Source organism: Dasypus novemcinctus, chromosome 13, assembly GCF_030445035.2.
Source record: "Dasypus novemcinctus isolate mDasNov1 chromosome 13, mDasNov1.1.hap2, whole genome shotgun sequence".
Lineage (NCBI taxonomy): Eukaryota > Metazoa > Chordata > Mammalia > Cingulata > Dasypodidae > Dasypus > Dasypus novemcinctus.
In genome coordinates, this window is record NC_080685.1 from 528,425 (window position 1) to 652,469 (window position 124,045).

At 52.4% G+C, this 124,045-nt stretch overlaps 3 protein-coding genes and 2 long non-coding RNA genes across 8 annotated transcripts in view; 3 read left to right on the top strand and 2 right to left on the bottom strand.

Moving 5' to 3' along the window:
- The window catches only part of H3-3A (H3.3 histone A), a 7,274-nt gene extending 4,481 nt beyond the window's left edge, over window positions 1-2,793 (top strand). The window contains exon 4 of one of the 2 annotated variants that reach the window (XM_058309367.2): window positions 2,134-2,641. In XM_058309367.2, the coding sequence (XP_058165350.1) occupies window positions 2,134-2,262 (129 nt within the window). In that variant the 3' untranslated portion in view covers window positions 2,263-2,641. Of the gene's footprint in view, window positions 1-2,133 lie in introns of both variants that reach the window. The other variant, XM_058309368.2, reaches the window with a different exon arrangement.
- Window positions 2,794-43,311: 40,518 nt separating this feature from the next.
- Window positions 43,312-44,364, top strand: LOC139436225 (uncharacterized). The gene is made up of 2 exons (XR_011645307.1): window positions 43,312-43,957; window positions 44,037-44,364. It is a non-coding gene; the product is annotated as an uncharacterized lncRNA (long non-coding RNA).
- A 743-nt stretch (window positions 44,365-45,107) lies between these two features.
- Window positions 45,108-81,283, top strand: ACBD3 (acyl-CoA binding domain containing 3). 3 transcript variants are annotated; one of them, XM_058309370.2, is made up of 8 exons: window positions 45,110-45,429; window positions 63,365-63,506; window positions 64,109-64,249; window positions 66,573-66,731; window positions 68,379-68,553; window positions 72,166-72,352; window positions 74,031-74,303; window positions 80,584-80,927. In XM_058309370.2, the coding sequence occupies exons 1-8, from the start codon at window positions 45,159-45,161 to the stop codon at window positions 80,793-80,795; spliced, it is 1,560 nt and encodes a 519-aa protein (XP_058165353.1). In that variant the 5' UTR covers window positions 45,110-45,158; the 3' UTR covers window positions 80,796-80,927. The 3 variants fall into 3 exon arrangements, with proteins under 3 accessions (XP_058165354.1, XP_058165353.1, XP_058165352.1); XM_058309369.2 differs by having other exon boundaries at window positions 45,111-45,429; window positions 74,019-74,303; window positions 80,584-81,283; XM_058309371.2 differs by lacking the exon at window positions 74,031-74,303 and having other exon boundaries at window positions 45,108-45,429.
- A 1,264-nt stretch (window positions 81,284-82,547) lies between these two features.
- Window positions 82,548-97,483, bottom strand: LOC101421423 (Golgi resident protein GCP60-like). Its single transcript, XM_058309372.2, has 6 exons — window positions 97,163-97,483; window positions 88,950-89,091; window positions 88,207-88,347; window positions 85,725-85,883; window positions 83,903-84,077; window positions 82,548-82,839 (listed from the first exon to the last, which is right to left on the bottom strand). Exons 1-6 carry the CDS (start codon window positions 97,428-97,430, stop codon window positions 82,708-82,710), a joined length of 1,017 nt encoding a protein of 338 aa, XP_058165355.1. The 5' UTR covers window positions 97,431-97,483; the 3' UTR covers window positions 82,548-82,707.
- A 741-nt stretch (window positions 97,484-98,224) lies between these two features.
- Window positions 98,225-99,277, bottom strand: LOC139436226 (uncharacterized). The gene is made up of 2 exons (XR_011645308.1): window positions 98,632-99,277; window positions 98,225-98,552 (listed from the first exon to the last, which is right to left on the bottom strand). It is a non-coding gene; the product is annotated as an uncharacterized lncRNA (long non-coding RNA).
- Window positions 99,278-124,045: the final 24,768 nt, after the last annotated feature.

Sequence of the window (124,045 nt, forward strand, 5' to 3'; positions counted from 1 at the left end):
ATGTGGCAGTCTTTAATTTCCATTATGGCCTTAATGTTTAAGGGATTTTGAAAGTATCTGGGCCATGGTCACTGCCGCTTGCCGTGGGTGTTGAATCTGTTCCTTGAGCTGGCCAGACACAGCCCTGTACACTGGCAGCCGTTTTCTAGGAGGGCTGACGGAGCAGTGGGTAGTGCTGCCTTGGCCAAGAACTTTTCAGGTTTGCACAGACCTGAGATGTGCTGGGTTGGGTGAAATTAAGCTGGTTTCTTTCCTGAGCAACTTGGGACCTAGTGTGCTGGTACGTGTTGTGACTCTCCAGGAGGAAGCTGCAGTGTGCCATGTGTTCCAGACTTTTGCCCCCTTCTATAATATCTCAAGAATGAATCACTGATTAAGAACGTGCTTTTGACACCTTTGAAATAGATAAGATATGAGGGACTGATTGCAAAGAGATTAAGGTTAGATCTGAACCCACACCAGCATATGTATGTTGCATACCTGTTTGAGGGAAGGCGTTATACTGGTATAAAATGAGGTCTCTCACAGAGAACAGACAACGGGGCGGGGGGGGTTAAATAAATAAATAAATAAATCTTTAAAAAAAATAAAGTAAAATGAGGTCTCTATTACCACGTGACTTCAAGGTATGAAAAGACGGCTCCTGTGTAGAGTCAGTGTGGGTACCGCGCAGGTAGGAGGATCTCGGTCGTAACCTGTGTGGGGAGCGGGGTGGAGGAGTGCTTGTTTGCTTCTGCTTTGTCCTTCAGGGAGTAGTCTTGAGGTAGGCTGCAGAGAGCAGGTAAGTAAGACTTGGCTCTTGGTGTCAAGCTGGAGAAACATCAGTAGGGATGGAGCACTGTTACAGGACAGTGGAGGAAGGCCAAAGAGGAAGAAGTAGAATTGTGAAGGAATTTTTTTTTTCCATAAAAAATAAAACAGTTAAAACATTGGAGTTAACTGATTTGATGCTTGTTCTTTCACTTTTTTTTTTTACAGAAAAAAATCATGCACCAAGTACAGAGTTCCCATGTCCCTCCACACACACCTCAGTTTTCCTTTTTAACATTTTGCTTTAGCATGGAACATCAGGTACAGCTGATGAAAGATACAGAACATTAGGGTTTACTCTGTATTGTACAGGTCCATTGGTTTTAAAAATTTTTATTGTGGTATATATGCAATAAATTTCCCATTTTAACCACTTTCAAATATACAATTCATGTGTTAATCATTCACAGTGTTGTGCTTTTAAAAAAGTCTCTAGGTTTTTTTTTTTGCAAAAGTAAGTTTTGGTTGGAAAGGCAAATCTGGCTGTCTTCATAGCTTTTATATTATATAGCATTTTGGGTCTTAAATTGCTTAATGTTTTGTTTTTGTTTTGTTTTTTATCATTACCTAAAGATCCAAAATAGGAATAATTGTTTTTTATTAGGACAATAATAGCAACTGTAATGAGAACTCCCACCCCACCCCCCACATCCCAGTTGAGTTCTGGCAACTGGACCGGTGTGTTCCCTTTTATTTCCTCTTTACATGCCCAGAATCGAGCAGGTTTTGAGTGGTAGCAGATGTAAGAAAGGCCTTTCAGGGAGCAACCATGGCTCCGGCAGTTAAGTGCCTTCTTCCCACATGAGAGGTCCCAGGTTTGGTTCCTGGTGCCTCCTAGAAAAAACAAAAACAGGCAAACAAATGAAAAAACCAACTCAGGGAAGCCGATGTGGCCCAGTGGTAGAGCACGAGCTTCCCACGTGGGAGGTCCCCGTTCGTTCCCCGGCCCTGGCACTGGGGGAAAAAAAAGCCTTTTAGCGTCTCATAGATAGGAAGACCGGAGGGATCAACATTAATATTATGGGCAACAGATGCCTGCCATGATGGGTTGAAGCATGCACAAGAGGCTGATGGAGACGGGGCAACTCGTAGGCACAGTAGGAGATAGTAACCTGGTGTGTTCAGGACCTGCAGGGTCCTTTTGGGAGTGCTACCACCTTTTGTAAAAGGAAAGGTAGAGGGGACCATACAGAGGAAACCACTTGTATTACTTGGCGTTTGAGTGGGGGTTCAAGTTAAGGAGGTCGGGGGAGGAGGGTGTTACTTTGGATATGTCTTTTGGAAATAACACCATTAATATTTGTTTCTTCATTCCTGTTGTAGGAGGCAAGTGAGGCCTATCTGGTTGGCCTTTTCGAAGACACCAACCTGTGTGCTATCCATGCCAAACGTGTAACAATTATGCCAAAAGACATCCAGCTAGCACGCCGCATACGTGGAGAGCGTGCTTAAGAATCACTATGGTGGGAAACATGTCATTCTCAAAAAAAAAAAAAAAATTTTTTTTTTTTCTCTTCTTCCTGTTATTGGTAGTTCTGAATGTTAGATTTTTTTTTTCCATGGGGTCAAAAGGTACCTAAGTATATGATTGTGAATGGAAAAATAGGGGACAGAAATCAGGTATTGGCAGTTTTTCCATTTTCATTTGTGTGTGACTTTTTAATATAAATGCGGGGACATAAAGCATTAATGCAAGTCAAAATGTTTCAGTGAACAAGTTTCAACAGTTCAACTTTATAACAATTATAAATAAACCTGTTAAATTTTTCTGGACAATGCCAGCATTTGGATTTTTTTAAAACAAGTAAATTTCTTATTGATGGCAACTAAATGGTGTTTGTAGCATTTTTATCATACAGTAGATTCCATCCATTCACTATACTTTTCTAACTGAGTTGTCCAACAATGCAAGTACATGTTTTTAATGTTGTCTGTCTTCTGTGCTGTTCCTGTAAGTTTGCTATTAAAATACATTAAACTACACATGCTTTTGGTCTTTATTACCAACCTTACTTGTATTTGAAATTCCTGTATTTAAAAAAATTTTAGTATAAAGTGCTTTAATTGGCAACTTCTATCTGATATAATACTATTATGAAACAGGGGAAAGTGTAAGCTTGGAATGGGAAGGAAACAGGACCTACTAGCTTTCCTTCTAATTTTTTAACTTTGTGAATAGTAAATATATTGGCTAAAGCCAAATCTTAACTCTGGATATATTGTATTCAAACGAATAATTCCTAAATTTAGCTGATCAACAGGATCACTTGGATATGCTTAGTAAAATCTGTTGCATAGTGAAAGTACATTTATAAACATACTACATAAACCTTTAGGGTTTAACAGTAACAAGTAAACACGTAACAGTAAGTCTTAAGTTAGAAAATTAGTATGTTGGGATATGCTATTTTGAGATGATGTCTACTAATTAACCCTGAAGTTACTCAAATACCAATAATTCTTAGCACTGCATTTTATTTAGGATCAGATTGATTGGGAAATGAGGATAATTAATCTCTTAAGACCTGTAACATTCCTAAAGTACTGACAATTGGAACATTCGGCTGAAACTTTGCACTGGAATTGATGTGAAACACAGTGGGCTAAGAACAGACTTAGGTCAACGAGGTACAATATTTGGCATAGGTTCCTAATAGTCTTAAGCTAATTTTAGCTGTAACTTCATCTTTACATTATAGGTGGTTAAAACATTTGGTATTGGGATCCTAGCTTTTAGTGTGATCCTTTGGTGTATATTCTACAGGTGGTCATTAATAATGCTTGGATTCCTAGACACAGCACCTATTGCTTGTTGCTTTCTCAAAACAAGCTACTGAAAGCCATTTAGTAGTTACTAAATGTCCCCTGTTCATTCAGGTTTCTGCTTTGCAAAACAAATAGTAGATCTGTTATTGACGAATGCTAGAGAAAATGGGCCTCTGATGGGAAGAGGGAATTAAAAGTACACTATCTGCTGGAGTCTGATGTGAGCTAATCATTTACAGGTTGACGATACCCTTTTAGTTCTTGGAATCAGGGTTTTTTTAAATTTTTATTTTATACATCTAATAATTGAAAATAAATAATTTTAAAACATCTCAAATGCACTCGGTACATAAATTTTGCTCTAAATTTACTGGATTTTAAAACTTCTTTCTCATTGAACACTGGGAGTATTTACTGTATGCTCACCATCTGATTAGTAATACAGAATTGTATATTACAAAATGGGGCAGTTGGAAATTAGCACAAGTAGCTGGATTTGCTTATGTGTATACACAGATGGCTGGTCATTGCACGGAGCTTGTCGTAATGTACCATGGCCTGTTAGTATTTGGCATTTATTAGTTTATATCCCCATAAGGTAGTTACTCAAAGGAGCTTTGGAATTTGGGGGGCTGTATTAACTGCCCAGGGTTGTGCTCCAGGGTTTTGACTCCTGTGTGAGTGCTCTCAGGCGTCGGTCCCTAGTTAATGCTCAGTAACTAGGTTCTGACAGCCCCGCCCAGCAGAATTCTCCAGTGAGGTACAGGCTTGAGCCAGACTCCCTCACACTCAGCTAAGTTGCAGCTTTTAGCATTTTCAGCAAGCACAAGATAACCAGCCTTTTTTTTTTTTTTTTTTTTTTTAACTTTTGAGTAGGTGACATGAAAATAACCAGATAAAAACCTCAGGATTCCAGAAAAGGGTCCTAAAGTCTTAAATTTTTTTACAGATGCATTTTTTGCAAATGCTCTTCTGTATCCTGACCTACAGGTGAAGCTCGTCCAAGGTCACACAGTGCACTGACGTGGAATTCGTCCCCAGGTATCCTGAAGTCCAGGCCTTCTCTTTAACACCACACTGTGTGGTAAATACTAATACATAAGTTAATGCTACCAGAGATGGGAGAAGTGAAAGGAGGTCGCAGTATTAGAAACAAATGAGTAAAGGTGAGGAAATTAAGAATAAGGGAGAGGGATTATACAGTTTATAAGAGTACCCTGTGGGCGTGCAAAGCTGCTGCTCATTTTCCAGGAGAATTTCCTTCCATGTCCATAGCTACTCCTTTAATTTCTCCCACTTCCTTACACCTTCAGGTCTTTTGGCTTGTCCTCCAAAAGTGCATCCAAAACCACTTCTCCCTGCGTGCACCATCGTGGTCCATGGTCTCTCCCCACCTGGCTTAAGGCAGGGGTTTGCCTGCATCATCCATAGCCCCCAGAGAAATATCAAAGCAAATCCTTGTAGGTGATTTCCCCACTTAAAAACATCTAATGGCTTCCCATTGCACCCTGAATAAAATCCAAATCCTCACTGACTCACAAGGCCCTGTGTGCCCTGACCTTGCCAGGTCTTTCCACCACTTAGTGAGCTCCGGCCAAACCCCCTGGCCATACCCCTTTGTCACATCTCTTAGTTTTACATCTTTAGTATATAAAAAATCCTAAATTTACTTTTTTATTGACTTCACTCCCACTAGAATGTGCTATTAATACAATAACATATCGTTTGCCTTATTTTTCATTGTAGCCCCAATTCTGGGACATAGTAAACTTGATAAGCTGTTGAATTAATGCGAGAATGAACAAATGTTCATGCTTGCCTTCAGGTTTTAATGTTAAACTTCTGTAACAATATATGGTAACTGGGTGGTTATTTGGAGGATTAAGTGAAATTAAATGTGAAAACAAGGCCTGGCACATAAATGCTGGACTTGAATCTACATATCTGATAGAACAAACCAACATACATATTGTTCCTTGAAAAGTCGAAGAGAAAAACGCCTCAGCGTCGCCTCTCCAGAGGCAGTTTTTCTGGAGTGCCACCTGACAGGATCTCGGGTGTCCTTGCGCGTTGCCCTCAGTGTGTGTGTCAGCCAGAGGGGCGCTGCTGCAGAGTGCCTGAAGCCTGCTGGCTTTTATAAAGGGCATTGATCTGGGGTAGAAGCTTACAGTTACAAGGCCCTGAAGAGTCTAGTTCAAGGTACCAGAAGAGGTACTTCCTCCCCCAAAGTCTGCTGCCACGTGTTGGAGCAAGACGGCTGCGACGTCTGTGAGGGTCCAGCCTCCCTCTACCTCTTAAGGCTCCTGGTCCCAGCTTCTTGCATCTCGGCTGCAGGCTGGGACGGGGCTCGTCTTTCTTCCTCGGGGGCTCATTTCCTTTGGGGCTCAGCCGCTCTGTTCTCTTCACAAGGTCAGCTGTAAACTCTCAGGCCAGTGGCTCATCTCTTCCCCGGGCCGCAGAATCCTCGCCCGTGTCGGTGGAGTTCCCTTTTCTGGTGTATCTGCTTCCGTGTTCTCCTTGCTTGAGTGTCCACTCACACAGCCCACCAAGGGGGCAGGGACGCAACCCTGCACATCTGAGGATGTAATCGGATTAAAGCCCGAATCTTGATTTAATCAAGTAAACGTAAAGCCTTTGAATTTAAATCAAAGGGTATCATGGCCCAGGGGAACAGACCTGTTTTCAAACATAGCCTATATCTCTTTCAGGAATTCATAAATAATTTCAAATTGCCACCAGGTGCATCTTTATTGTGATGTGTCAAGTCAGTAACAGCATCACTAACAGTGAAACCCTGGGTAAGAGACATTCTTAGTCTTCATAAAGACTTTTTTCACCACTATTAAACGTTCTTTGGAAAGTTCTAATCAATGAGAAAATAAATGCATTTAAAATTTGAAATAATTTGCAGTTAAGAGTTTATACCACTCTCCTAGCTATATGGCCTTGGGCAAATCACCCAATCCCTTCATACCTTGTTCATCTACTAAACAGAGATTTCTAGGTGCCAGTTCCTGGGGATACAGATGTGAACAAAGCTAAGTTCCCTGTCCTTATGTCCTTATGGAGTGAGGGAAACAAACAAGAAGTAAATGTGCAGTTCATTAGATACTGTACATGCTAAAGGAAAGAAAAAGTGAGTGTGTTGTGATGTTGGGGGTGAGGAGGGCTGCTGAATCAAAAAGCGGTGAGGGTGGCACAACGGGTGTCTTGGATAAGGAGCAGATGAGGAACCATCCAGACGTGAGAGGATTGCTTAGACCAGGCTGCTTGGCCTTTCTGGCTCCATGGACCCTTACGAAGCGCACAGGCTGCTGCGCATTGCTCAGTAAATACATCACACCTGTACCAACACAGCCCCACAGGAAGAACGATTTTTAAATTTCAATTCGAAGGAAGCGGACTTGGCCTAGTGGTTAGGGCGTCCGTCTACTACATGGGAGGTCCACGGTTCAAACCCCAGGCCTCCTTGACCCGTGTGCAGCTGACCCACGCGCAGTGCTGATGCGCACAAGGAGTGCCCTGCCACGCAGGGGTGTCCCCCACGTGGGGGAGCCCCATGCGCAAGGAGTGCGCCCCGTAAGGAGAGCCGCCCAGCGCGAAGGAAAGTGCAGCCTGCCCAGGAATGGCACCGCACACACAGAGCTGACACAAGACAATGCAACAACGATAACAAAAGAAACACAGATTCCCGTGCTGCTGACGGCAACAGGAGCGGACAGGGAAGAGCACGCAGCGGATGGACGCAGAACAGCCAACGGGCGGGGGCGGGGGGAGAAAGGGGAGAGAAATTTTTAAAAAATTTCAATTTGTGCTCACGGACTCCTGGTAAGAACCCTGGTCTAGGCAAAGGGAACCAAAGCATAAGGGGAGGCAAAGGGGAGGCAAGCCTGGTGCGTCAAGGGAAGCACAGGGCAGGCAGCGAGGCTGGGGCAGCGTGGACGGATGTCCCGGGACCAGCCCGTGGAGGGCTTGGTCGGTCTTCGTGAGGACTCTGAGAGAGACGGGAAATCCTGGAGAGTTCTGAGTAGGGGAGAAAATGGTCTTATGTTTTAACAAACTCACTTCTGCTTGTGGAGAACAGACTGAGGGGGACTAAGGGCAGAGCAGGACAACCAGTCAGAAGGCTACTGCAGTAACCTAAATGTGATGGTGAGACTTAGCGTGGCAGTGGAGGTGGCGAGAAACGGCACTCTGGGTATTTTTAAAGGTAGGATGGCTAGGGTTTAGCTCTGGATGTGAGCACCCCAAAAAGAGGGGTTAATGGTGCCTATGCAACCGCAAGAACGGAGGGGCTATTGTTTGAGCTGGGGTGCCCGAGGGGCTCGTGTTGGGGGTAGCGTCAGCGCAGCTTGGGTCGTCAAGGTTGAGATGCCTGTTGGCTTTCTAGAGGAGGTGTCGAGCTAGACTGTGGCGATGAGCCTGGAGTTTAGGGGGTGTGGGCTGGTGAGAAAACTTGGGAAGTCATCAGCAAATAAAGCCGTGAAACAACGAGATCACCAAGGGATTGGGTGGAGGTTAATTTAAACTGGAGCAGTCCAAGGCCCAGGACTCCAACAGCTAGGGCTGAGGGAGTGTTTAGGGGACATGCTGCAGGAGGCTGCAGAGGAGTGGGCAGGGAGAGGGGGAAGTGAGACGAGGGAGGTGTCCTGGAACCAGAAGAGAGTGCTTCGAGGAGGAGAGTGGACGTCCGTGGCAATGCTAAGTCAAGTAGAATGAGGTCCAGAACTGCCCGGCCACGTGGCACATGGAGATAGCTGGTGATCTTGGTAAGAAAGGTGTTGGTGAAAGAACCTGATCAGAGTGGATTCAAGAGAGACTGGGGCTTTCAATCAAGCGATCAAATGTCACGTCATCAATAATGGGACAGGTGTCATGAGCTTCCTGATGCAATACACTGAGGACGTGCAGCACAGTGCTAACCTGAACATCATCAGGAGGAACCACGCAAATAAGTCCAAAGTGTCAGACACTCTACAGGAAAACTGGCCTGGATCTTCAAAAAAACCAATTTCATAAAATAATCCAAACGAAAAAAAGGTAGGGAAACTGTTTTGAAGATGACTTGAGACATGACAATTAATTTCATGGTAAACACTTAATCCAGGATCAGATCCTGGATCAAAAAAAAAAAAGAAATTATTGGGATGATTGGGGTTATTTTGATCTCACCTATTGTGTCTTTCATTCCCATTAGCTCTGTTACTTCTCAGGATTTCAGGTTCTTTTTTGCACCCGCTCAATGTCTTTTTTGTTGTTGTTAAGCCAGTGATTTAAGGTAGGGAGGGAAGAGAAGTGGGAGAAAATAACTGATCGCGGATCCCAGGTAGAGAGGAAGAGACTGAAGAGTGATAAAAGGACTGATTTACAGACTACAATTCCCCATTATAGATTATAAATGCCCAGGTTTTACTTGCGTGGCTGCATGGCAGGGGAAAAACAGTGAGAGCAGGGCACAGAGGGCAGGAGGAGGCACAGGGACCAGCACCCAGGCAGGCGCCAGCACAGGGCGAAGGCAAGAGAGCTCAACGTCTTCTCGATGTCATTTATCTCTTTAGGAATGTTGTCTTCCAACTCATTAATTTGTGTGCATCTCGCTGAGTAGCTCTCTCAAATCCCGCGTCTCCTCTGGGGCTTTGCTGTATTCCTTTTCTTCGGCCGTGTCTTCCCTCTTCTTAGTACGGCTCGTAAGCTTCTGCTGAAGTCTAGGATCTGATTAGGGTGAAGTTTACTCAGATGCTCAATTTCCTTCTCTTTTGAAGGGATTTAGTGGCAGGAGCCTCTGTGTTACCACTACGCTCTGATTCTTGGCTTGACCTGGGTTGTTAGGATTGTCCTGCCGGGTGCTCAAAACTGGGCACTGGACCCAGGGATTGGTTGCAGGCTCTCTTCCTACCGCCTTGGGGAGGGAGGCTCTGGGGGTGGGGGCGGTAAAAGCCTCTCCTGCTTCTTTTTAATATTCTTGCATGCACTTCCTTGGTCCGCCAGCAGATGGTCTCGTTGACACTCAGTTCAGTGCCTGGTGGAGGTATTTGTTGCAACACAGACGGGATCACTGCGATTGAGCTTCCTGCCTGCAGGCGGGGGGCCTTGTAGTTCCATCTTCCTCTGAGGCAGTTCTCCAGCCTTCTCTGGCAGCGCCCTCCTTTCCCGGGTTGGAAATACTTCCCCTCCCCTCTGAGTCCTCAGCAATCAGTCCCTGTTAGTAGAGGGGGAGACTGGGGGGTCGTGTATCTTTAGCCCCTTGCAGGCTCCAAGGCAAAGAATGGCCCGGCCCCAGCTGGCTGGACGGGCTCCTGGGACACCAGACCAGACTGTGGGCCAGAAGCCGAGTCAGCCTTAGGCGGTGTGCCTCTCCCCTTTCCTGGGGCAGTGGGTCCCTGGAGCCCTTTGTCTGCCTTCGCAGGCCCAGAGGCCTGAGGATTCTAAGTGCCTTCAGTGCGGGGAGGGGGCCAGCAGCAGGCGCTGGTTTCAACTCAGTCCCCTCCTCTGTCCCTCTCTCCTCCGGGCAGTGTCCAGCCTTCGCCTGGAGCTGTAAACCTAGAAGATCTTTTTCTAGGTGGCTTCAGCCTGTCCTCTAGCTGTTTTTCTGGAGAAAAAGAGAGTCCTGTGTCTCTCTAGTCTACCAACTTCCTGGAACGTGACCTTCTAGTGAACAGATTGTGGCAGAAGTGATGCTGCGTGCCTTCTGAGCTGGTTCAGAAAACTGCTTGGTGCTCTCAGGATCTTGTAGCAGTTGGATATGAATTCCAAAAATAGATATTGTACCATGTTTGTAATCTCTTCTGTCGGCCGGCACGCCTGTGTGGGGCGGCGCTCCTCAGGGGCCAGCTCGCCCTCACCAGGAGGCTCTGGGATTCGAACCCTGGACCTCCCCTATGGTAGAAGGAGCCCAATTGGTTGAGCCACTAAAAGATTTCTCATGTTTCTCTTAGGGAACTGTCGGCAAACAAATCTTGACTTGAGAGTTTAAACGTAATTACATGTAGGATACTACACGCATAGTTCATTGCTTTATTAAATCCTTCAAACAGTGTGGTTCTTGGAAGCATAATTAGCCTCTGTGGACCTTGCCTCACAATGAAGATCTCAGCGAGGCTCTCTGAAGACGCCTTGTCTGCAGGGCCTGCATGATGCCATGTGACGGGCTGAAGACGCAGCGCCCTTCTGAGAACAGGCTCTCGTTCCCTGGCCACAAGGGAGAGCGTGCCGGTCAGGCCTGGGTGCTGGAGTGCCCACTCTGGAGGCCACAGCGCCTGCACTGGGCACGGGCACGTGGCCTAAGCGGAGCCCCTCAGCGTTCTTCCCTAGGACGACGTGCGGACGCAGCAGCTCCAGGACGGGACTCTGGGGCTGACCCGGGGAGGGCGTCTGTGGGCGGGGATGAGCGGAGAGGACCGGTGCTCAGCGTCTAGCAGGTGAGTCCTGCCTCCAGGATCCCTCAGCGCTTCCTCCAGGCCAGCAAGCTCTTCCCACTCCTTCCCACGCTGAGCTAGCAGATCCCCTTTGGGTTGGATTCCCGTCACTTGCAACCTGGCTTCCTGATTGACACAAGCAGGCGAGCCACAAAGGAGGCTGCTGGCGTCGGATGGGTAATACCGTCTTTCATCCGGTGTAAGATGCCCTCCACTGTAAAATGCGCTGTTCTCGCCCGTCAAGCTGCCGACCGCCACGCGTGCGCCTTAGAGGGACTTCGACAGTGGGGCCTTCCTGGCGTACGAGCTTCAGGCTCTGCGGCCCTGAGAATGTCCGGGTCAAGTTAGCCTCAGGGCGGCTCTGCTTCCTGGACACTGGCTGGCCCTCCTGGACCCCGTGTCACACGGCGGCGTCTGCCGGCCTCTCCCTTCCCTTCCGGGTTTCATCGCGTCCAGCCTCTTGCTCCGTGGCTTCCTCTCTCTCTGTCTGAATTTCAATCTCTTAAGGGCTCCAGCAGGAGGATTAAGAGCCCCTGGATGAGGCGGGCCACACCTCAAGCCGAGAGCCTCCTCTCCAGAAGGCCCTGCTGCAGTGGGCCCTCACCCCCGGGCGGGTTAACTAAGAACATACTTTTCTGGTTACATACCACTTCCAGATATACCACTATTTTATTCACCACTAAAGAAGGGGAAATGCTGCCCAAAAAACTACAAGTCATTGATTATAATACGCATTGCTTTCAGAAACATGAAAATGTGAAAAAAGTGCTTCTAAGAACTCCTGAAATACAGTAGCTGTGTGCCCTTGGGTGAATCACTGAACCTCTCCTGGCCTCTGTAAACCAGGGACACTAATACCCACCTCACAGGGTTAGTGCAAATAATAGATGCAAATTATTGCTTTAGTTTCCCATACAACAGTGGGCTTAGCCACAGGGATTTAGTGTCTCAGGATTCCAGCAGCCTCTGCCCCGGCTGCTCTCTTCTGGCTGCCAGCAATTCGGTGCTCCGGGCTTTTCTCTCACCTGGTAACACATGGCGGCGTCTTCTCCCTTCTGCTGACTCCCGGCTTCTGGCTGCTCCCGTGCTTCTTGCCCCATGGCTTCTCTCCCCGTGCTCCTGGCTTCTCCCCCCATGATTTCTGTCCCTGTGGCTTCTGGCTTCTCTCCCCTGGCTCTCCCTGTAGCCTCTCTTCCCATGGCTCTCTCCCCGTGGCTTCTGGCTTCTCTCCCTGTGGCCTCTCACCCTGTGGCTTCTCTCCCCATTGTTTCTCACCCTGTGGTTCTCTCCCCATGGCTTCTCTCCCTGTGACTTCTGTCCCAGTGGCTCTTTCTCTGTGGCCTCTCTCCCCGTGGCCTCTCTCCCCGTGGCTTCTCTTCCCATGGTTTCTCTCCCTGTGCTTCTCTCCCCGTGGCCTCTCTCCCCGTGGCCTCTCTCCCCGTGGCTTCTCGCTTCTGTCCCCATGGATTTCTCTCCCCGTGGCCTCTCTCCCCGTGGCCTCTCGCTTCTCTCCCCGTGGCCTCTCTCCCCGTGGCCTCTCTCCCCGTGGCCTCTCTCCCTGTGCTTCTCTCCCCATGGCTTTCTCTCCCCGTGGCCTCTCTCCCCGTGGCTTCTCTTCCCATGGTTTCTCTCCCTGTGCTTCTCTCCCCATGGCTTTCTCTCCCCATGGCTTTCTCTCCCCGTGGCTTTCTCTCCCCGTGGCTTCCTCCCCGTGGCTTTGCTCTCAGTCTGACCTTCCCTCTGCTTATGAAGGACTCCAGTAACCCAGATTAAAGCCCACGTGGCTCAGCTGGGCCACACCCTGGCTGAAGTGGCGTCCTGAAGACCCTTACTCACGAGGGTCCACACCCACCAGATGCAGACCAAGGACTTGCCCAAGCTGGGGGACACGACGCAACCCACATCGAGTGTCTACACACAAATGCTCTTAGCAACATTATTCAAAAAAGCCCGAAGCTGGAGAGGCAAATGCAGTGTTTCTACACACTAGAATATTCAGCTACAAGATGGAACAAACTACAGTTTGTGCTGAGACACGGATGAACTTCAACATCGTGTGGCAAGTGGAAGAGGCCAGACTCGAGGCCCTCTCTCTAGGGTGCCGTTGAGATGCCCGGAAGAGGAGAGTCCTCCGAGAGGAAAGCGGGCTTTCCTCCTGGCCGGCGGCGCGGGCGAAGGGACCAGCAGTGACCGGAGGCGCGAGGACTCTTCCTGGGTGGTGGAGCTCTCGCAGGCCGATCGGTGGGGTGGCACGACCCGGCAAACCAGCAAAATTCACTGCATTGTACACTTGGATAGGTGAATTATACAGTGTGTAAGATATGACTCAAAGTTATTTTTAAAATAGATGTAAATGTCTAGATTAGTTCCCAAACACAGGGGTTGCTTCAGAAATGGCGCCTCTTCTCAGGTATGCGTGTGGCTCAGATTTCTAAATCCCTCAAGCTGTCCTTTCCTAGTCTCCAGGAAGAGGAAGTCCTCCCCTCCCCTCCCCTGCCCTCCCCTCCCCCCTCCCCTCCCCTCCCCTCCCCTCCCTTCCTGCTACAGGACCTCCCTCGGGAGTATCAAGAGGAAGCTTCTAGAAACCATCTTGGTCGGTTGAGCTGTGCAGGACACTGTGGGGAGCAGGCGTAGGGGTTTCGGGGGGCTGGAGAACCCCGCCCTCCACGCCCGTGCGCTGCAGTCGGCCCTCATGCACACACAAGCTAAGAGGTCATTGACCTACAGTTTCCAGGTGCGTCAATAAAAGGTTTATAGAGGTACAAAGCGTCCAGCCTGTTTTCCCGCCCTGGAAAGCTGGTTCCCCCGACTGGTGGGTCCTGGAGGGCCTGATACCCCAGCCCTACGCGTCATCGTCTGTGGAGATTGGGCGCCTGGAGCCGAGCAGGGCAGGTGCCACGCCCCAGAGCCGAGCAGGGCAGGTGCCACGCCCCGGCGTGCATCGAGATCCTCAGGTGCCCAGGAGACACCTAAGCGTGTCTGTCCCCAGGAAGGCAAGGCCAAGCCCCCACTCCTGACCTCGGCAGCGACCTTCCTGGGAAATCAGGTTGTTAGGATGTAGTTAGTTAGGATGGGGTCTAGCTGGGGTAGGCGGGCCCTGGCCCAGGATGACCGGTGTCTGTAGAGGAAACCTGACGCAGGAACAGCAAGCGCATCAGAAGGTGGCGGCAGAGATGCCTCCAAACCAGGCAGCTCTGGGGCGGCCAGCAAATGCCGGGAGCCAGAGGCAGGCGTGGGGCCTCCCCGGCTGGCGGAGGGACCTGGCCTGCCCCCTTGGGCCTGCCGGCCTCCAGGGCTGGGGACAGGCATCTGTGCTCTTCAGCCCCCCAGTTTGCGGTACGTTGTACGTTGTTGCAGCGGCCCCGGAGACAAACCTGGATCTCAGACGCCCCGAACAAGGGGTGGCCCTTGGCGCTGTCCGAGTTCCAGAAAGAGATGGGATTGCGTCTGTACGCTGGTCGGGTCCTCTGGGCATAGTAGATGGTATTAAATCCAGAGGTCCACTTTTATGTGATTGAGTTATGATTAGAGCTTTGATTGGGCCACGTCAGCAGGACGCTGAGTCCCCGCCCCCTGGTAGGTGGGACTCGGAAGGACCAGGCGGAGGAGAGAGTTCTGATGCCCGAGCTCGGGAAGTAAACACAGAGGAGAAGCAGGGCGGCTATTCCGGGCAGCTGAGCCCAGACAGAAATGAGCCCCCCCAGGACAAGACTTCTTCCAGCCACAGCTGAGCCTGGCAGACGCTGGGACCTCGGAGCCTGAAGAGGAAGAGGGAGGCTGGGCCCTGGCAGACGTCGGCGGCCATCCTGCTCCAGCACGGCCGCAGGCTTTGGTGAGGGGAGTGACGTAGGCGCTGTGGCCTGGTGACTCTAAGCTCCTGCCCCAAACAGACGCCCTTTAGGAAAGCACCAGCACCCCTTCTGCTAAGCCAGAAGCTTCCCGCAAGGGGCCCCGAGGGTCTGCCTGGGAAGGCTCCCTGGCCCCAGCCCCCCGGGGAGGGCCGTTCCCCACCTTGCAGACCCCAGCGTCCCTGCCCTGCCCTGGAAGCACAGCCGCCTGGGTCCCAGTGGGCTGGAGAGAACTGTGGACACTGGGGCCAGGGAGCGCTGCCCAGCGCGCGACCCCCGGCTCCTGGATCCCTGGGAGACTCCACTCTCCCACCTGCACAGGTGGCCCTGCCTCTCCCGGGACTGGGGTGGGCGCCCAGCAAGGGGGGCCCTGCCCTCGGCCCGTCCCTTGCCCCTGGCTGCAGGCACCCACCTGGGCTCTGCTGAGGCCACGGAAGTTACGCTGCTGCCCTGAGTCCAGGCCAGAGGCTGCAGCCCCTTGACGACGACGGCTCTGAGCTGCCGGCAGACGCCAGGGGCTGCACCCTCAGCCGCCCACGCAGTCCCTCTCGGGCTTTCCGGCCAGAGCCTGGCCCTCTCTCACTGGCCCCTCGCGTGCGGGCAGGAGCAGGGTCCCAGGGCAGGGCCTGGTTTGGACTGTCCTTGGCGCTGTGGCCTGGGGCCGCTGTCCCTTTGTCCATAACCCAAGATGACTGGGATCAGCAGAGCCTGGCGCTCGCAGGCAGCTGTTAGGGTTGCAGCGCTGCGGTGGGCCGGGGAGCCCGGGCTGCTCCCACCGCCCGCCCCCAGCCTGCCCTCGGGGCCTCAGGTAAAACCCCCTCCTCACAGAGACCTTCCCTGGCCACCCCCACCCACCCCACCTTCCTCTTCAGGGCAAGGTGTGTAGATCTGTCTCGTCACCTGTGTAGCGTCCACTGTTCTCTTTCAAGAGAAACTGAATGCAACCCACAGGTGTAAGTGGACGTATTAAAAAAGTAAAAAGAAACCAGCAAGGTTAATTTAAATAATTTATTTTATTTAACCCAACAAAGTAAAAACATTACCACTGAAGCAGGCAATCAATATAAAACCTTAAAAAGGTAACTGACATTTTCGTACTGTTTTTGAAATCTGTGTGCTGTGTACCTACAGCACATGGCAGCTTGGATGCTAAAATTCCATTGTAAGTTCTTTATATCTGGAGTCCATAAACTCTACAGTTGAAAAAGTAGATTTATATTTGCAAGTTGTTCCAAACATACTTGGATTTTTTTCAATAACTGAATCTTGTGTCAGTTTTTTCACTAAAGTGAATTGAAATTTAAGAGGCAGTTCTGCCTCTCTCCCCTGCCACGCGCGGCTGCCGCGCTGGTCAGCGCCTGGCCGGGGCGAGGCTTCCACTCCGGGCCGTGCTGACCGCCGCTCCCTCCGGGGTCCGCTGAGCCTGCGAGCAGGGCCCAGGGCAGCGCCTCCGCGGAGGCGAGTGGACCGAGGGTCTGGAAGGAAGCTGTTCCCAACCAGCTCCTGGCGCCCCCCCAAGCTGCTGCCAGCGGCCCCCCTCCCCTTCCCTCCCCTCCTCCTGCCCCGCAGCCCCCCTGCCAGCCCCGCGGCCTCCCCCCGGGGTCCGGCGCCCCAGGCCCTGCAGGGGCTGAGCCCCCGCCTTCCTCCAGCCCCAGCTCCTTCTAGAAGCCTCCTTGTGCCTCGCCCTCGCCCTGCGCGCAGCACCCCTGCCTCAGTTTCCCTAGCTCTCTGCAGTCTTCGGTATCTTACTTATTACCGGGGGTCCAGGGAGAGATCGCAGGAGGTCTGCGAGCTTGAACTGAAAAAACCACCTTTATTTCCCCTGCCCTCTAATGAAACCCAGCATTTCCCTCACAGACGAGCGCAGCCAGTTGGAGGATTCCTTTCACGGCGGGTACGCGGAACCGCTCACGCCCGTCCTTCTCGGGATGCCGCCGTGCTGGGCCCGCTGGGCCACGGCCCTCCAACCACCCGCCGCTGCGCTCGGGAGCCCGGGGGCGCCGCCCGCCTGGAGAGGGCCCGCGGGCGCGGAAGGCCACGCGCCCTGGGACAGCGCCGGCCCGGGGGGCGCGGGGCGCCGGGGCCACGCAGCACGAACGGGCCGGTGGAGCAGGGCTCCGAGCAGGCCCGGGGGCCACGGCCTGGGGTTGGAGCCCGCGCCCCGCGCCCCGCGCCCGGGCTTTCCTCCCGCGGCGAGAGGGAAGCTGCACACCCGGGCGGGGCTCGGCAGCGCGGGGCGCGCGGGGCTTTGTCTGCGGGCAGGGGAGGGGGCTGGGAGGCGCGTCACAGGCTCCCCGGGGCCGCGAGGAGGGGCGGCGGGGCGACCCGGCCCAGCGCGCAGCTTTTCGGTTCCCGGGCGCGGCTTCCGGCCACCGGCGGCGGCGGGGGCGCCTCGGGGGCGAGGGGGGCTGGGTGCCGGGCGAGGGGGCGCCGCGGGGGCGAGGGGAGCTGGGTGCCGGGCGAGGGGGCGCCGCGGGGGCGAGGGGGGCTGGGTGCCGGGCGAGGGGGCGCCGCGGGGGCGAGGGGAGCTGGGTGCCGGGCGAGGGGGCGCCGCGGGGGCGAGGGGGGCTGGGTGCCGGGCGAGGGGGCGCCTCGGGGGCGAGGGGGGCTGGGTGCCGGGCGAGGGGGCGCCGCGGGGGCGAGGGGGCTGGGTGCCGGGCGAGGGGGCGCCGCGGGGGCGAGGGGAGCTGGGTGCCGGGCGAGGGGGCGCCTCGGGGGCGAGGGGGGCTGGGTGCCGGGCGAGGGGGCGCCTCGGGGGCGAGGGGGGCTGGGTGCCGGGCGAGGGGGCGCCGCGGGGGCGAGGGGAGCTGGGTGCCGGGCGAGGGGGCGCCGCGGGGGCGAGGGGAGCTGGGTGCCGGGCGAGGGGGCGCCGCGGGGGCGAGGGGGCTGGGTGCCGGGCGAGGGGGCGCCGCGGGGGCGAGGGGGCTGGGTGCCGGGCGAGGGGGCGCCGCGGGGGCGAGGGGGCTGGGTGCCGGGCGAGGGTCACGCGCACCCATGGAGAGCGCTGCGCCTGGAGCTCCGCGTGGGTGCCCTGGGTTGATTTCCTTTCGTGGGAGAAGGGGGCTCCCCCGGCTTTCAGGAAGTGCGCACCTATTAATATTTCAGGGCCTGGCAGCTGCACAGGTGCCGTTGGTGGAAAAGGGCCAAGTTCAGTGGCGGGGGAGGGCGCGGGGAGGGCGCGGGGAGGGCGCGGGGAGGGCGCGGGGAGGGCGCAGGCGTTGGGCCCCGCCCCGTGGGAGCAGGACGCGGGCGGGCGTGGCGGCCCCGCGGGAGCGGGCGGGCCGCAGGTGGTGCGCCTGGCGGAAGGGGTGGGCGTGCTGCCCACCCAGCGGGGCACAGGGGGCAGGCGGCCCCGCGGCCTGGGCTCCAGCGTCTCCCCCGCGCGGGTGGAGGCCTCGGAAGTGGTCGCTTTGGGCCTCCAGCCCCCCCAGAGCTGACGTGTCCACACAGCACCCACATGTTCCCTGGGCCAGGGCGAGGAGAGGGGCCGCGACGGTCACTCGGGCTGGCCGAGGGGGGCGTCCCCACCGCCCCTAGGGACGGGACGCGCGCACGAGCCGTGGCACCTGTCTCCCCGCCTCCCCCCGGGGCCGCCGGGGTGCGCCCTGGCTGACGCAGGCGGCGGAGCGGCTGTGCCCCAGTGGGGAGGGCTGGGGCCCGGGGACGCCAGCTGCCTGGGCTGCGGGCCCCGCGCGGGGCCAGGAACCCACCGAGGCCGAGCTGGCCCGCATCCGCGCTAAAAATAGACACAAAGGGAAGCCCCAGCGCCTCAGCCCGGGCTTTACCGGGAGGAGTCTGGTTCCAGGACCCTTCTCTGCGCTGGAGCTGCACTTCACAAGGGCCCCCGCGGTGCCGCCGGCCCTCCACCCAGTGGCCTTGTTTTTATTTTTCAGGAGGCACCAGGGACTGTCCGTGGGAGGCGGGCACTCAACCACGAGCTGCACTCGCCCCCATGGCCAGCTTTGCCAGGGGCAGCAACAGCCTCGAGGGACTTGGGGGCGTAAAGCACGAAGGAAGCAGGTCCAACGACCGTTTTTAGTGCAGTTTACACAGAAACGAATAACGGCCCCTCCGAGCACCAGGACCTAACGAGCATCCTCCCACTCGGCCGGGAAGGACTTGTGCGGAGCACCCACCTAAGAGGAGCCTGGAAGCAGCGCGGCCTCCCGCGGGGAGAGCACTCTCCCGAGCGCCCGCCACTTCCTGGGGGCGCCTGCTCACCCTCTCAGAAAGGGGGGGCACCCGGGCTGGCCCCAAGGGCCGCCTTGGCCCCGTCTGCTAACCCTCATCTGCCCCGGCCCGAAGCGGGTGCCCGCCGTGTGTCCCTGCCGCCCCCAGGCGATGGGCCGGGGTCTCCTGACCTGCGGAGCCGGCCTGGGCCTGGAGGCGGGCAGGGGGCGGCGAAGCGCGGGCCGGGCCTCAGGGCCGGTCCCTCTGCCCGTCCCGGGGCACGGCGCCCGTGGCTGCGCTTCTGAGGCCCTGGGTTTGGGGCATCTTAGACCCTGTGGCCGCACTGTTCTGGGCGCAGATTCCACCCCCTTGCTGGCTGCTGGGGACGGCCCTGGGGCAGCTCCGGAGCCTGCGTCCCCCAGGGCCGTCGCCCACCCCTCCTGCCCGCGCGCCCTCGGGCGTGGAATGGCGGGCAGCCGTGTGGTCAGTGGTCTGCCAAGGGGTGCCACACGGCCTGATCCACCAAGGCCCCGGCCCTGCCGCGGGGTCTCAGTGTGGCGGGACCGTGGGGCCAGACCGCCTTGGCTTCCTGCCCTCCCGCATCTGTCCTGCTTGTGTGCGAGGCCACGGCTGGGGGCGTGCACATCCCCCTGGGAGTGGCCGCCTGCTGACCGCAGCCGGGGCTCGCCCCGCAGCCGTCACCCGCCTCCTCGGCCAGCGCTGCGCCCCACTGCCGAGGCGCCGAGGGCAACACGGGGCCTTCCTGCTGCAGGAGGCAAACCAGGCCTCCTGCCCACGCCGGCCCCGTGGCCTCGCGCGCCCCATGGCCTCCCACGCATGTCCTCACCGACGTGGCCGGCGGCCCCCAGCCTGAGCATGGAGAAGGATCCGAGACCCGGCCACGCTCCAGGGCTTGGGCTGCCGGAAGGGCCGGGAAATGCCGCCCTCAGAGCCGGCACCCGCAGCGGGGCTGGAGGAGGCGCAGGGGCGGGGGCGGCTCACCTGGGGGGGGCGGCTCACCTGGGGGGGGCACAGGAGGCGTCCTGGCCTGGCTGGGGGCCCGGCAGAGAAAAGCGGGGCCAGAGGACGGGAATTTACGAAGGGGGGGTGCTCCCGAGCAAGCTGCGGGGAGGGGGCGGTTCAGGGGTCCTGAAGTGGGGCGGGGTGCCGCCCGGGCCAGGGGTGCTCCGCGGGGCCCTGCAGACTCAGCCCCGCCCTCGGCCCCTGCCGGGCTGGACTTTCCCCGAAGGGGCAGGGCTCGCTGCCTCGAGCCAGTCTCGTCTCCCTCATCCCTTCCCTGGGCGTGGAGCAGAGTCGAGCCCCTCCCCGAGGGCCCCCAGCCCCGTCCCTGGCCAGGGAGGGGCAGAAGCCGGATGTCGCCGACGGTGCTTGGGGAACCCGGCGAGCGGTAGCCTCTGCCATCGCTGACCCGTCCCCGCGGGGGACGCGGCTTCTTGGGGTGGCAGCTGTGGGCTGGGAGGTCCTTCACGAGAGGAAGGGGCTGGTGAGGAGCTGGGTGGGCTCGGAGCCCCCCGGGGAGCCTCGTGGGCAGCAGGAGGTGCTGCTATCTCCCCCTGAGCAGGGGAGGGGAGTTGGCGGGGCTGGGGGACTTCTCTGGTGGGTGGGGGCGGGGCGAGGTCGGCCCTCCAGGGGGCAGGGGTGTCTTTCTGGTATGGGGGTCACAGCTCTGAGGGAGGCGGTGAAGGGCGAGGCTGGAGGCCTCCAGGGGTGGGCCGAGGCCCGGGCAGGGTGCCAGGGGCGAGCAGAACAGGGCGGGTGGGGCCGGCCCCCTCCAGCCTCCCTGGACCACTCCTCCAACAGGCGATTGCCTTTAATCGGCACAACGCGCCTGTGGAGCCTCAGGGCGGCAAGCCAGGTGGGCGCTCCCCACAGGACGGCTGCAGGGTGAGGGAGACCCCTGGAGACCCCGACGGTGAAGGGCGGGGGGCACCGGGGAGCTCAGACTGGCAGACGTACCCCTGTCTTTCGCAGCTTTAGAAGAGGTCCCTGAGCGCGGAGGGAGGGGCCTCCTGCCCGCCCCCCGAGGTCAGCGGACCAAGCCGCCCGCGCGGCCAAGGTCGCGAGTGCCCGGCGGGGCTGGGCTGGTCTGTGTCAGCGCTGGCATCGTGCTGCGCGTGTTGAGTGACTCCTGGTTGGTGACGAGTGTCCTCAGACGTCCGTCCTGGTGGACTGCTGCCTGATTTCGCTCCGCCCTGCCACAGCGAGTGTCTGTTTCTGTGCACGAATGTGGGTACAGGGGCCGGCACTTGGGGGACAGCCCCCGGCGGTTGGAGGTGAGGGCGAGGGGACGCAGTGTCAGCAGAAGGCTGGCGGTGAGCGGAGGTGGGCGTTCCTGGGCTGCGCCGGCCTGGGACCAGGTGCCGGACAGAGGGCGGAGGCCGGCCCTCGAAGCGCTGGAGAGGCCCCCAGCCGACCACCAGGCTGAAGCTTGGGCCGGGGCCGCTTGCTTCTCTGTCACCCGCGTTCAGAAGGCGCTCACGGCGCTGGCACGAAAGCACGAAAGGAGGACCTCGGCACTGCCGGCCCTGCCGGTGAGCCCAGCGTGGAAATACGGGGTGGGGGGGCCAGTGACGACTGCAGCTCCGGCCCCCAGGCGAGGCCACGTCAGGTAGAGGAAGCTGATGCACCGATGCGAAGGAAGGTGCTTTTTTTTTTCTTTTAAAGATTTATTTTTTATTTATTTCTTCCCCCCCTCCCCCGTTGTCTGCTCTCTGTGTCCATTCGCTGCGTGTTCTTCTGTGACCGCTTCTATCCTTATGGGTGGCACCGGGAATCTGTGTCTCTTTTTGTTGCGTCATCTTGCTGTGTCACTTCTCCATGTGGGCGGCACCATTCCTGGGCAGGCTGCACTTTCTTTCGCGCTGGGCGGCTCTCCTCACGGGCGCACTCCTTGCGCGTGGGCTCCCCCATGGGGGGGACACCCCTGCGTGGCACAGCACTCCTTGTGTGCATCAGCACTGCGCATGGCCAGCTCCACACGGGTCGAGGAGGCCTGGGGTTTGAACCGCGGACCTCCCATGTGGTAGACGGACGCCCTAACCACTGGGCCAAGTCCGTTTCCCAAGGAAGATGCCTTGAAAGCCGGCCCCCCCCCCCCCAGCCGCCTTAGCACCACTTTCCGGGGTGAGAGCAGCCGCAGATTTCCCACCCCTGCCCCTCCATCCTCCTCTTACCGCCCATCCGCCCCCTTGGCTCCAAGTCCCCGCTGCTCTGCAGACCTGCCCCTCTCCCCAGCCTCAGAGGCTGTCGGGCTCTCAGCCCGGAACTCAGGCCTGACCTGGAAAAGTACCAGTAAGTGAGCTTGCAGCGCCCGTCAGCGCCCACCTCAGTCCCGGCAGGTAGCAGGTGCTCAGTCACGAGGGCGGGAAGAAGGGAGAGGGAGGAGCGGGGTCCAGTCCGCTGGCGCTCCGCCCATCTCTTCTGCGCCTGGACAGGCGACGAGGCCCCCAGAGCCGCCTGCCCCGCGTCCGCCCCTCTCCCAGGCGGTGGCAGGTGAGCTCTGCCCTCCCTGGAGCCCGGGAGCGTGCGGCGGCTCTGGAGGGCATGCCCCGGGGTGCTGCCCCCGCCCCTGGCGTCCGCTCTGTGGGGTCGTGGCCTCCTGGGGGCCCTCGGCTGACGCAGGAGTCCGTCCACCCTGAGCGGCCGCATGGGAAGACCACGGAGAGCCGGGGGTCCCGGCCCGCCCCGCCTCGGCGTGGGCACCTCCTCGCACCGAGGCCGACGGGAGCGGGCAGGCGTCGGGGGGCGCTGCGGCGCGGCGTGCTCCCAGAACGGCTGGTGGAAGGGCCGGGTCGGGAGCTGCAAATCGCAATTAATCGGCATGACCGGCACCTTCTCCAGGCCACCCTCTGGGGCCCAGAGCCCGCGGGTCCAGCTGGGGGCTCTTCTCCCGAGCGGTCAGCTGTGCTGGGCGAGGGGCCACTCGCCCCCCTGAGCAGGCATGGCGGCAGGGTCCTGTGTCGAAGGGGCCGCCCAGCGTGCGGTGGGTGCTGCAGGCACAGCGAGTGCCTCTCCCAAGGCCCGGCCGCAAGCCCTGCTCCGCCTCCTGCGCCTCCTGCGCCTCCCCCCGGGTCGCTGGCTCTCGGGGAGCAGCCACTGCTGCGAGGACACGCAGCGCCCCACGGAGCGGGGCTGCGGGACTGGGGGTGAGGCCCCTGCCTTGGGCGCAGAACTTAAGGGGTGCCCCCAAACTCAGAAATCAAGATAAGCATTTTAACGCAATATTCAAAAAAATAAAAAAGCATGCAAAAGTACATAACGAACAAAGTCAACATTTTAAATATAGACAGGCTCAGCAGGGCCTTGGCCGCAGCTCGGGCCCTGCATCCGGAGGGGCAGCAGGGAGTGAGGGCGGCCCCTGGGCCACAGCTCGGGCCCTGCGTCCGGAGGGGCAGCGGGGAGCGAGGGTGGCCCCTGGGCCCGCCGGCTGGCAGCACCTCAGCAGCCCGTGCCGGGTCCGCGGCACGATAACAAGGATGGTGGTGCCGCGCCGCCGGGGTGTTTGTCCCGTGCCAGGCGCCTTGGCGGGTTAACTCACTCCTCAGTGCTCTGGAGTGACCACCACCGTTTTATAAATAAGGGGGCAGAGGGTTTAGTCGCTGTCCCGGCTTTCCCACACGGAGGCGCGACTCAGCTGCAGGCAGCCTGGCTCCGGGAGCCACGTTCAGCTTCGCGTGGGGCTCAAATCAGGCGCCCTGACGTGGCTCTCAGCCCTGCGCTAACTTGCTGTCTGTGCTCGGTACGCGACTTGAGCTTTTAAGGCTGTGTCGGCCTCTGAGATGGGGATGGCTCGACGGCACGTCTAAAGCACTGAGGGCCCCTGTTGGCAGAAAGTCAGTGCTTAATCTTCCAGGTGGAAACAAGCTTAAGTTGGTAGAGTCCCCTCCTTGGCAAGTCCCCCCAGTCCAGGGATGAGCTTGAGTTGAGATTCAAAAAAACATCATTCTTGGGAAGCAGATGTGGCTTAACAGACAGAGCATCCTCCAGCCATATAGGAGGTCCAAGGGTTCCATACCCAGGGCCTCCTGGCTCATGTGGTGAGCTGACCTATGTGCAGTGCTGCCGCGTGCAAGGAGTGCCAGCCTGTGCAGGGATGCCCCCGCATAAAGGTGCCCCCGCGCACGGAGTGGCCCGTGCGCAAGGACAGCTGCCCTGTGCAAAACCACAGCCCTCCCAGGAGGGGTGCTGCACACACGGAGAGCTGATGCAGCAAGATGACGCAACAAAAAGAAACACAGATTTCTGGTGCTGCCTGACGAGAATACAAGTGGACACAGGACACACAGTGAATGGACACAGAGCAGACAATGTGGGGGGAGGATAAATAAATAAATAAATCTTTAAAAACAACAAAACAAAACAGAAACCTGGTCGTTCTAGGGGCTGGAGCGGGGACGCGTGCTGAGCCAGCTGCGGCGTCGTCCTGTGCGCGTGGCAGGGCCGTGGCTCTCGCCGGCCTGGCCGCAGTCTGTGGGCAGGGCAGGTTGGGAAGCCCTGCTCTGGGCTTTCCCCCAGTGCTGCCTCCTGTCTGGCTCGTGTGCGGACCCTCCCTCCCTGGGCAGGGACCCCTCGGCCTCTCGAGGGGAGTCTGGAACTTTGCCCCTTCCTCCCCGGCCCGGCAAGCTCTGAAATCCCGGAGGAGCTGTGGGCACCGGGGAGGGGTGCAGCGGGGTGGGCGCGAGGGTCCAGGGCCCGCCTGGGGCTGGGGCGGCCTCGAGCGCCTCACGCCGGCCAGCTTCGGCCTTCGGGGGTGCAGCCCCTGCCTTCTGCTGCACCCCTCCCCCAGCAGCCCCCAGGCTCCGGCCAAGGCCTCTCTAGGGGGCGCGAGGACGGGAGGTGGAGGGACCCCTGCGCCCTCCGGCTCCCCGCCCCGGTGCCCGCCGGTGCTCAGGGCTCTGCCCCCTCCCCAGGAGGGAACGGCCTCCCCCCTGCTCCCCCGCGGCTGCTGAGCGCTGGTGACCGGAGACACAAGGAGAAAACCCCGCTCCGGGCAGCGCCGCGGAGCCGCCCTCCAGCCCAGGGCGGGCGAGGCCCTAGAGGGGCGGGCGGGGAGGCGTTCCACTGCGCACAGGGCACAGGGGCCAGGGCAGGTGGAGAGGCTGGGCAGAGGGTGCAGGCCAGGGGCTGTGGGCTGAGGAAGGCGCACCTACAGGCGCACTGTGCGTCTGCCAGACACCTCCAGGCGCCCCTCCTGTGGCCCCCCAGGCCAGCGGTCGGTGTCCCCTGCGGCCTCCCTCTCCCTGCGCCAGGCCCGCTCATCCCCCTCGGCTCGCGCCTTCGTCCCCATCCCAGGCCATCGCTGAGCCGGCCGCCGTGGTCCTGTTAGGGGGTTGTGTCCAGGCTCTCGGCTGTGCTGCAGAGATGGATTTCAAGAGCTCTCAGGTGAGCTGGGCCAGTAGTTCCTTCAGGTAGAGAGGGAAGAGAAATGGGAGAAAATAACAGAAGATAACAGAGCAGGGGTCCCAGGTAGTGAGGAAGGGGATGAAAAGGGATGCAGAGGGCTAATGTACAAGCTACAATTCCCCATTTTAAGTCCCCAGGTTTTACTTGCGTGGCCCTTGGCAGAGGAAAAACGGTGAGAGCGGCACGCAGAGGCAGGACGGGTCCACAGGCGAGAGAGCGCCGGAGAGAGATCGAGCTCAGGCCTCGCGGTCTGCTTTATAAATTATTAATTATTCCACCCCTTTGCTCCTGGCAGGGGAGGGTTCCAGCCGTTTGCCTTTTTGATGGATTGCCCCACCCATCCTTCCCCCGTGAGGGCCCAATGATAAAGTCCTTGGGGGATATCCGGGGCTTCTCCTGGCTTTTATTTTATTTTATTTTATTTTTATTTCTCTTCTCTTCCCCCCCAGTTGTCTGCTCTGTGTCCATTCGCTGTGTCATCTTTTGTGTCCACTTGTATTCTTGTCAGCGGCACGGGAATGTGTTTCTTTTTGTTGGTCATCTTGTCGTGTCAGCTCTCCGTGTGTGCAGCACCATTCCTGGGCAGGCTGCACTTTCTTTCACGCTGGGCGGCTCTCCTTATGGGGTGCACTACTTGTGCGTGGGGCTCCCCTATGCGGGGACACCCCTGAGTGGCACGGCACTCCTTGCGCGCATCAGCACTGCACATGGGCCAGCTCCACACGGGTCAAGGAGGCCCGGGGTTTGGACCACGGACCTCCCATGTGGTAGACGGACGCCCTAACCACGGGACCACGTCCGCTTCCCGTCCTGGCTTCTAGAAGTCTTTGTTCTGGACAGCAGGGTCTTGGGGGTGGGGTTCCTGAAGTCCACATGGAATCCCTGCCGGGCTCCAGGTCCTTCTCTTAACTCCCCATCTCACTAGCCTGCTTCAGTTCGGCCACACGCAGTGGTACGGCCTCAGCCTCCAGCCCGCCCGCCCGTCTATTCCCTGTAGCAGCGAGAGAGCATTCTGGAAGGCAAATGCCACCATGTCAGCTTGACATCCTTTGTGGGGAGTGGGGGTAGCTCAGTGGTCGAGTGCCTGCTTCCCAGGTACAGGACATGGCGATGGAGCAGCTGAGCCTGGGAGCAGGAAAACACCTCGGTTCCTCTGCCCCGTAAGTCCGGGTCCCTCTCGGCCCGCAGCAGAGTGCAGCATTCCCCTCAAGACCGGGGAATGAACAAAGTAGAGGGGAGTGTAACCGCTCACCAGGCAGATTTAGTGTTATTGTAGTTATCTTGTGTTAACTGAGGAACTTGTAACATTGATATAAAAATGAAAAACAAAAAACAAAAGTAAGCTAAAGATGAATAACAGGAAAATGACCAAATAGTTATTCATGGAAGAAGTGACAGAAGATTAAAAGAACACAGTGGAGCTGTATTACTCAAAGGAAAAGTCTCCAAGAGACAACCTTGAATTTTAAAAGTTGCAAAATGTCATCCTGAAGAACATATTTACATTTATTTACTCTGCCATGCCAGAAAAAAAGGTGTGCCATTTTCAACTGGAAATATTAAAATTGATCATCTTGGAAAAGGATACAAAATTGTTATAATTGTATAGAAATGCCTGTAAAGAAAGGGAGAAAAAAGAAAGGTCAGCATTTATAGTCTAACTCGGAGGCGCTCTTTGCAGATACGGACCGCAAGGCGGCACTTCATCCGAGCCCACCTGAGCAGCGGGCGCGGCGCTCAGGACGGCCACCAGGAGGCGGTAACGCTCCCGCTCTACTGCCGGGTCTGCCCCGGAGCTCAGGTGCCAGGGTCGGTCCTGGAGAGGTCCGCCACTTAGTTTCCTGGTACTGAATTAAGTGCTCTCATCACGTCACAACTTAAAAGTGGCATGCCAACTATAAAAGGGAGTTACTACAAAATAATAAGCATTTGGAATAATGACAGCATATTACTATTAAAACATAAGGGCTCCAAAGGACAGTGGTCAATTTGGTATTTGAAAAACTTACAATAAGAAAAAGGAAGTCTCCCAGACTCGTATGTGTGAGTTAAAAGCCCAACATTGATTCACACACATTTTGAGAAGTCAGCGAATGGAAATAAAGTTAAGATTTGTTCTACCTCATACACATGCAAACATTTTTAGGTTACTGACAGAATTAAATTGAGAAAAAAGTTGGGGACAAATGCAACCATGGTTTTGGAAGTAGATTGCTGTGCTCTAAGCCCCAGTGAATCACTAGCAATCATTTACTATTTTGAATTGTTTCTTCCCTTCCATGAAACGGGGTTTACAATCGGTGCTTGTACATCAACAGCTCTCTCTAATTATTCTCCGTTCTGGCTTCTCAGGAACCACCTCTGCTAAGAAATACCAAGAGCAGCACTTCATTCTTACAACAATGTAAAAGAAAAGTTTTAAGTGTCCAAGGCACACTGCCTTTCAGTGGGATCAATTTTCAGAAGAACAATTCTGCACCCCAGCACGTGGGTAAGGGTGCTGCTGTGCAGACATCGACTGGGTGGGTGCACTACAAGAGCTGTACGGACGGCTCCGTGCACCCAGGGAACAGCATGCACGGTGGTGCAGGGAGCACTTGGTAACTAGTCTCTTCCAGTAAGAAGACAGTGCTTTCCTTAAATCAAGGCCCTGAAAAATTTAAAATCTATTGTAAACATTAGGATAATTCACAGCAAAAATAAATGAGTGAGAGATGAAATAGTTTGTTGTTTTTTTAACTAGGCCTTTTTAAAACAAAAGCTCACTGAAAGAATTTCTCCTTGTCCTAACCAAATGATGAAAGAACAGTACTAATTGTCACAGAACTACTGTGTTAAAGAAATATCCACAAGTTCCAGATAACATTTTAATTCATTAAACATATTACTTGAAGATTTTCGTTGAATCGCACTTGTACTGTACTAATCAACAGCCAAGGGCAGTAAAGTTTAAACCAAAAACGTTGTCACATGACAGCGTGACAGGAACCGCCGCGGTGTCAAGTACCAGCCTGCTCCCAGGAGCAGGGATGTGTTTAGAAGACAGCTCATCAAAGCCTGCAAGAAATATATATTAATGCTGCTTTTGAAAAGTTTATTTTACATTTTAATTGCAGTGTTTTCTCATTTAAAACAAAATGTGAGAAAGAAAGCTGCACCTATAACAAAACAAAAGCTCACCCGATTGTGGAGGAGAAAAGAATTTTATTAACGATTTTGCAAGACTGGGGGCAAGACCTGGATAAAATGGCCGGCTTGCCAAACAGCAAGAGACAGACATTTATGCCCTGAACCTAACACCAGGTCCCCTCGATGGGGTACTTCAGGGGTTACAGCCTATCCGAGAGGTCTAACTAACGTTCCTGGTTTCCGTTCTGATTCCCGGCGCCCCATTCCCTACACTCCTGCCAGCTGGGCCGGCTCAGGGCTGATTCCACCCCTGGAGGTTTTCAAATTTGGCGCAGCTTTCACTACTGGCCCCGCCCCCAGCACTCACCATTGGCTCTCCCTGCTCTAGTCCTGCCCTCAGCACTCACCATTGGCTCTCCCTGCTCTAGCCCCGCCCCCAGCACTCCCCACTGGCTCTCCCTGCTCTAGCCCCGCCCCCAGCACTCACCATTGGCTCTCCCTGCTCTAGCCCCACCCCCAGCACTCACCACTGGCTCTCCCTGCTCTAGCCCCGCCCCCAGCACTCCCCACTGGCTCTCCCTGCTCTAGCCCCGCCCCCAGCACTCACCATTGGCTCTCCCTGCTCTAGCCCTGCCCCCAGCACTCACCATTGGCTCTCCCTGCTCTAGCCCTGCCCCCAGCACTCACCATTGGCTCTCCCTGCTCTAGCCCTGCCCCCAGCACTCACCATTGGCTCTCCCTGCTCTAGCCCCACCCCCAGCACTCACCATTGGCTCTCCCTGCTCTAGCCCCGCCCCCAGCACTCACCATTGGCTCTCCCTGCTCTAGCCCTGCCCCCAGCACTCACCATTGGCTCTCCCTGCTCTAGCCCTGCCCCCAGCACTCACCATTGGCTCTCCCTGCTCTAGCCCTGCCCCCAGCACTCACCATTGGCTCTCCCTGCTCTAGCCCCACCCCCAGCACTCACCATTGGCCCACCCCCTCATTTCGGTGCCACTTTTCAAATTCTTGGTGCCCTGGCCGCTGATCCCCTACCCTCCCTTCTCCAACTGCAGAGCCAGCTCTGGCTTCCCCCTCATGTGAAAATTAAATTTAACCCTTTCCTTACAAATCCCCCCTCTTTCTTTTAGACTCTTTTTAATTTTCACAATTTAGTTTCTCAAATCTGCTAAGAGGTTCCTCTTTAAGGGGGTACAAGTGGTTTTGCTTGTGCTGTGTGGGCATCTGTCTGGTTAGGGCCGTTTCCATGAGTCTCTGCGCTAACCCTCGGGCACGTGGGATGATGCAACATCCAGCTGCTGCGCGTACCCAGCCACCCAGATAAGGGACATCAGGACAGACAGGGCCACCCCTTTCCATTTTCCAAACCAGCTCTAACCACCCTGTGAGTGGGTCGTCTATGCCAGAATTTTCTGCCAACTCTTCAGATAAGGCTGGTAAGCCTTGCCAGGCTGTGGTGATAGTCCTGTCTGGGGCCACGTTCTTGGGGATGAAGGTAGAGCAAGTACCTCCAATCATAACACAGACGCCTCCTTTCTCTGCTGGCATCGTGTCCGGGGCTATCCTGTTTTCCCAGGCCACTCAGCTAGTGGCATCCAACTGTTCTGCTCTTCCCTTAACTGCATCCCTAGTATAACTGATAAATCTTTGTTGGTTATAATATATATATAATCTAATCCACATTTTTGTTAACAGTGGCCCACCAGAACAAGAATGACTCAAATCCTGCAGCCACCTGATTTCTAGCTTTAAATTCACCAGGGACTCCCCAGGGAACTCCTGCACTAGCTAGATAAATTCAGTCGTCAAAGGAACCAAGTAAACCCTTTTCTTTCTCTTTCCCTGGTTTTGAGTTTCTTCCTCTTTTCAAATGCCAGGTGAATGGGGCGGCCACTGAACAGGCCCCTCCCACTTCTCAGGTAACGCTGGCGGAGGACGCCTTTACCCCCAGAGGTCTGCTCGGGGTGTGGCCAGCCTGGGGAACTTGCCAGCACTACCCTCACTCACGTTCCCCACGCGTGGACACGGGGCCACGGTCCCCAGGTCCTGGACCCCTTTCCCATCTAGAGAGACAGGCAGAGGGACTTCCTGGACCCAGGCGGGAAGCCGGGGTGGCTTTGGTGCTTTCCTTTTTGACAGGAGGGAAGGGAGAGGACAACGCACCGCAGTTTTCACCAGGAGCAGCCTCAGGAAGAGGAGCCGCGGGCACTTCAACTTCCGTTCATGCCCTTCCATCCCTAACGGAAAGGGCACGATGTGAGCCGTGGGCCGGCCTGTGGCACAAGCGTGACAGCTGCTTTTGTTCAGACCCTGGACTGTATGTTTGACCCATTCTGCCCAGGCATTTGTGCCCTCATATCCTGTCTCTCTTTCTACGGTCTGCTTTAAATCCTCTGCCTTCAGCCTCCTGACTGCGTTGGGATCACTCTGAGTTGGGGCACCGGTCTTTGGTGGGTTTCCCTTGGCATCTTGAAAGGTGAGTTGGAGGGGAAGAATAAATGTGGTTTTTGCTGAATCTGTCTGCCTTTCTAATGGTTATTCCCACCGGGCTACACTGGAGGTTTTTGCAGTCTCGTGGGGTATTACCTTTATAAAAGGCGTCTTGTCCTCTAATGGTTTCCAGTGAGTACGGCCTCCTTCATCCCCGGCAGTCCACCCCTTGTTCTCAGTAGTCCACCAGACAAAGCTCCAGTCAAGACGGGGGTGGGGGTGGGGGGGTGGCGTTGAGATAACCTCTTGGTGACTCCGGGCATAGACATTTATTTCGCCCACTCAGCTGCCACTGCTGTCCTAAATCTCCACACCTTATCACCTGGCAGGCATCAAACCGCACAGTCTGCGACTCGAGGCCTTCAGCTACACTTACTATCAATCTAACGGGGCTTGTCATGACCTGACTCTGAAACATCATAGTATGATTATTCTCATTTTCAGCAACATTAAATCCTTCACCTGCCAGTCTCTTAAGGCACTAGACAAGGTGGATACAGGTAATAGCCTTCCCTCTAGGTGGAGGGGCGCCTTCCCTCTAGGTGGAGGGGCGTCTTCCCACAAAGTCACTGATACGGAGTCCGTCCAGCCCCTCCCCTTTCTGACGCCCTCCCAACTACTGCCTCCTCAGAGTGCTCCTGGAGGGATCTGGAGTTGGAGTTACTTCCCAGGACTTGGTGGTGTGGGGTACTCATCGTCTGGGTTGGGTACTGACCCCTTTTCTCTGGTATATTGGGTCCAGCCTCTTCCTGCTGTCTGGACTGCAGCCTCAGTTGTCAACAAGACTTGATCAGATCCTTCCAAGGTGGCTGAAGCTTGGGCTCTTTCCACGACTTGATTAGGACCCAACTGCCAGGTTGGTGTTGATGGACAGTGAATCCAAGAGGCAGGGTCTGGGCCAGCAAGTCACGATGCCTGAGGGGTGACAAAGTGGAGGACAAAGCCAGTATGTAATTCTTAGGGAAGAGATCCTTCGACTCTAAGAAGGAGGTCTCCAGTCCTCCTGGGAAGAGGCGAGCCAAAAGCATTCCATAAGGGGAGAGTCCCAGCTCTTTCCTAGGGCAGTTCTAATCCTCAGTAGGGCTACGGGTCAGCCTTAATCCAGGGTGACTTCGTTTCTAAGACCAGCTTAGAAAGATGCTTCTTTAAAGTCTGATTCGGGAAACGGACTTGGCCCAGTGGTTAGGGCGTCCGTCTACCACATGGGAGGTCCATGGTTCAAACCCCGGGCCTCCTTGACCCGTGTGGAGCTGGCCCATGCGCAGTGCTGATGCGCGCAAGGAGTGCCCTGCCACGCAGGGGTGTCCCCCGCATAGAGGAGCCCCACGCGCAAGGAGTGCGCCCCATAAGGAGAGCTGCCCAGCGCGAAAGAGAGCGCAGCCTGCCCAGGAATGGCTCCGCCCACACTTCCCATGCCGCTGACGACAACAGAAGCGGACAAAGAAACAAGACGCAGCAAATAGACACAGAGAACAGACAACAAGGGGAGGGGGGGAAATTAAATCTTAAAATGAATAAATAAAGTCTGATTCATTCTCTACACCCTTCCTGAAGACGGCGGGTGCCCAGGTGTGTGGAAGCTCCACGTGACACCCAGGCTGCGCGTCATGTTCTGGAGAGCACGGGAGGTAAAGTGGCACCATCGTGTGGGTCTGTATTTTCCACTCACCCATAACAAGGAAAATTTGTTCGGGGATAAATTTAGAAGTTCCTGACGCTGTAGCGGAGGCCAGAGGACACGCTCCACCCATCCTGTGTGATCCGCAATAACCAGAACATACTTTCGCCAACCCATCGGGGGCATTTCAGTGTAGTCAACCTGAACGCTCTGGAATGGCCTGAGGTCCAGCTCCCGTCCCCCTTGCTCTCGCTTCCTTAAGACTCTCTTATTAACCTTTTGGCAAATTATACATCGTTCACTTATTGTTTAGCTACAGTATAAAGGCCCATGCATCCAAAATACTTGAGAACCACATCACACCTGGCCTGTACCCCCCACGACTCCCTTGGTGTAAGGCTGCTGATGCCTCTCTCATCACTTGTTTATTCAACATTCTCCTGCCATCTGGGAGGAGCCGCCTCCCTTGATCATCCAGGGTTGCTCCTAGCTGCTCCAGCTCCTTCACCTCCTTTTCAGAGAATGTGGGGCCCTGAACTCTTCAGGAATGGAGGGTGCCAGGATCGTCAGCTTCAAAGGGGAGCCAAGGGAGGCTTCCCCAGCCCCTGCATCTGCTCACCTGTTGCCCTTTGCCTCAAACGTATGACCCTTCTGACATCCGTTTACATGCACCACTGATATTTCCTGGGTAAAGTAGATTGGCCAATACTTGTTTTATTAATTCCCTGTGGACTAGCCCTTTTCCTTTGCTGTTAATCAATCCCCTCTTTTCCAAAATTTTTCCAAAGGTGTGGACTACCCCATGGTATACTTAGAGTTGGTGTAGACTGAACCATCCTTTTCCTCTAATGATTTGAGGGCTTGATTTTATGCACACAGTTCACAGGTTTGAGCTGACAGTCACTGGGCTGTCGGCCAGCTTCTCTCACCTCACAAGTTAGTCCATCCACAATTGCACAGCCACTGTGTCCCTTCCTTCTCAGACCCCGGAGGACCCGTCTGTGAGTAATTCTTCCCCCGAGTGCAGGGGAAGTCCCTGAGGTCAGATGGGACTTGCTCTGATACTCAGTCAGGTCTAAACAGTCCTGCTCAGGAGCCTCCGCTTGGTCAGGTCCCCTCCAGAGGAAGGAGGCCGGGTTTAGGCTGTGGTCTGCTGTCAATGCCAAGTCATTTTTCCATGAGGACAGCCTCATACTTCAGAATTCAGGAGTCAGTCAGCCACCTCCCGCTTTCTGAGACAGGATAGTTTTGACCTGATGAGGGGGACTAACGACCAAGGCTCCCCCGAATCAGCTTCCTGCTCTCTCCCACCAGGAGATTAGTTACCACCACAGCTTGAACGCGTCCAGGTCATCCCCTGGAGAGAGGATCCAGAATCTTGGAAAGGAAGGCTACCGGTCTCCTTTGACCTCCCAGATTTGGGCCAGAACCCCCAAGGCTGTCCCTTTATCACTGTAACACATAGGTGGAAAGGCTTCTCAAGGGAAGGGAGGGCTAGGACAGGGGCCTGCAGCAGTGCCCGTTGAGCCCCTCTAAAGCCTTTATCTCCCCCCTGAGAGCTCACACCTTCATTCTTGAAGGGTGCTGACTGACGATGGTCACTCTTCTGTAGCTGCTTCCCCCTGGTCAGGGCCAGGAGGCCCTACCTGACAAGGCCTAAAACCCTCCTGCTAGTCTATCATGTTGGAGGAAGATGGCTATGGGACCCTGGGTGAACCTGGCTGAAATCCCTGTGTGGCTAACAAGATGGAAAAAATAAACTTAATTAGAATTTTGAAGATATAGGCTTTCACTGAAAAACACTGGGCCACAAAAATAGAAAAGGCCAGGTGCCTAAAGGCTGCAACTTCTCAAAGCTGATGAGCTTTATTTTGCAGGTTTTCATCAGAAACTGGTTGCAAGTTCCTGCGTGAGGAAAGGTTACCGTGGACTCTCTTGAAGGGGTTAAGTTGAAGTGGATCGCAGCCACCTCGTTTACCGTTTCCTTCCTGGTGGGAAAATGCTTAGCCCACAGGATGGCATGTGGCTTTGCCAGTCCTCCCCGGTGGAGATGCGGTGTAGACATTGGGGAAGTGGGGGTCCCCGCACAGCGAGGAGAAGGATACCAGGCCTGCAGCCGGCCCCTGCAGAGGAGGGGCCCCCGAGTCACTCTGTGGGGGTGAACAGAGGGCGGTGGGTGCGCTGGCCTCAGGGGGGGTCTGGGGTCGGGGGTCTGGGATCGGGGGCCTGTGGAATTGGGGGGCTGCAGGGTCAGGCGCTCAGGGTCGGGGGGTCTGGGGTGGGGGACTCTGGGGTCAGGACTGTGGACTCGAGGTCGGTGGTGTCAGGGGGCCTCAGGGGGCCCGGGCCGCGGCTCTGGCCGGCTCACCGCGCAACCCCCTGCGGCCGCCCATGTCCGCCGAGGCGCAGAGCGTGTCCGTGCCAGGGTGCCCCTCCACGAGGCGTTGCCGACATGCCGGCCAGGATGACCACGGCGGCCTCCATCAGCGCTGCCGGCGGCATGTGCCAGCCAGTGGTGCAGCTCCAGCCCCGGGCGCAGCACAAGGTTCCCACGGGGCAAGGGTATGGGGCAGACCGAGGGGTGAGTGCGCTGAGGTCGTGAGCTGGCGGGGTAGGGCGACAGGGAAGGGAGGGAGGGAAGGGGGAGGCAGGGGAGGGGGCAGAGCGCAAAGACGGAAACAGTGACGTGGCTGAGACAGTGGCAGCTGGTGGCCGGGTGGCACCTGGGAGCCCCTCTGCCCCCAGAGCCCCAGTGTGGATCCGAACTTTATTTTTATTTTTTAAAGATTTATTTATTCATTCATTCATTCATTTATATTTCTGTCCCCTTCCTCACCCTCCCTCCCTGTTGTCTGCTCTCTGTGTCCACTCACTGTGTGCTTCTGTGTCTGCTTGCACCCTTTTCAGCAGCACCGGGAATCCGTGTCTCTTTTTGTTGCATCATCTTGCTGCATCAGCTCTCTGTGTGTGCAGCACCATTCCTGGGCGGGCTGTGCTTTTCTTGCACAAGGAGGCTCTCCTTGCGCACATCAGCGATGCGTGTGGGCCAGCTCCCCACACGGGTCAGGAGGCCCTGGGTTTGAACCCTGGACCTCCCATCTGGTAGGCAGATGCTCTATCAGTTGAGCCAAATCCGCTTCCCCAGGTTTTAGAATAAGGGCTAGGAGGGAGGCTTGGATTAAGCATGTTCATTAACTACTTAGAAAATGAAGTTTATCAGGACCTTTTAACATGTTCAATATCCCTCTGCATATGATCTAGAAAAGATATCACCACAATCATCAAGCATGTATCTAGAATAGGAGAGATACAGGTACAGTACTTAACACCAATCAATGCACTAATGAATGCATAAGTTTCTTTTTGAGTTGCAATTAATAGATCTAAGCTCCTGCCTTGCAACACCATACAAGTTTTCTCTACATGGGAGCAGGTCATAATGCCAATTATGTTTAAGTTGTGCTCACAGCACTCCGGTAATCACTGCTCCACCTAGCGTGTCCTTCACACAGCCAGCATGCGGCAGCACCGCGGACCCTAGAGAGAAGCTGGGATGGCAGGCTCCAGGATTCCACTGCCTGGTGCATAGCGTCCCTCCAGCATCATGGAGCTTTTTATTTCTACACCTTCACCACAATGACATTAAGTAACAAGTATTTTACTTTAGCAATACAGATGTCCAATGGAATCAAGATTATCTTCCTTTACCACCACTTTAATATGCAGACTGAGGTGACCTCTGACAGTTTTTCCTGTTATAGAGCCACTTTTTGTTATGAAAATCAATGCAGTTTCTGTTTAATAATGACTTACTATAATTAGCCATTCAAACATTTTGGTTTAAACATTCCTTCTACAAACTTCTTATAACTATCCATAACCACATAGTGATTGCTTCATCTCAAGACAAATTCCACCTTCACAAGACACATTCCCTTGCTTAACGCTTCCTTCTACAACTTGCCATATGCATCCAAGTCTTGTCCTACATGCTTCCACCCTGATTTTATGAAAAGCAGCTATCTTATCTTAGGAAAAAACACATTCTTTTAAACAAACTTGTCAAATTTTAGTCAGCACTCCCATAAACATTTTATGCCTTTCTGTATCTACTTAAGTCTCATATCCCTCATTCTGCTCTGCAAAAAAATAATAAACTATTCTTCTCAATTTAGGCATTTCAAGATTTCCATACATTATTAAGTTCCTTTAAAAAAAATTTAGCCATTTGAATAAAGGTCTTTTAAGAATTTTCATTGTCAATTTAATATTACCACCCAGAGGTATTAAAACATACACCAAACAAACAGAAAAGCACAAAAAGAATTGTGAAAGCAAGGTTGGCACAGAGCCAATCCTCATCTGCCCTGTATTTTGGTCAGAATACACTGGGCGATCATTTCCTTTCCCTTGGTCCAATCACTATCGGTCCAATGTTCCAACATCCTCCCTAATGGATTATCTGGAGGAAAGTCCCAGGGGGTCTTACAGATACCCCCTCCCCGGTCGACCCACTGCCTCCATTCCCCATTCTGAGTCTTCCCTGGGCTTCTTTCAAGCCCAGACTCATCAGAATTTCCCCCCCACCAAGGCAATACTTACTAGTCCCCTTTTCTTACCTTGGCCCGTGTACAGCGTTACCTGGTCAGCGAGAGGCAGGTTTTCCTTCTCCTTTTCTCGTCCACAATCAGTAGATCCAAGCATCTGGTCTCAGGTCCTTCCAGCTGTCCAGGCAGGCCCCCCATGCCTGAGTCTGAGACTGCTCAATCAGTGGGGTGCGCCTTCCCCTCGTCTGCCCTGGGGGTCCCCCTCTGAAGCTTTGGATCCCGGACGAGCCCCCAAGATTTTTAGAAAGAAGGCTGTACATATAAGAAAACATATCTCACCCGATTGTGGAGGAGAAAATAATTTTATTAATGACCTTGCAAGAATGGGCACTGGAACTGGATAACATGGCCAGTGCACCAAACAGCAAGAAACACTGACATTTATACCCTAAACCTAACAGGCGGGTCCCTCCCCTGTTCCCCATTGATTGGGTACTTCAGGAGTTACAGCCTATCTGAGACGTCTAACTAGCATACAAGTTCTGCTCTGAGTCCCTGCTCTCCTGTTCCCGACACTCCGATGGGCTGGGCGGGCTCAGCGCTGCTTTCACGCCTGGTGCATTTTTCAAATTTGGTGCCACTTTCACTACTGGCCCCACCCCCAGCATTCACTATTGCACCCCCCCCCATTTGGGCCCCACTTTTCAAATTCTTGGCACGCCAGAGCCGCACTGGATCCCCTACCCTCCTTCCTCCAACTGCAGAGCAGGCTCTGGCTTCCCCTTTATGTGAAAATTAAACTTAACCCTTTCCCACAAAAAAAAAAGCCGGAGGTGCCTGGTCCCACGGTTCTTACACCCCACATCCGCGGGAGCCGACAGCCGGCAGGCACCCGGGGTGTGACAGCAGTGACGCCAACCACCTGAGTCCACCAAGCCAAAATTAAAAACACAAATGAGAAAATAATCCAGTTTCTGAACATCCAAGACAGAACAGAGCTGGGCGTATACAAAACCAGGTATTGAAAAACAAAGAAACGCAGCACACAAGCAGCTCCCAGCCCATCACGTGGTGAACTGTGCACACTGCAGCTCACGAGTGGAAACCCTTCTAGAGAAATGACCTATGATGTGAAATTTAAAAATCGAAGTATTTCAGTAACAACATATAATAACGTTAAGTGCATATTGCCATCTTCGTCATTTTCTATCTATACCACACTCCCCTCTGAAAACAGGAATCTCTAGTCACTTCTACAAATTTGAGGCAATTAATCCATACTTGTTTTCAGTGAGGAAAACGATGCACCTCTTCCCATCAACAGACATAATACAGATTAAAGCTATTTTTAACTTTAAGCACGTGCATGTGCATTGCCAATCTTGTCTAATAACTAAGTTCCTACTGGCATCATGGAGGGTTTGTGCCTGAGTGGTAACTACTTAAAAAGAGAATGGACTGTCTCTGGCAGTGATTTCCACAGTAGTGCAATGTTATTCTCCATCACTATATTATACTTAAGTGATTTTAAATATTTAAATTCAGTAGGTGCCAGTTTGAGTTTACAAAGCCTTTATGGTTGTGCAGAAAACAGTTTCAGTTTGATGTGATCTATAAAGCCAAATCAAGTCAAAATGAATTAATTTTTCCTTGCTACTGGTAATCTGGAAAACATGGAACGGACTGCAATTGTGGAGGCTTGCTGGGAAGCGTGTCCGAGGTGTTCCATGTATCGTGATACTTCAATTCTTAATCAGGTTTGAACAGTCTAGTTTAAGATTATCTCAGAAAACAATTCTCTGAAATAGAATTTGGAACGAAACACAGCTACACCAAAAGCAAAAAACATTCTGGGTCATTCAGAGTAAGACCAAATTGAAACGATTTCTTTGTCTCTTAGATGAGTGAGGAGTTTTCAGGATTTAGAAACAGTGTCCGTCATAGCCAGCTGCATCTGATCGAGCCTCTAACTACGGATGTCGGCTGAGAGGGCAGCGTGGCCTCGGCCTCGGGACGCGAGGATCGGGCAGCAGCGCACCAACCACGGCCACTTTCTGGAATGCGCCCTTCTGCTCTTTTCCTGGGGTGCCCGAGAGGGCGTGCCCATGCCAGCCGGCCACGCACCCACCACCCAAGATTCCAAGGCGCCTCCTCCCTCGCCCAGAGAAAACCTGGACACCATGAGGAAGAATCTGTAGCTCTAGATATACAATTGTGCAAAGAGGTCTTCAAAATATTGTACAATAAACAAACAAATTGCCAAACAGGATGTACGGTATGAGCACCTTTGTATGTTTTTAAGGAAAAAGATCACTAGATTTCTGCCATTTGTATTTGCATAAATCTGTTTTCAGGGAGAAGTTTCTTGGCAGTTTACACAAGAAACATGCACCTCTGGGAGGCAGGGGGGCTTAGGGGAGGGGGAGTGTTACTTTTCACCTTACACCCTTCAGTGCTGTGAGAATTCTTTATTCACCACAAATTTGTATTATTTTGTGATCAATAAAGACATAATCTATTAAAAAGAAAAACAATTTTTAAAATACTGAGAAGATAAAGTTGCCCAGACACACCACTTGCTTTTTATAAATTAGCCATACAAAAAAGAAACAAAAGAAAAAAATTAGCCTTTATTTTTCAGAGCAGAGGTACTTTTCGAGAAATGACGAGAAGGTGGCTTTGTGTGTCCCCGCCGTGCCGTCGCTGGCACCGTGCAGGTCTGCAGTGCCCGTGGGCTCGTGGCTGCTGCGTGCGCCCTGCCCACCTCCTGGCACAGCCCCCCCCCCTCCACTGCCAGGGCCCCGCACGCCCGGCGGCCTCCAGGGCCCCAGGCGGCCTGTGCCTGATGGTCGCCTGCTGCCTGGCGCCAGGTCAGGCTGCCCAGCAGGGTCCCGGCACCAGGCCTTCCTCGCAGCGCTGACGGGGTGCCAGGGCTGGTGCAGGGAGCTGCCCTGCACCCAGCCTCCTGCCCTGGGCTCCCAGGCAGGGCCTCGTCCTCCCAAGGAGGCAGCAAGGCACGGCGGGACCATTGAGCACAGAACCTGCACTGTACAAATGAACAGGGAATTTTTGCACGGTTTTAATAAATACTAAGCTTAATATTGTCCAGGAAAGTAAGGAAAGTATTGCCTTTTTTTAAACTAACTTTTTCCCTCAAGTGTTGGTGACAATTTAAAAAATCCAATCACCAACAGCGACACTATCAACTTGCCTCCTCGAAAATTCCTACAATAGGCTTTATAAAAAGATTACCTTTTTTTTTCTCTTCTGTATTTTATTTTAAATGTTACATTAAAAAAATATGCGGACCCCATATATCCCCCCCCCACATCAACAACCTCTTCCATCATCACGGCACATTGACTGCAACCAGTGAATACATTCTGGAGCACCGCTGCACCACATGGACAGTGGTCCACATTGTAGTCCACACTCTCCCCCAGTCCACCCAGTGGGCCACGGCAGGACACACAACGTCCAGCATCTGTCCCTGCAGCACCACCTAGGACACCTCCAAATCCTGAAAATGCCCCCACACCATCTCTCTTCTTCCCTCCCCCCACCCTCAGCAGCCACCGTGGCCACCCTCTCCACATCAATGCTACAATTTATTCCACTGCTAATCACAATAGATCTCCAGCAGAACACCAGTAGTCCACTCTAATCCACACTCTATTCCTCCACCCTGTGGACCCTGGGATGGTGATGTCCACTCCACCTCTGTATCGAGAGGGGCTTAGTTTCCACCTGGATGCTGGATGCGATTCTCCTGCTTGCAGTTGCAGGCACGCTTGGCTCCCTGGTGTGGTGGTGGACCCTCTTCACCTCCCTGTCAGCTGGCCGGGGTAAGTCCAACAAAGCAGAGGGTAGGAGCCACAAGTCTGCTGAGGCCCAGGGCCTGGCCGTCACATGGACAGTCCAGAGATTTTAATACAAAAACCATTCCTATCGGTAAAGTTGTTTCCAGGCTGTGTCTACGTGAAGGCATGAGCATCCCACCCCTTCATTACGGTCCTGGGAGTCACGCTCAGACACCCATGACTTTACTGTGAATTTATGTTACAGTTAGGACGCAAGACATGTGACTTACCTATGATTTCTTTTCAAGAATAAAACGAGTACTACAGACTATCTGTTATTCGAGGAGGACCTGGGTCTGCCGTGGTTGAGCCTCACGGCACGTGCACGGCAAAGTGCGTTAGAGCAGGGCCCCCTCTAGCTCGCAGCCCCCCTCACTGGCCCTGCAGCTGGAATACACTCCAGGCATACACGCAGCAGGGCTCACAGGTATCAGCAGGTGCACAGCAAGGACAACACTTGGGGCGAGTTCGCACCAGCCTCTTGCGCCGTCCTGTGCTGAATAGACATTTATTTTTTATTTTGTTTTTGAATGGACATTGAAGGGACCGTGTGTGGATGGTGAGCGCTCGGGCAGCGCAGGAAGGTGGGGCCAACGCGGCGGTTCACAGCCCCTCGGAGACGCGGGGCCTTCACGCGGAAACGCGCGCTGCGGGGAGCGACGGTCAGCAGGAAACGCTGCCAGCCCCGCACCGCGCCTGCTCGTCCCCGCCGCGCTCGCGGCGCCTCCTGCGAGCCGGCCCAGGGCGCAGCCGCCGCCTCACGCTGCCCCGGGGCCGAAGCAGGACGACGCCTTTTCCTACACACGCTTCCGAGGCTCAGCGCACAGGGAAGCGCAGGACCCCGCGCGGCCCGCCCGCCGGGGCCCTCCTCAGAGCCTCCGCGCGAGGAGACGCGCCAGCGCGGACCCCGCCCCACGGCCAGCGGCCCCCCGGCCGGGCTCAGCCTCCCGGCACCTCCCGCGCGGCGCCTGCGCACAGCGGCCAGCTCGGCCGCCGGGACCGTGCCGCGCGTGCGCCCGCGCGCTGGCCCCGCCCCCCGCCTCCCGGCCGCCGCGCGCGCGGCCTCGACAGCGCCCTCTGCTGGGCGCCCGGGGCGCCCGCGGCCGCGCCACGTGCAGGACAGCGCCCCCGAGGCGCCGGCGGCCCCGGGCTGGGAAGGCCGTTCCCTCCCGCCGGGCCTCCCCGAGCGCTCCCCGTCCAGCAGGGCAGGGGGCGCCGCGCTGGGCTTCGCCGCCCCAGGCCCGGGAGGGCCCCAAGGCGAGCAGGAGTGACCACGACGCTGTGCGGACGCTCCTGCGCCAGGCACGCTCCCGAGCGCCGCGGCTGAGCCAAGCGCAGAGGAGGCCCAGTGCTGTCCCCGCTCTGCAGATGGAGAGGCAGAGGCACAGAGAGGCTGTGCGACGGGCTCAAGATCGCACAGCGGGCGTGGAGCTGGCTCCGGACCTGCGCAGCCCGGCCCGGCCCGCGTGCCCCGCCCGCCTGGCTGCCGACCCCGACCTGCGCGCTCGCCCTGCGCCGCCGTTTGCTCTGCCGCGGGGTCAGGACGTCCGCAGCTGCCGCTTTCTGCGAAATGAGAGGCGGCAGGGGCAGCGCCTCGGGCGTGCGCTGGGACTGGGGAACCGGAACAGACGCCGAGTCTGCCCGGACCCCGGGCTCAGGCCTCGTGCTGGGCCGGGTCCCCGAGGCCCGGCTGCCCGCTGGCCCGCGCTGGCCTGCCGCCCGGCTCGGGAGGGGGCTGCCTGAGGCCGCGCAGGTGACCGCCAGGTGCGAGGAGAGGCGGCGGGAGAGGCCCGAGAGCCCGGCCAGGGAGAGGAGCCCGTGCGGGACAGCCCGCAGCGACCCGCGGCGCGGGCAGCGGCTGAGGGAGGAGGCCAGGGAGCAGCCCGCCTGCGCGGGGCGGGGGACAGGCCGCGCTGGCCTCCAGGGCCGGGGGAGGCGAGGGAGGGCAGGGGAGGCCGGGGAGGCCGGGGGAGGGCAGGGGAGGCTGGTGGGGGTGGGCAGGGGAGGCCGAGGAGGCCGGGGGAGGGCAGGGGAGGCCGGGGAGGCCGGGGGAGGGCAGGGGAGGCCGGGGAGGCCGGGGGAGGGCAGGGGAGGCCGAGGAGCCGGGGGAGGGCAGGGGAGGCCGGGGAGGCCGGGGGAGGGCAGGGGAGGCCGGGGAGGCCGGGGGAGGGCAGGGGAGGCCGGGGAGGCCGGGGGAGGCCGGGGGAGGGCAGAGGAGGCCAGGGGAGGCCGGGGGAGGGCAGGGGAGGCCGAGGAGGCCGGGGGAGGGCAGGGGAGGCCGGGGAGGCCGGGGGAGGCCGAGGGGGGCTGGTGGGGGTGGGCAGGGGAGGCCGAGGAGGCCAGGCCTCTGCAGAATGGCCACCTGGCACTGCGCGGGCAGTCACCTTGGTAAGACGGTGTCTCCGCTGGCCGCTGCTGCTGGACATTGCCGGCCTGGGGAAGCTCTTCCTCCAGGAATGTCCCATCATAAAAGGCAGCCCAATTCTGGTCCGTGCAGCCCTTTGGCAAAGTGCGAGGGGGGCGTGGCATGGGTGAGGTGACCCCAGCTGACCACGCGTCCTGGCCGGGAGCCGCCACTTAGCAGGATGGGGCTCCAGAGGGCATTGTCCCCGGGCCCTGGTTTGACAGGGACACGCGCCCCTGGAAAGGCGCGTGGTCAGCTCTGGGGAGGGACGGCGACAGCCTGCGGTGTCAGCTGGCGGCACGCGGGCGCGCGGGAGAAGCCGCGTCTGTGTCCAGAGCAGCCCTTGCGCCTGGCGCTCCGCCCGGGCCCGGCAGCGCCGCCTCCGGGGAAGGGCTGTGCGGGCCCTCAAGCCGGGTTTGAAACAAGGGGCAAGAAGCTTCTCCGCAGAGAATGGTCTCAGCCATCAGAAGGAACATGGTGAGCGGGAGGACGGATTTCCTCAAGGCCTAATCCTACCGGGGCTCTCACTCGCCGGGAATCTAACAGTGTTGTGCAGTTACAGATGCACCTGCTTCTATTTGTCCATGGGAAACGAAGCTGGAATTGTACTGCAGTGAGCGTGCGCGTGTGAAATCGCGTGGTTTATTCGCCCAGTGGATCAGATCATGTCAGTGTACAGGCGAGTCTTCTCCTGAAAACCCTGGGGTCCCCAGTAGAAACCCCGTGGTCCTGAAAGCGTATAGTTCATATGTGAGAGACAGTCGACACAGATTTTTCCAAATTCACAGAACTCGAAAGAAGCACAAGGCAGTATAAGTATGAGGTGGGATACTGAATGAAACTTGTAAATGATAATAAACTTTAATCAACCATGCTAGAGAAAAGACTCATCTATTTTCTTTCTAGAAAGTATTTCAAAATCATCACCACTAGAAAAGGGGATCCAAAGGATGCAGCCAAAAGCCGTAAGGACTTTAGAAACAGGTGAATCTACATAACGCCATCAAGGCGTTTTCCATGCTTAAAAAAACGCGTGTTTCCAAACTTCTCGGACACTGAGAGGTGCATCTGGTGTAAATAAGACGTTCACGGTCGTGCGTGTGTCTGCGGTGGTGCCTTTTAAATGCCGTCTGTGATTTCTCCCTCCTCAGTCTAGGGCCACTTTGCCACCTTCCTGCTCTCCGTGCTCTCCTCTTAAAGAGGCCCCGCAGAGCGCGCGGGCCTCAGTGCTCCCCAAACCAGGCTCCGCCCGAGAAGCCCCTGAACGGGGCCGCCCCCGCTTCCCCTAGGACAGCGGCCTTCGCCGCGCTTTTCCCGCCGAGCGCCGGGCCGCCCGGGCAGCCGAGGGGCCGCGCCCCGCGCCAGCCGCGCGCCCCGCACCCGGGCGCTCCCGCCTGGGCGCGTGCTCCCCGCACCAGCCCCACGCCCAGCTCCCGCGCCCGGAAGCCGCGCAGGAGCCCCGAGGGCCGAGGGGCGCGGACTCGGGCGCCGGGCGTCCCGGCGTCCCGGCGTCCCGGCGGGGTCTGTCGCCCGGGCCCTGGGGGCGGGGCCGGGGCCGGGGGGCGGGCCTCCGCCTGTCTCAGCGGAAGTTCCGGCGTCGGCGCGCGGGGTCAGAGGTCAGCAGGAAGTCGCTACGTGGCCGCCGCCTGTCCCCGCCGAGGAGGCGCAGCAGCCGGCCATGGCGGCGGTGCTGAGCGCGGAGCGGCTCGAGGTCTCGGTGGACGGCCTCACGCTGAGCCCAGACCCGGAGGAGCGGCCCGGCGCGGAGGGCGCCCCGCTGCTGCCGCCGCCGCTGCCGCCGCCCTCGCCGCCGGGGTCGGGCCGGGGCCCGGGCGCGCCCGGGGAGCAGCCGGAGCCCGGGGAGGCGGCGGAGGAGGCGCGGCGGCTGGAGCAGCGCTGGGGCTTTGGCTTGGAGGAGCTGCACGGCCTGGCGCTGCGCTTCTTCAGAGGTGAGCCGGCCCGGCCCCGGGGGCCCAGAGTGTGGTTCCCGGGGAGACTGGACCAGCCTCCCCACACCCACCGCGGAGACCGGAGCTGGGTTCCGCCCTTGGGGGTCCTCGAAGCTTGGGACGACTCGGTCTCATCCTCGGCGGCCTTGACCTCGGAGTAGCAGCTCGAGTCTCGCTCTACTGCGGTTACCGGGGCATTTTACCGGGTGTTTCTTCGGATTTTCAAGAGTCATGGCACCGCTGAACCCTCTTTCTCTCCTAGAGTTACCTTTCTCGGATTTAAAAAAAATTAACCGTCGTTTTCCTTTTCCCGTTTTCCATTGCCTGGCATATCCGACCCCGCCGATTTCCCCGCCTTTCCCATTATGGAATTTCCATAGATCCCATACAAACGCTTTCTAGGTAACCATAAACACGAATAGGACTTTATCAGCTGGTAGTAATGATGTGGCAGAGGAGGAAGTGAAGTATTAAGCCGATATATCCCCTCCGGCTTGTCAAACTCAGAAGAGAAAGGATGTCCTCTGTGTTCTAATAACTTCTAGATGGCTAAAATTTTACCTTGTAAGTAAATTGGAAGTGAATTCTCCGAGTAAGACCTAAAAAGTACCTTTTGTGCTTCTCGCGAAATTAATTGTATGATGGCTTTTTTTCCCCCTATAGCAAGATTGTGGGGTGTGTGTGTGTTTCTTGGATGATTCACTCAGTCAAAGGATGGTGATGTTGGTCACATGATTTTTTTTTTCAGGGGAAAGACCGATGAGAAGCTTGTTAGTTTGATTCTTAGAGACTTAGAGTATAGGGAGATGAATGGGAGAAGATTCTTACAAGTAAGACTTTAAAAGTTGTTGCTAGGTACTATATACATTCTAGAACAGCTTATTTATGACACTTTCCCTGGAGGAATACCTTTTGGAGTACATATTTATAAACTGAAGTTGAGTAGTTCAGTGTAGTGATACATGCTAAAGTTGTTTCCTTTCAAAATAACTTTGTGCAAACTACTGAAAATGTCTCATAAATTTTCCTGAACATGTAATCTTTCCACATTCACTGCATTTTTTTTTAATTAGAGAAGTTGTGGGTTTACAGAACAATCATGCATAATACATTCATTGTATTTTTTATTGGAAAGTTTACCCTTGAAATATTTATCATCATTGCACAATGAGTTCAGCACTCCTGCACTATCTAGCTTGGGGAATTGGTAATGGCTAATGGGTTTTAGATCACTTGACCTTTAGGTCACTGGGTTGAATTTAGAGTTTGCTGTATTCATGCTGTACTACCACTTACATAAAAATCTGGTCTTTTCTGTACAGTTCACATAACTACATGCTACCTTAAATTTTTACTCTTGGAATGTATTTTTCCAGTATTTCCAGTTTTTATTTAATAAAAACTTGTAGCAGAGAGTATAAGAACTAAGATAAATAACCAACTTCTAATCCTTGCATTTTCCACTTGACTAACAAAAAGATGAATGGGTAATTTTGTCTTCCGAAGCTTCTCATTTGAAAATGGTTGTGAAAGATTTCAACGCTACATACTGTGCAGTAAATTTACCCTAGCTTTGGGAGTCAGGAAGCCCTGGATTGAAGTTACTGTGTAAACTGCAAGATAATTAACTCTTTCTTCCTGGTTCAGTGTCCTCTAATATTAAAAAAATACATGGGAAGCGGACTTGGCCCAGTGGTTAGGGCATCCATCTACCACATGGGAGGTCTGTGGTTCAAACCCCGGGCTTCCTTGACCCATGTGGAGCTGGCCCACACGCAGTGCTGATAAGCGCAAGGAGTGCCGTGCCACGCAGGGGTGTCCCTGGTGTAGGGGAGCCCCACATGAAAGGAGTGCGCCCGGTAAGGAGAGCCACCCAGCACAAAAGAAAAGTGCAGCCTGCCTAAGAATGGCGCTGCCCACACGGAGAGCTGACATCAACAAGATGACCGCAACAAAAAGAAACACAGATTCCCGTGCCACTGAGCTGACACCAACAGGATGACGCAACAAAAAGAAAGACAGATTCCTGTGCCGCTGACAACAACAGAAGCAGACAAAGAAGAAGACGGGCAGCAAATACACACAGAGAGCAGACAACCGGGGTGGGGAAGAAGGGGAGAGAAATGAATCAATCAGTCTTTAAAAAATAATATTAAAAAAAACCAAACAACAAACGTGGGGGTTGGGAGGTGCTGGACCAGATGAGATTGATGTCCCAGAATTAAGATTCAGTAGTTTAAACCTAACAGATTATTTTAACATGTTTGTAGAATGATAGGAATCCCAGGGAATCTTATAATTTGGGAGCCTAATTATCAGTCACCTTAGAGAAAAAAGCTCCATTGATAATGTGGTTCATTTAGTTCCTAAATTGACCTCACATTGCAGTGGAAATAATACAGTGGTCATTACAAGGTACCTTTCTGCATGGATCGTTATATTGGTTAGCACTGCAGAGGCTGTTAGTAAAGGCTATCTAATTGAAAAATAACAGTGAAGGATCCAAAAGCACCCAGGCAAATTCTGGAAAGTGGGATAAGCCTTGTCATTGCCTTTTTATTGTTATTTTGTTGCCTTTGTTTTATATAACATTTTTTTTCCTGAAGATTTATTTACCTCCCCCCCAGTCTTCTCTGTGTCTATTTGCTGTGTGTTCTTCTGTGTCTGCTTGTCTCCTCTTCAGGTGGCACCAGGAACTGGTTCTGGGACCTTCCAGAGTGGAAGAGAGGTGCTCAATCCCTTGTGCCACCTCATCTCCCTGATCTGCTGCATCTCTTATTGTCTTTCCTCTGTCTCTTTTTGTTGCATCATCTTGCTGTGCTGGCTTTAAGCTCTTGCCAGCATTCCTGCATGGGCCAGCTGTCTTTAACCAAGAGGTCCCAGGAATCGAACCCTGGACCTCCCGTATGGTAGACTGGAGCCCAGTTGCTTGAGCCACATCCACTTCCCTGCCTTTGTTTTAATGTGTGATTTTTTCTAGTGGAATACTTGGATTTTAATCAGTCTTGTGAGGACTACTAATTGATCACTGTTTTGTGATTTCTTTAAACCAGTATTGCACAGGAATTAGAAATACCATTACATTTTGTTTTCAACTGTCGATTAAATAGGAATCTTGAAAGCATGGATCTTTTTACATTGAAAATAGCTTGGATTAGGAATCAGGAACCCATTATGACAACTACTACTATCCTAATTTTGTGAATATAAAAGTAAAATAAGAGGAAACTGTGTTAGGATGTTTTACCATCTAAATTCTAGTTGGTAGACATCTGTTGAATTCTTACTATGGATAGTTTTATATTAGGTCAGCAATATGGATGAATAGTACATTACTTCTTGCCATTCAGGAACTTAGAGTCCAAAAGATGAGGAAGAGACCCAGTGACAACTGTAGTGCATTGGGGAGGACTGTGAGCAGCTGCCATTCCAGAGAGGGGCTAGGCTAAAAGCTGTGTGTGTGTCTGGGAAAATGGTAACTCGAAAGTAGATTAATCAAGAGCTGAAAAAGTAAGCTGGGCTCAGATCCTGGAGGACTTAAATGTCGTAGTAAATAGTTTGGCCTTTTTTTTCCCAATAGACAGTGGTGGGAGTCATTGAAGATTTTTAAAGGAAGTAGCAGAGTTGCCCAACTCTAGTTTAGCAAAGTTTAAACCTAAGTATGTAAGTTTTCTTCTCTCCTGGGGTTAAGGAGGAATTGAGTTGGTTTTCGTAGTTTGCTTTTAAGGTTCTTGGGGAGTAGATTTTTCTTCTGAAAATACTTTATTGCCTCATTAGGTTAAGTTAGCAGATGGTTGCATTATTTTAAAATTCTAAATTACTCATTGCCACCAGTTATTGAACAGATGTTGACTAAATGTCAGGTGTTATGCTGGAAGTTGTATACATACTATTTTGTTTAGTCCATCCCACCAGTCCTTCACGGAAGGTATCATCCCTGTTTTTTAGTTGAGGAACCTGTCCCAGGCCACTGTGTTTTTATCAGCGAGAGGCAGGGACTGTTTTCATTCTGTGCAAAGCCCAGAGGCAGTTTTTCCACCCCAGGAGGAACCCTGCATTCTGCTGGTGTACTGAGGAGAATATTCAGAACAAGCACTCTGTTACCTTTCCCCATTTTGGAATTTCTTTAACGTATTTGCTTGTAAGTATTGATTATTTATGGTGATTAGTTTTTCTAAGCATGATTACTGCCTTGAGAGTCTCTTCAGATGCCTGGAAGAAGAGGTGAGGGTTGGAGAATCTTCTATTCTGAATTCTTATGTACTATAAGGTTTGAAATTTTGAATGTGATGGAAAAATCCCCTTTTAAGAACTGAAGTGCCCATCAAAAATATTGATATGTGAAATTCCATCGATGCTAATACATTGTTTGAACTCTTCCCTGGGATAAATTAATCTCATCTTTTGGTAGGTCTGCATTTAGCTAATCATCATTTGTGTCACCTCTTTTACTGTTGTAAACTAAAAATGGATGTGGAAAGTTGTGTTTTTTAAAATTTTTTAAATTAAAATTTTATTTTTAACTTTTTGTTATGGGGAGTTTTGAACATACACAAAAAGCAAGAGTAGTGTGATGAATCTCCATGTACCAGTTACCAAACTAGATCAACCCCATCCATTTCCAGGTCATCTGTAAAATTTCCTATGTATTTCTAAAAGATGAGGGCTCATTTTTTTCTAAAGTGACTGCAACACCTTTATCACACACAGAAAAATTTAAAATTTATAATCTCTAATACCATCAGATGTTCAGTCAAGTGGTTAAGTTTCCAGTTTCTTAAACACAATTGTGCTTTTTAGAAAAACACTGTTTAAATAGGTGTCCAGATAAGGCGCACACATTGGGAAGCAGTTGATGCTCCTCTCTCTGCTTCCTTTGCGTTGGCTTGTTGAAGAAGTTGGATAGCTGTCCCGGTAGATTTTGCCGATTGCATCCCTGTGGCTAGCAGCCCTCTGATCGCTGTTTCCTGTAGTTGAATCTAAAGACTGACCTGGTTCCAGATTTTTGGCAAGGCTGCTTCATGCCGTGTGCTTTCATCCACGAGGCAGGATTGTCTGGTTCTGTCTCTTTTAGTGACGCTAGGGGCGTTGATCAATATCTGGGTCGGTTAATTCATTAGGGATTGAAGAATGCTGATACTGTAACTGCCTTTCCTTTGTTGAAATACTTTTCCTCTGTTATTTGGTTGCCTGGGTGTGTAGATCAGTTGGGAAAGGGAAGAGTAAGTGCTTCCCCCTTTTTAAACTGTTTTTCACAATTGTGAGTTATTTATCTAGCAACCTCAAGATGGCACCTTTTTTTCTTATGTTTAATATTTGGGGGAGTGGATTGGCTTAAGCGGTTGAGTGCCTGCTTCCCACGTGGGAGGTCCCGGGTTTGGTTCCTGCTAAAAAAAAACGATGTGTTTTTGTTGATGCTGAAATTCTGCTGTCTTTGGCTAGTGGGAGCCTTGTCAAGTTGGATCCTGAGTTTCTTTGATATGATTCAAATAGTCTTCCATAGCTTCCTTGCTGTGTGGTATGACAAAATGTTCCAAGTTATCTTAAACATTTCCTGCCCAGACCGGGAATCAGCCATTTCTCCAAAGAGCCATGGTTCCTTTTAGTGAGAAATGGCACTTGACGAGCCATAAGCTCACTGCTCCTTGTTCCTGGGTCTGGGCTTTTTCAGTAGAGGATCTAGGCTGTGTGTGGGGGAGGGAGGGAGGTGTGTGATGTGTGAAAGGTTAAAGGAAGCTGTAGTTGGGTTTGGAGAGACTTAAATTTTTGACTCACTTTCTTTAGGGAGTAGTTCATGTATTTCTGCTAGCATCGCTCTTGATTATACTCAGTTGTGTTCCAGCAGACAGGCAGTCGTGGAAATCCTGGAATGGTTCCATTTCCTCTTGTCTTCCTTCAGCATGGGTATCTGCAAGAACTTTTATAAATGGCCTCATTAGTATTAAAAAATAGCTATACAGCTGCCATTCAGTGGCAAATTATATGTAATTAGCTTATGCCCCCTGGGCTAGCATCAGAAAATTTCAAGTTTGTTACTACCAGCTATGACATTTTGAGCTTATTTTCCCCCTCTCTCTTACAGTCTTTACCTTTAAACACCAGTGTGTAATAGTATAGAAGGATGTATATATACATCAGAGGGAGAGTTGTAAGGAAGGGGGGAAAAAAGGTAGCCACCAGGAATAACAGTGCTTCTTAAACATCTTATTTTCGGTTTGCTAGTTAATATTAAATTTTAACTGGTCTAAAATTTTCCATTTAAAGACTGAATTCAAGGATATGTCTATGTATATTTTTAATATAAGTGATTTTAACAGTTGCCTGAGGGCTCCTCCCTCCTCTTCTTTATCACACGTAAGAGGAAAGTGCATAGAGCTTACGTTTGTAGCTTGGTGGCTTTTCATGAGGTGAACACACTAGTGTAACAGCGTCCAGGAGATGTTCACCTCGGCCACTTAACTAGGACGAGAGCCTCCGTGGCACAGCGTTCAGAAGGGTGGCTCCAGAGGCAGCACTGTTGGGCGTGTGTTTTCTTTCTGGCCCTGCCTTAGTTTTGTTTAAAGAAGTATAAGGAAGTATGCGTGTGTGTGTATATATATACACAGCGAGAGAGAGACCCTAAGCAGAGTATCTGGCAACTCGTTTTCTGAGGCTGTTTATGTTGTTGAGGAATTACCCAGAATTGATTATGGGGTGTGTTGGTTTAACATGGCAGAAAATCTTAACTTTTAATAAGTATACATGCTAAGCAATTTCCAAGGTGTTTTGTAGTCATTGACTCAGGAATACTGGATTGTATTATCTGTTCTTGTTAAGTGGTGTAAGAATTTGTCAATCAGGTTTTTCTCTCAGTCTAAGATTTATTTTGCTGTTCATTATCACTAGTATGTTTATCGCTTTTAAATCCAACAAGATGGAGAGGTGGTTGTAATAGTTCTAAAAGAGATTTTTATTTATTTATCCTATCCCCACTCCGGTTTTCTGCTTTCCATGTCCATTTGCTGTGTGTTCTTCTGTGTCTGCTTGTATTCTCTTTAGGAGGCTCCGGGAACCAATCCTGGGACCTTCTGGAGTAGGAGAGAGACGATCATTCTCTTGTACCACCTCAGCTCCCTGGTCTGCTGTGTCTCTTATTGCCACTCCTCTGTGTCTCTTTGTTGCATCATCTTGTTGCGCCAGCTCTCTGCGCAGACCAGCACTCTGCATGGGCCAGTTTACCCCACAGGCCAGCTCGCCTTCACCACGAGGCCCTGGGTATCAAACCCTGAACCTCCCATATGGTAGACCGTGAGCCCAATTGCTTGAGCCACATCCACTTCCCTAAAAGATTTTGATGTGGCCATGAAAGAAAACAGGTTTAATTTTAGGCTGCTATGGTGGAAATATGGTATCTTTACTGAGGGAAGGAGATGGTTCCACTCTACTCTGCACAGACTCAACAAGCCCTGGATACTTCCTTTGGTTTGAAGTGTCATCCTTTAAGGTGGTTAAAGACGAAATGGAGCTCCTTCAGCGGAGAGCAGCTTGCATATGTGGGATTCAAATCCCTGCCCTCATCCTTAGTTTTTAAATTTTTAATTTATTTTTAAAAGATACATAGATCACACAAAATGTTACCTTAAAAACACAGGATTTTTAAAAAATGTATTTTTTATTTATTTTTAAAGCATACATTGCCTCATTATTATAACTACTATTTAGTCAGTGTCTGCTCTAGAGATATTATACCAAGCTCTACACTTACAAGGATCCAAAGGAGAAGTATTATCTTCACTTTTTAAACTGAGGTTTAAAAATGTTCAACTACTTGTCTATGTTATGTACTTAATAAATAGAGCTGGAGTTTAAACTTAGGTGTTTTTATCTCCCAGGGTATGACCGAGCAAACATGATTGGTGTTTTGTCATTTTTTGTTGTTGTTTTGTCATTTTTTTGTGTATCTCATCTGTTAGATGTATTTTAGTTAACACTGAGGACTAGAAATAGACCCTGTGGATAAAAATTAGAGTGGAAGACTAGAAATAGATCCTGTGGATGGAAATGAGAGAGATCAAATCAGAACTAAGACTCGCAGCTGTGCAGAGATGGAGTGGGCTGCTTTGGGATGGTGCACCTGTCACCAGGAAGTGTTCCAGCGTAGATTAGCAACTGCTTGGTGGGAATGTAGAGGGGACTTGAGATTTGGTTGTGTAATCCAGTCACCTGTATTTACTGTCCCTTGCAGCCCATACTCTATATGGCCTTCATGTGAGGAAATAAAGGCTAGAAGGGACATTGAAATAATTGGGTACACCCACTTACCTCTGTCTCAGTGTGGTTTCTCATGTATACTTGCTCTAGGCAGTTGAACTGTGCGCCTAATAACCTTTTGCATAGAAATTTCAGGTAGAAAGGACTCCATTTTAATCTTTCAGCAAAAATTATTTATGCAGCCTTATTAGAACTGTGAGTTAAATACTTAGGAATTTAATAAGAACCTAGAAGACATTTCTGTTTTAGTTGCTTGGGGAAATGTTGTATGAATTTCCTGTTGTTGCTGTAACAAACTATCACAAACAGCTTACCACAGTCCACAGTCACTCTTAGGTTCTGGAGGCCACAGTTCAGAGGGGCCCCCGGGGTCCAGCTGTGGAGCCCCCAGGGCTGAGCTCCTCCCGGCCCTCCTCGCCTCAGGGCCTCGGGGCCGGCAGCAGCTCTGGCTGCTCTGCCTGCCTTCCCACTGTGGCAGCCAGCTCAGTTATTTTAACTGTGTTTTTGGTATTGAATTAAAGAAAAAATTTCCAGCTCACTTAAATGTATGTCTCTTAACTCCTTCCCTCTTCAAGCTCCTACTTTTATGATGTCACATTTTGTCATAAATCTGTATTGTCTATTTTAGTGAATATTGTTCATAGCTTAAAAGATTGTATGTTTACATTACATTGTGGTTCTCGTGCCAAATCCTTGTCTTTTGTGAAGTTAGAGGTAATTATTATTTGATTTCTTTGACCTCAAATAAACTTTTTTTAAGGCATCTCTCCTGTATGCCCTTAAAATTTATTTATTTATTTATTTATTTAGATGTACCGGGGTCGGGGATTGAACCCGGGACCCCGTATGTGGGAAGCTGGCACTCAAGCTGTACTTGAGTATACTGGCTACCCTGAGTTGGTTTTTGTGTTTGTTTTTAGGAGGTACTGTTACTGGATTTTGACTAGGTTCTTGACTGTGCTGCAGAAATGAATTTCAAGAGCATGTCAGGTGAGTTAGGCGAGTAATTTATTCAGGTAGGGAGGGACGAGAAATGGGAGAAAATAACAGATCAGGGGTCCCACGTAGAGAGAAGGGGCTGAAAAGTGATAAAGAGGGCTGATTTACAGACTACAATTGAGGGCTGATTTACAGACTACAATTCCCCATTATATGTTATAAATCCCCAGGTTTACTTGTGGGGCCACATAGCAGAGGAAAAACGGTGAGAGCAGTGCGCAGAGGCAGGACGGGTCCACAGGCGAGAGAGCGCACGAGAGAGAACGAGCTCAGGCCTCGCGGTCTGCTTTATAAATTATTAATTATCCCACCCCTTTGCTCCTGGCAGGGGAGGGTTCCAGCTGTTCACTGTTCTGATTGCTTATTTCTCCCATCAGTCTCCCATGAGTGCCCACTGGTAAAGTCCTTGGGGAATACAGGGGCTTCTCCTGGCTTCTGGAAGAAGTCTTCTTCTGAGTCGCAGAATCTTGGGGAGGGTCTTCCAGCAGCTGTGTTGGGGGCTGTTGATGTCCACATGGACTTCTTTCCAGGTTCCAGGTCCGTCTGTTGATTCCTGTCTTACTAGCTGGCTTCAGTTCGGGATCGAACCCAGGACCTCATTTATGGGAAGCAGGCCCTCACACACTTGAGCTACATTCACTCCCTGCTCTTAAATTTTTGTTCCACTCTTAGCTCTCCCATGTAGGTCTGCTGCCCAGCTGTTGTCCTGGACATTACAGTGGCTGCTGTACGGTGTTGAGGCTCTTTCCCCTGACTTCTTATTTCTTTTGTTGTCGTTTATTCCTTTACTCTGGAAGTTCATATCTTCTATTAACTTCTTGAGTAAAGGTGGATGGGAAGTAAAAATTTTGTAACCTTGCCTTTCTAAAATTAGTTTTTGCTTTACTGTCACGTTTGATTGATATGATTGGGTATAAAAGTCTAGATTGGAAATAATTTCCCCCTAGACTTTTTTTTCAAGATTTATTTTATTCATTTATTTCTCCCCACTCCCTCCTTGCCTGCACTTGCTGTGTCTGTTGTCTTCCTTGTTTCTTTAGGAGGTGCTGGAAACTGAATCTCCCACATATCTGATGTGGGAGGGAGGCACCTAATCATTTGAGGCACCTCTGTTCCCTGCTTTGCTGTGTCTCTCATTACATTTCTTTCATCTTCTTGTATCTCTCTTTATTTTTTTAAGATTTTATTTATTTCTCCCCCGCCCCCATTGTCTGCTCTCTGTGTGTTCTTCTGCATCTGCTTGCATTATCAGGTGGCCCTGGGAAACTGCATCTCTTTTTTGTTCCATCATCTTGCTGTGTCAGCTCTCCGTGTGTGCAGCGCCAATCCTGGACAGGCTGCGCTTTTTTCACGTGGGTGGCTCTCCATCTGGGGTATACTCCGTGCCTGTGGGGCACCCCTATGCAGGAGCACTCCTTACGTGTGGCAGCATTGTGCATGGGCCAGCTTACCACATGGGTCAGGAGGCCCTGGAGATCAAAGCCTGGACCCTCCGTATGGTAGGCGGACACTCTCATTTGAGCCATGTCTGCTTCCCTCTTCTTGTATCTCCTTGCATCATCTTGCTGAGTCAGCTTGCTGCGCCTGCCGGTCACACCAGCTCGCTGTGGTCTTTCGGAGGCACCAGGAACCGAACCACGGACCTCCCGTGTGGTAGGAGGGAGCCCAGTCCCTCGATCCACATCCAATTCCCCCCACCCCCATTAGACTTTTAAAGCCGTTATTCCATTGTCCCCTAGCTTTCAGTGTTTTTCTTGAGAAGACATTATGATTCTTGGTCTTGTGTATGTGACCTGTTTTTCTCTTTGGAAGTTTTTAGAATCTTTTTTATCTCCACTGTTCAGATATTTCTAAATTATTGCCCTTTTCTTTTTTTACCGATGATCGTGCTGAGCATTTGGTAGTATGTTCAATCTGGGAACGTGTGATTAATTTCTGGGAAATTTTCTTGTATTATTTCTTCTCTAATATCCTTTTTTCCCTCTGGTTTCACTCTCTCATGCTGTTACTGTTCAGATAATCTTCTGGATTGAATTACTAATTTTCTTATTTTTTCTCCCCTGTTTTCCATCTTTGACTTCATATTCTGTTTTCATGGAGATATCCTTAACTCTATCTTCTAACCTATTTAATTTTTTTAAACCTCGGTTTTTACATTTTTTATTTCCAAGAGTTATTAGTGTTCTGTGAATCATCTTTCTAGTACCCTGTTTTTGCCTTATGGATGCGATTGTTTCTGTCTTTGAAGATAGTAAATATAATTTTTGAATTTTGTTTTGTTTCTTAGTTTCTTGTAGACTTTTTCATTTGGAAGTTTCTCTTCAAGCGTCTGGTGATCATTGACTGTTCATTTATGTTAAAGGTAGGGCGCTGAGCCCTGACTGTAACCTTGAGTAGAAGCCCTTAGTGTAAAGTCATGAGGCAGAGGCTTTTCATTGGGGAACCCTCAGATGTCACTACCTATAGCTCTTTTCTTTGGGGTCAGTTTTTCTAGAAAATTCTTGGGTCTTCTGCCTGGAATCTATGAAATTGACTGCCTGTGTTCAGGAACCGAGCAGGAGAAGGGTGGGTGGGTGGAAGTAGCTCACCGTTTAATAAATAAATTGATTCCTTGTTTTTTGTCTGGCTGTCCACCGCAGCCCTTGCTCTGTCTGGGGCGCTCAGGTGTGGGGTGTCTCTGGACCGTGTTCTCTAGTAAGCAGCCTGAAGCCGGGCGCAGGCCCTGCCGGCTCGGGGCGGGCACACAGCGGAAGGAGGGCGTTTGTTCCTTCTTAGCAGACTTTAAACCAAAGTTCCCATTCACATCTAGACCCCAGCTTTGAAGAACTTGATTCCTTCCATTCTCAAACCTTTCCAGCATTCTCTATGTCTGTATTGGTTTCCTTTTTCCTCTTAGTGGGATTTCAGGAGGGGTCAGTGTAATCTTGTGGGTGCCACCATGTTTTAACTCGAAGTTAATATGTGTATTTTCTGTCTTTTAAATTGTATTTGCATTTTTTCAAACTTCTGGAAGACATTTGTTTACTTCTCTAGTATAGGGGTTAGCAAACTTTCTGTAAAGAACCAGATAGTATTTTAAGCTTTGAGAACCACATATGGTCTTTGTTGCTTATCTTTTTGCATTTGTTTTATCTGTTTTGTTTTACAACCCTTAAAAATGTAAAAACCATTCTTAGTTCGAAGACTGTGGATATAAGGAAGCTGAAGAGTATTCTGTTTTATGTAGATAAAACATTTTGTTTATCCATTCATTGCTTTAGGAACACTTGGGTTGCTTCCATCTTTTGGCAGTAGTGAATAATGCCTCTATAAATATCAGCATACAAATATCTGTTTATGTTCCTGCTTTCATTCCTTTTGGGTCTACCTAGTAGTGGAACTGCCAGTTCAAATGGTAATTCTATACTTAAGTTTCTGAGGAACTGCTTAATTGTCTTGCACAGTAACTGCACCATTTTTCACTCCCACCAGTAATGAATGAGTGTTCCTCTTTATCCATGTCCTCTCCAACACGTGTAATTTTCCATTCTTTAAAAAATAAATTTTATTGATACATAATAATAAAACATAAAATTCATCCAAAGTGTATAATCAGAGTTGTGAATTCATCTCTTCATTCAAAACTAGAATGTTTTCATTACTCCAATAGTAATAATAATAATAAACAGAAAAAAGACAGTCATGTGTATGCAGTATTATCCATTCTCATATTTCACGTGAAAGTTTTGCTACGCTATTCTGTCCCATGTTAGTTTTTAGCTTTCTTCTAGTGATATGCACGACCTTAGACTTTCCCTTTCAACTACTGTCAAGCCCATATATTAACACTGCTAGTTACAAACAGTGATCTGCTTTCACCATTTCTGTGCATTTCCAAAGATTTACAAACAACTTTTTTACCCACCAACTCTCCACAGATTAACCCTCAGCTTTCCATTTTCTAACCTCATTCTATTTTCAGGTGACCTGTATTGAAGTTACTAACGTCATGGGTTTACACAACATATTTAGTTCAGAATAGCACAATCATGCTGTGTTTGTCCTTTTGTGTCTGGCTTGCTGCACTCAACATAATGTCCTCCAGGCTCATCCATGGTGTCACATGCTTCACAACTTCATTTCTTCTTACCGCATAATGTTCCATCGTGTGAATACACCATAGCTTGTTTATTCATTCGTCAGTTGATGGACACCTGAGTTGTTTCCAGCTTTGGGCAGTAATCAGTCAGCCATCTCAGGCCAGAGCTGACAGGAGCGGCTGTGGAAGGCTGACCTTGTAGCACAGCTGGTAATCGTATTAACACAACTATGGACATCGGTGTCTCTGCTCTCAGTTCTAGGTAAATACTAGTAATGGTATCGTCGGGTCACGTGGCTTCTGGGGTGGGAAGTAATTGCACTCCCCTCTGGGTCCTCGGTAACCAGCCCCAGCGCACAGGGCAGGTCTTTGAGGGGCCAGGTACCTTTAGTCCCACGATAGCTTCCAGGACAGACAGAGGTGTCGCCCCACCCAGGCTGGAAGTGTTACCAGATTTTGTTGAGGTTCTTGACTATGCTGCAGAAATGAATTTCAAGAGCACATCAGGTGAGTTAGGCCAGTTAATTTATTCAGGTAGGGAGGGACGAGAAATGGGAGAAAATTAACAGATTGGGGGTCCCAGGTAGAGAGAAGGGGCTGAAAAGTGATAAAGAGGGCTGATTTACAGACTACAATTCCCCATTATAGGTTATAAATCCCCAGGTTTACTTGCGTGGCCACATGGTAGAGGAAAAACGGTGAAAGAAGTGTGCAGAGGGCAGGACGGGTCCACAGGGGAGAGCTCAGGCCTGGCACCGGCTTTTTGAACTGTTGATTACCCCACCCCTTTGCTAATGGTGGGGGAGGAGTTCCAGCTGTTCACTGTTTGACTGACTACCTCCCCCATCAGTCTCCCAGGAGGGCCCACTGATGAGCCCTTGGGGAATCTCGGGGGCCTCTGGCTTCTGGAGGAAGTCTTGTTCTGAGTGGCCGAGTCTTGGGGAGGGTCCTCCAGCAGCCGTGTTGGGGTTACTGACGGCCACGTGGCCTTCCTACCAGGTTAGTGTTCTGTCCTCTTCAGTTTTTTTGGAAGAGTTTGAGTGGGATTGGTGTTAATACTTCTTGGAATATTTGGTAAAATGTCGATTTTTTCTTGGGAGGGTATTGATCACCGATTCATTCTCTTTACGTAATACTTCAATATTTCTTGTTAGGCAATTGTTTCTTACACTTTACACCCAAAGCTCAAGCAGGAAAAGTAAAAATTGATAAATGGGACCTGATCAAAATTTAAAAACTTTTCTGGATCAAATGTAAATGAAAGTAAAATAACCACCCACAGAATAGGATAAAATATTTGGGTACCACAGAGCCAGTGAAAGTTTAATAACCAGAATATATAAAGAAGTCCTACAATTTAACAACAATTTAACCCAATTTCCACATAGGCAAATAACTTGAATAGACACCTTCCAAAGAAGATATACAAATGGCCAAAGAGCACATGAAAAGATACTCATTGTTAGCTATTCAAGAAATAAAAATCAAAACCACAAGATACCATTTTACACCTATTAGATAGAATGACTACTATTTGAAAAAAATTAAAAGTGTTGGGGAAAATGTAGAGAAATCGAACACTCAGTCATTGCCAGTGGCAATGTAAAATGGTGCAGCCCCTGTGGACGGAAGTTTAGTGGTTCCTCAGAAAGTTACATATAGAATTGCCATTTGAGCTGGCATTGCCACTGTATTGGCCAAAGGGGCGCTGATGCAAAACACCAGAAATTGGTTGGCTTTTATAAAGGGTATTTATTTGGGGTAGGAGCTTACAGATACCAGGCCATAAAGCACAAGTTACTTCCCTCACCAAAGTCTATGTTCATATGTTGGAACAAGATGGCTGCCGATGTCTGCGAGGGTTCAGGCTTCCTGGGTTCCTCCCTTCCAGGGTCTTGCTTCTTTCTGGGTTCAGGGTTCCTCTCCTCCCAGGGCTTGCTTCTTCCTGGGCTCAGGGTTCCTCTCTTTCTGGGGCTTATGTCTCTTTCCTCTGTGAGCTGACTTCCTGGGGCTCCAGCTTTCCTCTGTGAGCTGATTTCCTGGGACTCCAGCTTAAGGCTTCAGCATCAAACTCCAACATCAAAACTCCAACATCAAAAACCCTCGCATCAAAAGCTCCAACTCTGTCCTTTGCCATACATTTTTATCTGTACCCTTAGGTTTTTAGGGTTTTATCAACACCCTAATGACATAGCCTAATCAAAGCCCTAATCATAACTCAGTCATGCCCAGTAATCAGATTACAAACATAATCCAATATCTATTTTTAGAATTCATAAATATATCAAACTGCTGCAGCTATTTCTAGGTATATACTCAAAAGCTAGGACTTAAACAAATATTTGCATGCTGTTCAGTTACATTATTTACAATTGCCAAAAAATGGAAGCAGCCTAAGTGTCTATCGACTGATGACTGGATAAAGAAAATAAGTATGGGAAGCGGCCTTGGCCCAGTGGATAGGGCGTCCGTCTATGACATGGGAGGTCCGTGGTTCAAACCCCGGGACTCCCTGACCCGTGTGGAAATGGCCCACGTGCAGTGCTGATGCGCGCAAGGAGTGCTGTGCCACGCAGGGTTGTCCCCTGCGTAGGGGAGCCCCATGTGCAAGGAGTGCGCCCCGTAAGGAGAGCCGCCCAGCGCAAAAGAAAGTGCAGCCTGCCCAGGAATGGTGCCGCACACACGGAGAGCTTACACAACAAGATGATGCAACAAAAAGAAACACAGATTCCTGTGCCACTCACAACAACAGAAGCGGACAAAGAAGAACACACAGCAAATAGACACAGAGAACAGACAACATGGGGGGGAAGGGAAGGGGAGAGAAATTTAAAAAAAAGAAAACAAGTATGTGGTAGAATGGACTGTTATTCAGCCGTGAAAGGAGTAAAGTCCTGATCCATGCAACAGCACGGGTGAACTGTGAAGACACCATGTTGTGTGAAAGAAGTCAGATAGAAAGGACAGATACTGTATGATCTCACTGATAAAAAAATAATTACAGTAAGCCAACTCTTAGAGTCAGATCAAGACCATAGGTTAGCAGGGGACGGAGTGGGGATAGGGAATAGGCAGTTAAATGTAGAGTTCTTGGGTGGAACGATAGAAATGTTTTGTTAATGGAAGGAGGTGACGTTAGCATGCTGTGAACGCCTTTTTTTCTTTTAAGATTTAAATAATTTCTCCCCACCTCCTTGTAGTTTTTCAGTTGTCTCTTTTAGAGGTTCCAGGATCTGAGCCCAGACCAGTGTGGAAGGGAGGTACCTAATCACTTGACCACCGCCACTTCCTGCTCTGTTGTGTCTCCCGCTGTGTCTTTTCTCTGTGCGTCTTTGATGGATCGTCCTGTTGCATCAGGATGTCTTCTTCAAGCGGCTTGGGGAACCTCTGTTCCCTGCTGTTTTGTGACTCTCCTTATGTTTTCTTCTTTCGTCTTGTGTCAGCTTCCTGCTCCTGCCCGTCTCACCAGGTCACTTTCTTCTTTGGGATCCAAACCAGCACCCTCCCATGTGGTAGGTGGGAGCCTAGTTACCTGAGATACTTCCATTTCCTGTCAATGTCCTTAACAGCGCTGAAATATGTATCTTGATGTGGTTAAAGGGGGAAGTGACGGTTGTATATGTGGGAATGAAATATTTCTTAAAAATCCGTGAAGCTGCATGACTTAGAAAAGTCACTGCACAAAATGACCTACGTTAAACCTACAGTTTTAATAATATTGTAAACATGTCCTTTCATCAGTGGCACATTGTGGTAACAAAATGTTCCACAGCAATCAATGCAAGTTGTAAATAATGGAATGGTGTATGAGAATCCTGTGTTTTATGCAAGATTGTTATGTAAACCTACAACTTCTCCAAAAAAATTGCTATTTGTTGTTTCATGCTGTTTTTCATCTTTGTAAAAGGTATTAGGTGGTGAAAGTGTGCATGTGTGCCTCATACAGCTGGCAGATGGGTTTCTGTGCAGTAGCTTTACATAAATATTGGTACTTGGCTTTGTTTTTTAAAGATAAATAATTCAGCATAAAGGGTTTCTGACTGTAATAACTTAGTAATTGAGATTTTTTAAAAATCTCACTATAGGGCGGCAGACTTGGCCCAGTGGTTAGGGCATCCATCTCTACCACATGGGAGGTCCACGGTTCAAACCCCGGGCCTCCTTGACCCGTGTGGAGCTGGCCATGTGCAGTGCTGATGCGCGCAAGGAGTGCTGTGCCACGCAGGGGTGTCCCCCGCATAGAAGAGCCCCACGTGCAAAGAGTGAGCCCCAAAAGGAGAGCCGCCCAGCGCGAAAGAAAGTGCAGCCTGTCCAGGAATGGTGCTGCACACATGGAGAGTTGACACCAAGATGATGCAACAAAAAGAAACACAGATTCCCGTGCCGCTGACGACACTAGAAGCGGACAAAGAAGACGCAGCAAATAGACTTGGAGAACAGACAACCGGGTGGGGGGGAAATAAATAAATAAATCTTTTTTAAAAAAATCTCACTATAATAGTGTTTGTACCTACACAGGCAGTTTGTGACATACCTTGTAGCACAGCGTCAGTGAATTAGGTACTTTGCCAGTGCTGATTGTTTTCTTTGTGTCTCCTTTTATTATAGAAAAAGATGGCAAAGCATTTCATCCAACTTATGAAGAAAAACTGAAACTTGTGGCACTGCATAAGCAGGTTCTTATGGGTCCATATAATCCAGATTCTTGTCCGGAGGTTGGATTCTTTGATGTGTTGGGGAATGACAGGAGGTAATCATGTTTTGCTGTGTAAATAAGGCTCATGTTGAAAAGAGTTCGGAGTGACTTGTTAAGGGGAAATAGCTGTGCATTAGCTTAGGACAAATGGAAACGAGCATTTTGCTTGCAGCTTCTGGAATCTTCAGGTGTTGCCCGTTTTTGGCTTGGAGATGCTTATGGCTAAGTGTTGTGGAAGAAGCTTACTCGCCCAGTATACTAGACAGGCACAACTTCATTTGATTCTTCCTAAACAATATTAAAGCAGCCTTTAAAATGCCCTCACTGGGAGGCGCAGTTATGAGAGAGGAATACATTGAGTATTTTGTTCATTTGAGGCTAAAGTACGAGGAAAATAAAACTTCGAGACCGTTTTGCTGGAATAGGAACTGGAAGCAGTGCAGTTAAGTAGACCTTATAGTAGCTGTTTGCAGCTGAGAACGGTCGTCCTGGCCTGCAGGGGGCATCCCTAATTTAGTAAGTCCGTGCGTCTTGTCGAGAGCGCGAAGCTTTGAGCCGTTTGCTTGCAGTAGACTCCGATTCTTGTTCTGGTTGTAACCTGGATGGCGCTCTCGCCGTGTGGACGGGGCGGTTACCTTTCCTGTGATTCCTTACAGGAGAGAATGGGCGGCCCTGGGGAGCATGTCCAGGGAGGATGCCATGGTGGAGTTCGTCAAGCTGCTCAACAGATGCTGCCATCTCTTCTCAACCTACGTCGCGTCCCACAAGATAGAGAAGGAAGAGCAAGAGAAAAAAAGGTGAGCTCTGAGGGCGTGGAGCGCTTGACCCGCTGCACCCCTGGCCGGTGCTCTGCCTGGCAGTGTCTGCCGCGGCCCGGCGCCCTGCTCCTCGGAGCCCGCCCGCGGCCAGGCGCCCTGCTCCCCACCCGCGGCCAGGCGCCCTGCTCCTCGGAGCCCGCCCGCGGCCAGGCCCCCTGCTCCTCGGAGCCAGCCCGCGGCCAGGCGCCCTGCTCCTCGGAGCCCGCCCGCGGCCAGGCGCCCTGCTCCTCGGAGCCAGCCCGCGGCCAGGCGCCCTGCTCCTCGGAGCCAGCCCGCGGCCAGACGCCCTGCTCCTCGGAGCCCGCCCGCGGCCAGGCCCCCTGCTCCTCGGAGCCAGCCCGCGGCCAGGCGCCCTGCTCCTCGGAGCCCGCCCGCGGCCAGGCGCCCTGCTCCTTGGAGCCCACCCACGGCCAGGAGCCCTGTTCCTCGGAGCCCACCCACGGCCAGGCGCCCTTCTCCTCGGAGCCCGCCTGCGGCCAGGCGCCCTGCTCCCCACCCGCGGCCAGGCGCCCTGCTCCTCGGAGCCCGCCCGCGGCCAGGCGCCCTGCTCCCCACCCACGGCCAGGCGCCCTGCTCCTCGGAGCCCGCCCGCGGCCAGGCCCCCTGCTCCTCGGGGCCCACCCACGGCCAGGCGCCCTGCTCCCCACCCACGGCCAGGCGCCCTGCTCCTCGGAGCCCGCCCGCGGCCAGGCGCCCTGCTCCTCGGAGCCCGCCCGCGGCCAGGCCCCCTGCTCCTCGGGGCCCACCCACGGCCAGGTGCCCTGCTCCTCGGAGCCCACCCACGGCCAGGCCCCCTGCTCCTCGGGGCCCACCCACGGCCAGGCCCCCTGCTCCTCGGAGCCCACCCGCGGCCAGGCGCCCTGCTCCTCGGAGCCAGCCCGCGGCCAGGCGCCCTGCTCCTCGGAGCCCGCCCGCGGCCAGGCGCCCTGCTCCTCGGAGCCAGCCCGCGGCCAGGCGCCCTGCTCCTCGGAGCCCGCCCGCGGCCAGGCGCCCTGCTCCTCGGAGCCCGCCCGCGGCCAGGCCCCCTGCTCCTCGGAGCCCGCCCGCGGCCAGGCCCCCTGCTCCTCGGAGCCCGCCCGCGGCCAGGCGCCCTGCTCCTCGGAGCCCGCCCGCGGCCAGGCCCCCTGCTCCTCGGGGCCCACCCACGGCCAGGCCCCCTGCTCCTCGGAGCCCACCCGCGGCCAGGCGCCCTGCTCCCCACCCGCGGCCAGGCGCCCTGCTCCCCACCCGCGGCCAGGCCCCCTGCTCCCCACCTGCGGCCAGGCGCCCTGCTCCTCGGAGCCCACCCACGGCCAGGCCCTCTGCTCTTCGGAGCCCACTCACGGCCAGGCACCCTGCTCCCCACCCGCGGCCAGGCGCCCTGCTCCTCGGAGCCCACCCAACGGCCAGGTGCCCTGCTCCTCGGAGCCCGCCCAACGGCCAGGCGCCCTGCTCCTCGGAGCCCGCCCAACGACCAGGCGCCCTGCTCCTTGGAGCCCACCCATGGCCAGGCGCCCTGCTCCCCACCCACGGCCAGGCGCCCTGCTCCTCGGGGTCCACCCGTGGCAGTGGTGCCGACGCTGGCAGGCCGGGGTTCCGCTGCTTCTGGCTGCACCTGAAGTGCCCTTGCGTCCTGCGGCGCCCTGTCCTCTTAGGCAGTCTGGGAGCAGCCGCACCTCTCCCTCCCCCTTGGTCTGACGCACAGACACCCTGCGCTGCTGCCTCCCTCGAGCTTCTGGAACATTCAGGCTCCGTTTCAGGGTGCCCAGCCAACTGCAGGTCGGCCTTCCACAGCCGCTCCTGCCGGCGCCGGCCCAGATGGCCGGTTGGTTATTTCTGGGGGCGAAGGGCCTCAGCGTGGAAGGTCTTGCGGGTTGCCCAGCTCCGTCTCCTTCCGGGGCGGGCTTCCGCTGCCCTCCAGTGTTGCGCGCCTGTGCTCGCCTTCCCTGTGCTGGGTGCTGAGGACGGAGTGTGGAGATGGGTGTTCCCCGCGCTCCTGCGGCGCGTACCGGCGCGGGGGAGGCGGGCACGTGGCGCAGCGTGTCCCAGACACGGAGTCGGGCCTGTCCGGCCGGTGCCATGAGGAGCCCAGAGCCGGCAGCCCCCAGAGGGGAGGCCCAGGCAGGGCACCCGGGGCCTGAGCCGGGGCCCAGGAAGGGCGGGCACTCCTGCTCCCAGCCAGCAGCGCTGCTCGTCCGCCTCGGTCCTCACCCACGCGGGGACGCGCGGGTGCGCGTCGCGGTCAGCTCTGGCTGGCGGCTCCGTCTGCGGGGCCTGGCCTGGGTTCCCGCGCAGGGCTGAGCCTCCGTCCCTGACCTTACAGGAGGGAAGAGGAGGCGCGGCGGCGGCGCGAGGAGGAGGAGCGAGCACGGCTGCAGAAGGAGGAGGAGAGGCGGCGGAGAGAAGAGGAGGAGCGGCTGCGGCGCGAGGAGGAGGAGCGGCGGCGCCTGGAGGAGGAGCGGCTTCGCTTGGAGCAGCAGAAGTAAGCCCGCGGGACAGGCCAGGGGACAGGCCGGGGGACAGGCCGCGGGACAGGCGGGGGACAGGCTGCGGAACAGGCCGGGGGACAGGCCGGGGACAGGCCGCGGGACAGGCCGGGGACAGGCCGGGGACAGGCCGCGGGGCCGCCCTGGCTCTGTGGCGCTGCTTGCTGGCGCCCGAGAGGGGCGGAGCCGTCCAGGTGGGAGGCGGAGCGACCGCGGCTGCCGGCCGTTCCCTCCAGGCGAGGCCGGAGAGGCCCTGTCCACGCTGGCTTGGCTGCGGAGGGGCGGGTGTCGCCGGGGTCTGGTCTCACCCCGAGCCGGGGCTGGACGCGAGCCGGGTGCACGGCACTCGCTCGCTCCCTCCGCGCCGGCGCTCGTCTTCCCCCTCTCCCTGCCGGCGGCGCCTCTGCTTTGGCACACGCGGGGCAGTCCCGGCCCGGCTCCGGGAGTCTCTTTTCATGCATCTGGCAGAGCCGGGCTGCACCGTGGTTCCCGGGAGACGCCAGCGGCCCCGCCACACCTGGTGTCCGACTCGGGTCCTAGTACAGGCCTTGCGAGCCGGAACAACTTCCTACTCGGGACGGGCTGTGCGAGCCCCTGGCCCACGGGCCGGTCTGAGGCGGGAGCGGGAGAGGCAAGGAGGAAGCTGGGCAGCCGGGACCGTGGGCCGGGCTGCGGCTCGGGCCGGCGTGGCTCGTCGCAGTCGAGCCAGAGGACGCAGCGTCCGCGCCTTCTCCTCGTCACTTCCGGGCAGCAGGTCAGGACAGGCCTCAGCTCCAGCCCCTGCCAGTCCAGGGCCTCCCTCCTCTGGACAAGGGTGGCGACCACGCTGGCGTCCCCAGGGCGGGCAGGGGCCTGCTGCGCCGGCCTCGGGCCGTGCTGGGAGTGGTGGAGCGCGCCTTCTAGGAGCGGCTCCGAGGCCACGCTCACGCTGGTCCCGCGACCATCAAGCACGCGGTTCCTCCGTAGAAAGGAGTGGTACAGGTCGAGAGCGGCGTGGCCGAGCCGGTGTGCCAGGTGTTCGCTTCCGTGTGTCCGTCCAGGGCAGGCTGAGTGAAGGGCTGCGGCTCCTCCGACTCTCCTGGCCTCACGTCCAGCTCGGGCCAGCGGGACGGCCTTGGTTTCCCTCCTTGCCGCTTACTGCTTTTCATTATTTGGGGATCACCCGTGGCTCGGTTTCCTCGCCTGTGCCACAGATGACAAACCGCCATCTTGCAGCGCCGGGGTTAGAAAGTCGAGGCTCTGGAGCCCAGCTGCCTGGACGCACCCCCCGGCTGCGGCGTGCACTCGTGGCCTGCTGGGCCGTCCCTGGCCCTCCCGCTCCGTGGCCTGTGAGGACTTAGCAGGCGTCCGCGCTTCAGTCGTGCGCGGCGCACGGTGCGGGCCCTGTGAGTGGAGCCTCCCCTGGGAGGGGGTGCTGCGCTCGGGGTCCCCCTGTTCTAACTTCTCCTTGGAAACCCTGAGTGAAAACCAGAAGCCAAGTTTGAGTTCTCAAGACTTGGTCCTGGGCCTGGACCACCAGCGACTGGTGCACAGTAGGGCCTAGTCGTTCTGAAGAGCTGCAGAATCACAGAAAAAGCATCGAGGTCTCTCCTCTGGGGGGACGGTCCCCTGTAGCCGGGCTGCTCTGTGTTTAACGCTCTCAGGCAGCAGATAATGGCGGCGCTGAACTCGCAGACGGCGGTGCAGTTCCAGCAGTACGCGGCCCAGCAGTACCCCGGGAACTACGAGCAGCAGCAGACGCTCATCCGCCAGCTGCAGGAGCAGCACTACCAGCAGTACATGCAGCAGCTCTACCAGGTCCAGCTGGCACAGCAGCAGGTACGCTGCGACCCGGAGTCCTGCCTGAGGGTTCTCCTTTCATGGAACCCAAGTGCTTTTTTCACAGGTGCAGTAAATGTTGCGTTAGCCTCAAGGTGTGAGGTAGCTTTCAGGTGGCTTTTATGAAGGGCCGACGAGCACTGCACTGGCCATCATGAAAGGAAAGCAGCGGGGTTGAGGCAGCAACGCTGTGGGGTTTGAGCCCTGCAGTGGCGGGTCCTGGACCAGCGGGCCTGGTCCCCCGCGCGGGCCGGCCCCTTCTGCAGGCAGCGCGCTGTCGGCCCCTCCTCCGTGGGGAGCCCCCACCCCACCCCAGGCTGAGGTTGGCTCTTCAGCGCTAGGCTGGGTCCACGGGCCTCGTGGTGGGTGGCAGCTCTCCCGCCAGGCCCGGCAGCCCCGTGCCTTCTCGAGCAGGGCCGGCAGCCCCCCAGCGCCCCAGCTGTCCCGACTGTGCCTCCGACCCTCCATCCTGTCCTGACTCTGCCCCCGTCGTGTGAGATTTCGACACGGTGCCTCCTCCTCTGCTTCTCCCAGTTTTAGGAATGGCTGTAAACCGAGGGCTCTGTCCTGGCTGCCGCGCGGGGCTGGGAGCGGGTTCCCCGAGGGCAGCCCACTGCGCGCGTGTTCTCCCCGTGGGCGGCGCTGACCGCACACTCGCCGCTACATCCCACGGGGAGCAAAGTGCTTCCTTCAGCCTAACCTGGGCGGTGCTGGCTCCATTTTCACTGGAAGGTAGTTCGCGCCTCCCAGAAACGGAGTGCAGAGGTGCTGACGCCGGAGCGCTCAGCATTTCTCCTTAGATGAAGCAATCTCTGTCGTTTTTGCCACACCCTTCGAATTCCACGTGACCCAATACATGTCCTTTCCTAACACATTTTTCCCTGAGTCCGAGGCATGGTGAGAGGGTGAAAAGCTCTGCAGGTTTTGGTTAATCCATGAGAAGACGAAAGGAATGAACCAGTTTTCGCTCGACGTGGGCATGGCATTTTTTGGCGTCTTTCTGCTGTCCATGGTGTGTGGCTTGGAGGAGCTCTTGCTCTCCCCTCTCGCTCTCCCCTCTGCCTGCCTAGTCAGTGGTCAGGATGAGAATCTGAAAGGGGGTAACTGAGAAGAAAGTCATCAGCATGGTTCTTGGCAGTCAGCACCAGGCCAGGCCTGCTGGGACCTTGTGCCTCCACAGCGAACGCCCGCACTGGGAGGCAGACCCCCTGGGCGCAGCGGCTCAGCCTCATTCTGCTTCGGGGTCTCTAAGTGATCAGACGCCGCAGCTTAGAGGTAGCAGCTGATTGGCTGCTCTGGGGCGAGCGATGCCAGGGGCTGGGCAGGCAACACAGAGCTCTCAGCAGCCTTTAGTTAAATACCCAGCACAGCAAGAAAATGCGAGTACTTGTTCATCTGGGCATGCAGTTACATGCGTGTTTGTGCATTGTTCCATTGGTTCTCTGCATTTGGAAAACTTCCCACAGTGTAGGAGAGAGAGTATGGAAAGAAGTGCTGCCCATGGCTGCGTGGTACAGACGCCGGTCGAGGGCAGCGAGAGCCCGAGGCGTTGCTTGTGCCGTAGTGTCAGGAACCGCTTCCCAGAGAGGGCCGTTTGAACGTGGCAGGACTGTTCCCCTTGCTCGCCCGTCACGCAGCGAACGTCGCGAGGGCCAGGCCTGTTTTGCTTGTGTGTGCTCTTGGAAGACAGTTTTTTCAGTTGTTCTTCTGTTTTGTTTTTAGGAGGTACTGGGGGTTGAACGTGGGACTTGTGCATGGGAAGCAGGCGCTCAGCATCTGAGCGCCACCTGTTTCCTGAGGAGGTTTTTTAAGTGTTGTTATTAGTGACAGAGAGGTGTTCTTGCAGTTCCTTTCAGTAAATGGTTTGTCCACGATTCCTTCATTGAAACATGCAGGTGTGTGTAGAAAAAGTGGAAAAAATGGACTGACGCCAGTGGGCGTGTCCTCCGTGGACGGAGTGATGGGCGCTTTCTCTGTATTTTCTGTTTTTTCCTACTATAATGAACATATGCTCTCTCGTGACTTTGTGTTTTAGTTTAAAAAGTTACTTAAATGCCCATCAACAGGAGAATGGAATACTAAAATTTATGTTTTCACGGTAAAATATCCTATAGCAGTGCAGATGAGTCAACTAAAATCTCACAGCCTTATATATGAACATTAAAGTAACGTGCCTGAAGGAAGCCAAACATAGAAGGAACCACTGGGCGACTCCATTTACATAAACTTAAAAACAGGCGCCTCTTACCTGTCCTGCTAGAAGTCAGGGTCATGCTGTCCTTGGCAGTGGCTCTGCAGCGGGACACGGAGGATTCTCGGGTGCTGGTAATTTCGTGACTTGAGTATTGGTTACACGGATGTGTCTGAGGTGTGAAAATTCAAATTGTACAGTTATGATTTGTGCACTTTTCCGTATGTTTGTTAAAATTTAGAAGAAAATCTGGGGGAGCAGATGTAGTTCAGTGGTTTGAGCGGCTTCTTCAGTGAGAGACACGGCAGAGCAGGAAGCTGAGGTGGCGCAGGTGACTGAGCGCCTCCCTGCCACGTAGGACGTCCCGGGTTCGGTTCCTGGTGCCTCCTAAAGAGGAGATGAGCAGATACAGAGAGAGCAGCGAATGGACACAGAGAGCAGACAGTGCGAGCAAACAGCAGGGGGTAGAGAAATCTTAAAAAGAAAAATTCGATTCAAAATTCCCCCAGACGTTACTTAGCTAATAAGTAGGTATACCCAGTAGTAGTAATATCTGTCCATTTTTATTCAAGCAGAAAATGTCCCAAAATACTTGTCCTTTGGGCACAAAATGTATTTATCCCCAATTTTGACTCAGGACATTTTGTTTTCTTGTTTTTGAATACAGACATTTTTTATCATAATCATGTACACAGTGATGAATTTTCATTGAGAAAGTGTTTTGAACTCAAACTCCATGTTATAAGCATGTATAAATCTAGGTCCATAGTTTTTACAACACGACGAACAGTTTTCAGTTTAACTGGGGTCAGCACTTCTCCGTGTGGGGAATGCAATCCCAGCACCACCTGAAAAACAGCTGTGTAAAATTTACAGTGAAGATTTAACTTAGTGTTATTTTTATCATATTAGAATAATTTTCCATATTTGATTTATTAGTTAATTTGGGGGGTCCATATCCAATTTATCAATTTGTTTCTGCCTTTGTAAATTTTCTTCTAGGGTCATTTATTTCTACCAAGTATAGTTTTTCTGACTCAAATTTTATGTATCTAGGATATCAAAAATATTTCATTATTCCATCAGTTTTATTAACGTTATTGTGCTTAGTTTTTTGCCCTTAATAGTTTTATTTAGAATTAGTTCTATCTAATTTTCCCCTGGTTAGTTTTTCTAGTGATCCTCAGCCACAGCCTTTTGCCCATGTTTCTCTTCTTCGTTTTTAACTATGAGTTTGCTATGGTGCTGATAATCTGTATCCCTAAAATTCATTTACAGGTAGGATAAAAACGTATACAATCTTCTTTAGTAGTTTCTTGGTGTAGTGCACAGGGTGGGCGGGGGGTCAGCATGCGCTCCTGTTCACTTGCCCACCTGTTGGCTTCTTGGTCACTGTATTGTCACTTTTTCTCAAATTGTAGGCAGCATTACAGAAGCAACAGGAAGTAGCAGTACCTGGGGCATCTTTGTCCGCATCATCAAAAGTGAGCGCTGCTGCACCAAGTGACGTGCTGTCAGTTAATGGACAGGCCAAAAGCCACACTGACAGCCCTGAGAAAGAACTGGAGCCCGAAGTTGCAGGGGAGGCTCTGGAGAACGGACCAAAAGGTAGGGGTTGGCTCTTGTCTTCCTCTCTCAGGTACAAAGATGCAGAGTCTTCGCAAAGCAAAACGCCAGGAAGTTAAGTCAGCTGGCCTTCGGGAGCAGGTGCATCTTTGTGAGAGTTAAACAGGTTTTCACTCTGTTTTGTTTTGTTTTTGTTTTTCACTCTTTTTTTTATTTTTATTTTTCAGGAGGTACTGGGGATTGAACCCAGGACCTCGTCCATGGGAAGCGGGCGCTCAGCCGCTGAGCACACGCACCCCCTTTTCACTTTCATGACCCTTAGAGCAGTGTGGAGGTCAGATGTCTTTTGGACACTTTTGTATCATCCCATATATTGGTTATGTAGCTTTGTTTGATTTACACCCAAACTTAGCAGTGTAAATAACGACGTTTATTATTTCACACCCTCTCTGGGTCAGGAACCCAGGAGCAGCTCAGCTGGGTGGTCCTGGGTCAGCGGCTCCGGGAGCCTGCCTGGGCCCCAAGGCTGGTGCCTGACAGCTGGGCCGGCGCCCGCGCCCCAGGCAGCCTCTGGGCGGCTGCAGGTCCTCCCAGCAGGGTCACTGGGGCCCTGAGCACAGGTCGAAAGGGAGCACGTGGGAGCTGCTGTGTCCTTTACGCCCTGGCCTTGGGGGGAGGAGGGGAGGGCACATACTCAGTGGTAAGGGCCATTTGGGGCGTCTGGAAAACTGCTGTGTATTACAATATACATTTTGAAACGTAAAAACCGTACCTAGAAGGTAGCTTAGTGTTTGCAGAGCTCTGTTCGTGTGTCCTGGTAACTCACTCATGCACTCAGCTAGTGCTTGAAGGCTTTAGGGCTAGGGATGTAGTGGTGAGGCCAGATAACATCATGAAGTGCAGGCTGTAGCTGTGGTAAGCACTGCCACAGAGAAGTACCTTGTACTTTGAGACTTGACCTGGTCATGGAGATGTACCGCGGCCTTCCTGAGGAAGGCATGTTTGAGCTGAGACCTAAAGCGAGAAGAGTTGAAGTGTGAGGAGGAAAAGAGGAGTGGGAGAGTGGGAGTGTGGTTCATAAGGAATTTGGTTTCAGGGATCTTTCGTCCTTTTAAACAAGTAACAAAACATTCAGAAAAGACCTTGAGAGTCCTTGGTCACCTTTGTCTCCTTTTTCTTCTCGAGCTCCACCAGTATTTTCAAATGCGCTCATCTTCAGTCGGTGGCTCTGTGCTGCATCTGGAAAGCCTGCTGAGCATTCCAGTGCCTGTGACACTGCCCATGACGAGGCCTCGTGCGCAAGGGTTCAGGACCCCCCGAGTTTCCCCTGGAACAACCCTGAGCTAAAGTCAAAGCCCAGCTTTCTTACGGAGTAACTGATTTCTTGGGCATGTCTCTTGTTGATAGAATGTCTCCCGAGCTCCAGTTAGAGTTTGTCCTTAAGTTCCCATAAGTAAGTAGAGAGTTAACCAGAATTACTTCCAAGATTGTGCCTTGCATTTGTTACTTAAACTGGCTGGATGACCTCTGAACGCCTCTGATGTTAAATGTGGCAATTTAGGGGAGGCGCTGTGGTCCCCTGAGCCCTTCGTCTAAACGAGGGTAGCCCTGAACCAGACCCTCTTGCCCGGGGCCGGAGCGCGCGTCCTGCCGGGGGCCGGAGGCTAGCCAGTCGGCTCCTGGAGCCCTGGAACCCTGTTGCCTTTAGAATCTCTTCCAGTCATAGCAGCTCCATCGATGTGGACTCGGCCCCAGATCAAAGACTTCAAAGAGAAGATCCGGCAGGACGCGGACTCCGTGATCACGGTGGGCCGAGGAGAAGTGGTCACTGTTCGAGTACCCACCCATGAGGAAGGGTCGTACCTCTTCTGGGAGTTTGCTACCGACAACTACGACATTGGGTTTGGGGTGTATTTTGAATGGACAGACTCTCCCAGCACGGCCGTCAGCGTCCACGTCAGCGAGTCCAGCGACGATGACGAGGAGGACGAAGGTAAGATAGCCGCTCCCGGCTGGGTGGTGTGGGCAGGAGTGGTGTAGCGGGCAGGCGCCGGCCGGCCGTGCGTTCCCATTAATACTTCACGGTAGGGAAAAACCGGTGGTGGGGATTCAGGCCAGAAGGCCGTGCGGGACGGGGCTGAGCGGGCCTCTTCCGAGTGCCAGGGCGGCCTTCCTTGTCGTCTTACTGCTCTCCGAACACTGTTCTACTTCCAGCTTCTGTTGAAAAGCCAAATATGCAAGATCATTTTGAAAACTTTTTAAGGAGAAAATAAATTCTGTCACCTGGATAAAATTTTTTATTTTTGATATTAGTTTTTGTACATATTGTAAGAATTTTTTTAAGTGCTGGGGCTGGGGACTGAACCACATGGCTTCCCTGTGTTGGTTTTTTCATTTGTTTGCTTGTTGTTTTTGTTTTGTTTTGTGTTTAGGAGGCATGGGACCTGAACCCGGGACCTCCCATGTGGGAAGCAGGTGCTCAACTGCCTGAGCCACTTATGGTCCCTCTAAGATTTTAAAAATGTAAATACAGAAGAAACTCACCAGAATATTTTACGTTTAAATGTGGCTCAAGCTGTTGAGCGCCTGCTTCCCACATGGGAGGACCTGGGTTAGGTTTCCGGTGCCTCCTAGAAACAAAATAAAATGAACCAACCAGCAAGCAAGAGAAACGAGAAACCACCTCAGGGAAGCTGATGTGGCTCAGTGGTGGGTGCCAGCTTCCCACATACAAGGTCCAGGGTTCAATCTCTGGCCGCAGTACCTCAAAAAATTTTAATTAGTTAATTTTTTTAATTTTAGTTTTTTCAGTTCTTCCCTCTGGAAGTTTCCTATTTTACTAGAGTGTGTGTGTTAATTTCCTCGCGTTGCAACAGATACCATGCAGTGGGTTGGGTTAACAGCGGGAGTGTATTGGCTCATAGTTTTGCAACTAGAAGACCAAAATCAAGGTGCTACCACCGTGATGTTTTCTGCCAGAAGACTGGCGTTCAGGGCTGCTGGCCCTCGGCCCGCGGGCTCTGCCATGCCGTGTGGCCTCCCCGGCTTCTCCGGCCTCCTCACTTCCAGCTCCTTCTGTGGTTGCCTCTCGGGTCTGAGGTTGGCTCTGCTCGTGAAACACTCCATCCTGACTGAGGTGGGCGGCACCTGCTGAAGTCGCCTCAGCAGCGGTTCACACCGCGGGGAAGGCTTCACGGAGAACCTGCTTTCCTGAGGCACAGACCTCCAGGCACCACAGTGTGGATGGTTTTATTTTCTTTAACTAGGCAGTTTGGTGGTTCTCAAGGACGGTCTAAACTGTCTTGGCTTAGGAAGTGGTTATAACGTGTGGTTTAATTATGCGGTTGGTTTCTTAATTTTGGTGTCCAGAAGAGTCAGCACTTGAGGCTGTTCTCTGCCCCTAGGAAGCTCTTAAGTTATTTATTGACTGAGAGTCATGTGGAAGGAGGGCCCTGAAAACGGAAGAAATGCCATCCCAGGTCTTGGGACTAACCTTCTGGATGACGTGTAGACACTGCTTGTTCCCAGAGGGTTGGTGGCACTGATGTTGCACAGGTCACATCAGCATAGGAGAGTGCAGGCAACCTAAAAGCTAACGCCGCTTCAGAGCGCTCGGACAGACGGCCGCAGTGCCACCCCACACTCCTGGACCCTGCTGCCATACTGAAAACACACAGCAGGTGGCCGTAAGCATTTCTTGACGTTAAGTTTTAGTATGTAAGTTCACATTTTATTTTTTATTGTTTTTCATATTTTATTTGACATAGTCACGTTTTTAGCTCTAAAGAGTTTTTATTCTGCCCAACTAGGTTCGTGGACCATCACTGTGTCCCAGAAATTCCAGTACATCTTACATGACTCTCCCCGGAAGCTGATCAGAAATCCTCTTACATACGGTCCAGATGCGAATGGGGATGTGGAACCACGTCCATGGACCACTGTCGTTTAGGAGCTGTGCTGTCTTATGTGACATTTGATTTTCAGCCATTTTTATTCCTGAATGCACTTGGAAGTCTTTGAATGCTACTAGCTGAACTAGAAAGAAAAGATATGAGTGAAAACAGAGAGAAAGAGCCCTGTCCTGGGCTTTCTGAAAATGTCAAGGAAGGGAATATTTTTGTGTGTGTAAATTATTCTGCTTAAGAGTTTTGGATGCTGTGGAAGGACTGTGTGTTCAGAGGTGGGTTGAGGTGATGCACTTCTCCCAGGTTGCCTGCTGGAGAGCTGCTAAAAGCAGGACTTCGCAGCCTGAACTCCATCTTGCTGCAGTTCTCGGGCTACTGATGTTGGGAAGGGCAGTGGTGAAAATGGCTGGAGTCCATTGTGTGTCTACAGGAGAGAACCTTGGTAATCCTTGGCCTTCGCTCTAAGAGGTGTCCTTAACATGGAAAGTGGTATTGTCCACTTCCTGTACCGTTCCTCGTCATAAGGGATCCGTTAGAACCTCCGCATCGGCAGGGGGACAGGGAGGCTTCCTGCTCGGGAGAGTCGCAAGCTGCGTGAGCGTGGCGCGCTGCTCCATCTGTGGCTGCTGTGCTGCCACGTCTTGTCCACACTGTGTACTTGATGGGGCATCCTTTTGACTTGTAAGATGGAAGAAGAGTCTGGGGTTTTTAGTTTCATTGGCTTTGCTTTTTCTCCTGTAGATCTTAAAGGTACCTGAGGAGTTTGTTTTCTCTGAGGAAATATGGATGGTTACCTCTCCTATTTTAATTGTCTACTTTATTGTTTCCAAGTCTGAAATCTTGGCTTAACTTAATGAAATGTGCGTTGTACATCTTTTTTTTTTTTAAAGATTTATTTATTTCTCTCTCCCCTCACACACCCCTCCCCCCCCGTTCTCTATTTGCTGAGTCTTCTTCTTTGTCCACTTCTGTTGTTGTCAGCGGCATGGGAATCTGTGTTTCTTTTTGTTGCATCATCTTGCTGCGTCAGTTCTCCGTGTGGGCGGCACCATTCTTGGCAGGCTGCACTTTCTTTCACGCTGGGCGGCTCTCCTTACAGGGCGCACTCCTTGCGTGTGGGGCTCCCCTACGCGGGGGACACCCCTGCATGGCAGGGCACTCCTTGCGCGCATCAGCACTGTGCATGGGCCAGATCCACGCGGGTAAGGAGGCCCGGGGTTTGAACGGCGGACCTCCCATGTGGTAGGCGGACGGCCTAACCACTGCTTCCCATGTACATCTACCTTGATAACCTTTAGTTTTGCAGATTTTGAAAAGAATTTGGGCCTTGAATTAAGGCTCCCGTCTATTTAGTTGATGTCCTTTAGACAGTAGTGTACTGTTAGAACGTCTTTGGTGTTGTCATTTGTATATGAATGATATTTGAGATACTGTGGTAAAGCAAATCTCATTTGGGTCTAGTTTTATGAGAGTGTCATCTGCTTTTTAATTGTGAAAATCTCATAAAATCTTTTTCCACATAACATAAAATTAGCCATTTTAGAGTGCACAATTCAGCGATGTTTAGTACATTCACAGTATTTGCAGACAACACCACCTCTGTCTAGCTCGTACATTTCGCCCCCCTGAAATGTCGGAACCCCACACCCGCTGAGCAGTCACGCTCCACTACCCTGCACCAGCCGCGGCACCAACAGTCTCTGTCTCTGCACTTGCCTGTTCTGGACATTTGATATAAACGGAAGCATCTGATCTGTGGCCTTTTGTATTAGGTTGGTGCGAAAGGAACTGCAGTTTGGACTGTGAATTTTAAATTATCATAACCAGGTGCAGACACATCTTAATTAACCAAAATATGAACCATTACAATCAACACATTTTTGCCAACAAGAATTAAGTTTATTCCTGTAGGGTAAAAATCTGTGCTTCGGGATTCAACAGACTCCTGGAAAACATTTTCTACATCCTGCTGGTTGTGGAAGCGTGTTCCCTGCGAAAAGTTGTCGAGATGCTTGAAGGAAGTGGTAGTCAGTAGTGAGAGGTCAGGTGAATATGGCAGGTGAGGCAAAACTTTGTAGCCCAATTCGTTCAACTTTTGAGGCATTAGTTGTGTGACGTGCGGTTGGACGTTGTTGTGGAGAAGAATTGGGCCCTTTCTGTTGACCAGTGCAGGCTGCTGGTGTTGCAGGTTTCGGTGCATCTTATCGATTTGCTGAGCATACTTCTTAGAAGTAATGCTTTTGCCAGGATTCAGAAAGCTGTAGTCGATCATCAGACTGGCAGCGGACCACCAAACAGTGACCATGGCCTTTTTTTTTCCTCTCCCCACCCCCCCCCCCCCGCCCCAGTTGTCTGTTCTCTTTGTCATGCTCTCGGTAATTTAAAACAGGACAGGAGCCTAAGGACACGTGACAACCAACTGTATTGTGGCGTCTTGCGTGGGACCCTCGAACAAGAGGGTCCATTTGCTGTGTGTTCTTTTTGTCCGTTTCTGTTGTTGTCAGCGGCACGGGAATCTGTGTCTCTCTTGTTGTTGTCATCTTGCTGAGTCAGCTCTCCGTGTGTGCGGCACCATGCCTGGGCAGGCTGCACTTTTTTTCGCACTGGGCGGCTCTCCTTATGGGGTGCACTCTTTGCTCGTGGGGCTCCCCTATGCGGGGACACCCCTGCCTGGCACGGCACTCCTTGAGTGCATCAGCACTGCGTGTGGGCCAGCTCCACACGGGTCGAACCCCGGGCCTCCCATGTGGTAGACGGACGCCTTAACCACTGGGCCAAGTCCACTTCCCAACCATGACCTTTTTCTGGTACAACTTTGGTTTTGGGAAGTGCTTTGGAGCTTCTTCTTGGTCCAGTGTACTGAGCTGGTTGTTGCCAGTTGTATAAAATCCACTTTTTGTCACACGTCACAATCTGATTGAGAAATGGTTCGTAGTTGCGTAGAATGAAGACACTTCAAAATGACGACCTTTTTAATTTTTGTTCAGCTCATGAGGCACCACCTTACTGAGCTTTTCACCTTTCCAATTTGCTTCAAATGCCAAGTGATCACAGAACGGCCGATGTTGAGTTCTTCAGCAATTTCTTTTCTGGTAGTAAGAGGATCAGCTTCGATGCTGGCTCTCAGTCTGTCATTGTCAACTTTCAGTGGCCGGCTCATCTTCAAGGCTCTCATCTCTTTTGCAAAACTTCTTGAACCACCACTGCACTGTGCGATCGTTAGCAGTTCCTGGGGCAAATGCGTTGTTGATGTTGCGAGTTGTCTCCGCTGCTTTATGACCCATTTTGAATGCAAATAAGAAAATCACTCAGATTTGCTTTTTGTCTAACATCATTTCCATAGCCTAAAACAAATAAAAAATAAACAGCAATAAGTCTTTAGCAAAACAACATAAGAAATGCACGTTAAAGTGATGTATAACATAACCACGTTTAAGCATGTGCCAATATCAAATGGCAAATGTCAGTGCAAAGCCGCAATTAGTTTTGCACCAGCTGAATAGTCTGACTTCTTTCATGTGTACTGTGGTATGTTTGTCATAACTACTGAACCAATAGTTTCTGTCATTCTTGTTCGAGGGTCCCACCCAAGACACCACAGTACAGTTGGTTGTCACGTGTCCTTAGGCTTCTGTCCTGTTTTAAATTACCAAGAGCATTGCCCCGTTAATTTGTGCTCCCAAAGTCCACACTGCCGTGTTATGAACCTGAAAGTCCTCCATGGTCTGTGCTGTTTATATTTAGTATGTTAAACTGAGACTTTTAAGCTGGTTGATAATTTTCTGTTTCTAGAAGTACAGAAACTACTGTGATAGACCTATATAATCAGAACTCATTTTTTACCACTTGGATCATCTCTGGGTTACACAAACTTAGTGAAAATAATTGAGTTTTCGGGTTGCCTCTAAACGCTTACTTATCTGTTGTGGATTCCTTGTTTTACTCTTTATGTTCTATAGAAAGCAAGTCTTCAAACGCTCCCTTCTCCGCCTTCCTGAAATGGGGAGGATTCCCATACTGTCGGGAAGGGGAGGTGTCTGAGCAGCATGTTCCTTGGTTCTGGTCCTGCGGGAGGAATTAGGAGCTGAGTGATGTGGACTAGGAGCGGGGTCAGAGCAGAGCGGCGTGCCGACCCCACCACCAGGTGCTCCCTGGACGCCACAGGCCAGAGCAGTGCTTGTAGAGCAGGTGCTCAGACACACGAACGAATGAGCAAACAGGAAAACCTACGTTTGCGTGCACTGAAGTTGTAAAATAGATCAAGAGAATTCTTAATAGCGATTTCTCAAAAGGCAGAATGTAATTGCCTCATGCAGATGTGGTCTTCCTGAACCTGTGGATTGACTCATCTCTTGTTCTGCCTTGCAGAAAACATCAGCAGTGAAGAGAAAGCCAAAAAACAAGCCAGCAAGCCCCTGCTGGATGAGATCGTGCCTGTGTACCGACGGGACTGCCACGAGGAAGTGTACGCGGGCAGCCACCAGTACCCGGGGCGAGGGGTCTACCTCCTCAAGTTTGACAACTCCTACTCTTTGTGGAGATCCAAGTCAGTCTACTACAGAGTCTACTACACAAGATAAAGACGTGGCGGGGCCTGCGGGGGTCGGGCAGAAGATGGCATTTAATTGGGAAACTTTTTTGACATTTGTGGAGCACTGGAGTCAGTGTTGCCCTTACTGATTTTATCTGATGGTTTGTGAACTCTTGTTGGAAATGAGGTGTTCTGAGTCCTTCCTGTTACTGCCGTGGGGCTGAAAGAATGCCTGACTCACCTGGTCCTTCAGTGCTGCCCACCAGGGTCGCTGGTGGATGCTCAAGTTATATTCGTTACATATTAAATCTCTGAAGTCTCCAAACTAAAACATCCCAACGCCGACTCCACTCAGCTGGTGGTTGGTGCGCTGCTGCCCGCTCCTCGCGTCCTGAGGCCGAGGCCGCGCTGCCCTCTCAGCCGACATCCGTAGTTAGAGGCTCGATCAGATGCAGCTGGCTATGACGGACACTGTTTCTAAAACCTAAAACTCAAGACCTCACTCATCTAAGAGACAAATAAATCGTCTCAATTTGATCTTGCTCTGAATGACCCAGAATGTTTTTTCCTTTTGGTGTAGTTGTGTTTCATTCCAAATTCTATTACAGAGAATTGTTTTCTGAGATAATCTTAAACTAGACTATTCAAACCCGATTGAGAATTGAAGTGTCACGATACATGGAACACCTCAGACACGCTTCCCAGCAAGCCTCCACAATTGCAGTCCGTTTCATGTTTTCCAGATTACCAGTAGCAAAGAAAAATTTTTCTTGATTTCACTTTATAGATCACCTCAAACTGAAACTCTTTTTTGCATAACCAGTAAAGACTTTATAAACTCAAACTGGCACCTACTGAATTTAAATATTTAAAATCACTTAAGTAAAATATAGTGATGGAGAATAACATTGCACTACTGTGGAAATCACTGCCAGAGACAGTCCATTCTCTTTTTAAGTAGTTACCACTCAGGCACAAACCCTCCATGATGCCAGTAGGAACTTAGTTATTAGACAAGATTGGCAATGCACATGCATGTGCTTAAAGTTAAAAATAGCTTTAATCTGTATTATGTCTGTTGATGGGAAGAGGTGCATCGTTTTCCTCACTGAAAACAAGTATGGATTAATTGCCTCAAATTTGTAGACGTGACTAGAGATTCCTGTTTTCAGAGGGGAGTGTGGTATAGATAGAAAATGACGAAGATGGCAATATGCACTTAACGTTATTATATGTTGTTACTGAAATACTTCGGTTTTTAAATTTCACATCATAGGTCACTTCTTTAGAAGGGTTTCCACTCGTGAGCTGCAGTGTGCACAGTTCACCACGTGATGGGCTGGGAGCTGCTTGTGTGCTGCGTTTCTTTTTCAATACCTGCTTTTGTACACGCCCAGCTCTGTTCTCTCTTGGTTGTTCAGAAACTGGATTATTTTATCATTTGTGTTTTTAATTTTGGCTCGGTGGTCCCAGGTGGTTGGCGTCACTGCTGTCACACCCCGGGCGTCTGCCGGCTCCCGCGGACGTGGGGTGTAAGAACCGTGGGGCCAGGCACCTCCCGGCTCTTTGTTTTAAATGAGAAAACACTGTATTTAAAATGTAAAATAAACTTTTCAAAAGCAGGCATTAATATATATTTCTTCCAGGCTTTGATGAGTTGTCTTCTAAACACATCCCTGCTCCTGGGAGCAGGGTGGTACTTGACATAGCAGCGGTTCCTGTCATGCTGTTGTGTCACAACGTTTTTGGTTTAAACTACTGCCCTTGGCTGTTGATTAGTATAGCACAAGTGCAATTCAAAGAAGATCTTCAAGTAATATATTTAATCAATTAAAATGTTTATCTGGAATTTGTGGACGTTTCTTTAATACAGTAGTTCTGTGACAATTAGTACTGTTATTTCATCATTTGGTCAGGACAAGGGGAAAAGCTGTCAGTGACCTTTTGTGTTTTAAAAAGGCCTAGTTAGGGGAGGAGATGTGTCTGAAGCAGTTGAGTGCCTGCTTCTTACAGAAGTACAACGATCCGAAAAACCAGGTCAGGGGCACCGATGGGGCTCGGTGGTTGAGCACCAGCTTCCCACACACGAGGTCCTGGGTTCAGTCCAGAGCCCCCGATATGTAAGAAAAAGAGCAAAAAAAAACACAAATTATTTCATTTGTCACTAATTTAGTTTCTGCTGTGGATTACCATAATTATTAAAATAGGTTTAAAATGTTTCAGCCTTCTTACTTTAAGAAAAAAGCATGATGTCTTATTGATAACATAAAAGTGAGGATGATCCCAACTATTAGGGAAAAATATGTCTTCATAAGGAATTCGAAGGGTGTGGCAAAAACGACAGAGATTGCTTCATCTAAGGAGAAATGCTGAGCGCTCCGGCGTCAGCACCTCTGCACTCCGTTTCTGGGAGGCGCGAACTACCTTCCAGTGAAAATGGAGCCAGCACCGCCCAGGTTAGGCTGAAGGAAGCACTTTGCTCCCCGTGGGATGTAGCGGCGAGTGTGCGGTCAGCGCCGCCCACGGGGAGAACACGCGCGCAGTGGGCTGCCCTCGGGGAACCCGCTCCCAGCCCCGCGCGGCAGCCAGGACAGAGCCCTCGGTTTACAGCCATTCCTAAAACTGGGAGAAGCAGAGGAGGAGGCACCGTGTCGAAATCTCACACGACGGGGGCAGAGTCAGGACAGGATGGAGGGTCGGAGGCACAGTCGGGACAGCTGGGGCGCTGGGGGGCTGCCGGCCCTGCTCGAGAAGGCACGGGGCTGCCGGGCCTGGCGGGAGAGCTGCCACCCACCACGAGGCCCGTGGACCCAGCCTAGCGCTGAAGAGCCAACCTCAGCCTGGGGTGGGGTGGGGGCTCCCCACGGAGGAGGGGCCGACAGCGCGCTGCCTGCAGAAGGGGCCGGCCCGCGCGGGGGACCAGGCCCGCTGGTCCAGGACCCGCCACTGCAGGGCTCAAACCCCACAGCGTTGCTGCCTCAACCCCGCTGCTTTCCTTTCATGATGGCCAGTGCAGTGCTCGTCGGCCCTTCATAAAAGCCACCTGAAAGCTACCTCACACCTTGAGGCTAACGCAACATTTACTGCACCTGTGAAAAAAGCACTTGGGTTCCATGAAAGGAGAACCCTCAGGCAGGACTCCGGGTCGCAGCGTACCTGCTGCTGTGCCAGCTGGACCTGGTAGAGCTGCTGCATGTACTGCTGGTAGTGCTGCTCCTGCAGCTGGCGGATGAGCGTCTGCTGCTGCTCGTAGTTCCCGGGGTACTGCTGGGCCGCGTACTGCTGGAACTGCACCGCCGTCTGCGAGTTCAGCGCCGCCATTATCTGCTGCCTGAGAGCGTTAAACACAGAGCAGCCCGGCTACAGGGGACCGTCCCCCCAGAGGAGAGACCTCGATGCTTTTTCTGTGATTCTGCAGCTCTTCAGAACGACTAGGCCCTACTGTGCACCAGTCGCTGGTGGTCCAGGCCCAGGACCAAGTCTTGAGAACTCAAACTTGGCTTCTGGTTTTCACTCAGGGTTTCCAAGGAGAAGTTAGAACAGGGGGACCCCGAGCGCAGCACCCCCTCCCAGGGGAGGCTCCACTCACAGGGCCCGCACCGTGCGCCGCGCACGACTGAAGCGCGGACGCCTGCTAAGTCCTCACAGGCCACGGAGCGGGAGGGCCAGGGACGGCCCAGCAGGCCACGAGTGCACGCCGCAGCCGGGGGGTGCGTCCAGGCAGCTGGGCTCCAGAGCCTCGACTTTCTAACCCCGGCGCTGCAAGATGGCGGTTTGTCATCTGTGGCACAGGCGAGGAAACCGAGCCACGGGTGATCCCCAAATAATGAAAAGCAGTAAGCGGCAAGGAGGGAAACCAAGGCCGTCCCGCTGGCCCGAGCTGGACGTGAGGCCAGGAGAGTCGGAGGAGCCGCAGCCCTTCACTCAGCCTGCCCTGGACGGACACACGGAAGCGAACACCTGGCACACCGGCTCGGCCACGCCGCTCTCGACCTGTACCACTCCTTTCTACGGAGGAACCGCGTGCTTGATGGTCGCGGGACCAGCGTGAGCGTGGCCTCGGAGCCGCTCCTAGAAGGCGCGCTCCACCACTCCCAGCACGGCCCGAGGCCGGCGCAGCAGGCCCCTGCCCGCCCTGGGGACGCCAGCGTGGTCGCCACCCTTGTCCAGAGGAGGGAGGCCCTGGACTGGCAGGGGCTGGAGCTGAGGCCTGTCCTGACCTGCTGCCCGGAAGTGACGAGGAGAAGGCGCGGACGCTGCGTCCTCTGGCTCGACTGCGACGAGCCACGCCGGCCCGAGCCGCAGCCCGGCCCACGGTCCCGGCTGCCCAGCTTCCTCCTTGCCTCTCCCGCTCCCGCCTCAGACCGGCCCGTGGGCCAGGGGCTCGCACAGCCCGTCCCGAGTAGGAAGTTGTTCCGGCTCGCAAGGCCTGTACTAGGACCCGAGTCGGACACCAGGTGTGGCGGGGCCGCTGGCGTCTCCCGGGAACCACGGTGCAGCCCGGCTCTGCCAGATGCATGAAAAGAGACTCCCGGAGCCGGGCCGGGACTGCCCCGCGTGTGCCAAAGCAGAGGCGCCGCCGGCAGGGAGAGGGGGAAGACGAGCGCCGGCGCGGAGGGAGCGAGCGAGTGCCGTGCACCCGGCTCGCGTCCAGCCCCGGCTCGGGGTGAGACCAGACCCCGGCGACACCCGCCCCTCCGCAGCCAAGCCAGCGTGGACAGGGCCTCTCCGGCCTCGCCTGGAGGGAACGGCCGGCAGCCGCGGTCGCTCCGCCTCCCACCTGGACGGCTCCGCCCCTCTCGGGCGCCAGCAAGCAGCGCCACAGAGCCAGGGCGGCCCCGCGGCCTGTCCCCGGCCTGTCCCCGGCCTGTCCCGCGGCCTGTCCCCGGCCTGTCCCCCGGCCTGTTCCGCAGCCTGTCCCCCGCCTGTCCCGCGGCCTGTCCCCCGGCCTGTCCCCTGGCCTGTCCCGCGGGCTTACTTCTGCTGCTCCAAGCGAAGCCGCTCCTCCTCCAGGCGCCGCCGCTCCTCCTCCTCGCGCCGCAGCCGCTCCTCCTCTTCTCTCCGCCGCCTCTCCTCCTCCTTCTGCAGCCGTGCTCGCTCCTCCTCCTCGCGCCGCCGCCGCGCCTCCTCTTCCCTCCTGTAAGGTCAGGGACGGAGGCTCAGCCCTGCGCGGGAACCCAGGCCAGGCCCCGCAGACGGAGCCGCCAGCCAGAGCTGACCGCGACGCGCACCCGCGCGTCCCCGCGTGGGTGAGGACCGAGGCGGACGAGCAGCGCTGCTGGCTGGGAGCAGGAGTGCCCGCCCTTCCTGGGCCCCGGCTCAGGCCCCGGGTGCCCTGCCTGGGCCTCCCCTCTGGGGGCTGCCGGCTCTGGGCTCCTCATGGCACCGGCCGGACAGGCCCGACTCCGTGTCTGGGACACGCTGCGCCACGTGCCCGCCTCCCCCGCGCCGGTACGCGCCGCAGGAGCGCGGGGAACACCCATCTCCACACTCCGTCCTCAGCACCCAGCACAGGGAAGGCGAGCACAGGCGCGCAACACTGGAGGGCAGCGGAAGCCCGCCCCGGAAGGAGACGGAGCTGGGCAACCCGCAAGACCTTCCACGCTGAGGCCCTTCGCCCCCAGAAATAACCAACCGGCCATCTGGGCCGGCGCCGGCAGGAGCGGCTGTGGAAGGCCGACCTGCAGTTGGCTGGGCACCCTGAAACGGAGCCTGAATGTTCCAGAAGCTCGAGGGAGGCAGCAGCGCAGGGTGTCTGTGCGTCAGACCAAGGGGGAGGGAGAGGTGCGGCTGCTCCCAGACTGCCTAAGAGGACAGGGCGCCGCAGGACGCAAGGGCACTTCAGGTGCAGCCAGAAGCAGCGGAACCCCGGCCTGCCAGCGTCGGCACCACTGCCACGGGTGGACCCCGAGGAGCAGGGCGCCTGGCCGTGGGTGGGGAGCAGGGCGCCTGGCCATGGGTGGGCTCCAAGGAGCAGGGCGCCTGGTCGTTGGGCGGGCTCCGAGGAGCAGGGCGCCTGGCCGTTGGGCGGGCTCCGAGGAGCAGGGCACCTGGCCGTTGGGTGGGCTCCGAGGAGCAGGGCGCCTGGCCGCGGGTGGGGAGCAGGGTGCCTGGCCGTGAGTGGGCTCCGAAGAGCAGAGGGCCTGGCCGTGGGTGGGCTCCGAGGAGCAGGGCGCCTGGCCGCAGGTGGGGAGCAGGGGGCCTGGCCGCGGGTGGGGAGCAGGGCGCCTGGCCGCGGGTGGGGAGCAGGGCGCCTGGCCGCGGGTGGGCTCCGAGGAGCAGGGGGCCTGGCCGTGGGTGGGCCCCGAGGAGCAGGGGGCCTGGCCGCGGGCGGGCTCCGAGGAGCAGGGCGCCTGGCCGCGGGCGGGCTCCGAGGAGCAGGGGGCCTGGCCGCGGGCGGGCTCCGAGGAGCAGGGGGCCTGGCCGCGGGCGGGCTCCGAGGAGCAGGGCGCCTGGCCGCGGGCGGGCTCCGAGGAGCAGGGCGCCTGGCCGCGGGCTGGCTCCGAGGAGCAGGGCGCCTGGCCGCGGGCGGGCTCCGAGGAGCAGGGCGCCTGGCCGCGGGCTGGCTCCGAGGAGCAGGGCGCCTGGCCGCGGGTGGGCTCCGAGGAGCAGGGGGCCTGGCCGTGGGTGGGCCCCGAGGAGCAGGGGGCCTGGCCGTGGGTGGGCCCCGAGGAGCAGGGCGCCTGGCCGTGGGTGGGCCCCGAGGAGCAGGGGGCCTGGCCGCGGGCGGGCTCCGAGGAGCAGGGCGCCTGGCCGCGGGCGGGCTCCGAGGAGCAGGGCGCCTGGCCGTGGGTGGGGAGCAGGGCGCCTGGCCGTGGGTGGGCCCCGAGGAGCAGGGGGCCTGGCCGCGGGCGGGCTCCGAGGAGCAGGGCGCCTGGCCGTGGGTGGGGAGCAGGGCGCCTGGCCGCGGGCGGGCTCCGAGGAGCAGGGCGCCTGGCCGCGGGTGGGGAGCAGGGCGCCTGGCCGCAGGCGGGCTCCGAGGAGAAGGGCGCCTGGCCGTGGGTGGGCTCCGAGGAACAGGGCTCCTGGCCGTGGGTGGGCTCCAAGGAGCAGGGCGCCTGGCCGCGGGCGGGCTCCGAGGAGCAGGGCGCCTGGCCGCGGGCTGGCTCCGAGGAGCAGGGGGCCTGGCCGCGGGCGGGCTCCGAGGAGCAGGGCGTCTGGCCGCGGGCTGGCTCCGAGGAGCAGGGCGCCTGGCCGCGGGCTGGCTCCGAGGAGCAGGGCGCCTGGCCGCGGGCGGGCTCCGAGGAGCAGGGCGCCTGGCCGCGGGCTGGCTCCGAGGAGCAGGGGGCCTGGCCGCGGGCGGGCTCCGAGGAGCAGGGCGCCTGGCCGCGGGTGGGGAGCAGGGCGCCTGGCCGCGGGCGGGCTCCGAGGAGCAGGGCGCCGGGCCGCGGCAGACACTGCCAGGCAGAGCACCGGCCAGGGGTGCAGCGGGTCAAGCGCTCCACGCCCTCAGAGCTCACCTTTTTTTCTCTTGCTCTTCCTTCTCTATCTTGTGGGACGCGACGTAGGTTGAGAAGAGATGGCAGCATCTGTTGAGCAGCTTGACGAACTCCACCATGGCATCCTCCCTGGACATGCTCCCCAGGGCCGCCCATTCTCTCCTGTAAGGAATCACAGGAAAGGTAACCGCCCCGTCCACACGGCGAGAGCGCCATCCAGGTTACAACCAGAACAAGAATCGGAGTCTACTGCAAGCAAACGGCTCAAAGCTTCGCGCTCTCGACAAGACGCACGGACTTACTAAATTAGGGATGCCCCCTGCAGGCCAGGACGACCGTTCTCAGCTGCAAACAGCTACTATAAGGTCTACTTAACTGCACTGCTTCCAGTTCCTATTCCAGCAAAACGGTCTCGAAGTTTTATTTTCCTCGTACTTTAGCCTCAAATGAACAAAATACTCAATGTATTCCTCTCTCATAACTGCGCCTCCCAGTGAGGGCATTTTAAAGGCTGCTTTAATATTGTTTAGGAAGAATCAAATGAAGTTGTGCCTGTCTAGTATACTGGGCGAGTAAGCTTCTTCCACAACACTTAGCCATAAGCATCTCCAAGCCAAAAACGGGCAACACCTGAAGATTCCAGAAGCTGCAAGCAAAATGCTCGTTTCCATTTGTCCTAAGCTAATGCACAGCTATTTCCCCTTAACAAGTCACTCCGAACTCTTTTCAACATGAGCCTTATTTACACAGCAAAACATGATTACCTCCTGTCATTCCCCAACACATCAAAGAATCCAACCTCCGGACAAGAATCTGGATTATATGGACCCATAAGAACCTGCTTATGCAGTGCCACAAGTTTCAGTTTTTCTTCATAAGTTGGATGAAATGCTTTGCCATCTTTTTCTATAATAAAAGGAGACACAAAGAAAACAATCAGCACTGGCAAAGTACCTAATTCACTGACGCTGTGCTACAAGGTATGTCACAAACTGCCTGTGTAGGTACAAACACTATTATAGTGAGATTTTTTTAAAAAAGATTTATTTATTTATTTCCCCCCCACCCGGTTGTCTGTTCTCCAAGTCTATTTGCTGCGTCTTCTTTGTCCGCTTCTAGTGTCGTCAGCGGCACGGGAATCTGTGTTTCTTTTTGTTGCATCATCTTGGTGTCAACTCTCCATGTGTGCAGCACCATTCCTGGACAGGCTGCACTTTCTTTCGCGCTGGGCGGCTCTCCTTTTGGGGCTCACTCTTTGCACGTGGGGCTCTTCTATGCGGGGGACACCCCTGCGTGGCACAGCACTCCTTGCGCGCATCAGCACTGCACATGGCCAGCTCCACACGGGTCAAGGAGGCCCGGGGTTTGAACCGTGGACCTCCCATGTGGTAGAGATGGATGCCCTAACCACTGGGCCAAGTCTGCCGCCCTATAGTGAGATTTTTAAAAAATCTCAATTACTAAGTTATTACAGTCAGAAACCCTTTATGCTGAATTATTTATCTTTAAAAAACAAAGCCAAGTACCAATATTTATGTAAAGCTACTGCACAGAAACCCATCTGCCAGCTGTATGAGGCACACATGCACACTTTCACCACCTAATACCTTTTACAAAGATGAAAAACAGCATGAAACAACAAATAGCAATTTTTTTGGAGAAGTTGTAGGTTTACATAACAATCTTGCATAAAACACAGGATTCTCATACACCATTCCATTATTTACAACTTGCATTGATTGCTGTGGAACATTTTGTTACCACAATGTGCCACTGATGAAAGGACATGTTTACAATATTATTAAAACTGTAGGTTTAACGTAGGTCATTTTGTGCAGTGACTTTTCTAAGTCATGCAGCTTCACGGATTTTTAAGAAATATTTCATTCCCACATATACAACCATCACTTCCCCCTTTAACCACATCAAGATACATATTTCAGTGCTTTAAGGTTGTTCATGTAATATCTGTCCTTTTTTAAAAAAAATTCATGTATTTGGAGGACCTGGAGATTGAACCCAGAACCTTGTAGGTGGGAGGCAGGCGCTCAACCACTGAGCTCTACCTGCTCCCCTAATATTTGCCGCCACGCCATGTGGTGTCTACACGGCCCCCCGCGCCGCTGCGTGGATCAGGACTTTGTTCCCTTTCACGTCTGAGTAACAGTCCATTCTACCATGCACTTGTCTTCCTTATGCAGCCGTCAGTGGATGGACACTTAGACTGTTTGCATCTTTTGGCAATTGTGAATAATGTAACTGAACAGCAGCATGCGAATGTTTGTCGAAGTCCCAGCTCGCAATCCTTTGGATATAGAAAGACGTGGCCTGTGAAATTGGTAATTCTATACAGGACATTGAGGAACCACCAGACTTTCTTCCACAGTTGCACCATTTTACATTGCCATTAGCCATGAATGAATCTTCCTATTTCTCTACAGCCTCTCCAACACTTGTAAATTTGTTTAAAAGCTATAAAATGGTATCTCATGGGTTTTTTTTAAAGATTTATTTCATTTCTCTCCCCTTCCCCCCATGTTGTGTGTTCTGTGTCTATTTGCTGCGTGTTCTTCTTTGTCTGCTTCTGTTGTTGTCAGCGGCACAGGAATCTGTGTTTCTTTTTGTTGCGTCCTCTTGTTGTGTCAGCTCTCCATGTGTGCGGGGCCATTCCTGGGCAGGCTGCACTTTCTTTCGCGCTGGGCGGCTCTCCTTACGGGGTGCACTCCTTGCGTGTGGGGCTCCCCTATGCGGGGGACACCCCTGCGTGGCAGGGCGCTCCTTGCACTCATCAGCACTGCACATGGGCCAGCTCCACACGGGTCAAGGAGGCCCGGGGTTTGAACCGCGGACTTCCCATGTGGTAGGTGGACGCCCTATCCATTGGGGCAAGTCTGCTTCCCTCTTTATATATTCTTGATAGTAAACCTTGATTGGGGAAGTGGACGAGGCTCAAGCCGATAGCCAAAGTGTACCACATGGGAGGTCCCAGGTTGGTTCCTGGTGCTTCCTGGAGAAGGCGAGCTGGCGCAGTGGGCAGGCACGGTGAGCTGATGCAACAAGATGATGCAACAAAAGAGACACAAGGAGGAAATACAATGAGAAACATAACAAAGCAGGGAGCTGAGGTGGCTCAGGTGACTCAGGACTTCTCTTCTACATGTGAGGACCTGGGTTCAGTTCCTGATGCTTCCTATAGAGAAGATGACACTGAGAACACACAGCAAACAGACACAGGACAGACAGCGACTGCAAACTAGGTGAGGGGTGAATAAATAAATCTTTAAAAAAATACAAAAAAACACATTGATTGGCTTTGTGGTGCCCAAATATTTCCCCGTATTGTGTACATTGTTTTACTTTCATGATAAAGTCCTTTGATGCAGAAAAGTTTTAAAATTTGATGAGGTTCCATTTATCTCTTTTTTCTTTAGTTGTTTCAGCTTTGGATGTAAAGTGTGAAAAAACATTACCTTAGAAGACCACAAGTGTTGGAGAGGCTGTGGAGGCAGGAACACATCCTCACTGTGTGGGGGTGCCGGGGGTGCGGCCGCAGTTCTGGAGTCTGAAGCTGATCAGAGACCGCCACGTGACCCTGCAGTGCCACTACTGGGTCCACACCCAGATCCGAGAGCAGGGACAGACGGCTGCGCAGCGGTGTTCATAGCACTCGTCACGACTGCCAAAAGATGGAAACAACCAGGTGTCCGTCAACAGAGGAATGGAAAAACAAACTGCAGGGCCACCTGGGCTGGACCTCGTGCTGCTCACGGGAAGCGAAGCTGTGAAGCACCGCCAGCGTGCGCGAGCCTGGAGCACATCATGTTGAGTGAAGCAAGCCAGACACAAAAGGCAAATACTGTATGCCCGCACTGTTATGAAGTAAATATATTGTGTCAACTCATGGAGTTAATAATTAGAGTATGAGTCACCAGAAAATAGAATGAGGTTAGGGAAGGGAAAGCTGAGAGTTAATCTGTGCAGAATTGGTGAAAAATTTGTTTGTAAACTTTTGGAAATGCACAGTAATGGTGAAAGCAGATCAGTGTTTGTGGGACCTCGGGGGGGGGAAAAAGTGTATTTATACATATATAAACATTTAGCAAGAAAGGCAACTCGTGTTCTGTGGCTGCTCATGTTGTTGAAAAGAGCAATTACCCAGAACAGATTATTGGCTGAGTTGCATTTTAACATGAGGAAAGCCTTAAATTTTAATAAGCAGTTGATACATGCTAAGCAATTTATCTCAATAAATACATATCTCAAGAAAACTCCTGAAAACAAGCAAAAACTAATACGAACTAGCAAATAAGAAACCTGGCTGTCTGGGGAATGAATGTAGCTCAGTGCTGGGGCGCCTGCTTCCCACTACGAGGCCCTGGGTTCAATCAGCCGTTAAGAGGCTCTGCTGGGAAGCAGACTTGGCCCAACGGACAGAGCGTCCGCCTACCACATGGGAGGTCCAGGGTTCAAACCCAGCACCTCCTGACCCGTGTGGAGCTGGCCCACGCGCAGTATGCGCGCAAGGAGTGCCCTGCCACACAGGGGTGTCCCCGCGCAAGGAGTGCGCCCCATAAGGAGAGTCGCCCAGCGCAAAAGAAAGTGCAGCCTGCCCAGGAATGGCACCACACACACGGAGAACTGACACAGCAAGATGATGGAACAAAAAGAAACACAGATTCCTGGTGATGCCAATAAGAATAGAAGCGGTCACAGAAGACACAGCGAATGGACAGAGAGAACAGACAACTGGGGGGGAAGGGGGGAGAGAAATAAATCTTAAAAAAAAAAAAGAGGCACTGTTACTCCTGGTGGCTACCTTTTTTTTCCCTTACAACTGTCTCTGATACATCCTTCTACACTTACAAACACTTGCGTCTAATGGTAAGGACTGCAAGAGATAAGGGGAAAATACACTCAAAATGTCCTAGTTGTCAGTAACGAACTTAAAATCTTCTGAGGTTGGGCTGCTCAAGCCAGGGTACGTAAGCTCACTGCACATAATGTGCCACTGAATGAGTTACAGCTGGATAGTTTTGGGGGGTTTTCCTCCCTCCCCCGCCCCCCCCCCACGCTGTTTTTGCTGCCCGTGTCCATTTGCTGTTGTCTTCTTTATCTATTTCTCTTTTTGGTCTTCTCATATTTCTCCTCTAGGATTCACCAGGATCCGATCCTGGGGACCTCTGATATGGAGAGAGGTTCCCTGTCAGCTGCACCACCTCAGCTCCTGTTCTCTGCCGCACTTCACCTGGACGCTCCCTTTCGTCTCTTGTTGCGTCGTCGTCGTGCTGCGTGACTCACTTGCATGGGCACTGGCTCTGCGGGACATTTGTCTTTCTATGTGGGCACTGGCTCACCATACGGGCACTCACTTCACCATGCAGGTACACAAATGGGCACTCGGCTCAGGACGTGGGCTCCCCACGCGGGGACCCACATGGGCACTCGGCTTGCCACTTGGACATTCAGCTCACCGCGCAGGCACACCTTCTCTTTTTCACCTGGAGGCCCCAGGGATCGAACCCAGGTCCACCCATGTGGCAGGTGGAGGCCTTATCACTTGAGCCACATCTGCTTTCCAGTTTTGTTTTTTTTAAAGATTTTATTTATTTCTCCCCACCCCCTTGTTTGCACTTGCTACGTGCTATTTCTTTAGAAGGCACCAGGAGCCAAACCGAGGACCTCCCATGTGGGAGAGAGTTGCCTAAATCACTTGAGCCACCTCCGCTCCCTGCTTTGTTGAGTCTGTCATTAAATTTTTCCTCCCCATGTCTCTTGTTGCATCACCTTGCTATCTTCTTTAGGAGGCACATGGAACCTCTGCTCCCTGCTTTGTTGTGTCTCTTATTTTTTCTTCTTGTGTCTCTTATTGCTTCAGCTTAACATGCATGGCAGCTCACTGCTTTCTTTAGGAGGCACTGGAAACCAAACCAGGGACCTCCCCTGTGGTAGGCAGGAGCTCAGTCACTTGACCCACATTTTCTTCCCTGTATAGTAATTTTTAAGTGCTAATTAAACCATTTATAAAAGTTCTTGCAGATACCCATGCTGAAGGAAGACAAGAGGAAATGGAACCATTCCAGGATTTCCACGACTGCCTGTCTGCTGTAACACAACTGAGTATAATCAAGAGCGATGCTAGCAGAAATACATGAACTACTCCCTAAAGAAAGTGAGTCAAAAATTTAAGTCTCTCCAAACCCAACTACAGCTTCCTTTAACCTTTCACACATCACACACCTCCCTCCCTCCCCCACACACAGCCTAGATCCTCTACTGAAAAAGCCCAGACCCAGGAACAAGGAGCAGTGAGCTTATGGCTCGTCAAGTGCCATTTCTCACTAAAAGGAACCATGGCTCTTTGGAGAAATGGCTGATTCCCGGTCTGGGCAGGAAATGTTTAAGATAACTTGGAACATTTTGTCATACCACACAGCAAGGAAGCTATGGAAGACTATTTGAATCATATCAAAGAAACTCAGGATCCAACTTGACAAGGCTCCCACTAGCCAAAGACAGCAGAATTTCAGCATCAACAAAAACACATCGTTTTTTTTTAGCAGGAACCAAACCCGGGACCTCCCACGTGGGAAGCAGGCACTCAACCGCTTAAGCCAATCCACTCCCCCAAATATTAAACATAAGAAAAAAAGGTGCCATCTTGAGGTTGCTAGATAAATAACTCACAATTGTGAAAAACAGTTTAAAAAGGGGGAAGCACTTACTCTTCCCTTTCCCAACTGATCTACACACCCAGGCAACCAAATAACAGAGGAAAAGTATTTCAACAAAGGAAAGGCAGTTACAGTATCAGCATTCTTCAATCCCTAATGAATTAACAGACCCAGATATTGATCAACGCCCCTAGCGTCACTAAAAGAGACAGAACCAGACAATCCTGCCTCGTGGATGAAAGCACACGGCATGAAGCAGCCTTGCCAAAAATCTGGAACCAGGTCAGTCTTTAGATTCAACTACAGGAAACAGCGATCAGAGGGCTGCTAGCCACAGGGATGCAATCGGCAAAATCTACCGGGACAGCTATCCAACTTCTTCAACAAGCCAACGCAAAGGAAGCAGAGAGAGGAGCATCAACTGCTTCCCAACGTGTGCGCCTTATCTGGACACCTATTTAAACAGTGTTTTTCTAAAAAGCACAATTGTGTTTAAGAAACTGGAAACTTAACCACTTGACTGAACATCTGATGGTATTAGAGATTATAAATTTTAAATTTTTCTGTGTGTGATAAAGGTGTTGCAGTCACTTTAGAAAAAAATGAGCCCTCATCTTTTAGAAATACATAGGAAATTTTACAGACGACCTGGGAATGGATGGGGTGGGACTGGCTTTGTCATGGCTGCATTGATAGTCATTACCAATTTGTTGTTTTTGGTGTATGTTGAAAACTCTCCATAATAAAAAAGTTGAACAGGAAAGCAGATTTGGCTCAACAGATAGAGCATCTGCCTACCGTGGGAGGTCCTGGGTTCGGTTCTGGGTGCCTCCTAAAGGAGACAAACAAGGCAGAAAGCTGACACAATGGGCTGGCATGGCAAGCTGACGCAACAAAGAGAGACAAGGAGGAAACACAAAGAGAAACACAAGCAGGGAGCAGAGCTGGCTGAAGGGATTGGGCACCTCCCTCCCACGTCGGAAGTTCCAGATTTGGTTCCCTGTGCCTCCTATAAAAAGATGAGCAGACACAGAGAGGAGACAGCAGGTGCAAAGAAGGGAAGAACAGGGGGTGGAAAAATTTTCCACAACCATTTTTTGTTTCCAACAGTAAAAAGAGGTAATACAATGATTACCTAAATGCAGACCTCCCAAAAGATGAGTTTAATTCATGCAGAGTTTGAATATTGTATTAACAGCAATGGGATTTAGCATATCAATATTTTTAATGAATCAATTTTATTGATACATATTTATAAAGCACAAATCCATTCAAAGGATACAATCGATGGTATTTGGTATAATCACATAGTTGTACATTCACCACTTAAATAATTTTTAGAGCATTTTCATTATTTTGAGAAAAATAAAAATTAAAAAAAAAGCTCCTCCACTCTCTATGCTTCCATGCCATACAGAGCTATTGTCTTTCTACTGTATGTGTTTTTGCTTTGTGAAGTTTTATGTATACAATACCACCCATATTCGTATTTTACGTAAGACTTCACTTCGCTATACAGTCCCGTGTGACACTGCTTAGCTCTCCTTCCATACATGTCCTTCCACTACCCTGTGAACCACCGTCACACCCACATAATAGCCCTGTGCACTACAAACAATGCCACATGGCAGTATTACTGATGACTATATTTACTTCAGACCTTAGGAGGAGATTTTTCTATTAACATTCAAAATTTCAAACCCGATAGTACGTAAGAATTCAGAATAGAAGATTCTCCAACCCTCACCTTCCTCTTCCAGGCATCTGAAGAGACTCTCAAGGCAGTAATCATGCTTAGAAAAACTAATTACCATAGATAATCAATACTTACAAGCAAATACGTTAAAGAAATCCCAAAATGGGGAAAGGTAACAGAGTGCTTGTTCTGAATATTCTCCTCAGTACACCAGCAGAATGCAGGGTTCCTCCTGGGGTGGAAAAACTGCCTCTGGGCTTCGCACAGACTGAAAACCGACCCTGCCTCTCGCTGGTAAAAACACAGTGGCCTGGGACAGGTTCCTCAACTAAGCAACCGGGACGATACCTTCCGTGAAGGACTGGGGGATGGAGTAAACAAAATAGCATGCGTACAGCTTCCAGCATAACACCTGGCCGTTAGTCAACATCCTGCTGAATAACTGGTGGCAATGGGCACTCAGAATTTTAAAATAATGCAACCATCTGCTAACTTAACCTAATGAGGCAATAAAGTATTTTCAGAAGAAAAACATACTCCCCAAGAACCTTAAAAGGAAACAACTATCCAGGCTAACTCCATGCAAAAATACTGACGACTACAATGAAACCAACGCAATTCCTCCTCAACCCCAGCAGACACTTAAACCCGCGTCCGCCGCGCCAGCCCCAGCGCTGCTCCAGCCGCCGCGCCTCCTCCGCCGCCTCCCCGGGCTCCGGCTGCTCCCCGGGCGCGCCCGGGCCCCGGCCCGACCCCGGCGGCGAGGGCGGCGGCAGCAGCGGGGCGCCCTCCGCGCCGGGCCGCTCCTCCGGGTCTGGGCTCAGCGTGAGGCCGTCCACCGAGACCTCGAGCCGCTCCGCGCTCAGCACCGCCGCCATGGCCGGCTGCTGCGCCTCCTCGGCGGGGACAGGCGGCGGCCACGTAGCGACTTCCTGCTGACCTCTGACCCCGCGCGCCGACGCCGGAACTTCCGCTGAGACAGGCGGAGGCCCGCCCCCCGGCCCCGGCCCCGCCCCCAGGGCCCGGGCGACAGACCCCGCCGGGACGCCGGGACGCCGGGACGCCCGGCGCCCGAGTCCGCGCCCCTCGGCCCTCGGGGCTCCTGCGCGGCTTCCGGGCGCGGGAGCTGGGCGTGGGGCTGGTGCGGGGAGCACGCGCCCAGGCGGGAGCGCCCGGGTGCGGGGCGCGCGGCTGGCGCGGGGCGCGGCCCCTCGGCTGCCCGGGCGGCCCGGCGCTCGGCGGGAAAAGCGCGGCGAAGGCCGCTGTCCTAGGGGAAGCGGGGGCGGCCCCGTTCAGGGGCTTCTCGGGCGGAGCCTGGTTTGGGGAGCACTGAGGCCCGCGCGCTCTGCGGGGCCTCTTTAAGAGGAGAGCACGGAGAGCAGGAAGGTGGCAAAGTGGCCCTAGACTGAGGAGGGAGAAATCACAGACGGCATTTAAAAGGCACCACCGCAGACACACGCACGACCGTGAACGTCTTATTTACACCAGATGCACCTCTCAGTGTCCGAGAAGTTTGGAAACACGCGTTTTTTTAAGCATGGAAAACGCCTTGATGGCGTTATGTAGATTCACCTGTTTCTAAAGTCCTTACGGCTTTTGGCTGCATCCTTTGGATCCCCTTTTCTAGTGGTGATGATTTTGAAATACTTTCTAGAAAGAAAATAGATGAGTCTTTTCTCTAGCATGGTTGATTAAAGTTTATTATCATTTACAAGTTTCATTCAGTATCCCACCTCATACTTATACTGCCTTGTGCTTCTTTCGAGTTCTGTGAATTTGGAAAAATCTGTGTCGACTGTCTCTCACATATGAACTATACGCTTTCAGGACCACGGGGTTTCTACTGGGGACCCCAGGGTTTTCAGGAGAAGACTCGCCTGTACACTGACATGATCTGATCCACTGGGCGAATAAACCACGCGATTTCACACGCGCACGCTCACTGCAGTACAATTCCAGCTTCGTTTCCCATGGACAAATAGAAGCAGGTGCATCTGTAACTGCACAACACTGTTAGATTCCCGGCGAGTGAGAGCCCCGGTAGGATTAGGCCTTGAGGAAATCCGTCCTCCCGCTCACCATGTTCCTTCTGATGGCTGAGACCATTCTCTGCGGAGAAGCTTCTTGCCCCTTGTTTCAAACCCGGCTTGAGGGCCCGCACAGCCCTTCCCCGGAGGCGGCGCTGCCGGGCCCGGGCGGAGCGCCAGGCGCAAGGGCTGCTCTGGACACAGACGCGGCTTCTCCCGCGCGCCCGCGTGCCGCCAGCTGACACCGCAGGCTGTCGCCGTCCCTCCCCAGAGCTGACCACGCGCCTTTCCAGGGGCGCGTGTCCCTGTCAAACCAGGGCCCGGGGACAATGCCCTCTGGAGCCCCATCCTGCTAAGTGGCGGCTCCCGGCCAGGACGCGTGGTCAGCTGGGGTCACCTCACCCATGCCACGCCCCCCTCGCACTTTGCCAAAGGGCTGCACGGACCAGAATTGGGCTGCCTTTTATGATGGGACATTCCTGGAGGAAGAGCTTCCCCAGGCCGGCAATGTCCAGCAGCAGCGGCCAGCGGAGACACCGTCTTACCAAGGTGACTGCCCGCGCAGTGCCAGGTGGCCATTCTGCAGAGGCCTGGCCTCCTCGGCCTCCCCTGCCCACCCCCACCAGCCCCCCTCGGCCTCCCCCGGCCTCCCCGGCCTCCCCTGCCCTCCCCCGGCCTCCTCGGCCTCCCCTGCCCTCCCCCGGCCTCCCCTGGCCTCCTCTGCCCTCCCCCGGCCTCCCCCGGCCTCCCCGGCCTCCCCTGCCCTCCCCCGGCCTCCCCGGCCTCCCCTGCCCTCCCCCGGCCTCCCCGGCCTCCCCTGCCCTCCCCCGGCTCCTCGGCCTCCCCTGCCCTCCCCCGGCCTCCCCGGCCTCCCCTGCCCTCCCCCGGCCTCCCCGGCCTCCCCTGCCCTCCCCCGGCCTCCTCGGCCTCCCCTGCCCACCCCCACCAGCCTCCCCTGCCCTCCCCCGGCCTCCCCGGCCTCCCCTGCCCTCCCTCGCCTCCCCCGGCCCTGGAGGCCAGCGCGGCCTGTCCCCCGCCCCGCGCAGGCGGGCTGCTCCCTGGCCTCCTCCCTCAGCCGCTGCCCGCGCCGCGGGTCGCTGCGGGCTGTCCCGCACGGGCTCCTCTCCCTGGCCGGGCTCTCGGGCCTCTCCCGCCGCCTCTCCTCGCACCTGGCGGTCACCTGCGCGGCCTCAGGCAGCCCCCTCCCGAGCCGGGCGGCAGGCCAGCGCGGGCCAGCGGGCAGCCGGGCCTCGGGGACCCGGCCCAGCACGAGGCCTGAGCCCGGGGTCCGGGCAGACTCGGCGTCTGTTCCGGTTCCCCAGTCCCAGCGCACGCCCGAGGCGCTGCCCCTGCCGCCTCTCATTTCGCAGAAAGCGGCAGCTGCGGACGTCCTGACCCCGCGGCAGAGCAAACGGCGGCGCAGGGCGAGCGCGCAGGTCGGGGTCGGCAGCCAGGCGGGCGGGGCACGCGGGCCGGGCCGGGCTGCGCAGGTCCGGAGCCAGCTCCACGCCCGCTGTGCGATCTTGAGCCCGTCGCACAGCCTCTCTGTGCCTCTGCCTCTCCATCTGCAGAGCGGGGACAGCACTGGGCCTCCTCTGCGCTTGGCTCAGCCGCGGCGCTCGGGAGCGTGCCTGGCGCAGGAGCGTCCGCACAGCGTCGTGGTCACTCCTGCTCGCCTTGGGGCCCTCCCGGGCCTGGGGCGGCGAAGCCCAGCGCGGCGCCCCCTGCCCTGCTGGACGGGGAGCGCTCGGGGAGGCCCGGCGGGAGGGAACGGCCTTCCCAGCCCGGGGCCGCCGGCGCCTCGGGGGCGCTGTCCTGCACGTGGCGCGGCCGCGGGAGCCCCGGGCGCCCAGCAGAGGGCGCTGTCGAGGCCGCGCGCGCGGCGGCCGGGAGGCGGGGGGCGGGGCCAGCGCGCGGGCGCACGCGCGGCACGGTCCCGGCGGCCGAGCTGGCCGCTGTGCGCAGGCGCCGCGCGGGAGGTGCCGGGAGGCTGAGCCCGGCCGAGGGGCCGCTGGCCGTGGGGCGGGGTCTGCGCTGGCGCGTCTCCTCGCGCGGAGGCTCTGAGGAGGGCCCCGGCGGGCGGGCCGCGCGGGGTCCTGCGCTTCCCTGTGCGCTGAGCCTCGGAAGCGTGTGTAGGGGAGCCGAGCAGCCTGCGTGGGCCGCGCGACGGGAGGCGGCCCGGCCTGCGCTGCGCCTTCGGGGCTGTGGAGCCTCCGGGCTCCGCCTGTGTCTGCGCGGGTGTCGGGGCTGTGCCCTGCCCGGGCCTCTGGGGCTGAGTGTGAAAAGGCGTCGTCCTGCTTCGGCCCCGGGGCAGCGTGAGGCGGCGGCTGCGCCCTGGGCCGGCTCGCAGGAGGCGCCGCGAGCGCGGCGGGGACGAGCAGGCGCGGTGCGGGGCTGGCAGCGTTTCCTGCTGACCGTCGCTCCCCGCAGCGCGCGTTCCCGCGTGAAGGCCCCGCGTCTCCGAGGGGCTGTGAACCGCCGCGTTGGCCCCACCTTCCTGCGCTGCCCGAGCGCTCACCATCCACACACGGTCCCTTCAATGTCCATTCAAAAACAAAATAAAAAATAAATGTCTATTCAGCACAGGACGGCGCAAGAGGCTGGTGCGAACTCGCCCCAAGTGTTGTCCTTGCTGTGCACCTGCTGATACCTGTGAGCCCTGCTGCGTGTATGCCTGGAGTGTATTCCAGCTGCAGGGCCAGTGAGGGGGGCTGCGAGCTAGAGGGGGCCCTGCTCTAACGCACTTTGCCGTGCACGTGCCGTGAGGCTCAACCACGGCAGACCCAGGTCCTCCTCGAATAACAGATAGTCTGTAGTACTCGTTTTATTCTTGAAAAGAAATCATAGGTAAGTCACATGTCTTGCGTCCTAACTGTAACATAAATTCACAGTAAAGTCATGGGTGTCTGAGCGTGACTCCCAGGACCGTAATGAAGGGGTGGGATGCTCATGCCTTCACGTAGACACAGCCTGGAAACAACTTTACCGATAGGAATGGTTTTTGTATTAAAATCTCTGGACTGTCCATGTGACGGCCAGGCCCTGGGCCTCAGCAGACTTGTGGCTCCTACCCTCTGCTTTGTTGGACTTACCCCGGCCAGCTGACAGGGAGGTGAAGAGGGTCCACCACCACACCAGGGAGCCAAGCGTGCCTGCAACTGCAAGCAGGAGAATCGCATCCAGCATCCAGGTGGAAACTAAGCCCCTCTCGATACAGAGGTGGAGTGGACATCACCATCCCAGGGTCCACAGGGTGGAGGAATAGAGTGTGGATTAGAGTGGACTACTGGTGTTCTGCTGGAGATCTATTGTGATTAGCAGTGGAATAAATTGTAGCATTGATGTGGAGAGGGTGGCCACGGTGGCTGCTGAGGGTGGGGGGAGGGAAGAAGAGAGATGGTGTGGGGGCATTTTCAGGATTTGGAGGTGTCCTAGGTGGTGCTGCAGGGACAGATGCTGGACGTTGTGTGTCCTGCCGTGGCCCACTGGGTGGACTGGGGGAGAGTGTGGACTACAATGTGGACCACTGTCCATGTGGTGCAGCGGTGCTCCAGAATGTATTCACTGGTTGCAGTCAATGTGCCGTGATGATGGAAGAGGTTGTTGATGTGGGGGGGGGATATATGGGGTCCGCATATTTTTTTAATGTAACATTTAAAATAAAATACAGAAGAGAAAAAAAAAGGTAATCTTTTTATAAAGCCTATTGTAGGAATTTTCGAGGAGGCAAGTTGATAGTGTCGCTGTTGGTGATTGGATTTTTTAAATTGTCACCAACACTTGAGGAAAAAAGTTAGTTAAAAAAAAGGCAATACTACGCCGGGCGGCGAGCGGGAGTGCCGAGCCGCGCTGCGCCGCGCTGGGCGGCGGGCAGGAAAGCCGAGCCCAGCCGAGCCCAGCCGAGCCCAGCCGAGCCGCAGCGGGCGGCGGGCGGGGGACCGGAGCCCAGCTGAGACCAGTCGAGCCTGGCGGCGGGGTTTCTGTTCTTTGGTTTTTTTTTGTTGTTTGTTTTTTTATTTTTTATTTTTTAATTTTTTGTTGTTGTTCTTGTTGTTCTTTTTTTTTTTTTTCAACCCTCTCTTTCTTGTCCCCAATATTCTTCTTATACTATTTTACCTTAACAATACAATAGGTCCTACAGGAAATACTTCACATTTGCTGGGTTTCCTCACCCTCCACTGCCTCATTTCTCTGTGAATAGATTTAGCCTATCTACACTATCCCCTTTCCCCTACAACTTGATATCCTCCACCATCTGCTATCTCTCCTATATTCCATCTCCCTTTCTTTGATCCACAAAGTGTCTAACTCTTAATTTCTAATACCTTTGTTTAGTTTTCCATCTGGTATTCGTCCCTGAAACTATTACCTTTCTTTTCTCTTTCCCTCTCTCACGAAAACAATAGCCTCTTAGTACGTACCACATTCCTCCCATATTCAGTCGTCTACCTCATTATAGGTACTTTCCTACTACTATAACTCTACACAATTTACATGATCTAACCTCCATCCTCCCAGAACTCATATTGTTGCTTTGTAAACATATATCACCAATACTACTTCACACTTTCTCCTTCTTTACACAATTGACTTTCCCCAGCACTAATACTTTCCTTTAAAGTGAGCTTAACTAGCAATAAGAAATTGGAATAAGAAGAACGAAGTGACAAAGAGAAGATATAACACTCATGCAAAAACAACAGCTAATTAATCTCCAAGACTAGACAAAGAAGCTAAGGAACTGATTAAACCCGTCAAAGAAAAAATGTTGACAAGACAGCAACAAAAATCTACAAACCAAACCAGTAATCAGGAAAACATGGCTGAATCCAATCAACAAACTGAAAATCAGGAAGGGGGACAGGACTTCGCACAAGCAATGAAAGATCTCAGAACATTAATCACCGACAAATTTGATGAAGTAATGAAAGAGGTTAACAGCGTGAAGACAACACTTGGAGGGGAAATTGCAGACATGCGCAAAAAAATAACAGATATGATGGAAATGAACACCACAATTCAAGAAATCAAAAATACACTTGCAGCAAATATCAGCAGATTAGAAGAGGCAGAGCAGAGAATTAGTGATGTGGAAGACAGTGCATTGGAAATCAAACAGATAGTAGAAGTGGTCAATAAAAAGGTAGAAAAAATCCAGATAGGACTTAGGGACCTGAATGATAACGCAAAACGCTCAAACATACGCATTATAGGCATTCAAGAAGGAGAAGAGAAGGGAAAGGGGTCAGAAGGAGTGTTGCAGGAAATAATGAATGAAAACTTCCCAAATCTACTGAAAGAGACAGATGTACATATACAAGAAGCACAGCGCACTCGACTGGTCATAAACCCCAACAGGCCCACCCCAAGACATATACTTGTCAAATTATCCAATGCTCAAGACAAAGAAAAAATTCTAAAAGCAGCAAGAGAAAAGAAAACCATCACATACAAGGGAAACTCCATAAGATTAAGTGCTGATTTCTCATCTGAAACGATGGAGGCAAGAAGGCAGTGGTATGATATAGTCAAGGTACTAAAGGAAAAAAATTTCCAACCAAGAATACTCTATCCAGCTAAACTAGCATTCAAAAATGATGGAGAGTTCAAAATATTCACAGATAAACAGAAACTGAAAGAGTATATCAACAAGAAACCTCCCCTTCAAGAAATTCTTAAGGGAATTCTGCAGGAAGAAAGGAAAAAACAGGACAGTCAGAGATGGAGGAGAGTGTAAAAGCAACAAGAAAGACAAAAATAGAAGGGGAAAATAAAATAATACAAACAAAATATAACAAACACAAATCCAACCAAAATATGTCTACCATAAATAACTCTCTAAACATAATAACACTGAATGTCAATGGATTAAACTCACCTATCAAAAGATTCAGACTGGGACACTGGATTAGGAATACGACCCATCTATATGCTGCCTACAAGAGACACATCTTAGACCCAGAGACTCATGGAGGTTGAAAGTGAATGGCTGGAAAACAATCATACAAGAAAACAACAACCAACAAAAGGCAGGAGTAGCTATATTAATATCAGACAAAATAGACTTTAAATGCAAAACAATTGTGAGAGACAAAGAAGGATACTATATTTTAGTGAAAGGGACAATTTGTCAAGAAGATCGAACAATCATAAATATTTATGCTCCTAACAAGGGCGCCTCTAAATATGTGAGGCAAGCACTGGAAAAACTAAGTGAAAGAATAGATGCATCTACAATTATAGTGGGGGATTTTAATACACCACTATCAACTCTGGACAGAACATCTCAAAAGAGAATCACTAAAGAAACAAAACATTTGAACAGTATATTAGAAGAGCTGGATCTAATAGACATATATAGATCATTATACCCAAACACAGCAGGATATACATTTTTCTCAAGCGCACATGGAACATTCTCCAAGATTGACCATATGCTAGGCCACAAAGAAAGGCTTAATGAATTCAGAAAGATCGAAATCATACAAAACAATATCTCTGACCACAGTGGAGTCAAGCTGGAAATTTGCAAGGGACAGAGACCCAGACTTCACACGACAATTTGGAAATTAAACAGCACACTCTTAGAAAAACAGTGGGTCAAAGAGGAAATCTCAAAAGAAATCAATGACTACCTTGAAACAAATGATAATGATAACACAACATACCAAAATTTATGGGATGCAGCAAAAGCGGTACTGAGAGGGAAATTTATAGCCATAAATTCATATATCAAAAAAGAAGAAAGAGCAGAAATTGAAGAATTAACTGCACATTTGAAGGAATTAGAAAAACAACAACAAAGTAACCCAACAGGAAGAAGAAGGAAGGAAATAACAAAGATAAGAGCAGAACTAAATGAAATAGAAAATAAGAAAGCACTTGAAAAAATAAACAAGACCAAGAGCTGTTTTTTTGAGAAGATCAACAAAATTGACAAACCTTTAGTGAGACTAACAAAGAAAAAAAGAGAGAAGATGCAAATACACAAAATAAGAAATGAGAAAGATGATATCACCACTGACCCCACAGAAATAAAGACTATCATAAGAGGATACTTTGAAAAACTATATTCCAACAAAAATGACAATTTAGAGGAAATGGACAAATTCCTAGAAACTCATAAGCAGCCCATAGTGACGAAAGAAGAAATTGATGATCTTAACAAACCAATCACAAGCAAAGAGATAGAATCAGTCATTAAAAATCTCCCAACTAAGAAGAGCCCAGGGCCAGACGGCTTCACAGGTGAATTCTACAAAACATTCCGGAAAGAACTAACACCAATCCTGTTGAAACTATTCCAAAAAATCGAAACAGAAGGAACACTGCCTAATTCCTTCTATGAAGCCAACATTACCCTAGTACCAAAGCCAAACAAAGACACCACAAGAAAGGAAAATTACAGACCAATTTCTCTAATGAACCTAGACGCAAAAATACTTAACAAAATACTTGCTAATCGTATTCAACAACACATTAAACAAATTATACACCATGACCAAGTGGGATTTATTCCAGGTATGCAAGGATGGTTCAACATAAGAAAATCAATCAATGTAATACACCATATAAACAGATTGAGAGAAAAAAACCACATGATTATATCTATAGATGCAGAAAAGGCATTTGACAAAATACAGCACCCCTTCCTGATAAAAACACTCCAAAAGACCGGAATACAAGGAAACTTTTTGAACATGATAAAGAGTATATATGAAAAACCTAAAGCCAACATTGTTTACAATGGCGAAATCCTGAAATCCTTCCCTCTAAAATCAGGAACAAGACAAGGATGCCCATTGTCTCCGCTCCTATTTAACATTGTCTTGGAAGTACTGGCTCGAGCACTGAGACAAGAACCAGATATAAAAGGCATTCAAATTGGAAGGGAAGAAGTCAAAATTCATTATTTGCAGATGACATGATCCTATATATAGAAAACCCTGAGAGATCTACAACAAAGCTCCTAGAACTCATAAATGAGTTTAGCAAAGTCGCAGGTTATAAGATCAATGCGCAAAAATCAGTAGCATTTCTATACACCAATAATGAGCAAGATCAGGAGGAAATCAAGAAACAAATACCATTCACAATAGTAAATAAAAAAATCAAATACTTAGGAATAAATTTAACTAAAGAGGTAAAAAACTTATACATCGAGAACTATACAAGATTGTTCAAGGAAATCAAAGAAGACCTAAATAAATGGAAGAATATTCCCTGTTCATGGATAGGAAGACTGAATATTATTAAGATGTCTATCCTACCAAAACTGATCTACACATTCAATGCAATCCCAATAAAAATCAACACAGCCTTCTTTAAGGAACTAGAAAAACTAACTATGAAATTTATTTGGAATAAAAAGAGGCCCCGAATAGCCAAAGACATATTGAAAAAGAAAAACGAAATAGGAGGAATCACACTTCCTGACTTCAAAACATACTACAAAGCTACAGTAGTGAAAACAGCATGGTACTGGCATAAGGAGAGACACACAGACCAATGGAATCGAATTGAAAGTTCAGATATAGAACCTCATGTATATAGCCATATAATATTCGATAAAGCCACCAAACCCTCACAACTGGGAGAGAATGGCCTATTCAACAAATGGTGCCTGGAGAACTGGATAGCCATATGTAGAAGAATGAAAGAGGATTACCATCTCACACCTTATACAAAGATCAACTCAAGATGGATCAAAGACCTAAATATAAGAGCCAAGACCATAAAGACCTTAGAAAGCAGTGTAGGGAAACATCTACAGGACCTTGTAATAGGAAATGGCTTCATGAATATCACACCAAAAGCACGAGCAGCAAAAGAACAAATAGATAAATGGGACTACCTCAAAATTAAAGCCTTCTGCACCTCAAAGGAGTTTGTCAAGAAAGTAAAAAGGGAACCCACACAATGGGAGAAAATATTTGGCAACCATATATCTGATAAGAGACTTATAACTTGCATATATAAAGAACTCATAGATCTCGAAAACAAAAAGATAAACAACCCATTTAAAAAATGGGAAAAAGATTTAAACAGACACTTCTCCAAAGAAGAAATACAAATGGCTAAAAAGCACATGAAAAAATGCTCCAAATCCCTAGCTATCAGGGAAATGCAAATCAAAACTACAATGAGATACCATCTTACTCCCATAAGATTGGCAGCCATGAAAAAAACAGTAGAATACAAATGCTGGAGAGGATGTGAAGAAAGGGGAACACTCATCCATTGCTGGTGGGAATGCAGAAGGATCCAACCATTCTGGAGGACAGTTTGGCAGTTTCTCAAAAAATTATCCATAGATTTGCCATATGACCCAGCAATACCACTGCTGGGTATATACCCATCAGATCTGAAAACAAGGACACAAACCGATATATGTACACCAATGTTCATAGCAGCATTGTTCACCATCGCCAAAAGTTGGAATCAATCCAAAAGTCCATCAACAGATGAGTGGATCAATAAAATGTGGTATATACACACAATGGAATACTACTCAGCTGTAAGAACCAATACACTACAATCGCACATGATAACATGGATGAACCTTGAGAATCTTATGTTGAGTGAAGCAACCCAGGCATTGAAGGACAAATACTATATGACCTCAATGATATGAAATAAGTTAACTGCCTCAGAGAGCTAGAGTCTGGAAAAGTGGCTTACTGGAAATCGGGGGGTGGAGGAAAGCTGTGAGTTAATGTCTGTAGGGGTGGAATCTGTGATGAGCTGGGGGTAAGTATGAGCACAAAGAAGGGACAAAATGGGGGCAAGGGGTTACCTTCAGGTGGGGTTTTCTGGGTTTGAGGGGGGCTGGGGATGGGAAGAGGGGTAATATGGTCCAAGAAATAGGTGGGAGGGAGGGGGAACATACAAACATGGGAGAGTGCCAGAAGTTCATTGAGAACTAAATGTTGAGTAAAACGTGTCAAAGTATAAGTAGGAGGGTTACCTGGTTAGGACGCTCAGGGGGTATGGTCTGATGCGGGACGGACTCCGGAGGGAATGGCTGAAGGCTCATTTTGTCAAGGTGGGTTCTACCATTGGGTGGGGTGGACCCATATCCTGGGGAAGACTAATGCCGTCGAATAGAGAGAACTGTATCTCTCGTGAGAAAGGACGGCTCCCAGGGCATTAGATTGGCAGGCATTGTGGGCCCTAAGGGGAGGGGAAAATGGACGTGCAATGGATGGAACAAAGGTAAATAAGGGGGCAAAAGAGGAGTTATGTGAGAGTACACGAGGATGAATATAAAACAGCTAATATTACACCAAAAACATATAGGGGACGACAGACTAATAATGAAAACCATAAGACAAAACATAGGATAACTAAAAAATTTAGAAAACTGTACAACCTAAAGTATGGACCACATAGTAAGCACAAATGTTACCTTGTTTGAAAACTATAGTTTCGGAATCTGTACATCAGTTTCAGGAAATATGATATGAATAAGTTAAAAGATTATTGCTGTGGAAGGGAAAAGGTTTTATGGTGGATCTGGGGAAATACTGTATATTGTATATATGAATTTTGGTGATCTAAGACTCTTCTGAAGCTGGCATTATGTTGGGATTCACTTTACAGGAAGTTTTGGATCACAGAGTGGTTCAACAATGGCAGCGGAGGAATACTGATATGGGATGTTATTGACAGGATATATATGGTTGACATACTGATATGGGATGTTATTGACAGGATATATATGGTTGACAGGGCATATGCCCAGGGTATATGGTAATGTCTATATATACTCATAGTGGAAACAATTAAAAACAACAGCTGGGGGGGGTACTGGGCTCCTGGCCGGGGGGTCACTGTTGTGGGCCCTGGGAGAGCAGCGGCAATCCTCCAGGTGCAACGGCAAGAACCAGGAAGGAAGGAGGGCCCAACAGTGGGCTCTTGATACTAATGGCTACACTTTTGAGCCTATGCACCTGCAATAAGAACAAGGCCTAGAGTAGCATTGTGCCTGGGGGTTTCCTCCTGACAGCCTTCATGTTACTCAAATGTGGCCACTCTCACAGCCAAACTCAGCGTGTAGATGTGATGCATTCCCCCCAGCGTGGGACACGACACCCGGGGATGAGCCTCCCTGGCACCGAGGGATCACTACCACATACCAGCTGAAGAAGCAACTAGAAAATGACCTTGAATCAAAGATTCAATGCGGAACAGCAGAATATACCTGTCTACATATAATAACATGACTTCGGGAAGCGGTTTGACCTAATGTAAGGGGGAAATGGAAAGGAGAAATGAGATTATAAGGCTGTGAGTCTCTAAAAAAGAGTCTGGAGGTTGTCAGAAGGAATACCCCTATGTACAACTGAACAGAGTCTAAGAGACAGATAAGGTAGATACAACCCCAGGTATTGGTTCTTTTGAGGGATAAAGAGACCCACGGGTTCTATGGTCATGGCAGAAGGGGTTCACTGCCATGACAGATGGCCCTTCTTTGGAGCTGGTGTTTCTGCGTGATGGTAATGGACTCAGAGGGGATCTCTTTTCACAAGACTTGCATGCTACTTTATTGGAATTGTAGTTGGTGCTGGGTTTAAGATATATGTAGGGGATTTGAATCTCTGGACTGATAATATGACACCCAGGCCCAGAGCCTCAACAGACTTCAGCTCCTACACTTTGACTTATTGGACTTACTCCACTCAGCTAACATGGAGTTGAAGAAGGTCAACCACCACAACATGGAGCCTAGAGTGTCTACAACTAGAAGCGGGAAGAGTGCATCCAGTACCCACGTGCAATCTAAGCCCTCACTTGACATAGGTGTGCAATGGACACAACCAATCCAATGTCCACAGAGAAAATGTGGAATGGGTGTGGGAACGGTAGCCATGGGGGCTGCTGGGTGTGGGGAACGGGAGGAAGAGATGACATGTGGAGGCGTTTTCGGGACGTGGAGTTGTCCTGGATAAGTGCTTCACGGACAATTACGGGACACTGTAGATCCCCCCAGGGCCCACTGGATGGAACGTGAGAGAGTCTGGGCTATGATGTGGACCATTGACTATGGGGTGCAGTGATGCTCAGAGATGAACTTACCAGGTGCAATGGATGTATCACGATGATGGGAGAGAGTGTTGCTGTGGGGGGAGTGGGGGGCGGGGGCGGTGGGGTTGAATGGGACCTCATATATTTTTTTTAATGTAATTTAAAAAATAATAATAAATAAATATTAAAAAAAAAAAAAAAAAAAAAAGGCAATACTGGGAAACGGACTTGTCCCAGTGGTTAGGGCGTCCGTGTACCACATGGGAGGCCCGCGGTTCAAGCCCCGGGCCTCTTTGACCCGTGTGGAGCTGGCCCATGCGCAGTGCTGATGCGCGCAAGGAGTGCCGTGCCACGCAAGGGTGTCCCCCGCGTAGGGGAGCCCCACGCAAGGAGTGCGCCCGCCCGTAAGGAGAGCCCCGCCCAGCGCGAAGGAGGGAGCAGCCTGCCGAGGAATGGCGCCGCCACACTTCCCGTGCCGCTGACGACAACAGAAGCGGACAAAGAAACAAGACGCATCAAAAAGACACAGAAAACACAACCGGGGGAGGGGAGGGGAATTAAATAAATAAAAATAAATCTTTAAAAAAAAAAAAAGGCAATACTTTCCTTACTTTCCTGGACAATATTAAGCTTAGTATTTATTAAAACCGTGCATAAATTCACTGTTCATTTGTACAGTGCAGGTTCTGTGCTCAATGGTCCCGCCGTGCCTTGCTGCCTCCTCGGGAGGCCGAGTCCCCAGCCCCCCGGGCCAAGGCCCTGCCTGGGAGCCCAGGGCCGGAGGCTGGGTGCAGGGCCAGCTCTCTGCAGGACCAGCTCTCTGCAGGGCCAGCACCAGCCCCGGCACCCCGTCAGTGCCGCAAGGAAGGCCTGGCGCGGGACCCTGCTGGGCAGCCTGACCTGGCGCCGGGCAGCAGGCGACCATCGGGCACAGGCCGCCTGGGGCCCTGGCAGTGGGGGGGGGGCGCTGCGCCAGGAGGTGGGCAGGGCGCACGCAGCAGCCACAAGCCCGCGGGCACTGCAGACCTGCACGGGGCCAGCGACGGCACGGCAGGGACACACGATGCCACCTTCTCGTCATTTCTCAAAAAGTACCTCTGCTCTGAAAAATAAAGGCTAATTTTTTTCTTTTGTTTCTTTTTTGTATGGCTAATTTATAAAAAGCAAGTGGTGTGTCTGGGCAACTTTATCTTCTCAGTATTTTAAAAATTGTTTTTCTTTTTAATAGATTATGTCTTTATTGGTCACAAAATAATACAAATTTGTGATGAATAAAGAATTCTCACAGCACTGAAGGGTATAAGGTGAAAAGTAACACTCCCCCTCCCCTAAGCCCCCCTGCCTCCCAGAGGTGCATGTTTCTTGTGTAAACTGCCAAGAAACTTCTCCCTGAAAACAGAATTATACAAGTACATACGGCACAAATCTAGTGATCTTTTTCCTTAAAAACATACAAAGGTGCTCATACCGTACATCCTGTTTGGCAATTTGTTTGTTTATTGTACAATATTTTGAAGACCTCTTTGCACAATTGTATATCTAGAGCTACAGATTCTTCCTCATGGTGTCCAGGTTTTCTCTGGGCGAGGGAGGAGGCGCCTTGGAATCTTGGGTGGTGGGTGCGTGGCCGGCTGGCGTGGGCACGCCCTCTCGGGCACCCCAGGAAAGGAGCAGAAGGTCCCTGTAGCAGTTTGACATAGTTATGAATTCCAAAAACAGACATTGGGTTATGTTTGTAATCTGGTCTGTACTTGGGCGTGATTGAGTTATGATTAGGGCTTTGATTGGGCCACGTCATTAGGGTGTTTTGTTTTGTTTTGTTTAAAGATTTATTTTTTATTTATTTCTCTCCCCCCTCCCCCCCCCCCATCATTAGGGTGTCGAATCCCCGCCCCTTGGTAGATGGGGACTCACTGATAAAAGGCTTGGCAAAGGACAGAGTTGAAGGGTATCTGATGTTTGAGTTTTGATGTTGGAGTCTGATGCTGAAGCCTTAAGCTGGAGCCCTGGGAAGTAAGCTCACAGAGGAAAGAGAATCAAGACCCTGGAAGAGAGGAACCCTGAACCCAGAGAGAAGCCAGCCCTGGAAGGGAGGAACCCAGGAAGCCTGAACCCTCGCAGCCGTCGGCAGCCGTGTTCCTCCAACACGTGGAAATAGACTTTGGTGAGGGAAGTAACTTGTGCTTTATGGCCTGGTGTCTGTAAGCTCCTACCCAAAATAAATATTCTTTATAAAAAAACAACCAATGTCTAGTATTTTGCATCAGCACGCCTTTGGCCGACTAATACAGAATTTGGTACCGAGGAGTAGGGAAGTGCTCTTGCAATAACCAAAATGCTGCAATGCTTTTATAAATTGGTAAGGGGTATTTTTTGGAGGAATTGTGAGATGCTTGAAAGAAAAGACCTACAATGTTTTGAAGAGACTGTTTTTTGTTTTTGTTTTTTTTAAAGATTTATTTATTTATTTCTCTTCCCTTCCCCCCCCATCCTGGTTGTCTGTGTCTACTTGCTGTGTCTTCTTTGTCCGCTTCTGTTGTTGTCAGTGACACGGGAATCTGTGTTTCTTTTTGCTGTGTCATCTTGCTGTGTCAGCTCTCCGCGTGTGCGGCACCATTCCTGGGCAGGCTGCACTTTCTTTCGCGCTGGGCGGCTCTCCTTACGGGTCACAGTCCTTCCACGTGGGACTCTCCTACGCAGGGACACCCCTGCGTGGCACAGCACTCCTTGCGCGCATCAGCACTGCGTATGGGCCAGTTCCACACGAGTCAAGGAGGCCCGGGGATTGAACCACGGACCTCCCACGTGGTAGACGGATGCCCTAACCACTGGGCCAAGTCCGTGGCCGACCAACAAGGTTTTTGATAGAGCTGTATGAACAAAACCACTGTGGATTAAATGGGACTTGGAAAGGAGAGATCGAAGGAGAAACGACTTTAAGAGGAAAACCATGGAAGCTGAGATCTGGAATTAGGACATCACCTTGGGCCAAGAGAGGAACCCCACCCATGTGTACAGAGGGGGAGAGTCTGCATCAGTAGGTGAAGATGGTGGATGCTCCCACCCGCTGTTCTGGGAGAGTTTTGCTGTCCCAGGGTACAGAGAGGGTGGGGCACATTCCCCAAGGATTATGGTGGTTAAGGTCAGCACCCTGCAGGCCTGGGAGGGGTGGACCTGTCCCCCATGGATTAGGAAGGCCAGGTGGTCAACTCGTTGCTCTGAGAGGGTTGAGCCTGTTTGCCAAAGGTTGGGGGGAATGTTGTCTTCACGTCACTGTACTGGGGGGTTAAGACTCTAACCCAAAGGTAGGGTGAGGTGTGGCGACCACCCCAACGCACTCTGAGGGTGAGGTCTGGAGCTTGGTCAGCACCCAGATGCCCGATGAGCGTGAAACCAAGAAAATGGCTGTTGGCCAAGCCTGTGGAAAGGGTGTTGTCTTAAGAATGACTCTCGGATTTTGAAATTGGAGGACGCCCTGTGGGTTTACTGAACTGTTCTGGACCCATAACTCATGTTTCCCTCCCAAGTTCTCCTTATTATAATAAAAATGTTTATCCTTTTTCTGTCCATTTGAATATTGGAAGCAGATAAATGGTTTTGTAAGTTTCAGAGGTCTACAGCAGATACCTGTATTAGTCAGCCAAATAGGTGCTGATGCAAAATACCAGAAATTGGCTGGTTTGTATAAACGGTATTTCTTTGGGGTAGGAGCTTACAGACACCAGGCCATAAAGCACAAGTTACTTCCCTCACCAAAGTCTCTTTCCACGTGTTGGAGCAAGACGGCTGCCGACGTCTGCGAGGGCTCAGGCTTCCTGTGTTCCTCCCTTCCAGGGTCTTGCTTCTTTCAGGGTTTAGGGTTCCTTGCTTCCCAGGGGTCCAGCTTCAGCACCAAACTCCAACCTCAAAACTCCACCATTGAGAACCTTGCATGAGTAGCTCCAGCTCTGTCTCTTGCCGTCCCCTTGATGGATGGGCGGGGACTCAACGCCCTAATGACGTGGCCCAATCAAAGTCCTAATCATAACTCAATCATGCCCAGTAATAGACCAGATTACAAACGTAATCTAATACCTATTTTTGGAATTCATAACCATATCAAACCACTACCTTTATAAAAACCAACCGATTTCTGGTATTTGGCATCAGCACCCCTTTGGCTGACTAGCACAGTTGTGTTCCACAAGTGGGTGTCTGTGAAAACACTCTGCCCCAGCACTGCTAGGTAAGGGCTTGCGTCATGGGGTGGATGGACTCTCGGAGTCCAGGGCCCGCCCTGCGCAGGTGAGAATCTGAGGGTGCAGGTGCCCGCGTCCCCTGCCAGCCTGTGCCGGCGTGTACTTTGCCCAAAGCCCCTGAGTCCTGTCCTGCTCCTCCCATGCCCCCGCCCTGCCCATCGCAGGCCTGGAGGACGCTCCACGGAGCAGCGTCGTGTCCCATCCAGGGGCTGTGACGAGAGCACGAGGGGCCCCCCTGGGTGAGCTGTGCACCCCAGGAACCGTCCTGTGGGTGAGCCCGTGGTGAGCAGGTGCCTTGACGAGGTGATTCAGGTGGGCTGGCCCACCTCCTACACGGCGGCCTCGTAAGCAGAGCGAAACCAGAGAGAGGGGGCAGCCACGGAAGCTCCCGGCAGAGAGGGGGACCAGCGACACGCCACGTGCCTTGCCGCGCACGAGGCCACGGGCCAAAGACGCCAGGCTCTGGGGAGAAAGCGCCACCCTGATGACACCCTGATTGGGACTTTTCCAGTAAATTCCTGTTTCGCGGTGTTTGCCGAGGCGCCTGGGAAACGCAGCGGCAGGTCTGGGAAGAGAAAGGAGAGCTGCCGGCAGCCTTGCCGCGCCGAGGGGCGCAGCCCGGGCCTGGCTTTGAGCAAGAGCCTTTGGCTCTCTGGGGAGTGGATCTGACCGCTTTTGTTTTTTTTGATTCTTAATAAGCGTGGTAACATACATACCATAAATTGCCATTTTTGCTACATTAAGTGTACAATTCCCTGGCGTTCCTCACACTCATAACGTTGTGCCACCACCACCCGTAACCAAAACCTGACATCACCCAGAGCAGAAACTCTGCACCCATTAACTGCCATTTCCCCTCCTGTGGTCCCTGGAAACAGCTAATCTACTTAAAAACATCGTTTAAAATTTTGTTTATTCATTTCTCCCCCACCTTGTTTTGTGCTCTCTCTGTCCGTTCATTGTGTGCTGTGTCTGCTCGTCTTCTTTTTAGGAGGCACTGGGACCCAAAACTCCACGTGGGAGGGAGGTGCCTAATTGCTTGAGCCAATCTGTTCCCTGCTGGTTGTGTCTCTCATTGTGTTTCCTCATTGTGTCTCCTCGTGGCATCACCTTGTTGCATCAGCTTGCCATGTCAGTCCATCGCATCAGCTCACTGTCTGCTCGTCTTCTTTAAGAGGCACTGGGGCCTGAACCAGGACCTCCCATGTGGGAACCAGGACCTCCCAACTGCTAGAGCCACATCCGCTTCCTTCTAATCTACTTTTGTTACAGGGTGGCTCTGTGTTCTTGGCTTATGTCACATAAAAGAATTTAAGGACACGCCACAGGGCAGGCAAGGGAGTATCAAGTTTATTAAGAGCCAAGACAGTGAGATGTGCACGGCAGCGTGGACCAGGGCAGGCTGCAGAGCGAGGTGTGGGCCCAGGCAGGCCTCGGTAGAGCCTTCTCTCTGCCCTCCCATCTTTTGAGGACGCCCGGGGCTGTCCCTGGACCCCAAGCGGGATTCGCATCCCAGACAGGATTCTCGTTCCAAATGGGATTCTCATGGCCAGGATCGCGCAGGGTCTTTCCGGCCGCCTTCTTCCCAGGAGGTTTCTCAGGGTCTCAGGGCCACGTGGCTGCCGGCTCGTGGCTGCCAGCTCGTGGTCTCTCAGCTGCCTGGTCGCTGGCTCGTGGTCTCACAGCCGTGTGGCCTGCGGGCTCAAGTCTCGTGGCCGGCCGGCTCGTGGTCTCTTGACCATGTGGTCTCCCTGCCGCGTGGCCAGCCGCTGTCCCCCTTTCACTGTGCTAACCTGCCTCACTTTCTGTCTCTACGACTTTTCCTATTCTTGATATTTCATTTAAGTGGAATCAGTTTCTGTCCTTTGACGTCTGCTCACTTCACTCGACATGAGGTTCAAGGTCGACCATGTTGTCCCGTGAATGAAAGCGTCACTCCTTTTAGGTCTGAATAAGGCTCTACTTCATGTACACACAGCGTTTTGCTCATCCACTCCCTGCCGGTGGACCTGGCTGCTTCCGCGGCAGGCGGTTGTGCACAACATGCCTGCCTGAGCCCCTGCTTCACTTCTTGGACTAGAAGTGGAATTGCTGAGCCATACGGTAATAGTAGGTTTAGCTTTTTAAAATTTTATTTACTTATTTTTAATTGTGGTAAAATACACATAACCTAAAATCATTTTAACTATTTTAGGTGGACAGTTTCTTTGGCACGAAGCACACTGTAACTTTCACTGCTATTTCCAGCCTTTCTCGTCATCCCTGATGACCTCACGCTCGTTTAGCGGTCACTCCCTTTTCCTCACGAGCCCGGAGGCCTGCACGGTGACCCCGAGGCCTGCACGGTGACCCCGGGGCCTGCGCGGTGACCCCGGGGCCTGCGCGGTGACCCTGAGGCCTGCGTGGTGACCCCGAGGCCTGCACGGTGACCCCGAGGCCTCCACGGTGACTCCGGGGCCTGCGCGGTGACCCCGAGGCCTCCACGGTGACCCCGGGGCCTGCACGGTGACCCTGGAGCCCACCCCCCCCCCCCATCGCTGAGGGTCCCTGTGCAGACCCAGCCCCTCCTGGGCAGGGAGGAGCAGAGAATCTGGCCGTGCCCGGCTCTGCTGGTGCCGTGTCCCCTCGTGCCCTCGCGCCAGGGCCTTTCGGCCATGGCCCGCTGCGCACCGAGGCTCCACGAAGCAGCCACAAGGAACGCAGGAGCCTGGAGACTCGGAGCAGGCCGACTTGCGGCTCTGATTTTTTATAAAGTTGCTTGGTAAAGGGCAGGAATAAATCTGACTAAAAAGGCTCCTGGAAGGACGTCAGCGGACCTCCTCGCGCCCTCCCGCCTGCGGACTCGAGCTCTGCGCACACGGTCCTCAGCAGATCCAGCGGCGGCTCCGTTTCCGTGTTCCAGGGTCTCCTTATTTGCAGAATTCAGGAAACCCCCGCGGTCCCACCGTCCCTAGGCCACGTGCTGGAATCCCCTGTGGAGCTTTAAAAAGAACTTTCTGGGAGGGGGGAGCCAACATGGCGGCGGGGTAAGGAGCGCCTGGTCCGTGCCAGCGGCAGGGCCAGTGGTAATCACCCCGCTGTCCAAAGCACCCGTGGGGGACCGGGGGCCGGAGCGCACCCTGCAGCTCCCTGAAGGAGTGGAAGGAGGAGTCGCCCGGCTGCAGAGGGGACTTGTGAGAAGAGCCCCCCTCGCCGGGAGGCCGAGCCCGTGGGGCACCCTGCCTCGGGAGCTGTTCCATGGCTGGGGCTGGAAACCGCATTTCCCAAAAACAGGAGGAAGACGCAGGGAGGCACCTCTGCAGCTAGCGGTTAGGGGCTCGGCGGGCTGCAGTGTCGTCCTAGACACAGCCAGGGTTTGAGCCTGTCCAAGCTGGAAAGGGCCCGTAGCTGCCATGCTGACTCCGCCCCTGGCATGAGGGGAAGCCTGGCTGCGTGAACATCCAGTGACGTTAGGGACCAGCTTCTTTCTACTAATATCTGACTGCAGCCCGAGCCTAGGCTGAGCCCCACCTCCAGCAGGGAGGAAGCTGGCGGGCCCTGCACCAGGCTCTCCAGGCCACTGCAGGTGCTCTCCTGGCACAGACTGAATAGTCAGCCACCTGGGGCTGCACCCCTGTACCCCAAGAGGGTAAGAGAGGAGCTGGGTTTCCTCGGCCTTTCCGGGCAGCTGTAGGCCTTTTCCACCCACAGGAACTGGTCTGTTGAGTGCCTTCGAGTTCCTCTCCTCCTCTGTCCCTCACAGGAGAGGAGGAGGCTGGTGCTCCCTCAGCCTCTCAGGGCAACTGCTGGCCTGCACAGACCCGACCACTGGGCACCTGTGGCCCCAACCCCACCCCCAACAGGACAAGAGATGGGCTGTGCTGCCCAGCATCTCTGGGTGACTACAGGTGCTTTAGGCCCACACAGTCTGGACTGGTGGGTGCTTGTGGATCCACCCCCACACCCAAAAAGAAAGGAAGGGGCTTGTGTTTCCACAGCCTCTCCAGGCAATGGCAGGCACTTTCAGCCAGCATGGACTGAACTGTTGGGCTCTAAGGATCCACCCCACCCCCAATAGGACAGGAGGGGGCTGGTGTCTCCACAGCCTCTCTGGGAAATGGCAGGTGCTTTCAGCCTACAGAGAATGAACTATTAGGCGTCGGTGGTTCGTTTCCCATCTCCTAAAGGGCAGAAGGGAAAGCACTCCCTCAGCCTCTCAGGACAACTGCAGGTGTATTCAGCCCACACGGATTAGATTGTTGGGCACTCAGAGGGTCCATTCCCAGCACGGCAGGCAGGGGGTCTGGTGCTACGTCAGTTTACCCGGGCAGCTGTGGTCATCTTGGACCCACACTGCATAGATTGCTGCCCACACCTGCAGCTCCACCCCCAAGGCAGGGGAGGAAGGGCTGGAAGCTTCATCACTGTCTGAGCAACATCTTGTCCTGCACAGCTTGGATGATGACACACAGCTGCAGCTCTGCCCCTGCAGAGGAGGAAGGCGGGAGTAGCTGGGCAATGCCTGGGGCAACGTGGCAGCTTCAGCCTCCGCGGCTCGCAGCACCACCTACACCCTAGACTCCTACTCCACAACCAGCAAGGGAGGAAAGACAAGAGAGCCCTAAACTGAAGGGAGAAACTGCACCCAGAACAAATACATCTAGTAAGGCAGATGCAAAAACAACAAAAAATCACAATCCATACCAAGAAACATGAAGATATGGCCCGGTTAAAGGAACAAGATAAGCCTGCAGGTGACAGAAAGGAACATCTGTGACAAGTAATAACAGATGTTCAGACAAATCTCCTTAATAAAGAGATTAGGGATATTAAGACAACACTGGGGGAGCACAAAGAAGAATTTGAACACACGCATAGAAAAATATCAAAACTTATGGGAATGAAAGATGCAATAAATGAAATTAAAAACACACTGGAGGCCGGTAGAGGCCGGGCGGCGGCGGCAGGGACCCAGCGCCCCGAGGGCGGCGGGTGCCGGCGGGAGGCGGAGCCAGGTGGCGGCCGGGGCAGGTGGCCGGCAAGCAGCGCTGGTCCAAGGAGGATCGAGGTGACCACAGCCTCCCTGCTGGGGGAGACCCCCGTCTTCCGGTTGAACGTGACCTTCAGGGGCGAAGGCTTTCTGTGGGAGTTCTGGAGCCAGCCTCGCTGCCTTGCGGTGTTGTTGTCGTCATCCTCGCTGTGGGCCTGATCCTGCTGACGATGGACTGCAGGAAACGAGAGCCAGGCGGGAGCTGCAGCCCAAAGGCCACGAGCCAGCCTCTCCTTCTGCCCTGGCCCCAAACGGCGGCAGCAGCCAACACCCTGCAACGTGACCTTCCTCCCCGTCGACCGACCTTCGTGCAGAGACTCGGGGACACCTTCCCTCGCCCTATCGCGGTCACTGAAGAGCCCTCTCCAGAGTCACGGCCAAGAAGCACGCTTCTCCTCCGGCAGTTTCACTACCAGTTCCTTTCATTTGAGTCAAGAGACATCTGTTATGCAATATCTGATGCTTCCTGCAATCCCCCCCTTCCTGCCCTGCCTCACCCCAACCGTGCTCACCCTCCAGAAGGCCACAGAACTTCCTTTTGTCGTCTGACAATGTCGAGCTGTGTTGGGAATCCACTAGTGTGGTTTGATAGACAGACAGACATATAGCCCAGGAGTCGTCTATTCAGAAATCAGGGAAAGAATCCACCAATAAGTGTCAAATCCACAGCTTTGAAGAGCAAAATATTCACTCCCATAATCAGCAAAAGGGAGCGCACTTGGACCAACTAACCAGAAAACCAACTTGTTAATTTATAACCTGTTCTGGTACTAGACGACCACTGGCTAGCTTATGACAAATGTCAGCACATTTTCCTCCTCTTTAAGAAAGGTCTTTTAAAAAATGAATTAAAAATAAATAAATAAAATAAAATAAATTTTTAAAAAATGAATTAAGAAAAAAAAAAAAGAAAGGTCACAGGAAAAGCTAATTTCTTTTCAAAAGGTTTCTACGTCATTTGTATGGAGTCCGAGCAGAAGGAATGGGATGACCTTGAGGAGTACTGGCAGTGACCTTGTTCCAATGTCCACAGGCCTGGAATGAGCCGGTGGCTGGCCGGGCTCCTCTGTCCACACAGGGCTGGGCTAGCCCTGCCCACTCTGTTGACTCCTCACCTCATGGGCCAGCATGACACTGACCAGGTAACTGCTCGACGTCACCTGTGCCCTTCCTGGGCACTTGCAGAGATTCAAGGCCTGGTCGAAGAACACATCCGCAAACCAGTTCTCTGTGGAGAGCCGATCTCTGACCCTTAGCCTGGACAGCCGTCTACGAGAGGGCAAAGCATTTGGAAATTAAGCCCCACTTTCTATCTGTGTGGCCTTAGAAAAGTGCCTTGACCTTTCCAACCTCACTTTCCTCATCCCTGAAGTAAGAATGATGACGTCTGCCTCATCGGGTTCTTGTGACAATTAAAGGACTTAGCAAGGTACCTGGCACCTGGGAGATGTTTAATAATGAGAGCTAGTATTATTATTAAAATTTGTTCACATTTTAATGATTCTGAAATCAGAACATGTCTTACAATCGACAGGTCCCTCTCAATCAATTGTGCATTTTACAATTAATGGCATCTTGGAAGCAGGGTAATAAACCTTTATTTCATTACAGAAGGTGACACACTCTTGCTGTTTAACCTCAAATTCTAGGACTCTCTTCCTCTTGAGGTCAGAAATGAGGGGAAACTGAGGCTCAGAGGGGAAAGAGGACTTACTCAGGATCGCACACCTTGTGTCATCCCTATATAAAAATACCCACTTGAAGAGCTCTGGAGAAATACTGGCAAATTATTCCCAGCCATCTTTTCTCCTTCCATGTGTAAAGATCCACCAAGTGCCAGGCACTGTACAAGGTGTTTTCACGTAAGTTATCTCATAGGATTTCATTTTTCCAATAACCCTGGGAGATAAGTGTTATTTTTTCCATTTGCAGATGAGAAACTGGGACTCAAAAATAAAAGTACTTTCCCCCTTCAAAGTAAGTTTCAAAGACAGGATTCAAAACCAGGTCTCTTTGACTCCAAAGTCCATCTTTTCATTATGTTACACTTGTGCCTTGCCATCTTGGGTCAAAGAAGCACAGATTCTTTTGTGGGCCAAACAAAAAGAGGACAGGTTAGTTCTGTGTATTTGGAGATCAGGGGTCTAGTTTCCAAATTGAAAGTGAGGGACAAAGCCACTTTGGCAGCTTTCTTTGGGTTTCCATGAGTGCAGCAAAAGGAGCGCCTTCTAAAACCATCCCAGCGCTAAGGATTCTTGATTCATTCTCCCTGCCACGTAGGTCCAAGGAGCAAGAGGAGGAAAGGGCTCTAACTGGGGCAAAGCCATTTCTTAGAGGGCTAAACAGAGATGCTCCCCTAAACATATCACAATAAAAAACAAAAACAACAAAAACAAAAAAATACCCTTTGGAATATTCCAGCCTTAAAACCAGACTCTTCTGCCCACAGTGGAATCTGCCTGGGGTTTCCCTTTCATATGTTCTTTTGCTTAACGAAGGTTTCGAAATGGAGGAAGAGGCGGAGGGGGAGCAATGGGGAGGGGCAAATAAAAGTGCTTGATATTTTGTTTTTAACTAATGAAGATAGCTCAATGAACACCCTTTGAAGGGTTTCTAAGTGTAAGTTAAGGTGCTTCTAATTATATTAAGACTGTCCCTGCTCTCAAGGAATCTGCAGCTGGTCTCATGCGGCAGGGATCTTACAACACAGTTGCTTATTTCATTTTTGACAAGGCGCCTTTGTTAACTGATGCTGCCTTATTTGGCCACTAAATCAATAAAAGATATTAAGCACTTAAAGAAAAATATTCAAAAATAAAAATGTTTAAATAATAATAAAAAAACAACACCAGAGGTGTATAACAGCAGATTACAGGAGGCAGAAGAAAGGATCAGTGAGCTTTAAGACATGGCCTCTGAAAGTGAACATACTAAAGAAAAAAATGGGAAAAACTGAACAGGGTCTCAGGGGACTAAATGGCAGCAAGAGATGTGCAGACGTATGTGCCATGGGTGTTCCAGAAGAAAAAGAGAAGGGTAAAGGGGTAGAAGGAATATTTGAAGAAATAATGGTAGAAAATATTTCCCAACCCTATTGAAGGACATAGATACCCATGTCCAAGAAGCACAAAACACTCCCATCTGAATAAATCTGAATAGACCAATACCAAGGCACATACTAATCAGAATATCAAATGCCAAAGACAAAGAGAGAATTCTGAGTGCAGCAAGCAAAAAAGTAATGCATAACATATAAGGGATATCCAATAAAATTAAGTCCCAATTTCTCATCAGAAACCATGGAGTCAAGAAGACAGTGGTCTGATATATTTAAGATAGTGTATTAGTCAGCCAAAGGGGCGCTGATGCAAAATACCAGAAATTGGTTGGTTTTTATAAAGGGTATTTATTTGAGGTAGGAGCTTACAGACACCAGGCCATAAAGCATAAGTTACTTCTCTCACTAACATCTATTTTCACGTGTTGGAGCAAGATGACTGCTGAAGTCTGCCAGAGTTCAGGCTTCCTGGGTTCCTCCCTTCCTGGGGCTGGCTTCTCTTTCCTCTGTGAGCTTACTTCCTGAGGCTCCAGCTTAAGGCTTCAGCATCAAACTCCAGCATCGAAACTCCAACATCAAAAGGACACAACTTTGTCCTTTGCCAGCCTTTTACCTGTGACTCCCCACCCACCAAAGGATGGGGACTCGATGCCCTAATGATGTGGCCCAATTAAAGCCCTAATCATAACTCAATCACACCCAGGTACAGGCCATATTACAAACATAACCCAATATCTATTTTTGGAATTCATAACCATATCAAACTGCTATAGATAGTGCAAGAGAAAAACTTGCAGCTAAGAATTTTATATCTGGCAAGATTATCTTTCAAAAATGAGGGCAAGTTTAGAATATTCACAGATAAACAGAAACTGAGAGAGCTTGTAACAAAAAGACCAGCTTTGCAGGACATACTAAAGGGAGTATTACAGCCTGAAAAGAAAAGACAGGAGAGAAAGGCTTGGAAGAGAGTCTAGAAATGATGACTGTATCAGTAAAAGTAATTAAAAGTATCAAAAGAGTGGTGAAAATAAAATGACAGATAAAACCCAAAGATCAAAATGGATGAAATAAGAATTGCCTTTATAGTAATAACATTGAATGTTAATGGATT

Excerpts from the sequence above, each read along its gene's own strand:
- ACBD3 (XM_058309369.2), top strand. The coding sequence starts at position 45,159 with ATGGCGGCGGTGCTGAGCGCGGAGCGGCTCGAGGTCTCGGTGGACGGC. Across the intron at positions 68,554-72,165 it reads TCCAGCTGGCACAGCAGCAG|GCAGCATTACAGAAGCAACA; the intron begins GTACGCTGCGAC and ends CTCAAATTGTAG. Across the intron at positions 74,304-80,583 it reads CGATGACGAGGAGGACGAAG|AAAACATCAGCAGTGAAGAG; the intron begins GTAAGATAGCCG and ends TCTGCCTTGCAG.
- LOC101421423 (XM_058309372.2), bottom strand. The coding sequence starts at position 97,430 with ATGGCGGCGGTGCTGAGCGCGGAGCGGCTCGAGGTCTCGGTGGACGGC. Across the intron at positions 89,092-97,162 it reads GTTGAGGAGGAATTGCGTTG|AAAAAGATGGCAAAGCATTT; the intron begins GTTTCATTGTAG and ends CTTTTATTATAG. Across the intron at positions 85,884-88,206 it reads GAAGAGCAAGAGAAAAAAAG|GAGGGAAGAGGAGGCGCGGC; the intron begins GTGAGCTCTGAG and ends CTGACCTTACAG.